Source organism: Desmodus rotundus, chromosome 8 (genome assembly GCF_022682495.2).
Source record: "Desmodus rotundus isolate HL8 chromosome 8, HLdesRot8A.1, whole genome shotgun sequence".
In the NCBI taxonomy this organism is placed as follows: Eukaryota; Metazoa; Chordata; class Mammalia; order Chiroptera; family Phyllostomidae; genus Desmodus; species Desmodus rotundus.
In genome coordinates, this window is record NC_071394.1 from 68182681 (window position 1) to 68326859 (window position 144179).

A 144179-nucleotide genomic window follows, 5' to 3' on the forward strand; every position below is an offset into this window, starting at 1 on the left:
TGGAAGGAGACATGACTTGGGGTGGTGAACACACAATACAATATACAGATTATAGAATTGCACACCTGAAACCTATATGATTTTACTAACCAATGTCACCCCAATAAATTCAACAAAAAGGAAAAAAAAACTGTAACACCCGGGTTTCTTATTCCAGGTAGGAGCAGGTACTGGGAACACAGTTTATGGGACAGATAAAGAGTTAAGATGTGGCACATGAGAGAGATGTGAAATGTCTTGTGCAATTCCACAGCATCATTTTAGAATACATTTGAAAATGTGGGTAGAAGTGAGCAATGGGGCATGTCTGGGAAAGTGCGATGTTGGTGTGTAGGCAGCAGTGGAAGCCTTGGTGGTAGGGGTGCCATGTGTGTCCTGTTTTCATTCAGGTTGTGCCATCAGGATGAGCTGCACAGGAAGCTCTGCCCATGAACTGTGAGTGCTGCATTCAGTTGCTGATGCACAACCTTCCAAACTCTCTCTTTGCCATGGCAATAGAAAATGTTCCAGCATGCCCTGTCAGTCTGGGTCTTGTAGGGGGGATGATGCCCAATAAGTCCCCTCCACCCATGAATGAGAAGTAAACCTTGGCTGTTTTAAGCAACTGAGATTTGACGGTTTTATTTGTCACCAGAGCAGATCTTTGTCACTTCTGACTGATGTGGATGAGAAGAGAAGAATGAAACCTTAGGGATACCAGTGTGTTCATTAGACTATTTGGATGCAAGATAGAGAGACCCAGAAACCACCTTGATTAAAAGGGTGAAACAGCAGTATTCATGTGCATATGAGTAGCTGTTAAGAACCTAGGTACCTTGAAAGACAAGCTATTCTCATTTCTTTTCAATTGTATCTCTGTTCTTTACCTCTTTGATCTGTTGTCACACAATCAACTGGCAATTAATCTTCTTTTTATCCCATATTCCACATTGGGTAGGAGGACAATCCAATTGCAAGAGCCTTTTGCTCGAAGCCAGGCCTGAGCTTCCAACCAGCCCATGATTGATTCACTCAGGTCAGGGGCTCACCGTGATCCAAATAGTGCCACCCCAACACAAGATACCACTTAGCTCTCCTGAACTGGGAGCTCTGGTCAGGGCAATACAAATTATAATGGGACCTTTCCAATCTTGTCCCACTCCAATTAATTTTTTTCACAGATTTGTGAGAGTTACATTTAACAAGTGGAAATAATAGTTAACTGTGAAGAAGGGAACAATAACTCCATTATGAAGCATGTGTGATGGGTGCATCAGAGTGGTGCCAAGTGGTTTGATGGCAAAGGCCAGGGAGATAGATAATTCCAATGGGGTGGCCATTTCCAAAGACTGCTCTTAGTTCTGTTGCTGAATTATATGTAACTACACACTTGGAACTGAAGTCTTTCTCAATACCCTGAGCTAATTGTGAGTTTAACCAATCTCCTGCAGCTCCTTCTGTCTAGCATTACTTGTGGTGGGAATTGCTCTAATCTCATTAGTATACATCTTCCTGAGCATGTTTCCAGTCTTCCTCTCCTTCCCTGCTCTTCTTTACATGTCTGACCCAGAAGAACGTCTTGATGCAGATGGCAGATAAGGACTAGTGGAAATGGGGGAGGCACCCACTCATATCAACTAATTGATTAGCTAATTAAGGACAATTATAGGCTGCCTCTATAGATATAACTTCAGTTCAGAATTGTCAAAAGATTTGTGTTAGCAGTTTCAAGTATCTTCAATTCTGTAGAAAATAGCATCTCAGGGTTCAATTATAAAACTCTGTGTGAAAATGCCAAACCTTGCAGTTATTGTAATTCTGTTACTGTACAAGTAGTTGTGCTTATAGTGCTGCTCAGTCTAGCCACCATGTTAATTAACACCATATAGGATATTAGGGAGAGAATGAGTATAGATTATCCTCTTTAAATTTTTGTTTAGAAAGTAAGAAAAAGGAAAATTCAAATACTGCCAATGAGAAACTGATATTTCCACAGAATAAATCCTTTCTTTTTTAGGCACACATGTACATAATCATATGTCAATCAATATTATTAAGTACATATAGCTTTTCAGCTCTTCTCATAAATTAAGACTGAAAGAAAATATATGACTAGAGAACATTTTTAAAAATTGGATTTATGCCAAGACTATTTGTGTCATTCATTGGGTATGAATTAGGGAGAAAGGCCACACTCTGCTCATCTCAGGCATAGAGTGACCCATCTGGCTGACATTCTCCCCCTCATATCTTTATGTTGTTCCCTCTCATATCTGTGTTCTCAGTTGAACAGGAAGAAGCAAGACACCTCCCCAGGAAAAAGAGGATTCATCTTCAGTCAAAAGGAAAGAGTTAAGAAAAGAAAAGTACAGGAGGAGTAGACAAGCATGTCTGCTCAACCACCAAATAAGACAGTTACTTACTCTTCCATAATTACTGGGGGCATCTGTGATCCCAGCATTTTAAAGGACACACTGAGGGTGAGACTATGCCCTCAAGGATCCGTGTTCCAGTGTGTGAGGCATAAACAACATAGCACATGTATTACATACAATGACAGCACAGAGGAAGGAATGATTAACTCTGTCTAGGAGTCAGAGAAAGTTTTAAATTTTGCAGCACAGCAATATTTGAGCTGGATGTTGAACAATGAAATGCACTTATTTATACCCTGCTCATTCCAGAAGGATTTAAAGTGTCTTATAGGAGTTGACCAGATCGTGGAGGAGCAGGATAGCATTTCAGACATGGGAAGTGACAAAGCACAGACATATGAAAGGACACTATATGTTTGGGAAATGGCGATGAAATCTGAAGGCAGACACAAGGCAGATCTCATGGTCATTGTGTTATTCCTCAAGCAGTGGTCTTTAAACTTGAGCACATAAAAATCCCCTGGAGGGCTTTTAAAAGCACAGATCACTGGACCCCATGTCCAGAGGTTTGGATTCTGCAGGTCTGGGATGGAGAAGGGCAAGAATTTTTGCAGTTTTTAAAAATTCCCTACGTGATGCTGATTTAGCTGGTCTTGGGACCACACTTTCAGAACCACTTCCCTAGAGTTTAGATTTTATCCTATAGTCCAGCAATTTTTAACCTTTTTCATCTCTTGACACACATAAATGAATTACTAAAATTCTGCAAAACACCAAAAAATACATTTCTTGATGATCTGACAAAAATAGATATAATTTTGATTCATTCACCCCAGGTAGCTATTGTTGTGTTGGCTATTGTCATTTTCTTAATTTGACAATGTAGGGAAAAGAGGTCAGTGCCCCTGACTAAATAGTCGAGTGTATGATATTTTAAAAATTCTTGTGGCACACCAGTTGAACATCACTGCTATAGTCAATTGGGAGTACCTGGAATTTTTATAGCTTGAGAAAGAATCAGATTTGGATTTAGAAAGTTTTCTGCCAGCTATTAGGAGAACCGGGAGAGGGGGAACCATTGCTAGATTATTTCACATGTCCAAAAGACAAAGTTAGTGGGCCTCAACCTATTCAAGGAAAGATGAAATAGACTTGAGAATGTCTATAGACTTGATCAAGGTTATGTGCAACAATTGAATATGGGGAATGAGGGAAAGAAGAAATATCAGGATGTCAAAATTACATTTTACAGTGTATATGAAACACTGTAATATTTATGTTTTCAAAAAATCTCATGCCACCAAAATCTTAAAAATGAGTTTCAACAAATCTCACAAAGTTTCAGATCACTCTCTTGCCAGTGTCATAGGCCCTCACACCTAAAGTAGAAATTGTTTAGCCATGGTCATTCAGCAGTCACACCTAAAGATGCATGACATGAAACCCACTGAGAAAGGATCAAGGCTTCCTAAGGTAGCATCCTCCAGGAATGCTGTTTACCCACTGTGCCCATCTGTGTATCAGAACCTTAGCTACAGCTATCTTTTCAAACTCAGTAGACTCTAAATAACTGTAGGAGGTCCCTCCAACCATGAAGGATAAATTGAGGCTGGCTGAAACCACAAAATGAAAAATGAAGTATATATGAGTCACATGATCCTAGTTATATTGAATGCATAATAACAGACAGTGTGGTTTTGATTTAATTTCCAGGTTCTCCACCAACCTCTGTGCCTCAGGAATGGTTTTTGTTCTGTTCTCCCTTTGAATGTTGTTCTTCTTAAGGTGTCCAGGTTCTGCTGACCCTCTTGTGTTTTGTGCTGTTCCGTCCTTTTGCAGGGCTGTTGAGATGGTCAGCTCCTTGTACAAACCCTTTATCTTTTTGCAACTTTGTTTTTTTCCATCAATATAATATCTGCCAATGGCATTTCTGAGAAGGTTGCTTTCTTTAGTCCTCATTGCTAAGTGTGTACAAGGCATTAGTTTGTGTTGTTTTGGGAGCTCATTAACCTTCTGTGACTCTAGCACTGGGCTGCAGCCTCTGTGTCCTACCCCTGGGGGTAACAGAGAAAGGGTAGTGTGGGGATAAGGTAAGTAAATATAATTTGATCCTTTTGACCAAAAGAGTAACTTTCAGTTTGTGTCTAAACCAAAAACAAACTCCTCCCTTGGACAGAAATGGCTGCAGCCTTTCAGAAACTTTTCTGATTCATTTGGTCACTAGTGCAGTTAGAGTGGGTTAGTTAGAAACTCCTTCTTCTAACCACCTAAGCCCTGGACTAATTGAGGGAGACACATGAGTCAGGGAAATGAAGATCAAAACTTTATTACTGATAGGTTTGATGGAAAAAGTCTTAGAATGAGAGTCAAAAAGCTGCCTGCTGCCAGCCCAGCCCTTTGAACAGCTCACCAAAGGGAAAGTTTGAGTCTGTAAAGACACACTACCTAAGCCATTGTCTGTCACCCTCCTTACCAGGTATTTTATTCCATCACCACATGGAGAAATAAAGGGGTAGAAAGCATGAAATAAAGATAAATACTTCCTCATGGAAATGAGAGGATCAGTCACTCAAGACACATGTGTTTTATAATAGATTTTAAATAGTTATAAGAAAATAACAATGACTATAACAATGTTTAACAATGGCTTTCAAACTGTGGAAAATAATTTATTCCTTTAAGAGAATTAATGTCAAGCACAATTAGCAAGTTAAAAAATGAAGAAAGTAATATATATTTTCCAGGCTACGAATGAAGACAAATGCTGTGACTTAGATGAAGGATATGTTGGTTCCACTAGTGATGTGTTCAACTTAAAAACATATGATTAGGAGAGGTAAAGTTTTTAAAAGTTGCTACATGCTGTTCATTCCTTACTCCATTCCTCTGTCTTCCATAGAGACAGAGTGACAGCTGGATACATGACCAGCAGCTTGAGATGCTATTGCCCAGTCTTACTTGTAGCTCAGAGTAAAAGTGATGTGGGCAACTCTGGTTTCACTTTCTTAAAAGGAAATGCCTTGCTCTTTACTTTCTCCCTCCTTCCTAACACAGCAGGGCTAACACAGCAGAGACCTGTGGTGCCAGGGACCTTCAATGACCTAATGGAGTAGAGCCATTCTATCAGCCTAGCCTCACCAGACTATAAGATGATAGAGAAGTAAGCTTCTACCTTATTTAGGCCACTATGTTTTTATCAGCTTAACATTTATAATAACTAGTGTAAATATTTGTGCCTATTTTTAAAGATACTTATTTAAATATTCAATAGAAAGAAATTTATACAATTAGCTCTTGTTGAATAGAAGTCCTCCCAAACATGTCTACCCAAAACCTATGAATGTGAGCTTGTATGGAAAAATGGTCTTTGGAGACCTACTTGAGGATGTAGAGATGAGGTCATCCTGGAGTGACCATGTGAGCCCTGAATCAAATGACATGAGGAACATGCAAAAAGTAGGGGAGGCCATGTGAAGAAGCTGAAAGAGGCAGGAGAGATTCTCCCCTAGAGCTCTCTCATCACTGGTGAGATTGTGCAACAGTCTCTGGGAGCATGGCTGCCCAGCCTATACCTTGAGTTCAGACTTCTGGCTTCCAAAACTATCAGAGAATAAATTCCTTTTGTTTTTAATCCTCTTCATTTGTGGCAATTTGTTATGGCAGCTGAAAATAATACTAAATAAATTTATAGTAAAACTGTATAATGAAGATAAAGAACTTGGACATGGAGAAATAATAAAAATCATTTCTCCTTTTGTGATGAAATACTGACAGGAACATAGAGCACTAGTATAAAGCTGGCTCATTCATTCATTTCTGATTGACATTTCTGATAAGCCATTTTCTGATTTCCTGAAATGTGTCAGGCACTGAAAGTTGCAGGGCATATGAAAATGAGAGAGGCACAGTCCCATCCTTCAAGGAATCCAGAGTCTCCTTGGAAAAGTATATACATAGACAACATAGATTCATTTATTTTTAAAAAAACCTTCAGAATTATAAGTTACTTGGCAATGAAAAACTCACCCATTGAATTGCTGGACAAATAAGTTTGACCATCTAAGAAAATCAGATATACAATTTGTCACATAGTGATAATTCTGTCTGGGCAATATGATTAAAAAACTGTTATAAAAAAAGGTTCCTTGTATTTCTAAGCCAATTCACTTTATGAAAGATTTTCTCTTATAATTCACACCTTGAGAAATATGATAGAAAGAAAAGAATTTGAATGCTTTATTCCTAGGAAATGCTTACACTAATGATCAATTAAAATGGGATAATATTTTAATGCCTAGAATAAAAGAATTTAAAGGGGCAAAGATTTTATGAATACTTTAGGAATATCTATTATACCAAAAGTACTAAGAAATCATACAAACACTTTTAATGTGATTTTTGTTCATTTCTTTTTGTTCTCTGGAGAAACATTTCTATAAAAATTGGCAAAATAAAGGGGAATATGGTTTGAATTATTTAATAAATATAAATAATTACAGAAAGTAATACTGCTATTTATAATAATACTGTTTTAGTACTTAAAAAGAAATACTGAGAGATCTCTCTAAGATGGTGGTGAGATAGGTGGGAGCAGAGTCCATGTCCCCTCAACACCAGTGAAACCCCTAGCTGATCTGAGGAGCAGAGCGAACAGCCAACGGTATTCCAGCATATATGAAGATTGGAGACCGAAGATAGAGGACATTGAAAGATCTGATGGTAAGAAGAGAGCTTACGGACAATAAGGTCCCTGGGAGCAGCACGGGGACCAGGGCGGCTGAAGCCCTGGCCCAGGCACAGGGTCTGCTGCAGGATTCTTGGGAGAGAGCCAGGCTGAGCTGTGTGAGCAGCCAGGTGCTTGTTTGGACCAGGGGGGCTTGAATAGGAAGAATTTCTCAAAAAAAAAAAAAAGAAAAAGAAAAAGAAAAAAAATAGAGGCACTCAGCAGCTAGTTAGAGAACTCTCTGCAGCAGCAGCGGCCTCTGGTGCCCCTGCCCCCTCAGCCCCTGGACTGTGAATGCAGGAAAAGCAGCCCCAGTGCTCATCTGAAGCCCGGTTGCGCGCACCCAGATTAGCGGACTGGGGGCCCACACCTGAAACTCCAGCTGGCTGCCCACACCTCAAACCCCAGCGGGGAACCCACACCAGAAACGTTGGGTGGGTGCACAACGGGAGCAGAGGCTAGCTGCCCCACGCACAGGCCCCAGGAGGCAGACCAGCTGACCCCGCGACTCAGGCCCAGGGCTGCGTACAGGGTGGCCACACAGCTGAGGCCCAGAGCAGCAGACCAGCCAGACAAGCGCAACTGGGGCCCAAAGCAGCAGATCCGCTGATCAACGGCCTGGCTACCTGCAAGCAACCACACCTACAAGCACCGGTTCTGAACAACTCCTACCTAGCCCCTGCACACAGACCCCTGCAGGGCCTACTGGCTCTCTAGGACTAAGGCAGAACACCCAGCAGAGGGGAGCTGCAGGGCTAGGGGAGACTGCATACCCGGAAAGACTCGACCCAGTAGGGGGATGAACTACCCCATAGCAGCACTGAGAGCCCCTAGCATCTAACACAGCAAAGAGCAAGAAGAAGGAGTGTGAGTTACCCCTAACTGGTGCAACTCAAGGACAGCACAACTGGTGAACTAAAGGCCTAGTGGGGAGCAGAAGGACCCTGAGGAACTGGACTGGAGGCTGCACAACAACGAAGAGTGTGTCTCAGGAAGGGAGAAAAGTGAAACCAATCCTTCCAACCACCCCCCCCCCCCACCCCGTTTCACAGACAGGAAGACTAGCAGAACTAACCTGACAGTTTTAAAGCCAGCAGAAGACGTTTTTTTTCTTTCTTCCTTTCCCCCTGAATTCCTTCTTCCTTTCAGTCCTTCTTTCTTTTTATTTTATTCCTTCTTCCTTTCATCCTTTACCTTTTTTATTCCTTCTTCCTGCCTTCTTTTATTTATCCTTTTGTTTTAATTTTTGTTAAAACTCCCTCCTATCTTGCCTCCGATCTTTCTGTATTCCTTCTTCCTTCCTTCCTTTTCTTTTCTATTGCCTTTTTCACTCCTTCCCTTCTCCATTTTTTTTTTCTTTCACTTTTTCCCACAGGTGAGACAACAAAACCTGGAGTGCTGAAAAGACCAGAGTTAGAGGTGTTACACCCATAAACGTGAGCTCAAGACCAGTGAGCACAGGAGATTAAGGAAACAGCACCACTGAATCCCATGGGCATTCCACCATAGAAGTTCATACCATACACCCAGGGAGTCATAATAGATCAATTTAAGAAGCAGAGGCTAACAAGAAGAGTCTCACAAACAAAGGGAAAACAAAGAAACAATTCCCAAATGAAAGGAAAGGAGGAAGCCTCAGAAAGAATGCTAACTGAAAAACAGGCAACTCAACTATCACATACTGACTTCAAAGCAACGGATATCAGGAAGCTCACTGAGCTCACTAAGCTCACAGAGAACTACAAGAAACTACAGGGAAACTACAATGAACTCACTGCAGACTATACTAATATGAAAAAGGAAATAGAAAATATCAACAAGGCCCAAGAGGAAATGAGGAATACAATTTCTGAAGTGAAGAACACAGTAGAAGGAACGAAAAGCAGACTTGATGAAGCACAGGATCGGATCAGCGAGCTGGAGCACAAAGTAGAAAAAAGCACCCAGAAAGAGCAAGAAAAGGAAAAGAGGCTCAGAAAGAATGAAGAGGGATTAAGGGAAATACAGGACAACATGAAAAATAATAATATCCATATAATAGGAATACCAGAAGGAGAAGGAGAAGAGCAAGGGATAGAAAACCTGTTTGAAAAAGTAATGATGGAAAATTTCCCTAATCCGAGGAGAGAAAACGTCACCAAAATCCAGGAAACACAGAGAGTCCCAAGCAAGAGGAACCCAAAGAGACCCACTGCAAGACACATCATAATTAAAATGGCAAAATTCCAAGACAAAGAGAGGATCTTAAAGGCAGCAAGGGAGAAACAGGAAGTAACATACAAGGGAGCCCTAATGAGGTTAGCAACTGACTTCTCAATGGAAACGCTCCAAGCCAGAAGAGAATGGCAAAAAATATTCCCAGTAATGAGAACCACAGGCCTGCAACCAAGACTACTTTACCCAGCAAGGCTCTCAATCAAGATAGAAGGCCAAATAAAGAGTTTCCCAGACAAAAGAAGTCTAAAAGAATACACTTCCCCCAAACCAGCTCTGCAAGAGATGCTAAAGGGACTGCTTTAAGGAAAGGAAGGAAAAGAGAAAGAGAGAGGAACACAGGAAAAAATGGCAATGAATAACTACCTATCAAAAATAACCTTAAACGTAAATGGATTAAATGTCCCTATCAAAAGACATAGAATAGCTGAATGGATAAGAAAACATGACCCACACATATGCTGCCTACAAGTGACCCATCTCAGGACAACAGACTTACACAGACTGAAAGTGAAGGGCTGGAAACATATTTTCCAAGCAAATGGACAGGAAAAAAAAAATCAGGGGTAGCAATACTCATATCAGACAAAATAGACTTCCAAAGAAGGGCCATAAAAAGAGACCCAGAAGGTCACTTCATAATACTCAAAGGAAGAATCCACTAAGAAGACATAAATATTATAAATATATATGCACCCAACATAGGAGCACCCAAATACATAAAGAAAATCTTGGAGGACTTCAAGAAAGATATTGACAGCAACACAATTATAGTAGGGGACTTTAACACCCCACTGTCAAAAATGGACAGGTCTTCCAATCAAAAAATCAAGAAGGATATTGTGTCACTTAACAATACCCTAGATGAAATGGACTTAAGTGATATATATAGAGCTTTTCATCCCAAAGAAATACACATTCTTTTCAAGTGTACATGAAACTTTTTCAAAGATAGACCACATGATAGGACACAAAGCAAGCCTCAACAAATTCAAGAAAATTGAAATCATAGCAAGCATTTTCTCTGACCACAAGGGACTGAAACTAGAAACCAACCCCAAAGAAAAAAAACCCAAAAGACTCAAAATCATGGAGACTGAATAGCATGCTACTAAACAATGAATGGGTCAAGAACGAGATTAGGGAAGAAATCAAAAACTTTCTGCAAACAAATGAAAATGAACTCACAACAACCTAAAACCTATGGGACACAGCAAAGGTAGTCCTGAGAGGGAAGTTCATAGCAATACAGGCCTACCTTAAAAAGATAGAAAATTTCAAACAAAGGACCTAACCCTACACCTACAAGAACTCGAGGAACAACCACAAAGACAGCCCGAGCAAGCAGAAGGAAGGAAATAACCAAGATCAGAGCAGAGTTAAATGACATAGAGACTAAAAGCACAATTCTAAGGATCAATGAATCCAGGAGCAGGTTCTTTGAAAAGATAAACAAAATCGGCAAGCCTTTAAGTAGGCTCATCAAGAAAAAAAGGGAGAGGATCCAAATAAACACAATTAGAAATGAAAGAGGAGAGATTACAACTGATACCACAGAAATACAGAGGATTGTAAGAAATTGCTACAAAGAACTGTATGCCAAGAAATTTGAAAACCTAGGTGAAATGGACACATTTCTAGAAAAATATAATCTTCCAACACTGAATGAGGAAGAAGCAGAAAACCTGAACAGACCAATAACAGCAGACGAAATTGAAGCAGTCGTCAAAAGACTCCCAACACACAAAAGCCCTGGACCAGATGGTTTCACAGGAGAATTCTACAAAGCATTTAAGGAAGAGCTAACCCCTCTCCTTCACAGACTATTTGAAAAAATCCAAACTGATGGAAGACTCCCAAACTGTTTTTATGAAGCCAGCATCATCCTAATCCCAAAATCAGATAAAGACAAAACGAACAAAGAAAACTTCATGCCAATATCACTGATGAACACAGATGCTAAAATTCTCAACAAAATAGTGGCAAACCACATCCAGCAATACATTGAAAGGATCATCCACCATGACCAAGTGGGATTCATCCCAGGGATGCAATGATGGTACAATATTCCCAAATCAATAAACATAATACATCACATCAGCAACAGCAAAGACAAAAATCACATGATCATATCAATAGATGCAGAAAAAGCATTTGATAAGATACAGCCCCCATTTCTGATAAAAACACTCGGCAAAGTGGGAATAGAGGGAGCTTTCCTCAACATAATAAAGGCCATATATGAGAGACCTACAGCCAACATCATACTCAATGAACAAAAACTTAGAGCTTTCCCACTAAGATCAGGAATAAGACAAGGATGCCCTCTCTCACCACTCCTATTCAACATAGTACTGGAAGTCCTAGCCACAGCAATCAGACAAGAAAAAGAAATAAAAGGCATCCAAATTGGAAAGGAGGAAATGAAACTGTCACTATTGGCAGAGCACATGATAGTGTAAATGGAAAATCCTATAGATTCCACCAAAAACTACTCAGCCTAATAAATGAATTTGGCAAAACAGCTGGATACAAAGTCAATATTCAGAAATCAAAGACATTCCTGTATACCAACAACGAAAGTGCAGAAACAGAAATCAGGAAAAAAATCCCATTTGATATAGCAACAAGAAAAATATAGTACCTAGGAATAAACTGAGCCAAGGATGTAAAAGACCTGTACTCAGAAAACTACACAACATTGAAGAAAGAAATTAAGGAAGACACAAACAAATGGAAGCATGTACCATACTCATGGATTGGAAGAATTAACATCATCAAAATGGCCATACTACCCAAAGCGATTTATAGATTCAATGCAATCCCTATTAGAGTACCCATGACATATTTCACAGATATAGAACAAACATTTCAGAAATTTATATGGAACCATAAACAACCCCGAATAGCTGCAACAATTTTGAGAAAGAAGAACAAAGCAGGAGGGACCCCAATACCTGATATCAAACTGTATGACAAGGCCACTGTAATCAAAACAGCCTGGTACTGGCAAAAAACAGGCACATAGACCAATGAAAGAGAACAGAAAGCCCAAAAATGAACTCAAGTCTTTACAGTCGATTAATATTTGACAAAGGAGGCAGGAGCTTAAATGGAACAAAAACAGCCTCTTCAACAAATGGTGTTGGGAGATCCAGACAGGTACAAGTAAAAAAATGAAACTCAATCACCAACTTACGCCATACACCAAAATAACTCGAGGTGGATAAAAGACTTAAGTATAAGTCATAACACCATAAAAGTTCTAGAGGAAAACATTGGCCGGAAAACCTCAGACATTCCACGCAGCAACATCCTCACAGAGACATCCCCTAAAGCATGAGACATAAAGGAAAGAATAAACAAATGGGACCACATCAAAATAAAAAGCTTCCACATGGCTAAAGAAAACAGCATTACAATAAATAGGGAACCAACAACATGGGAAAACATATTTGCCAATGATACTTCAGACAGGGGCCTGATATCCAAAACATATAAAGAACTCACATGACTCCAATCCAGGAAGACAAACAACCCAACTAAAAAATGGGCAAAGGACTTGAACAAACACTTCTCCAAGGAAGACATGCAGAGGGTCTGGAGACATGAAAAGATTCTCAGCATCACTAGCCATCAGAGAGATGCAAATTAAAACCACAATGAGGTACCATCTCACACCAGTCAGATTGGCCAACATAAACAAATCAACAAACAAATGTTGGAGAGGATGCGGAGAAAAGGGAACCCTAGTGCACTGTTGGTGGGAATGCAGATTTGCGGGGCCACTGTGTAAAACAGTATGGAATTTCCTCAGAAAACTAAAAATGGAACTGCCCTTTGACCCAGCAATTCCGCTGCTGGGATTATACCCTAAGAACCCTGAAACACCAATCCAAAAGAACTGATGCACCCCAGTATTCATGGCAACACAATTTACAATAGCCAAGTGCTGGAAACCACCCTAGTGCCCATCAGTAAATGAGTGGATCAAAAAATTATGATACATTTACACAAGGGAATAGAATGCTGCAGAAAGAAAGAAGGAGCTCCTACCCTTTGCAAAAGCATAGATGGAACTTGAGCGTATTATGCTAAGTGATATAAGGCAGGCAGTAAAAGACAAATACCATATGATTTCTCCTATAAGTGGAACCTAATGAACAAAACAAACAAGCAAGCAAAATATAACCAGAGACATTGAAATTAAGAACAAACTGACAGTAACCAGAGGGGAGGTGGGAGGGGATAATTGGCGGGAAAGTGGGAAGGGTTTTCAGGAATATCTAGAAAGGACACATGGACAAAACCAAAGGGTTAGGATCAAGGATGGGAAGTGGGGATGGCTGAGGTTGGGGGCGTAGTGAGAGGAAAATCGAGACAACTGTACTTGAACAACAATAAAAAAAAGTTTAAATAATACAATAATTTATAAATATAAAAATAAATTTCAGCAGCAGTATTAATCCTGTCAACAGGGATTAATTACAACTTTTAGGTTTAAGAAGGGGCTTCAGTTGAACTGGGCTCAGCCACATGCCATCATGTATTTAGTTTTATGATGGTAAAAAAGGGAGTGGCCCCATTAGCCACACCCCACTGTGGCTGCAGCTCAGCAGAGGCAGTAGACAATGGCATAAACTTGTTCATATCCTTTGGAACCTTGATAGACCTGAATCAGAACCAGAAAGATCCATAAAGGCCTAACCATGTGACTTTAGACAGATCACTTAACCTCTCTGAGTCTCAATTTATCTCATCAGATTGGAGATTATAATACTATATTTAATGAGTATAGCATGTAGCCAAAATCTGACATGAGGACAGACCCTCAACATATTTTGTTAATCTCATCTTCTAGTAGCACAAATGCAGCTCATCCTAGTACCCTGTATGACAGATCTGCCACCTCTGCTCTACCCAGGGGTTTACTAGGGAGCAAGGAAAGGCAGAATACTTAGACAGAAATAAGTATGAAGTGCCAACTAACCAAGACGGGTGTCATATTTTCAGGCTAAGTGACCTAGGGAGCATCACTCACCAGCTTTAGGTCTCCAGCTTCTCCATCATGAAGCAAAGTGAAGATAAGGGAAATGCCATGTTCTTCCAAAACTCTTGGCTCATGTTTCTTAAAGACATTGAGCTTCCTGGGCACCAACTGCAATCCTCCCAACCCAATGTCCAGTAATTCACCAAATCCTTTCAAGTTTACTTCCTAACTCTCCAAGCCCTCTTATTGTTTCCTCCTCGTTGTCCGACCTCTGTACCTGTCGCAGGACTCCTGGCTTCCAGTCTTGCTTGTGCATTCAGTCTCTTCTGTAGCCAGAGAGATGGCTCTACAATGCAACAGTGATACAGAAACTGCTGACCCCAGCTTTCAGTGATTTTTCTGTGCCTTTGGAACAAAGTCCAAACCCCTTCTGTGTGTGTCTGTAAGGCTCATCTTGACCTGGTCAATGCCAACCAGTGTACCTTCTTTTTAGATCACCTGCCCCAGGTCCTGGCCTTCCTAAAGTTTAGGGGCAGCAAAGATGTCTCTCCTGCTATTGACGTTGGCCAATGCCCAGCACGTGGCCTGGGTGCAAACCAGACACTGAATGAAAGAGCAGTTACTGAGTGCCAACAAAATCTTTTCCGTAAAATTATGGCAAGTGACCTCTTTTCTGGACAAAATAACTTTCATGTCCTCTGACAAACTGTCTTTTAAAGTCCCTATTGTATTTTCTGCTGGTTGATTAGGGAATAAATAGATTGTAATATAATTTCTATCATTTTTATATTTTGATAAAAGATTATTTAAAGAACCTTTTTGGATTTGGGAGAACAAATCTAGCCTGGGTGTTTTCCCCATAGTCCCCAAAATACTCTAAGTGAATTCTAGTCATTGCTCATTATTTCTAAGCCTGATCTTGCACAGACATAATGTCTAAAGATTTCCTTGAGCAGGAAGAATGTCATGCATTATGGTTTTTGCTTCCATTTAACCCAATTAAGTATTTGTTTAAGTCATTTGTGCTCTGATTAGAGGTGTCTGTATATGCTCCTTGAACAAAAGAAAAAAAAAGAACAAAGAACAAAGTGACAGTAATCAGAGGGGAGGGGGGATGGGGATAATGGGGGAAAAAGGGGAAGGGCTATCAAGGAACATGTATAAAGGACATACGGACAAAGCCAAAGGGTGGTAGGACTGAAGTTGGGGGTGTGTGGGGCAGGGGAGGTTGGTATGGGGCAAATGGGGACAACTGTACTTGAACAACAATAAAAAAAAGAACAATAACAAAAGCGAGTTTGGTCAACCTGAGGCCCACCCTGATGTGTAAACAGCAGTAGCAAGAGAGCATGCCCATGGTTGGTTTTATGTGTTTAATAAAACATTTTGGATTATTTTTAAAGAAAATAAAAAGAAACAAGACCTGGCTCAACTTATAATTTACATACCAAGCAAAGAACATTAATGGACATATACAATGATTAATCAAACTATACATATGCACAAAGGCATGTATAATAAAACAGTCTTTGCTCTGATTATGTACAGTAAGAAAGGATCAAAGGACTGAAACCTAAGGGACTATTGACATACAAACTCTTTTTGAGAACAATGGTTATAATGATTTCAAAAAATACCAATTACAGCCAATAGCAATGTTATTCTTGCCAGTCCAGGTCAGCATCAGATTCAGAAAGTATACCCACTCTTTGGGGACTAGGAAGTTTCAGAAGAAACATGGCAGTGTGATTGGAGAGTCTGGCCTTAGTAACAGGCATTGTGGAAGTGCTCTTCAGATTCCAAATTGGAACAGTTTCTATAGTAATTTTTTATCGTAAACTAGAATCAAAAGACTTTGAAAATAGGCAAATAATAAAGCAAACTAATATAAATATGATGGCAAATTATACATACTTTGTGTGTGTGTGTGAGAGAGAGAGCATTCACACACATATATATATACTGGAATTTACAGTATAAAGTAAAAATAGGGTAAAAAATTGGCCAAAGGTATAGACATCTAATTTTAAAATAATTGATAAGTTTGTAGCTGATGAAGTTTTTCCTATTTAAAACACACTGTATTTTTCTGGGGAAGAAAATAATGAAAAGTAGGGTACTAAATGACCAAGATAGGGAACCGACCATGGACTTAAAGCTTGAAACTGGGTAACAAGCCTGAAGGCCAGTAAACAAAAAAGTCCTGGTTTCAGGAGTTCAGAATTCAATTTAAAATAAACTTTCTAGCAAATATGGCCTCAAATGTCTTCCCAATAGACTGAAAGATAAGAGCACCTGAGAGCACAGAAGTAAGGAAAGTTTACACTTACCTTTATATCAGCAATATTTTTTGGCACTGTCTTGGAAGAAAATTATTTTTAGAAATAGTAACATTCAGAGTGACAAATTCCAAGAGATTGTATAAAAGTTCTAGGAGCCAAAAGTTTAAGCACCAAAATTCTTCATCTATACATGTTCATGTTATAGGAAATTAAAGAATTGAATCTCAATGTACTTTAATTATTTATACATGCCTAAATTTTTTCCTCTTTGGAAATAATATATTTTGCAATTACTTTTGTTCATGTGGTCTGATCAATGACACAGAGGCAGCATTTTTCACCTTCAGTTTCATTCACCATTGTTTCCAAACTGTCGATCTTTGCTAGTAATTATGAATCTTAGACAATGTTATTCAAAACCTAGAGCAATCATATATTTCAAAAGAAAAGCCTATTAAGTATTCTCCCTCATTTCCCTGAGAACTCCACACCCTGAACAGCCTGACTCAGCCTAGGCCTCTGCAAAGATCATTCAAGTGCTGGTCTTAAATCAGTGTGAAACAAAACAGCAGCAACTTCAGCAACAAGAAGTTATATGCCATATATACATTGCAGCAAATAGTTTATATTTGAGAATGTTTATAGATTACATTTCCATTCCATTATTACAAGTAATGAAAAACAAAAGACTGAAAGTAGCATGCAAATTATACACAATCTTCCTATGTCATTAACTACATTTTTACTTGTGTTTCTTCCCAATTTATTGATGAAACTGCCTGCAAAGCTGAAACTGATTATAAAATTCTTTATAGTTTAATATATATATATCTCATTTTAGAAGAAACCAAATACCCAACCATCAAAATGAAATATAAATTGAATTGTCACAGTCCATTACAGTTATTATTACTAAATCCACATCATTTGTAGGTGTCCAAACATAAAACAAGTAATTCTTGATCTTCAAATTCATCTGTTCTTAAAATGTTCTTTAAAACCTTTGTTGTTTTCCTATAATATAGAAGAAATCATTAATGAATACAGCTTTTACTAATTCATGTATCAAACCTAATACTGTGAGCCTACTGTTTATAAATCAAAATGCATGGTACTATAGAAATTAATAAAGTAACTCTAATTTGTCAAACAACCAAACAATTCTTCTATGTTTAATAAAAGACATCTAATTCCTTTTAAAATATATTACATTGCATTCCAAACTTATTGTTCTCTTTTTGTGGTAGTTAATTTTCAAAAAATATTATCCATGAATATATCAAAATTAAACTCAATTCTAATGTATAAGGAGTATTTAAAATAATAAGTATGTACAACTTTTATTTTTAAAAACAAAATATTAGAAATTGAAAGTGTACAATTGAAAAAGTAACTATTTTATAAAGCATTGAAGTTTACAGACCAAGGGTCATATGTTCCTAAGATCTCTGAACAGATAGAAAAATTTGAACTTCATTAAGGACATTTTTTCCTCTTTAAAATATTCCTGTATGTGAGGTATTATGAAAAAAGTTTAAATCCCTACTTTAATTTTAAAAATAATGGGATGGAGATTTGCAAGTTAGGGAGTTTAAATTAAGAACATCGGTGTACATATTATGAGTAAGTTAAAATTCAAAAAGTTGAAATTAAGAAAAAAAAGGTTAAGTTGAAAGAATTCGAAATTCAAAAAATGGAGAACACAGAAGGTAGTCTGTATCTCAGTTTTAGCCATACTCAGCATGCCTATATTCTCAGCCCTTCTCAATAAAATCCCAGTTGTTTTTCTTTCTCTTTGTTTTCTTTTTTTTGTATACCATTATAGTGTTTGTGAAAACTCTAAATAGAAATACTTTACCTCTATGGAAGCAAAAAACATAGAATGAAAAATCAATATGTAATGAGAGATAAGCACCATAACAAGTACTTTCATATACTGTTGAGATTTAATCCTAACAAGTCGGGATTATCACCCTTATCTGCAATCGCAAAACTAAGGCTCAGGAAGGTTAAGTTACTTGTCTAAATTTGAACAGGACACCAATATACAGAGTTACCCAAGCCTGATGCTAAAACTCATATCTTTTCCATCAATATACTAACAGATGTTTATTTTGATGGAATCTGATGAGGTGACAGAGAAATATAAAAGGCTAAAGACAGCAGAGACATGTTGAAAAAAAATAAGTGGTATGGCACATTTTTTTTTTTACTATAAAAAGACTAAATGAACAGAATAGAAGATCAAGACAGACCATATGTATTACCACAAAGATGGCAGAGGATTTAGCCTCTCAATAAATATTGTTAAGATAATTTATAGGTTCCAGAGATAAGGTTATGGACATCTTTGGGGGAGTCATTATTCAGTCTAGCACAATGATCAGAAACAACATCCCTTTATTCCACTCCCTAGCTTTTAACACAGTTAAAAAAGGAGACCAAAATATCAGGAGACAGAAAGGGAGAATTCTATTTCTTTACTGGAGTGGTAATTAATTACAGTAATTGGTTATATCATACATTTACATTTATGTACTTTTCTGAATTATTTTCACAATGAGAACAATTAAAAATCAAGAGACAACAAAATGAAAATATCAATGACAAATATTTTGGAATCAAAATTATACAAAATTAGAAAAGCACTTACTGGTTTTTCAAGTACAATAGGATGATCAGGCAGAAAGTCTGGTTTTTTCCTGCAGATGGAAACACTTGAGAGCTTCAACAGGAAATCTCTGCTGTATTTAATTCTCTCTGTACATTAAACATCAAATGTAATGTTATAAAACACAGAATTTTCTCAGATGACATTTTGACTCAGTACATTCTGGGTGTCCCTTAACTGTCCATTATTTCATTAAATGAGTAGTTTCTATGCAAAAACGCCTGGGGGCAGTGGGTGCTTGCCTCCAATTTTTCCTTTACAAGAAAAGGAAGCCAAGTAACCAAGGAAAACCTGAGGAAATAGACCATTTCAGAAAGTTGGTAATGCATGTTTTCTTTCATGTGATAATTCAAGCCTACTAAAATGACCCTGTATTACAAAGTATAACAGCGGTAAGACCAATAGGAAAGTCAGGTCCTGCCAAAATGGAACCCTATTAAGCCTCTTTATATTAATGTAGTAAAAATTTAATACAATCAAAATAAATTCAAGAAACATTTATTATACACCAACTACGTATCAGGGACTATGCTAAGCAATGAGGAACAAGATCCATGACAGGGTCCCTATCTTCAAGAGGAACAATGATTTAAATATCTGCAAATTTTTCATCAGAAAGTATCACAGAAATAAATTTGGGCCAGAAACAGTGGAGAAGTATCTTTAAAGGGCTATCCGACACAGAGTTCCAAAACCCTTTGGAATTTCCTGGGGAATAGAAATGTCTTTCATTTTAATCAGATGGCTCTGGAAGGGCTGTTGGATGGGGGCTGGTCATGAGAAAGAACAAGCCATGATTAGAAGCTTGGACATTTCAGCCCTTCCCCCACCCACTGCTAAAGGAGGAGGGACTAGAAATGGAGTTAATGATTGGTCATGCCTATATGATGAAGCCTCCATAAAGTGCCAAAAGTATGGATGCAAAGGGCTTCCAGGTTGGTGAACAGAACCATGTACCAGGAAGGTGGGGTATCCCAACTCCACAGGGAGAGTGTTCTTGCACTTGGGACCCTTCCAGGCCTTGCCCTGTGTATCTCTCATTTGGCTGTTCAACTATATCCTTTATCATATTGTGTACTATATAATACTGGTAAATGTGACTTATGTTTAAGTCCTATAAGCTGTTCTAGCAAATGACTGAATCCAAGGAGGAGGTCTTCAGAACACCCAATTTGTAGCAAAGGTAGACAAAATTTCTGGGTAATCCAGAGACCTACTACTTGCAAGTGTTGACAAAAGTGGAGGGTTTTCTTGAGGGACTGAGCCCTTAACCTGTGGGGTCTGTACTACCTACACTTAGTGTCAGGATTGGATTGAATTATAAGACATTCAACTAATGTTGCAAAAAATTGCTTGATATATGGAAAAACTATAAATGTGATGTCAGATGTGAAGTGTTGTGAGTATAGGAGAGTATTGAGAGTGGAGGAGAAACATAGGAGAAGTATACATTTTTCCCTTCCTCATATCCAATGGAAAAAAATTTTCAGGGGTGCATGTGAAGCAAAAGACATTTCTAGATTGAAGAACACAAAACATTTGTCACCAGCTAATTTGATTTACAAGGAATGCTAAAGTAAAAGAAATTTTTCAGGTTAAAGGAAAATCATACTTGTTAGAAACTTTATTCTTCAGAAATAAAGGAAAATAAAAATAATGGTAAATGAAGAGCATGGAGTCAAGATGGTGGAGTAGGTAAACTCTGAGCTCTTCTCTTCCCACATCCACATCAAAATTACAACTAAATTATAGAACAAGCATCATTGAGAAACACCTGAAGTCTAGCTGAACAGAACTCTTATGAAAAAGGATATAAAGAATAAGCCACTTGAAGACTGGAGGGGCAGAGATGTGGAACAGGCTGGCCACACACCCATGGGTGGTGATTAAAAATTGGAAGACGTATCTCAGGTGCAGAGGTCCCGCATAAGGAGCAAGGGGTGCTAGCCCCACACCAGGCTCCCCAACCAGGACACCAGTGCTGGGAAGAAGAGACCCCATTAACACCTGGCTGGGAAAATCAGCTGGAAATACATGCAAGAAAGACAAAGGGCTGCTAGAGAGCAAGGCACTGCTCTTAAATGGCCTCTAAGCTTGAGCACATGGGCAACCGCTTGAAAAGTGCCAGGGACAGATATAGGAGAATTAAATTAACTAACTTCAGGGTGAAGGCTGGAGAGAGGGATATCAAAAAATGAGAAATTTGGAAATAATTTAAATATTATTTAGAAATATGAAGTTAAATACTAATAAAAAAGCTAATACAATATTTTCATAACTTTTAATCTACATATATAAATTGACAAATATCTGGACTCTAAATTATTTATTTTTTATTCTATTAAAAGTAGCTGGTGTAGGAAAGACTACTGATTCTTCCCCAGAGTTCTTCCCTTTAGCTTCAGTAACAGAATTAGCTGGCTGCACAGCTCTGCTTTGTGCAGCATGACTAAGTTCTGGCCAATGAGGAATTAAATGGAAGTGTCATATGTAACTTCTGTGTCATTCTTTTAAGAACCACTTCCTTTCCTCTCACTTCCTTCCTGATGGCTAGATAGGGGACATGATGGCTGGAGCAGACACATTCATTTTGAGCAATGAGAAAGAAACCATGTGTTAGAGCAGGGTAAATAAGGCAGTACCATTGACCTTTCAACAATATGGGGGTTAGAGCGGCCAACTCCCCACTCAGTCAAAAATCCATGTATAATTTTGATTCCCCAAAAACTTAACTACTATAAGCCTACTATTGACCAAAACCCTTACCAATACCATCAACAATTAATACATATTTTGTGTGTTATGTGTATTATACACAGTATTCTAACAAAAATGTAATCTAGAGAAAAGAAAATGGTATTAAGGAAATCATAGGGAAGAAAATTATATTATAGCATTTACTGAAAATAATTCACATATAAGTGGACCTGCACAGTTCAAACCCATGTTGATCATGGGTCAGCTGTATGCATAAGCCAATAGCAGCTTCACAGAGCAGAACAAGCACACCAGTTTAAAATTTTACATGACACAGAAGATACATAAAGAAGCTTCACCTATTTAAGCCATTGTTATTATGGTCTTGACTTTGGAGCAATCAAACTTATAGTCTTACTAAAATGAACAGAAATCAACCAAAACAATATAATAAAATTTCTCATGTATGAAAGATTTGCAACTAAGCAAATATTAACTCCACATAAATGCTAACATTCTCTTATGAAATCTGAGAATTATAATAAAAATTTACCTTTTTTAACTGGAGACGGATGTTGCTGTTGGTCATTCAGACCTTGAGAAAAGGTTTGCATTCCATTCATCTTACTCTGTTGAAAAAAAAAAAAGAAAATACATTTTTAAATTGAGAATTAATACTTTTATATAACACTTCACTTTTATTAATCAAAAATATTCTCCTAAACAATCAAAGTATTAGCCAAGGCATTTTGGGGATAAAGAATAAGTAATGTCATAAGTATACTTATTAAAATAAGCAACATTTATTCTGGAGATGCAGGGTTGGTACAATATTGCAAATCAATAAACTTGATACAACCATAGAAACAAAATGAAGAATAAAAACCACATGATAATATCAATAGATGCAGAAAAGCATTTGATAAAATCCAGCAACCATTTAGGATAAAAATTATCAAAGGATTAATGAATCCAGGAGCTGGTTCTCTGAAAAGATAAACAAAATTGACAAACCTTTAACCAGATTCACCAAGAAAAAAAGAAAGAGGACCCCAAAAACTAAAATCAGAAATGAGAGGAAAAGTAACAACTGATACCACAGAAATACAAAGGATTGTAAGATTACTATGAATAGCTATATGCCAAGAAACTGAATAACCTAGGCAAAATGGACAAATTTCTGGACATACAATCTTCCAAAACTGAATCAGGAAGAAGTAGAAAACCTGAAGAAACTGATAACACCTAGCAAAATCGAAGCAACGATCAAAAGCACATAAACGATCCCAGCACATAAAAGCCCTGGAACAGATGGCCTCACAGGTAAATTTTACCAAACACTCAAAGAAGAACTAACACCTACCTTTCTCAAACTATTCCAAATAATTCAAGAAGAGGGAAGATTCCCAAACTCTTTTTACAAGGCCATTATTATCCTAATCCCAAAAACAGGTAAAGGCACAACAAAGAAAGAAAATTACAGGTCAATATCTCTGATGTATATAGATGCTAAAATCCTCAACAAGTATTTGCAAATCAGATCTAGCAACACATCAAAAAGATTATACACCATGTCCAAGTGGGATTTATTCCAGGAATGCAAGGATGGTATGATATTTGTAAATCAATAAACATAATACATCATATAAACAAAAGGAAAGAGAAAAATCACATGATCATATCAATAGATATGGCAGGAAAAGCTTTTGATAAAATTCAGCACCCATTCATAATAAAAATACTCAGCAAAGTGGGAATAGAGGGAGTATATGCCTCAACATAATAAAGGCCATAAACAAAATACCTACTGCCATCATCATATTCAATGGGTAAAATCTAAAAGCCTTTCCCTGAAGATCAGGAACAAGAAAAGAGTGTCCAATTTCACAACTCTTACACAACATTGTACTGGAAGTTCTAGTCACAGTGAGCAGACAAGAAGAAGAAATAAAAGGCATCAAAATTGGAAAGGAGAAAGTAAAACTGTTATTATTCTCAGAAGGCATGATATTGTACACAGAAAGCCCTATAGTCTCCACCAAAAAGCTACTCTATCTAATAAGTGAATTTGGCAAGTGGCATGTACAAATTCAATATTCAGAAATCAATGACATTTTTGTATATCAACAATGAACTATCAGAAAGAGAAGCTGGGGAAAAAATCCATTTACTACAGAAACAAAAAATGTAAATAAATACAGTACTAGGAATAAATGTAACCAAGAAGGTAAAAGACCTGTACTTGGAAAACTAAAGAACATTGAAGAAATAAACTGAGGAAGATACAAATAGTGGAAGCATATACTGTATTCATGTATTGGAAGAATTAACATCATTAAAATGTCCATACTACCCAAAGAAATCTATAGGTTCAATACAATTCCTATTAAAATACCAAAGGCATATTTCACAGACCTAGACCAAATAGTCCAAAAACTTATGTGGAACCAAAAAAGACTCCGAATAACCTCAGCAATCTTGAGAAAGAAGAACAAAAATGGAGGAATCACAATACCTGGTATCAAACTTTAGTACAAGGCCACTGTAATCAAAACAGTCTGGTACTGGCACAAGAACAGACACACAAATCAATGAAATAGAATACAGAGCCCAGAAATAAAGTCATGTCTTTGTGGTCAATTAATATTTGACAAAGGGGCATGAGCATAGAATGGAGTAAAGATAGTCTCTTCAATAAATGGTGCTTGGAGAACTGGACTGATACATGCAAAAAAAAATTTAACTAGACCACCAACTTACACCACACCCCAGAATAAACTCAAAATGGATAAGAGACTTAAATATAAGTTGTGATACCATAAAAGTCCTGGTGGGAAAATATAGGCAGTAAAATTTCAGATATCACACATAGCAATATTTTTGCCGATACATCTCCTAGGGAAAGGGAAATAAAGGAAAAAATAAACAAATGGGACTACCTAAAATTAAAAAGCTTCTGCATGGCTAAAGAAACCATCATCAAAATGAAAAGGAAACTGGCCTTATGGGAGAACATATTTGCCAATCATATATTGGACAAGGGTTTGATTTCCAAAATATATAAAGAACTCATATGACTCAACACCAGGAAGACAAACAATCCAATTTAATAGTGGGCAAGGGAACTGAAGAGACACTTCTCCAAGGAGGACATACAGAGATGGTCCATAGGCATATGAAAAAATGTCCAACATTACTAGCCATTAGAGAGAGACAAATTGTAACCACAATGAGATATCACCTCACACTTACCAAAATGACTATCATTAATAAGTCAACAAACAACAAATGCTGACAAGGATGAGGAGAAAATGGAACCTTAGTACATTGTTGGTGGGAATGCAGACTAGTTCAGCCACTGTGAATAACAGTATGGAATTTCCTCAAAAAATTAAAAATGGAATTGCCTTTTGACCCACCAATTCCACTGCTGGGAATATGTCCTAAGAATCCCACAACACCTATTCCAAAGAATTTATATACCCCTGTGTTTATAGCAGAGCCATTTACAACAGCTAAGAAATTTGAAACAGGCTAAGTGTCTATCATTAAAGGAGTGGATTGAAAAACTGGTACATGTACACAGTGGAATACTATGCAGCAGAAAGAAAGGAACTCCTACCCTTCACAACAGCATGGATGGAATTGGAGACTATCATGCTAAGTGAAATAAGCCAGCTGATGAAGTACAAATACCATATGATCTCACTTATAAGTGGAATCTAACGAACAAAATAAACTAGTGAACAAAATAAAACCAGAGGCATAGAATTATGGAATAGACTGATAACTGTAAGAGGGGAGGGGAGAGGTAGGGACTGACTGAAAGAAACTGAATGGATTAGTCAAAAACATACAAAAAAGACCCATGGACATGGACAAGGTTGTGGGGATTGACTATGAGAGTGGGGAATGGGCTGAAGGGGGACGAAGTGTGGAATTGCACAACTGTAATAGCATACACAAAAAATAAATAAATAAATGAAATTTTCTAAAACAAATATAGCAAAATGCTTAGATTTGAAATTGCTGGGTAATAGGTATAATGAATGTTTTATTCTCTTTAACATATGCTTGAAATATATCATGCAGTTTAAAAATATTTAAGCACTTGGCATACAGTAAGTGGCACACAACAGCCATTTGACAAATGTTACTTTCCACTCAGGCACACTTCATGTTATAATGTCTAAAACTTACTCTGCTAACTCCACTTTGTAAGTACTGAGTGTTGCATGGATAATCATTTTGAAAGTTGAAAGGGAATACTGTTCCTGTTAGGAATGAAAAAAAGAAAACTACTTTAAAATATCCATGTCTTCAATAGATGATAAAATGGCACCTAAAAGCTTTAATTATCCAGGATATTCTAAGTACTGTTTTAAAATGTTTTCTGATCATTCACTTATTCAACACACTGTGTTAGTTATAAGCATGGAAATCGGAGATAAAAACCTTTGCAGTCTATTTTAAAGCACATGCTCCTAAATAATGACTATAAAAATAAGTTATAGGAGATGTGCAGAGAAAATGCTAAGGGAGAGCTGAGTGGGCTCTAAGGTATCAAGGAGGTTGTCACAAAAATAAATAATTCAATCTGGGTTTTAAAGACAAAGATTTCTTTGGGGATATAAGTTAGACAAGAAGTATAGAAGTATGTTGAGAAAAGAAAAAATTAATTTCTGATTTACTAAACTTTGCCTAGTAAAACCCTACTCCTGTCTGGACCTTCAAAAGATATAATAACTCAGTGAGAAGTCAGGGCTACCAGCGCACCCCCATTTGCCTCTTCAGCAGCCTTGGAGGGAAAGGATCAGTGAAAAACTGAATCTGTAGAGATGATGGGGTGGGGGGATGTAAAAAAGCACCTCACAGAAAGGAGCTGCTGACAATGGCTTATTATCCTTCCCTTTAGGATAAAATCTGAGACTTAACCCTACACAACTGTTTCTTCAGCACACCAGAAGCTTATGGCATCAGCACTGCTAAACTACGATTCAGAAAACCCATTAATTTAATTAATCTGTCTTAAGTCACAGCCACTTTCAAAGGAAACATGCATGACCAAAGAGGCCTACCTTATGGGAACCAAGGATGGTGAAAAAATGGAGGACTGAGGGATTGGTGCTCTTTCTATCTTTTCCATTCCACCTTTGAACCCAATAAAAAGTTATTTTCTCCTTTTTCCTAAATTAGAATACAAAAGCCATGCTGGCAACAAGAAATAAAAATAATAAGATGGCTAATATTCCAATTTAGGAATTAAATATCAAGTGTTTCAAGAATTTTTTCAGGAGATTAGTTTTCAGTGGACTGGGCAGAGGAGAGCAAAGGGGGAATAATTGGGATAACTGTAATAGAATAAAAATTTTAAAAGATCACTTTCCCATAACAAAACAAAAATTTTAATTTTTGATATTTCACTTGTTTAGATTTCCTGAATAATTAGAGTATGTGTTCCAACTCAAGCACAGTCCTAATCTGTAAGTTGTTTTGCACTAATCTTTTTTCTCTTTGGAGTTAGGTATATTTTTTAAAGGCTTATTCTCTCCCCAGCACAAGTGCTCTGCAGTGATCATAATCATAAGCCACAATTTGTATTGATAGTATCATTCTGCACAGAAGCCAGTTAACCATAAAAATTAGACATAAAAAATACACAAAGATGTTCTCATGTCAGAGCTATTATCCTACCTTACTTGGTCTAGTAGACTAGTAAGAGTCCTTTTTTTTTAGTAATACTTTTGAATTCTTCCGAGATCAATAGTTTTCATTATTTCTTTAGTATCTACCATAAAGAATTACTTTATTATTTAGCCTTTCTGATGCTAATTGGTCATTAACCAATTAATATTTTTAAACTTGTGCTCTAGATTACTCACCAGAGGCAGAAGTCAGATGACGAACAGGTCTTGCTGGTCGAAGTGATTTACCAATCAACTTTTTGGTTTCCATTATCACAAAGACCTTGAGGTTCCATACTTTAGAGGAAAATACACATTTTTATCTTTTGGACAAGATAACCAAGGTGCTTTAACATATATACAAATAATCACAACATTTATTTTGAGATACCTATTTTATAAGTTAAGGTGGAAAACAAAAAAGATGCATTTAAAACAATCTGCAACAACTTTATAGCATCTGCCACAACTGAATATTCCCTTTCTAAAACATTTTCATTCCTTAACTTCCCTCTTTTCTTTTGGTTTGTTTCCTATTTCTTTAATTGCCTCTCCTAATTCCCTCAGCTGACACCTCTTTTTACTCCAATTAAACTTAAGAATTCTTCCAAATTTGGCTTTGGTTCTGCTAACCTTGCCTATTCTCATTATTGCAACTATTTATACCTGCATGGTAAATAATATCCAACACCAACATCTACCTCTCTTTTAAATTCATTTATTTTCCAAATTTCCCAAAGATATTTTCATCTATATCTTATCACAGGCACCTCGAATTCAACATATTCAAAATCAAAACCATGACTTTGACTCCAAAGCTGTCTCTCCTCCCGTATTCCTTAAAGTCATCACCAACTCTCTCAGACTACCTTCAGTTAAAAACACTTTCAACTGGACATTCTAAGTTAGAGAATCCATACCACTATCAGTCTCTAATTCCTGCCCATTATATTTCTAAAATATCTCTCAAATCTATTTTCTTCACTTCCACCACTACTCTTTCAGTTCCACAGTAGTTCTCAATTCTTCTCCTTAATTGCCCAGTCTGATTTAAATACTCCCTCTCCCTATGTTCCTGGGACACAGTGAATATGGTTACATTGGGGTATTCAGAAAGGATGTACCAAACTATAATGTACAATTTATTTGTATTCCATATTAGGCAAAAGTGAGGAACAGAGTCTTCTTAAACTGAACAAATGGGTGAATGAAGCCTGTTTCTCTCCAAACTATGATCCCTTTACACACATACCTGTTTAAACTTCAGTTTCCCATCACCTCCTGCATTATTAATAATGAAACAGGAGCCAACATCCCTGTCTTATGCCTAGCAAATCATTTAACTAAGTTACATTATTTAGTATTCAGAACAACTCTATAAACCAACCCACTATTAATAGTTAGAGTTTAGGTCTCAGGTCAGCCTACTTGGTTTCATATCATGGCTCCATTACCTATTAGAATAATGGAAAACAATAGCTTCCACCTCCTAGGTTTGATGTGAAGACTAAATCAGATAATCTGTATAAAGCATTAGCACAATGCTGGGTATATGGTAAGACTTCAATAAATGTTAGCTTTATCCTAATTTTATATAAGGCTTAGAGAAGTTAGGTAACTTGCCCAAGGTCATGACTCTACAAAATGATGGCTATGCCCATGCCTTCAGCCAGCAGTCTACAACCAAGTTAGCCCAAACCTCTCTTTCCAACCTAGAACCAGGCAGAACTATTCAAGTTCTGGTCAAGTGCCTTTGTGTGCTCACAAAGCACCCCTGTGTCTTCTTCCAATGTAGTACTTACTGCACTAGCTACAATTACCTATGATCTGACTATGTAATTATAGCCCTTTACTCAGGTATATTTCCAGTGTCTACCACCGTGGATGTTCAATAATATGTTGAATATATAAATGTCATTTTGTTTCACCATATATCTGGACATTCAGGTGCTGACACAGACCCCGGCCCGCAGGATCCGGTGTTGTGGCTGCAATATACAAATACACATGGACTACAGAAATCCTGTGGAGGAAAAGGGATGGCATGGCCACTCTCTAAGTGAGAGAGGGCGAGAGGGCTAGAAAGAGCCCAAGAGAGAGAGCCGACCCCCACCTGGACCGGCTTTTATTGCTTTTGTGGGCACATTACATGGAGGATGGTCCTCATTTACTATGCACAGGTTCACCACAGGTGATTACCTTTTAAGGACAACAAAGGACAGAATACTGCTAATTACTTCAAAGACAAGGATGTCACAGCTCAAGGGGGAAACTGCTCACACTCCATACATAGGTGGTTTAGCACAGACTTTAGGAAGATAAAGATACTCAGTAAACATTTGCTGCCTCAATTCAGGGTGAGGGAGTTTTATCAAGAGCAAGACTCATAGCAGTCAAGGTACAATGCAGGCCTGATTCCCCACGGGAGAACCAATCCGTGGATGTGGGTCCTGCCTGCCAACCTCGCTCCCCACTGGCTTTTCCAAGTGGGGGCTGAGCCACATTTCCCATGCTTGGAATGGTTCCCCACAAGGTGCTCTGTCTGAAGTTGCTTCACTCTCCCCGCTGCTCCTCTTCTAAATTGCTATTCATCCAGCCTTCAAGACCAAAGTTAAGTTCTTGCTACATCCTTGGAAAATGAAAATATCCTCATGTCTCAATAGTAACAGTAAATAAAGTAGTTCACATAGCTATCTCATTCCTAACAAATTGACAATAAAGTAATCATCATCATCATCATCATCAGTGACCTCCTACACTGGTCACGACTGTATTTTGTCTATCAATTTATCTAAAATGTAGCACAATAAATCTATTACAGTCATACCTCGAAGATATTGCAATTGAGGTTACAGACCACCATGATTAAGAGAGTATCGCAGTAAAGCAAGTCATAATCTTTCTGCTGGTGGAGGGTCTTGCCTTCCATTTGTAAAAAACACAACACATGTAAAATGCAATAAAATGAGGTATGTGAACATTCATGCCTATTTAATTAGACTGAACTGAGGTAAAAAAATCAAAAGAACAAACTAGATCTTATTTATCTTAATATCATAATACCTTCAACCTAATTACTTTTACCAAATAAATCTATAAATTTAAATACCCCCTAAATATAACTAAAATCTTTGTATGCTGAAATGGGATACAATTTTTCAAATTTTGATGCCATTAAAACAAAGTCAAAGGTAAAACTCACCTGACTTGGCATGGGGTCATCCAGAAAGAATTGTAACCATATGATCATTAGTCTAAGTGCCTGTTTCCCTAAGTATAAAAATCGGTTAATAACCTTTTAGCTCCAAAGATATGTTTTCATATATTTTTAAATGCCTTTGGACATAATTCAGATGTTAAAATCACAAACTTATAAACAACCCTTCAAAGTTAGAAATGATGAATAAGCACAAAATAGTTATTTTTTTCCTGAACTTTAGAGGTAAACAAGCCACTAAGTACTCCAAGTTAACACCTATCTAGCTTTGTAATGTGTCTGCTAACTGGTATTTCAACATAGCTATTAACTTTCTAAACAAAGTTAATGTCTATGCATGCTGGCAATACAACTCTGGCATAACAGAAAATAAAGTTATAAGCATAAGTTGCAAAAAATATTTCAAATATGTATTGAATATTTTTAATATGGAAGGGAATATTAAAAATTAGGACCAAAGAGCAATCTAATATTGCATAATTTAATGTTTATCATAATGATTTTAGTTGAGACCCTAATACTAGTATGTAGTCACTTTTTATCGTGTTTCCCATATGAAACAAGATGAATCAGAACACAATGGAGTATTCTGACACACACTTTCTTGTTTTTCATTGCTCAGCTGAAATTGAGTTGGTAGGTTGTAATGTCTTTTCCAGTTGCTGAACAATGAAAATCCACAGTATTCAAACAAAGGATTGCCAAAAGTTGGGGGATTACAGAACTATTATATAATTTTGAAACACAAGTAAATAATGAAAAAATAAAAGAACTTTTAGTACTGCTCACCCTTTCAATTTGTAGTAGGAAAATTGCAGCAAAAGTTCCAGACATAGGAATCCACAACAGTTAAGGAAATTATAAAAGAAGGTGCCATAGAGACATTGACATTAAAGGGAATGAGTTTAGGATGCATACTATATAACAGCACCATGTCTTGAGTAGTGTTAACAATGGAAAAGTAATTATTATTATAAAAGTGATCCACAGGATCATAATCTATGGAGGACAGGACACCACAAACCAAAGCCCAGTTCTCAGTTTAGGTTAAAAATAATAGACTTCAATTGAATAACAATAAAAATTTAAAAAAATAATAGACTTCACTGAACTATGAAGTCAGTATATAAAATATTAATAACTTGAATTTTAAACTATAATGTCTGCATCACTCACTGAATGTACAACTCCAAAAGTTTCTTAAGATTCAAGTGTAGGCCTTTATATCAACTGATACAAAGGGCAACAGTAGCAAAAGAAACAATCCTACCTACCACATCAGGTAGCAAGTAGTGGACCTATAAAGTTTGCAGGTGGGGCAAAAATAGGCTTACAGTTGTAAATATGCAAAACACAGAGTTTATTCCTGTATTATTATTTATTAATCATTGTATTATTTCCCATACAAACAACTGTAAACCAACTTTTGCCACACTCTGTACACTAATCTTTTAAAATTAAAACTCCATTTTTTGAGGTCCTATTACATGCTAAATGCTTTAAATATATTATCTCTATACAGTGTTATAGAAAATCATTATTAGTCAGTTCACAGAAAAATCAGAAAAATAAGATACATGCTCAAGTTCACTTATTTAATGACTGCTACTAATGAGGACTGACTATATAGTTATGCCCTCATCTGTAAACTTGAGTGTTTGGTGAGTAAAAGAAAGACATCTGACTCTCCACTATTCCATGTGGACATCTTGTATGGATTAAAAAATTAATTATGAGTAGGGACATTTGCGTATGAAGCCTTGCTGAATAAATGGGTATGTTCTAATAATTTATGTTCCCTCAATTTATAATTTTTCTTACAATATAAAATAAATTATGGGATTATTATGCTTTCCTTATTCTGGACACGGGATATGCTGTCATATCAATCATAAATCACAACATAAGTAATATAGTGTGTAATGTGCTTAAAAACTGGGTATCATACTTAAAATTTCCAGCTTGACCTTATAGATTTGCTGAAAAGGTGTTGATGGTTCTGCTGCAATTAAGAAAAAACGATCATACATAATATTAAAGAAATAAGCTAAGTGAAAAAGACCAGATTTCATCTACCTCATGTATATTTCCCACCTGATAACCAAATAAGATTTAATTTCAATTTTCCACTTCTAAATAGTACTTTTGCAAAGTTAGGATTCCTTGAATCCAAATGCTGCTTGTAAGTTAAGAGCACCTACAGGCACACCTTGGGAACATTGCAGATTCGGCTCCATGGCCATCCTATTAAAGCAACGGTGAAAAGCATTGTAAATAAAGGTAACACCAGTGGCACGCAAAAAAGTGGAGTGCAAAAAAGTGGAGCCCAATACAAGGAGGTGTGCCCTAACCAATAAACCGAGAGGAAAAGTATCATAAAGAGCATAGAGGGAATTAAGAGACAAACCATCATGATAGATGATGAAAACATTTTCATCAGGTTACATATTCAGAAAAACATTGAAACTAAAATATCAAAAAGTCATAAACCTAGAGAGTGTTCCATGATGTTTTCTATTTCACACCTTCTCTTTACAACTGACCGAATATTTTTCTCTGTGAAGCATCTTTCAATTCAACACAATTAAACACTTAGGTGGTGCTTGTGGTTGTCAGAATGTGTGAACTGTCCTTGTACAGACTTTTACAGTAGCACTGCCTCAAATGCCATTAAATAAAACTTTTGACACCAATATTGAATGGCTGTGTTGTATGTCTGAAACTAATATATGTTATTTAATGGCATATCCTTACATCTTCGTTAACTATTTAGTTTTCTTCTGTGAATTGACCATACATGGTTCTTGGGGTTCTCCCCCCCCATCAGGTTTTCTTTTCTTGTTGACTATAATTTCGGGTAAGTAGTTACTAGTTTGACATTTATTTTATTAGTAATAAAAACAACTATAGTAATATATAAACACATTTTCCCAAAATCTTATATATACTGTGTATATATATATATATATATATATATATACATACACATACACACACTCTGTGTGTGTATATGTATATACATGTATTACTCTGTACTGTGTGTATATATATATACACACACATAGTAATATATTTTTTAAAACATGTGCCCAAAACGCGTCCGGGGAACTGGCGAAGAAGAATGGTCCCTACTTCACTTCCTAGGACCCGGTCCGGTAACGAGAGCGCACAGTACCTATTCCTGGGCGTTTTGGTTTGGTTTGGTTTTCATCGCCACTCGGCTGGAACTCAGCAGGAACGGCGTGCACAGCGCCCGGCTTTCCGCTCCTTCCCACCCGCCGGCTCCCTTTCCTCCACGACCCAAGCGCTCCCTCCTCCCCTCAGCGTCCGCAGCGCAGACATTGCCCAACCGCTCTTCAAACCCGGCCTGACCTCTGGCCCTAGCGCGGCTCGTTCCCCAGCCCCCCCCACCCCCCGCACCCGGTACCTACCGCTTCAATTTACTTTGCCCAAATATGTCAGAGGAATCACTATATACGGCAGTTATAGCCTTATAAAATGTATTTCTTAAATAATAAGACTTGAAAGTCAAAATTACTCCTTGATCTGTGGGCTGCAGAATGAATGTTGTGTTAACAAGCATGAAAAAGCTAATCTCCGTGTACAGGAGATACGAAGGACTCGGTAAGAACTCGGGCCAGCCGTGTCAGCGTGCTCAGCCCCGCGGAGGCACCCGAGAGCCCCGCGGCCCTTCAGGCAACGACCTCCGTCGCGTGTCCTCACGAGTTTGGGGAGTCGTGAGCGGGGCCCACGGCAGCTGGGGTGACACAGGGGCAGGGCCCAGGGTAGCTGGGAGAGGGAGGCTCGAGGGCATTGCTGTGGACGGTTGTGTGGGACGCCTCGGGGAGAGCTGATGCGGGGCCAGAGCAGTTGGGAGGAGCTGGAAGGCAGGCTACCAGGGGATCGGGGGCGGGCCGAGGGTGGCTGGGAGGGGTTCGTGGGCGGGGTCTAGGATGGTCGCAGAGGCTGGGCTCCGGGACAGGGCCGAGCGCTTCCGGGGTGCTGGTGGGAGAGACTGAGGGTGGTGGGAAGAGCGCGCGGATGGGGCGCGGATCAGGTCGGAGGGCGGGCGTAGGCGTCGGGGGCGGGGCGGAAGGTAGCGGCGGTGGGAACACAGGGGCGGGTCTCTGTCCCAAGTGCTCTGTCCCACGCTCACTGGGCAAGGGACGCGATCGCAGGAACACCTTGCGGGGCCACAAGTGTGGCCCTTCTCCTCGGCTAGCGGGTGGCTCCGGCTGCACGTGAGCGGTTTTTGAGGTCAGACTGGCGGCCCTGCCCAAGAGTCAGGTCGGGCTGGGTGGAAGGCCGTGAGGTGTGACAATTTGAGGCGCGTAATTTTTGTCGACGCAACTACTTCCGAATCGAACCCTTTTTTTTTTCAATCTTCTTTTGCAGGTTTATTCCAGCCCTGGGGACAATTGTGGGGACAGTTATAGGGCCTCATGACAGGATCACCTAGTGATTCGCGGCAGGAAGAGAGGAGAAGGGAGAAGAAGCGTGTACGGGTGGGCATGAAACAGGAGAGATCGTGTGAATCCCATTTTGAGCCTTTTACAGTTTTTTTAAATTATTTGGAAGATCACTCTGACAGCAGTACGAAAGATAGATTTTTTGAGAAAGCATAGCAATATTAAATCCGCCACAGAAAGGTTTCCTTGAAAGTGTTTGCAATAACTCCAGGAAGGAACAGGGTCGGGGAAGTCGGGAAGTGAAATCAATGGAGTTTAGTGACAGTGGATCAAAGGGGTGAGTGACTCTTGGGTTTCCGGCTTAGGAAAACAAGTGAGTAGCCGACGGTGACATAATGTAGGGAATACAAGAGGCAGAACAGGTTTGGGGAAGGAAATATGAGTTCAGTTTGGGACTTGTAAATATGACATTATGGTAAGATATTTAAGTTGAGATGTCTGAACAGCTATTTTATATAAAGGTGCAGAAAAAGATACCCAGGCATGTTTAACATATATATTCATAGGCATATTATAGATAAATCAAAACATTGGAAATGGCTGTTGATTGAGAAAACTTACACATTCTACTGGGAGATGTCATATAGGACTTTCACAGCTAGAGCAGTCAGTGCTGGCTTCAGATTTTCAGAGGATGGGCTTACTCTCTTCTTAGGGGCTCATGCAGCTAGTGACTCTAAGTTGAAGACAATGCTCATTTACTATTCTGAAAACCCTAGTGCCTTCAAGAATTATGTTGTATCTACTCTACCTGTTCTTTAGAAATGGAACCACAAAGCCTGGATGACAGTACATCTGTTGTAACATGGTTTACCAAATACTTTAAGCCCTCTTTTGAGACCTACTGCTCAGAATAAGAGATTTCTTTCAAAATATTACTGTTCACTGATAATGCTGGTCATCCAAGAGCTCTTATAAAGATATACAAGGAGATTAATTTTGTCATGCTTGTTAACACAACATCCATTCTGCAGCCCACAGATCAAGGGGTAATTTTGACTTTCAAGTCTTATTATTTAAGAAATACATTTTATAAGGCTGTAACTGCCATATATAGTGATTCCTCTGATATATTTGGGCAAAGTAAATTGAAAACCTTCTGGAAAGTATTCACTATTCTAGATGCCATGAAGAACATTCATGTTTCAAGGAAAGAGGTAAAAGTATTTACATTAACGGTTTGGGAAAAGTTGATTTCAATCCTCATGGATGACTTTGAGGGGTGCAAAACTTTAGCGGAGGAAGTAACTGCAGATGTGGTGGAAATAGCAAGAGAACCAGAATTAGAAGTGGAACCTAAAGATGTGACTGAATTGCTGCAATCTCATGATAAAACATTAATGGATAAGGAGTTGCTTCTGAAGAATAAGCAACAAAAGTGGTTCCTTGAGGTGAAATCTATCTCTGATGAAGAGCAGTGCAAATCACTGAAATGACAACAAAAGATTTAGAATATTCCATAAACTTAATTGATGAAGCAGCAGCAGGGTTTGAGAAGACTGACTCTAATACTGAAAGAAGTTCTACTGTGGGTAAAATGCTATCCAACAGCAGCATGTGCTACAGAGAAATAGCTCCTGAAAAGAACAGTCAATCAATGCAGCAAACTTCAGCATTGCCATATTTTAACAAATTGCCATAGTCATCCCACCCTTTGGCAACCACCACCTTGATCCATCAGCAGCCCTCAACATGGAGGCAAAGACTCTCCACCAGCAAAAAGAGTATTACTCGCTGAAGGCTCAGATTATGGTCAACATTTTGTAGCATTAGGATTTTTTAAATTAAGGTATTGTATTGTTTTTTAGACAGAATGCTATTGTGCACTTAATAGACTATAATATAGCATAAACATAACTTTTATATGCACTGGGAAAGCAAAAAATTTGTGTGATTTGCTCTATTGTGGTAGTTGCTTTATTGCAGTGGTCCAGAACTAAAACCACAATATCCCCAAGGTATGCCTATAAAAGTTTTATAAACTCATTTGTCTGCCATCACCCAGAGATCACCACTCTTAAGAGTGTAGTAGTCTATGTTCCTTAGTTTATTCAACATACACAGAAAATAATTCACAAAAGGTGGATCATGCCTGGCCGGATGGCTCAGTTGGTAGAAGGATCATCATGTACACCACAAGTTTGTAGCTTAGGTTCAATTCCTGGTCAAGGGCACATGCGTAGGTTGCAGGTTGAATCCTCAGTCAGGGGGTATACGGGAGGCGACCAATGATGTTTCTCTTTCACACAGATGTTTCTCTCTCTCTCTCCTGTCTTTCCCCTTCTCTCTCCTTCCTATCTCTCTCCCTTCTCCCTCCCTTCCCCCCTTCTCCTTCTCTAAAATCAATAAACATATCCTTGGGTGAGGATTTTTTTTAAAGGTGGATCATACTCTACATATTGATTTGTAATCTGTTACACAATATTTTGTGAACCATTTTGAATTCAACAGGTGAGAAATGCCATATTTTTAATGAATGTCTTTTATTTCATACTATGAGTGTGTCATTAGTTCACCTATACCTGTATTATAGGATTTTTGGACTTTTCCTTGTTTTTAATTCTTATTAGAAACAAAAATGTGATCAACATCACTGTCCACACGTAATTGTTCTCTTATCCATAACACCTCTAAAAAAAATTCTTAGAGACAGCATTACTATGTTAAAGAATATATGTTCTTTATTTTTATTTTTATATGTTCGTGTATTTCCCATATCCTCAACATTAAGAGCTATAACCACTTTTTCATTCTTTGCTAATATGGTAGGTAAAAAGTAGTATCTCTCTGTTTTAATTTACTGTTTTTAATGATTCATGAATCAAAAGAAGTTCATTTTTATTACTATTTTTTCTCCTTTGTGAACTGCTTTTTCATGCCATTAGTCCCTCCTCATATTAAAAAGATTAACTCTTTCTACTACCTTGAAAATAATCTTCACCAATTTGTCTTATGGCTATGCTTTTGATTATTTTCATACAGAAGTGGTTTTTTTTTTCTTTTAATCATTCACTGGATACTTTCCTGTATGATTTCTGCTTTAGGGTTTTACTTAACATAATATTATATAAATATTTACCTATACATTTTATAACAAAATATATAGTCCAGACCCAAGGGCATGTAAGAATTTAACACACTAATTCATTCCATCATTTATTTATTGATGCAACAAATATCTATTGAGCCCATATACATTAGGCACTGCTATAGATGTTAGCAATAAAACAGCGAGCAAGATCACCAAGGTTCCTGCTATCACGGAGTTATACTCCAAAAGGAATACAATCATGCAGCATATAAAGAGTGGGGCCAAAGTAGGTTTACAGTTGTGAGTACATGAAACAGAGTTTATTTTTGTATTATTATTTATTAATTATTATATTATTCTCCATACAAACAGCTGTGAACCAACTTTGGCCCCACCCTGTAATTTAACGTGAGATTTCAAATTAATAGGAAAAGAATGGATTATTGAACATATAATGCTTTTACTAGTTAACTATTAAGAAAAAAAATAAATTAGTTTTTATTTCATACCTTACATAAAGTATATTACAAATAGATATAAAATCTATATTTTTAAAATGAAATCATGAAAATACTAGAAAAATAAGTAAATATTGTATAAAGAAATATATGTTCTTAAACATGAAAACTTCAGAATAAGATCTCAAAGAAATTTTGGAAATTACATCTTATTTTTTAAAAATGGAATATAACAAGGTGAGTTTTGAACAATAAGCTTTATTAGTGTATTTTCAAAGGTCCATAAAATCCTGAGCTACCTCATTTACTCATCATTAATTATCATTTACTCTTTGAAGTTTATGTGTATTTTGCTGCAAACTCTGTGATGATTACATTTTTATACAAATCACGAACATAAATAAATTTAAATACTGTTTTTATCCCTGGAATAGCCAATTAATGTACTCAGATCATCTCATTTTCTAATTCTACATTAAGGGTTTTAGAACATAGTTTTTCAACTAAGCAATTTCTTTCTCAAAACTGCAAAGATAGGCAGTGTAAGATCTGATTCCTTAAATCCTAGTGAATTCTTTGAAAACCATGTTGATTTTGGTCTTTAATCTATTTTCATGAATAAATTTGTAATTATCTGTAAATATATTTGAGACGAATCATAAGAGTAACTACCTCTAATTTCAACACTTCAGCTAGTGTAAAATTTCCCACGCTCCCTTCACATACAGGTAGTCCACAATTATCTCAATAAGAAAAATTTACCATGATTTAATAAAGAGGCAGTCAACCCAAATGTAAATATAGCTTTGTTTAAATGATCACATATTATAAAACATGTTGTGTAAAATACTTCCTCCAGGCTCTATAAAGAAATACATACAGCTGATTAACATTAAATTCATAAATCTAGACCAGGACTTTTATAATTGGTAAATAGAACAACAGACAAAAATAAAAGACAAAAGTGCCGTGACCTTTGTGAAAAAAAAAAATTTATCCAGCATCTTCACCTGTGGATAAATAAATATTTTCATTCCTGTATCTTAAATTACTACCAAAATAGTACATCTTTCTACAAAAAACAAAAAACAAGCATATAATATCTAAAAATGGTTTTTAACTGACAAGAAGTCAATGTCAAGTCTCCCAAGGTACAGTCAAATTCTTTTCCCAAATAAGGTCACTATGATTTTAGGTTAAAGTTATAATAAGCAGTACAAGCAGAATGCATATTGCTTACATTTTAAAGCAGGCAATTTTGATAGTTTAATTAAAATATAAGTATAAATGTAAAGCTATTGTAGAAACATTTATAAACATTTCTTGGGAATACTCACAGATCAGCAATTAATGGAATAATTGATTTAAAAATGAAAGGTGATGTTAGATCTAGCACTTGATGACAAATCCAAAAATATCTTTATGACATGTAAACATGAGGAAATGGGCTTTATTACTCGGAGCTTGAAAACCTAGCAGCAAAACAAACTATTATTTGCATATGATACAGTGCAATGACCTTTTATTCATAAAAGACTCCCAAAGTCTTAAAATTTCTTACATGAACCAGAATGGAATTCATTAAGATAAATGATTTAAAGATGTCCAGAGCAAGTTATCAACAAATGCTAAATACTCTCACCTGCATAACTTACTCGTGAGCAAGCTTATGCAAGACTGTGTTCTGGATAACTCACTCTTATGGCTCCCCAATAACACGCTCGGATGAGGCAGATCAAGCCTAAGAGATAAGCAATTGCCCATGAAACATAGGTTGCATGAAATCGCCTTGCAAAATCTTGGGTGGCAACCTGAAATAAAAAGCAATATAAAAATAAAATGTTGGAAAAAATTTTAAACTACTTGCTTAGAGAATTTATGTTGATTTACATGTGATTTTTATGAACTATATCTCTGAGGATGCAAAATCCCTATAAAATATTAATTGGTGTACTTTTCACTATCACTGACAGGGTAAAATTTAATAAGATGATACCATTAGTTATATCAACCATGAATTTTTTTTTCAACCATGAATTTTTATGAAGTAAGCAAAGAAACCCACTAAAACATGTTATTTCTAAAAGGAACTTAATGTATATAATTCCACCTGGCTAATGATATAAAGGTGCATGGAAAGTAAATGGCAGCAAAACAGATCAATCCCTTCCTCTCCTCCTGGGATCATCTCCACGTCAACAGCTTAGTTTCAGTCTCCTTTGAAAATAAGTGAATATTGATAATAACCTGCGCTTCACTTGAATAAAGAGAAGAACCTCCATAGCTGACTGAGTATTCCTTTGGTTTTGGCCAGGGCCATGTTGGTTCTGGCATTAAGTGAAAACAAATGGGCTTTTGTTAAACAGATGGTAAAGTTCCCAATGTCAAGGACCTTCAGAGGGGTCGCAAGACACCATTTCCTCTGGACTGACAAGCTCCCCTAAAAACAGGTCCATGGACTGAACTTCCAATTGCCCACAGTCCTTCAGAAGTTTCTGGGCCTGATATGCCAGGAAGGCAGGCTCTTCAGGCCTCACCGTTTGCTTGATATAAAGTTGAGAAGGAAGAATTCTAATAATGAGTAGAGTAATACTCACAGTTAATCCAACTCCAATGAAAATACAGATCATTCCAATGGTAATATATGCACAGCAGCGTCTTTGTGGAAGAGCAGTACCCACTGAGGAACTGTAAATTCATGAGAGTAATAGAGAACATTATTTACATAATTACTCTCCATTTCACCTTTATGAGTACTCATCTATGGCTTTAGTAACATACACACTTCCATTTATTTCTTCAGCTTGAGAGACAAGAACATGCATAAAAATGGCATTTTAAGGACGAACATGAATTATAATTATAAATATTGAATTTGTGATATATTATTGTGACTTTAAAGAAAGTTCAAGCCTTGGTCATTGACAATATCCACAAAAAAACAGTGTGGTCAATACTGATCTTCCAAGACAAAAATATATTTTTGAAAATTATATTCCAAGTGGAAAATTAGTGTTATCTTACAAATACTATTTGATTTTTTTAAAGCCATCTTGATTTTATATCAACAATAGAGTTACAATACTAAATCATGTACCTGTGCATCTGCCTCCAGCAGTCTAATCTACCATGGATTGGAAACCAATGAAATTTATTCGAATTATGTATTGAATAAGTCAAAGATTCTTTTAAATTATGTTTTTTAAATTTTGTTTTTCATTGAAGAAAGAAATTTGGATAGGAAGAATTAACATTGTTAAAGTGTCTATACTACCCAAAGCAGTCTATAGATTCAACACAACTCCTATCAAAATACCAGTGGTATATTTTATATAACTAGAATAAATAATCCAAAAATTTATATGGAACCACAAAACGTTCTAAATGAATATTGGAGCAGCTTTTCTGTGGGCCAAAAGAAATCAATTTAGTACATTAGTTTCAGTTCATGAATTCTGCTTAGAAAACCCATGCCAATTTTCATCACAACTTAAATAGTCACTACCTCTGGGAAATCTTCCCAGAAAAGAACTTACTACCTCTCTACAACCCAAGTGCTATCTCATCACAGGAATAAGGCAATGACCAATAAGCACCAATTGCATAGACAATAAAATCTTATACTTTGAATATATATGTGGTACCAGTATGTAATATATAGTATTGTTCTGCATGTGTTAAGACTTTATGAATATGTGTTAAACTGCATGCTTCTGTGACTTCCCTTTTTATTTTCTTGATACTCTACATGAGACTCTTCCATATTCATATATGGAGGCCTAGTTCATTTGTTTTCATGACTATCTTACTTTATATGAAAATACCAATTTACTCTCCCTGTTGATGAATAGCCAGGGTTATTTTTAATAAAGTTTTTGCTATTATAGCAAGGCTGTTTTAAACCCTCTTAGGTTTCCTCATGTACATATACAGGAATTTCTCAAACATATACCTAGGAATAGAATTGCTGGGGTGCATTGTAGGCATGTGTTCCACTTTAATAAATGTCAAAGTTATATTGCCACCAAAACTGTATGAAGCTCCCATTGCTCCCCCTCACCCTCCTCAACACTTCCATCCTTGTTTATTTTTTCATGTTTGCCAATTTCATGGGTAGGAATGATATCCCATTGAAGTTTTAATCTGTATATCTCTGATTTCTAGCATGCTGAACATCTTTTCAAATGTTAGTTGGCTATCTGTTGTCTTTTTCTAGTAATTGCTTGTTCATATCTATTGTACCTTTGTGTTGGGTTATCTTAGCCTACTGATTCGAGTATCAACATAAGAAACGTCCAAACCTGTAAGAATTTTTTTTTTTGAGCCAAGCTGATGACAATTACCAGAAAGCAAAAAAAACCCAACTTAACCCCACATCTAAAAGAACTAGAGGAACAACAACAAACAAAACCCAGAGTGAACAGAAGGAAGGAAATAATCAAGATCAGAGCAGAATTCAAAGGTAGGCCTTTGCTTTATCTATCATTTTACTTTTTATCCAATCCCAAGGTTTCCTCACTTTGCTTTTTCCCTGCCTCTCTAATCTATCACCAATGGATTTTATGTAACCTTCTTATGCCTCCTCTTTCAATTGTAATGTATAAAATAAGGTGCAAAATGGCATTTTCTGGAGTATCTTCTCAGTCCTTTGAGATTTTGCTTCCTGGCAATTGTCATCAGTTTGGTGCAAATAAACTCATAAAAATTCTGATAGGTTTGGATGTTTCCTTTGTTGACAAATGATACAAAACCCAGAATACAGTAGCTTAAGAAAAAGTATATTTCTCTTGCATATAGTAATATAGGAATTTGAAGGTAAATTTACAGCCTGGGTCTTGTAACTGGCTTGCTTCATGATGCCATTGACTCAGCACAGGTAACAAGTCTCTTGCTGCCACTGCCTCTTCCTGCCAATTGTGGAGTTAAGCAGGTGTTTTCAGGTTTACAGGAATGAGAAAGGTATTAGCCAGTTCACTCCAGGCCTAGAAGCATGAGATTAAGGGACAGAAGCAAGGAACTATATTGTATATTTATGTAAGTTGAAGACTTTGTTTAGGCAGGGACATACAGAGTTGTGTAGAGGTGGAAGAAAACATATCAAAGATACCACTAGAGAAGTTAGGCAAATACCTATACCTGGAAGGCTGTATATACCTTAGTAAGGAGTTTGTAGTTTGTTTTTGGATTTTAGGCAATGGGCGCATAGTAAGTCCATATGGTACATTGATGTCAGTAGGTAGAAAATGCCCTTCCTCAGGATACTTTATATGCCACTAATAGCCAAACCTAGGATAACAATAGAAATAGCACCTCTGTGGATTGTTCAGTGTTTAATCAACACAACTGTACACCATAGCCATGAATCTGGGAGCTACTAAAAGATCTGAAGCCAGAGCATTTAAAATTCATATTTGCATTGAGGACCATCACTCTAGTAAATGAATAGAAAACTGTAAGCCTAAAGGCTAGGAGATACATGAGAAAGCTGTTGTGGTTGTCTTGTAGAGATCTTGAATGCATGAACAGTGAGACTAAGAAAACAGAATTAAAATGCCAAACAGAATTGTTGGGATTTGTTTCTATTTAGATGGGGAATATACATGCACTTAGACTTCTAGCTTGGTCAGCTGGGCAGATGGAATAACATTCATTAATGTAATAAATTCATCAATGCATTAATATCATCATCAATTGCAGAATGGGATTAAAGGAGCTGGATATGATGTGTTTGAGAGGACTATGGACACCAGGGTTGAAATAACAATAGGGGGTAAAATAGTGGATATAGATTGTATAATTATATTTGAAGCTCTGAAGAATGAGCAGGGGTGATTTAAAGGCATATTGGTTGGGTTTACTGACATACAAATAACAGGGAAACCCATGAAAAAGCCCAGACATAATGTGGTCAAGTCGCAACCTTGGAGAATATAAATATTTGACAACTTGGCAGAGAAAGTGAAGTCAATAAAGGTGGTAGCAAAGCAATGATCCAAGAAGTGAGAGAAAAATGGGAGAAAATAGTACCTGGAAACTAAGAAAATAAATGTTAAGAAAAAAAATAAACAGGATAACCAACAGAACCAAACACTATAGAAAAAACAAGCAGGATGAAGACTGAGCAGATCTATTAGAACCTGCAATTGGGATGTGAATTTTGTGAAAACAAATTCAGTGGCCTTGTGGCTAATTGCACTTTACTCCAGAGAGAATGGGGTGCCATGACCACATGAAAGGAAGAGATCTGCCTTGTTCTGAGAAGAAAAAATGAAGTGAGCAAATGCAGATAAGTTTCTAAGTAGGACACAAGAGGAGAGGGAGTTCACAGAGAGTCTCAGTCATCTCAGAGAGAAACCAGGCAACTCCTTTGCTGAGAAAAAGAGTAATGGGTACAAGGGATGGGAATTTCAGAGGAACAATAACTATCTGGAGATAACTTATTTGGGGGCTAGGGGTGGGAGTTAACCAAGAACACTTCAAAAAGGAATACTAAGCAAGGGTTTAGCTAAGTGTAAAGCTATACGTGTGTAAAGAACTAATCAATATAGAATTTCTTCAGCTCTCAGTTATCTTGGGGTGAAGGAAGGAAGAAGTCGTGGCCATGTTGATCCAAGATTGGTGGTTTGAAAAGCAGATGGATGGATTTGAATTTCAAGGTATGAAGACAGGCAATCTAGCAAACACTTAAGACTTTGTGGTAATTGTTTACTCTCTTTTTTATACCCACAGGGTGAAATCCCCTTAAGGCAAGGTTATATCTTTTATTTCAAGCACAGTACCTAGCACAGGACTGTTTGTTCAATTCATGAATAATATAAAAGAAAGCATTAAAATAAAAGAGAGTAAGTCTGGTATTGTTTAAAATGGTAGGAGGTGATCCACAAAGAAGTATATTAGTGACATAGAGAAATGATGTTTAAGGATCATTATCATCACCATCTCTACTAGTCTTAGGCCTATTAGTACATTTTCATGGAAATGTAACCTAGCTTGTATTTCAGAATTCTAGGACTTCATCTTCCGGCCAGCAGTGGCCACAAGGTGCCCAATTGAAAACGAACCTCACCATCAGCTGCAACTGAGCTGTGATTGTATGAGTAAGAAACAGTGATATGAAAAAGGACTTCATGGTCTCAGGCTCCCTGAGGGAAGCCTTCCCTACATGTCTTATGACAGTTTCACAGTTATGATTTAGTAACTTTTATAACTTAAAAATAATTTTAGGATATTTTTTGTGTTTAAAAAATAAAATTCTGTATCAGAATCTTACTTCAACAGATGATTCAACAGATGATTCATTTTATTATGAAGAAAAACATTCAAAGAAAAAAGAAATCCAGATACCAGCTCTGAGTGTTCATATGATAACAGCATCTCTGCTCAAAGAAATGCCTTGAGGCCTCCCATGTTTAGCATGTGATTCCAATTCTATTAATATTCCTCTAGAATAACGTCTAAGCTTATTTAGTCCATTTGAATTTCTGTAAGTTGTTTCTTAAGTAATTGATAAAAGTTTTTCTTCACATCAATACACTGTCTTGTGATGTTTTAACCAATCACAGAATATCTAGACATTCAATATTTCTTTATTATTTGCAAAATATTGCTACTGTTCTAGAATAATTAACCAAGCAAAATCACTTCAGCTAAATCTTTAACCACTCTAACAGTTCCTCATCTGTAAAATGAGGATAATAACTCTTACATTCCTAGATCGTAGGACAGATTACAGGTAGTATGTCTATGTCTAAAAGCAACTATCACTAATCGCAAGAAGTCTTTGTTTTTTTTATTTTCTACAGAATTTTAAAATCCAACTTAGTGTTCTCAGTGAAGATATCTACAATTTAATTTTCTTTGTCTTTGTGAAAATACAGATAATACACAGAAATATGGATCATTCACATACTCATGTTGGGGGGGAGTGTCCCTCGAGTATATATATTTTCTGCATACTTATTTGTAGATATGCACTTTGTTTTTCCATGTGCACACTTCTAATTGATTCAACAAAGTCAAGAATTCAGACGATAAATATCACAAATAAATAAAAAAGGAAATATCTGTCCCTTTGAAGCTAGAAATAGGCTGTAAAGAGTTATTCTCTCAGGGCATTATTTAGCTGGACTCAGTTTTAGTAGAGATAAAGGGAGGTATTTAGTTACATATTCTCTATTTCTCAGGCAGTTTTTAATTATTTTTTCCTAGAAATCATTCTTAGGATTTCTCTGCTATAAAAACAGATAAGGTATTTATATCATACTAAGGATCACACAAAATAAACTAAGAACTAATATTTTCAATTTCCAAAACTGAATTGTCAAAACATTCCAGTTTAATTTCCTTATGTTATAGTTTACACATACATATAAGTAGAGAATAATAATTTTTAATTCAACTTTTATTATCTAAATAAACGTTATACAGAATATTGTTAATCCAGCAGGCCTGTTAATCCTTCAGTCCTTAGAAAGATCTGCTTGCTAGGTTGGCCCTTGGCTGGCATCTGGAAACGTAGATTTCTAGAAAGTCCCCACTATTCCCTAATTAAAAAGAGTAGCTTAAAATGCCTAAATAGTGAAAACAATATGTTTAATGCTAAGCAAGTGCTTTCCTTTTGGGAGTCTGGAAATGAGGTTCATGACATGCAGTAGGTGCCTATGGGACAAGCTCCAATAAAAACCATAGACACTGAGTCTCTCATGAGCCTTTCCCATAGATAACATTTCATGTGAGTTGCAACACTTTTTTGCTAGAAGAATTAAGGGGGCCCTGTGTGACTCCACTGGAAGAGAACTCAGAAATTTGCTTCTTTCCTCCAGATCTTGCCCCATGTGCCTTTTCCTGTTGCTTATTTGTTTTGTATACTTTCACACTAATAAATCATAGTTGTGAGTACAAACATTACTAGTTCTTAATAGTTCCCTGAGAAATTCATGGAATCTTGGGGTGACTTGGGGACCTCCAACACAGCTGCCATAAAAATGTCTTTAATCAAAATATCTTCTATTTTCCCCATTGTTACATTGTCTTTTATTTTCCTTAAGTACACCATTTAGAAATAAAAAGAAATAGACTCAATAGTTAAGGTAGATTAATAATTATGTAAGCCTTGCCATCAGATAATAATCTTCTTAGGCAGGAGAGAAGAGCTAACAACTACCTTTTCTCTTAAATGGTAGCCTATTTTTTAAATATAAATTTTTGATTATTTTCAATAGATTATAACCTCTCAGGACATTTGGAAATGTTACTGATAAGTAAAATTTACCAGGTTACTGATAATTTTAGTAATTTCTTAGAAATTGACTTCCTTTCAGAGGGTGATAATCAAGCCTAATCCTTTAAATTTCTCAATGAAGCATATAGTTTTAAAGATTTCTTTTTTTTGTTTTGAAAAGCAAAAATATATTAAGCATCCATTCATTTCATGGCGTGTCTTAAATCAAAATCTACTTAAATGAGAATTCTGGAATCTTTAAACTGTTCTCTAGTATTTCCTAGTAGCATTTCCAATGGTAGAAAACTTACATATTTTTGCAGTGTGGGCATTTTGCCAGAGTGTTGAACCTCAGTTCCATCCACTGTAAAATAAATAAAGGAAGGGATTGAAAAGAAAAGCAACTGAAAACTATCCAATCTGATAAGATATTTCTTTTAGTTCAAATGTCATTGTGGATCACAGCAAAAGCAATCATCTTCTCATGGTTGTATGATCTTTTCCCTCTTACACTCCTTCTACCTTAAAATAAACTTTGGAATTCCCATCTGCAACAGTTCCCATGATTTTTCCAAGGTTCTGACGCAATCTGGGTTTCCTTTACAAAGAAAACTGAATGTACTGCTATATTTAGGGTCATTTCTTTCAGATTTATGTCTTAGTTTAATCCTAGGGTATAAAAACTTATTTCATGTATCTTCAAAGTTTTTTTTTCCTTTAAATCTTGAACACTAGCCTTTTAAATACATGAATATTTATATTTAATACTAAAATGCAGCTTTTATTCTATTAATGTGGGAAATCCACAAAATAAATAAACTAAACATATCGGATACATGTAGAACTCTGGTTAGAAAGCTACTTCCTTTTCTGTCCTTGCTTAGTCTATGTAAAAAAACACACTCCTGTGATGCAACCTTCTCCTTCAAATTCCTTCCCTGTACCTACAGGTACTAGAACAGACTACCTTCCTCACAGGAGTGTTATGCGGATACTTGAAAAGGATTACTGGTAGCAAGTTCACTGGTTAAAAGAATGTACAGTAAATTTATCTTAAATAAATTTAAAGTAAATAAACTTAAAGTAAATCTTTACCACAAAAAATATACTTTAAAATGCCTTTCTCACCTTCTACCTTCTTTGCTTTTGTACATACTTTCTTGTAAAGTTTATATATCCTTTATAGTTTTAGGAGAATTCCTTTAAGCACATTATCAGTTTTATCATCAAAACAACTTTTCTTTTATTAAAATTAATTTTGTTTAGGATTACAGGTCACTCACTCATTTCTCTTTTCGTAACTTTTCAGTTCTAGGTAATTCAACTCTCTACTGTTCAGATGTCTTAAGAAGCTTCCTTATATTCATCCAAGACTAGCTGAAGGCTATATATTCCCTTTATTCTTCTGCAAAATATTCTAAGCAATGTCCCTCAAAACAATGCGGTCAGATGATCCCCACAAAATGGTTTGGAACTTAAAAAATGTTTTTACATACCATATTAAACCCCCCTCCAGATATTAGCAATGACACATGCTAAAAGTGCCAAAGAATGCACCTGTAAAATTTTTTGTGTGTAATTTTTTTATTCACACAAATCCCAATGACCATGGAACTCTTTACTCACATAACACCTCTTATTATTCTATAAAATAAGTATTCTATTGAATGTCCTCTGGAAAACACAAATTTAGCTTTTCTAAACATTATCCATGGTCCTAGCCAGGCTGTGAAATAAATAGATTGACTAGTGTGAATTCCTAGTAAATTTAACTTTAGTTTTATAACACTGATATAATAAAAAATGTTGTTGAGGATCTGATCCATTGTATTGTTCTTTTATTTTAATCCATGGGAATAATTCTCTTTTGAGTTGCAGTTTTCCAATAAAGGTTCTCCTATGTGACTTTTTAAAAGCATATTCTCTTTGTAATAGACTGTGTTTTCCTCCTTTCATTGACTTTAGAAGACTCACAGCTAAAATTTAGTCTCAGTTTAACAACTGCCCAGGATTAAATATTATGCATACTTATATTCTTATGCACCACATCATATGTTTTTCTGCCCTTGTTTTCACTCTCTTTGATTTTTGATATTTTATTTTCAATGCTTTTGAATTCCGTGACTTGTCTTAATTATTTTGGGGCTTTGTAAGTCAAGGGGAAAACAAGGTAGAAAAGCTTTAAGGGCAAAGAACAAACTACAGAGGATATGACCATTTATGATCAGCATAAATATAAAAATAAGGCAAAGTTCTCAAGTCAGAATTAAGAACTTTGCAGTTAGTTTGTTCTTTATACACTGAGCATCTCTCATTTATCTCAAACTCTCAAGGGTAACAGTCATCCTATAGACATATACTGCATTCCCTTAATCACCACTTTGTTTTCTAGGAATTTTGAAATCAACTTCAAATACCATATATTAATTCAAAACACCCCTTCCTATAGTTTCTAATCATAACAATTGGGTTAATATGCTAATATGATTCACTTGCCTGCACAGATTATAAAGTAAGAAAGAGCCAGTTTTAGAAATTAGTCTGTGGCTTGCATATTACTTTAGTGATTTTCTTCTGGGAGGAAAATATCTAAGTGCATAAATTTCTTTAAGTAATAATAATCATATCACAAACATCTATCTAACTTCTCAATCTGGATCATTCTCTAAAATTCATTACCAGATGGTTTTTAAAAATTAAATATAAACTTTTTAAATAGATGTCTTTATTCTTCATTCCCTTATCTATCTACCCTATTATCAGTACGTATGGTCAATTCTCCCTCTCAAATTCTTATGCTATTCCCAGCCATGATTGTCACTTTTCTGAATGATAAAAGCTAAACATCTACTATCGTGCTTCCTCAGGCTTTCCCCCATGCAATCCATTCTGTGCACAGAATCCATATATGCAGGATTAATTATAAAGCCATATATAGCATTCTACTGCTTCTAGGATGATGTCACTTCCTCTAGGCTAGGCACTTCTATGTGTGCACTAAGAGCACTGTATTTCATGTAATTCTTGTTTTAATTGTCTTCCTCCTCCTATTAGATTAGAAAAAATCCATGAGGGCAGGGACCATGCCTTCCTCTCTCCACAGCACTTAGCCCCATGCCTGAAACTCACTCAAGATATATTTTTGAACAAATACAGTCAGCTCACTTATAATGTGACTACAAAGATTGTCTGTGGCAAGAATTTGGAGTATAAAATATAACTAGGCAAAATTCAAGGTAAAAATGGACGGGAGCTCATTGAAGTAAGTGGAAAAAATCAATTTTGAAGATTTAAAAATAGTATTTCAAAATATAATTTGCTTATAAAAAGAAAGAAAAAGATATTTAAGTTAGTCAAAATAACAAATGTATCAATACCTACAGTGTATTATTGTATATTAAATCAATAGGTAATATTTTTTTTAAAAAATTGTTAAAGATCCTCACCAAGTATATATCCTCCAATCTATGTACTTTGTTGCTGATTTAATCAGTGAATATAAATGAAAGGAAGATTTATCTTGTTCTCTCCTAAATCAGAAAAATACTAGCAATTCTGGCTAAATGTGATAAATGTGATTGGATAAATGTATGCATTTCTGTTTCCTTGCCCAAACCTGAGTAAAGTGATAGTAAATGGATTTTTAAATGTATAATACAATAAGGACAAAGAGAATCAGAAGAGAAATGGCCTCAGATTTTTCTGACAGTGGAAAACTGATGTCCACTTAGCACCTAACTTAGTGAAAGGGTGCCTGACCACCTGTTGAGGTCCTATTAGTGAAAAGCAGGCTGGTTCACATGAAGAACAGGAGACAGCTCAGGTGTTGGGGCTAGCAGGTGCTTTCTCTCAAAGGTGGAATTTAGAGGTAGTGGTAAAAACAAGAATATTGGTTGCAAACTTCCCTCCACATCACAAAATCAGGATCTTATCCTTCCCCAAAACATGCAAGAGAAGAATGATTCATTCTGAAAGGAAATGGACTAAAGGTTTGTGACCTAAACAACATCAGGCACAGCAGAGGGCAAGAATAAGACAGCATTCTAAAAACAGGAACCAAATGAAAGTCTACAGTTTGAACAGTGGGTGAGACCTTCACCCTATTACCTTTCTTATCTCCTAGAAAGTATCTGCCAAGCATATCCCTCACAAGAGATCTGAGATATGGAACACCCCATAGAAACTTAACCTAAAAGAAAAATGACTTACTGACACTAGTAGTTGACAATTCTTCACAAAAGGATGAGGAGGAAAGGAGGGGGAGGGCTGGGAGGGCTGGAAGAAGATGAAATAGTTTAACTCCTGCTGCATGCTTAGAGATGCCAGTCAGAGAATTGCCCTCCAATATATAAACTTTTCAGTAAAGCCTCTATCACCAAAGGAAAACAGATAGAAAAGTGGGTAGAAAACATAGACAAGGCATAAAAAAGAACGAATCTCAGAAAAAATATAATAGCTGCAAAAAGATGTTATAAAGAAGATAATGTTCTTTTAGAAAAAGGAAAAATTAATCAGAGAACACAAGGAAACTCATGCAAGTTAAAAAATAATTTAGATCAGTAAGCAAAAGAAGAAGCCAAAAGGGAAAATAAAGTGTTTGAGAGAGAGAGAGAGTCAGTCAGTCAGTGGAGGTGATTCATCATAAAGAGTCCCAGAAAAAGGGAACAAAGCAAACGAGTGGACTAGGAGGAACCTCTGACAATTCAGTGAGTTTGCACACATACCCCCAAAGGCACGTTGACTAATTTCAAAGCCATGGACAAGATAAAAGAGGAAAGAGAACCTATAAAGAATAAAAAGGGTCCCGAAAGGAAGGATCAGGAGTCAGAAGAGCAGTTGAATTTCTCAACAGCAGAGCAAATCCTTAAAATGTTTGAGAGGAAACAATGGTCAACCTATAATTCTAAATCTGAACAAATTATAAAGTGAATATGTGATTACATTAAAAACTATTTAAGAAATAAAAGGGTTCAAATTTATTTTCCTGCATCTTTTCTCAGAAAGCTAAGAGAAGATGTGCACCACTTGAGGGAATAAACTCCCTGAAGTTTATTTCCCAGGGATCCCACATGGGAAATGGTACAAGGAATTCCAAGGATAATATGAAGGGAAGTCCAAGGGTGACAGCTGTGAGGCAGGAAGCTGAAATAACAGATTCCTTGACTATACTGATAGAAATTTTATGGTGCTGTGAAAGAAAGTGAGAATATTTAATAATTTGTACATACAAAATTAAATTCAAGAGGGGGAGGGAAAATTATTAACAAATTCAAGAAAAATTTAAAGCCATAAATGAGAGAAATGGGGTACATTACTTGACTCGGCTGTGAGCATAGATTACTTAATTATAAGAAATGCAAACACTAAGTTTACTTGAATAAAATATTATAGCTCTACCGGGAGTATGGAATGAGAAAAAAATATGAGTGGGGCAGGGGTGGGATGAGTGCTAAATCCTCAATGTGCATTTTATAAGGTAATAGGTAATATCTAAACTATTTAATCAAAAAGAAAAAAGATAAGCAATTTAAACATATGGAAGTAAATGTCAGCAGAGCAGCTGAAAGAGTTGAAGGTTTCTGTGGGACGGTATTTGGGGGCGAGTTAGATAAAAAGATGACCAAGATTTTCCAATAAAGTTTTATAGTCCTATTTGACATTTGATTAAGTGCAAAAATTACTAAAATAAAAGTTGGAAGAAAAAGAAAGCAAATCATCTATACTTTCTTAAGCTCATTCAGCCCTTAGTGACAGGTTTTGTTTATACGGAAATTGCAGTCTCCTGAGCTCCACCCTCATGCCTGCCCTCATGTAGGTTTCTTTAATTTTCCTTGGGAATTTTTTGTCTCCTATGAAGGCTGAGTAACAAAAGAAAGCCTATTTTTACCCTTCCTGAATGGGTAAGGAATTATGAAATTAACTTTTAAAAATCAAACTTAGGGTTAAGCATAAAAGTAGTAAAATAAGTACTTAAATTTTGCTCATATGAAATTATATATCTTCTAAATTTTTACCCGGTGGTTTATCTAATTACAAGTAACAGAGTTAATTCCCTATATTCCAAGTTTATTTTCTAAATAAAAATTTTTGTTTATAAATCATAGTAAGGGTTTTTTCCTGAATCTATAAACCTGCACTTTGTGCTCCACTGAGGAGGTGAGGGTGGGGTGAGATTCTGCCACTGGTCAGGCCAACAGGAACTAGTGCTGTTTCTCTCCTTTAGCAGTGAACCAAGCAGAGGATGCACCTTTTGTCTAATTTACAGAATATACTGCATATTCTAATTGCATGTCTGATTTACTGTCTTTCTTGAAAAGGCTCCACTTTAATCTTTTAATCATTTTACACTGGACAAAACTATAACACCATGAGCCACTGTTCATGTGGTGATTTTCAACACTTACAGATTGATGTCACTGTAACAAATGTCTGATTACCTACCAGGAATGTGTTTCCACAGTGTCCACACACAACCCTTGTACCTTCTGATTGGATTGGCAATGCAGGTTGAGCTGGTTGTTCTTCAGAAATAAGCATTACTGGGCCAAGGTTAATTATGCGTCTACTGTGGAAAGAGAAAGGAAACAACTTCATTATCCCACCAAAGGTGTGGGAAAAACCCGTAAAGTATAGCCAAAAATATGGAATATGGCATTGAAAATAGGTTATAGAAATTGTTTTTAAAATTAAGTGAATTAAGTATTTGGCTTTGGAGCCAAAATCACAGAAAATAGCAATAGCCAATATTTAAAAAAAAAAACAACAAAAACAAAAAGCAACAATTTAGGAACCATTTAACTGCCATTTGTAAGTTCTTGTAAGTTCAAATCAGAAAATAAATAGTTCTTATTCCCTATCTAGGAAGACAACTTGAGCTTGGTAGAAGACTCAATAAAATAAAATATTCTACATCAACCAATAGTGTGTGCCATGAGGGTACCAATATGCTGAGTCACAGCCACATTTCCTGGAACAGGCTGGTATTCCTTGATGTCTACTTCATCACAGTCAGTCAGAAAGGAAAGTGGAAGAGCTCCTTTTCTCTCAGGCAGGATTGCAAATGATTTATGAACTGGTCCAAAGCCAGAAACCACAGGAAAAAAAAAGGGGTTTTGGTATTCTACAGTCTGGGCAGATCCATGGTGGCATTTGGCACGGGCAAATAACTCCAGAATTTATTGTACAGATTATGCTCATTAAAATTAGTGCAGTACATGGCAGATACACAATGATGATTAAAACGGAAAACACTTCTAAGTTAAGATGAACTACGTAAAAGGCAAACTAGTTATTTTAAAATATGTTTAATAACTAATTGATTTATTATAGTGCATTAACTACGTATATAATATCAAGAAAACTTCCATTGCTCATTCAGGAATATTATATTTTATAAATACCTGTGACATTAATTTCAAACTAAGCATATAATTCCTTTAACAAAGAAAAATAATCTACATTCTATAATTATTATGAGGACAAAGACTCTATTTAGAATAATGCCTGGCACATATGAGCCTTTAATAAATACTTGCTGAATGAAATGAATGAATGAATGAATGAATGAATGGAGTCTTCATCTCTTACCAGTTGGGTCTCGGACAGCCTATTCGCTGAGATGTGTCCTTACAAATGAGGAGACAATTACAAGGGCATCTGACATACTTCTTCCCTGTTGGGGGATTTTTGATTGGCTAGATAAGGGAAGAAAATGCAAACACAGCAAAATTAACCAAAGTACAGACTGCCAAAGTTTGTTTGTGTATAAGAAAAGCAATAATTCTTTAAAAACTAAGGCTATGCTACCTAAGCACAGTTTAAGGAAAAGTGTATCATAAGTGCTTTCAAATAGCTCAAATGTTGGCAAGCACTCCAGGAGATTTGGGGCTGTAGAGATATTTCAAAATTAGTTTGCATGGGACTTTTAATATGGGAAAAATGTTTAGTCCACACAAAGAGTTGTTTTCCCTTTGAAGTTCATACAACAGGCTCATCTATCTGGCCAGATGCAAACAGTCACTGGGGCCTTATGTACCTGTCTGGGAAGAGCAGGCTTTATAAGAATAGTAGGCAAAGAGGAGTATATGACATATTTGAACTTTTCCTAAACTTTCCTCACTAGAATATCAGAAGTAATTAATTTTATGACATCTTCTAACTTAAAAAAAAACTTAGAATAGCTCTTAATGCCAGCACTTATTTTTTTCTTTAATTTTACAATAAATTTTAAAGCCAGAATAAATAATACCAAAGAAAACACTTCCTTCAATCCTAGGACATAAACTTATTAAAGTAAATTTCTATGATGAACTGAGAGGAACATAACCTCATTCCTGTGGCATGCCTGCCAAAAATGTATAATCTGAATGTAATCTTGAGGGAACATCAGATAAACCCAAATTCAGGAACATTTTACAAAAATATCTTCCATGTACTCTTGAAAAAATGTTAAGGTAATAAAGGACAAAGAAAGACTAAATTTCAGATAAAGAAAGATTAAAAAACCATGATAACCAAATGCAACATGTAATTCTAGATTGATTTCTGCACCAGATTTTTAATTTTAATAGAATATTGGACAAACATGAATTAGGTCAAAAGATTACATAACAGATTGCATCAATGTTAATTTCTTGCATTTGATAATTTTCCTGTAATTGTGTAAGTGGATGTATTATTTTTAAATAAAATCACACTAAAATGTTTAGGGGTAGATGAGCAACATGTCTGCAATTATCTTAAAAGATTATGAACAAAGATAATTTATTTATTCAGAAAGAGAAAGCTAATGTAGCAAAATGTTAATATTTGAGATTGTGCACGAAGAGCCTATGGGAATTCTCTGTACCATCTACTATTATTTTTACAACTTTTCTGTAAGTCTAAAACTTATTTTTAAAAGATTTTTTAAAATGTAAGTTAATAATCTTGGTAGAAATATGTGAAAGTTAGGAATAAGCCACCTATAATTTATTAAACCATAATATAGAGAAAATAAATCTGAATATCTAAAATTAATGAACATCTAGAATGTATCACTATACTATCTAAAATATCAAGAAAACCAGAATTTGGCTTAATTTTTATATCATCAAATTTTGCTGTTAAGTAAGCATGTACTTGGCAAATGAAAAGATTTGTTTTTCTATTTTATTCCCATCTAGACCTCAGTTCCTCATCTTGTAAAACAAGGCAATTGAACAAGAGAATTTCAAGCACCAGCCTCAGTGCCATCCCAGGCCATGTCACATCTGGTATGTAGTGAAAGGTGGGAAATGACATTGTCTTTATGCAAAAGTTTTAATATTTTTACTTGGCAAAGTAAACTTGAATGCTTCGAGCACTGCGTTGGGTACTTTACCCCAAGCAGCAACACTATGAGGCATGTATTATTATTATTATTATACCACTTTTCAAGAGGAAACCACAATTTAGAGAAGTCCTCAAGCATATATCACTGCTAAGTGGCAGAGTTAAGATTCAAACTCCCATGTGTTGACCTCTGAATCTGATTCATCATCAGTTCTGCAGCCAACTAGCTCCACTCTTCTCCAGGACTTCTCAAATTTTCCATTCACGTGTCTTAGAAATCACTTCTCCTTTGACCTTAAATTTTGTATTCTCCAAAGTTGCTAAAATTTATCCATATTCTCTCTCTCTCTTAGACACATTCTTACTTCCCTTTCCAATTCTATCTACTGAAATAAAAAGGACTTCTGTTAGCCTTGTTTTTTGTTTTTATTGTTGTGTGGGTTTTTTTCCATCTCCACAGGAATATCAGTTTCTTCACAGAGGTGGTTGACTTGAAGACAATGAATGACAGTAAAATTGAGCTTTTGTGTTCCACCCTGGTTCACTATATGCATTCTTTTCAACCTAGAATTTCTACAGAGAAGCTCCTAATTGCCTAACACCTCATTAAATTCATAACTTTAAGATCAAATTACACAAACATTACCAAGTAACGCTAAAGTACTCCTCAAAGCCTTTTTTTCCTCCCTTATAATGTCACTGATTTCACACAAAGCAATCTGATTAAATACTACCCATTTTCTCTGGAATATTCACAGTTATTCACATTTCTTTATATAATGGGGGTGTTTAATGATATAAAATTTTCAGCACAATTTTCTTTACATTCAGAAGTAATTTATCTATAGTCAAATCCTCTTGGTCCTGTATGAACTCATCACCTCTAAGTAGCCAAATTGAGGGTGGTGGCTAAATCCACAGTAACTTTTAGATTCCTGCATAAATAACCTAATGTGTTGTGTTTACTTCCAAGTGCAAGTATAAAGTTTTAAAATGCCTTTTTTCCTATTCATTAAAGAACAAAAGTTTGTATGGCTGGAGTGCTGTATATTTGTCTGATATGATTTCAAATTCACCTGTTTATTACTTAAAGGAAGTTGTTTTAATCCATTTGTTTATGCAAAGATAAAAAAAGGTTGTTTTTAGAAGTTGAGTTATGGCAGGACATCACCACCTGCTCGGTTGTTGTAGATAAGCACCCAGAGGCACTGGTGCTGAGGGGCCCAGTTGGGAGCTTATCCACAAGACCAGGTAGACAAGTAACTATGGCAAGGGAATCTTTAGGCTACATACTGATAGTTCATGAAGACAGTTGGAGGGTTTCTGTCTGAGCAAGGCACACTTTGCTGAACAGTTCTCCGAAGATCCTGAAACATTTATACCTGCCCTAGCCAAGGCGATTCTTTGGGTGGCTGTGGCTCTCAACTGTGCACCAGCCCTGGAGTGCTAATCCCCAAAGTAGCCAGCCTACCGGACAACACCAGAGCCTTGGTTCCATAGCAGCATAACCTAGCAACAAGGGACTTTGATTTTGGAGCTGGCAGCTGGAAGTCAGGTGAAGCTGGCTCTCTGAGAAACCCTCTGTAACAGGTCCACCTCTGTTAAATTTGGATTTTATTCCTTTTGTCTTCCTTTGCCTCGAACAATAGCATGATTAATCTGCCATTTGTTTGAATTGCACTATTTCTGCACTGGCTTTTAAAGAGGTATTGTCTTGTATTATATATTATTGGCTTGTGAGATTATTCTAATTCCTGTGACAAACCTGTGATAAATCAAAGACAGAATCAGTCTCTGAGCATAGTTTTGCTGCATCTCCCAAAACAAAAACAAATCAGTGAAGGAACAAAAGAAAAATTAATATCAAATCCAAGGACACCTTTGGTATCTTCTTAAAATTATTATTTATGTCTAACACCTCATATTTGCTTGCCAACTCTAAAAAGAGCACTTAGGAAGTTAATGCTAATTAAATTTACTAAGTGTTCAACTTAAAAAAATAGCTGGTTTTGTTATCACTTATCCATACAAAAAAGTTCTCCAAATAATGTCCTTTATAGAAAACAATATTTACAATAGAATATATTGTTTTGTAACTTAAGGTTTTATTTTATCACTTTTAATATAAAATATATAAAGCCCAGTATCCACGTTTGATGTTTTTTAGAGGTACAATAATACTGAGTTTTTAAGACTTTTTTAAAGAGGAAAATAATACAAATAACAAAAATTCAATTTTATTTAATTGCAGATTTAAAGGAGATTGACATTTAAAAAATAGAGCCTAACCATAAAAGCAGAAATATATTTACTCTAACCAGTATGCACTTCACCAGTTTATTACTTGAATCTATAAAAATTTTACTTAAATTTTAATTGCTCTTCCTAAAATTCAGTAAAAAAATTTGTCCTTCAAAAATTTTTTAACATTTCACTAAATTAATATCAAGTAAATGGAATAAAACACCAAACTTCTAGTAAATAATTTGGCACAGAAGTCAATAATAAATCATAACCAGAAAAAAACTACTGACATCCTACATACATAAAATAAATTTAAATAATTTTCCACATAAGTACCAAGTCCAAATTTGTGGTGTACTTCAGTATATTTTCACTTTAGTGAAAATCAGAATGGATTTCATTGTGAGGTAGACAGACACTGAAGATAATTACAAATAAATGTCTATGGTCAATCTCATTTTAGAAAATAAAGAGCCAAATGGTATTATATTTAAATTCACCATGATACTTTTGTAATGAAGTAAGCTTTAAATTAAACATCTGGAGGTATCCTTGTATGTTAAATGAAAGACAGTCAGAGACAAGAAATAAACAATAAAAATATGCCATATCTGTGTCCACATTTACTTTTAAAGTACATTATTGGTATACTTCCTTGAGGGAGAAGATGTCAGATAACAGCTGATGCGTTTATTAATGGAAGTCTCACTTACTGTAGCTTCATTGCAAACTGTGCACTTAACCACATGCTGGTGAAGTTTGCCATCCAAGTTGATGAGTGACTGGCACACACGACAGTTTATCACTGGAATGCCACCAGTATCTGGACTGGCGATGGCGGTGTATGGAGGGGGGAGTTCTGCTGAAAAGAGACCAGTGACTGAGTGAGTCACACATATTATGGCTGGTTTGAGCATGTAAACAATAGAAGTAAAGTAGGAAACTATCAAAAATATCCCCTGTTCTTTCAGTTGTGTGTTTAAAGCTAGTCAATTTATTGAAATTTGCAGAAATTTCAACATGGGACTATCTTGTGAAGTAGAATAATTCCTAACTCAGATAAAATCCAAGACATTTTGCTAAGATCTACTGCAGTGACCCAGTTCCCATTTACAAACTTATACCCAGATATCCACTGCATTCCTATGCGCAAACCCTCAGAGCTTGTTTTAGAAAAGTGATGATATATGCCTGAAAATCTTATGCTAATGATCTAACTAGCAAGAAATAGAAATAATCAATGAAAGCAAAGTTTTTATTTTATTTTATTACTGTTTTTCCATCCAGTGCAGCTTAGGCCCTGCCCAGGAGAGTATACGTCACCACATCGATGGGTAAGTGAAAGCAAAGTTTTTAAATAGCTTATAAATGTAACACATAAATAGTGTGGCTATCATGTTGAGTTTATGCTAGAACCAGTGTAATACCTGTTAGCTATGACAAACAAAATAGAGTTTTGGTGTCAGTCAAGGAAAAACAAAAATGAACCTAGAAAAAATAAACTTATCAATATGGAACAAAGCTAATTAGGATGGAACTAGTTAATATCAGGCACAAAACAAAAACTTGATTTTTTGTTTCAAATTTTATTTAACATTAAAAACCTAAGAATTTCACTAAAGTATAGGTTAAAAATATTATGCCTGGAATCTAGTTTAAATACTCCAAGAAAAAAATGAAGAAATAGGTAAAACAAGAGTAGTAAAATATTGATAACAGATGATATAATGACATGGAAAGTAATTTTGTTCTTACTACTTTTGTATGTGTTTGAAAATTCTCAGAATACAAAGATACACAGAGAGAGACACTGTTTTTCGTTAGGCCTAAGGTTGACTGATTGGGTAAAAGGCGGAAGCCCCGTTTAAGAATCCCGTTTATCTACACAAAGTATACACTTGTTAGGAAAATCCGACAAAAATGATCTAAATATACTACTCTGTGATAGGACTTCTAAGGGGGACCACCTAACCTCCTGTAGGTTTCTCAATTGAAAGCAGTATAGAATCCTTCAATGTGAAGCATTATCCTAGGACACCTAGAAAGGGCTACACCTAACACATGATTAATGTCCCCCCAAAAAAGAACGGGTATTTCAAGGGGCACCTGTGACACTATAAAATATAATCACAATAGCTAATCATGAAAAAAGCTACTTTTGAAATAGAGATTTTCTATCCACTGGATTGGATTCTGAACAATGTGATACTTTAAAATGAGTTAGAGTAGAGCATGTTATGTATGTTTAAAATTCACATATGACCGCCTGGCATCATTGCAGTTTATCATATAAATTTTTTTCAGTCTTGCAAAGGATTAGCAACAAATATTATTCATTCAAATAATTCATAAGAAGCTGAATTTCTGGGGCAGCCAAGGTTCTGAACTGGCCACTCTAGAATGACAATACACACACATTTCTGGAAGGTTTATACCAGAGTGATGCAGATCCCGGCCCATGGGATCTGTGTGTTGTGGCAGCAATGGACAAATTCACATGGACTACAGAAATCCTGTGGAGAAAAAGGAACGGCATGGCCACTCTCTAAGTGAAAGAGAGGGTGAGAGGGCCAGAGAGAGCTTGACCCCTGCCTGAACAGGCTTTTATTGCTTTTCTGGGCACATTACATCAAGGATGGTCCTCATTTACTATGCACAGGTTCACTGTAGGTGATTACCTTTATTTTATTTTATTTTATTTTTTTAAATTTTTATTGTTATTCAATTACAGTTGTATGACTTTTCTCCCCTTCCCTCCCCCCCACCCCAGCTGAACCCACCTCCCTCCCCCACCCCCACCATCCCCCCCGATTTTGTCCATGTGTCCTTTATAATAGTTCCTGCAATCCCCTCTTCCCACTGCCCCCACCCCACTCCCCCCTGGCCACTGCTAGACTGTTCCCAACCTCAATGTCTCTGGTTGTATTTTGTTTGCTTTTTTCTTCTATTGATTATGATCCAGTTAAGGGTGAGATCATATGGTAGTTGTCCCTCACCACCTGGCTTATTTCACTTAGCATAATGCTCTCCAGTTCCATCCATGCTGTTGCAAAGGGTATAAGCTCCTTCTTTCTCTCTGCTGCGTAGAATTCCATTGTGTAAATATACCATCATTTTTGGATCCACTCGTTTGCTGATGGGCACTTCGATTGCTTCCAGTACTTGGCTATTGTAAATTGTGCTGCTATGAACATGGGGGGTGCACAGGTTCTTTTGGATTGGTGTTTCAGGGTTCTTAGGGTATAATCCCAGCAGCGGAATTGCTGGATCAAAGGGCACTTCCTTACAGACAACAAAGGACAGAATACTGCTAATTACTTCAAAGAGAAGGATGTTACAGATCAAGGGGGAAAGTAGTTGAACTGGTTACACTCCATACTTGGGAGGTTTAGCACAGACTTTAGGAAGTTAAAGATACTCAGTAAACATTTGCTGCCTCAATCCAGGGTGTGGGAGTTTTAGCAAAAGCAAGACCCATAGTAGCCTAGGTACAATGCAAGCCTGATTCCCCATGGAAGAACCTGTCCGTGGGCGTGGGTCCTGTGTGTTGGACCTCACACCCACTGGCTTTTCCTAGTGGAGGTTGGGCTACATTTCTCACTCATGGAATGGTTCCCTATATTTTCTCCCTTGTTTTTAGTTAGGACTGCTATAGATCCCATAAAGCTTGCTACATGCTGGTCTCTTACATGACCCTGGAAAAATAATTTGCAAATGCAGTAAAGTGCACAGAGCATTATTATAATCAGTAAGCAACTAGTAGCTCCAAAGACCCACGTTCTGGTTAAGTTCATCAAACAAGTTTTTTGGGGTTAGTCAGCTGAGATTATCATGGAGGGTCTGAAAAACTTCTTGCTTAATCAAGCATTGAATGTCCTGCAGCTGCTGATGTAATTCTAGTTACAATTTATCAATTTGTCCTTTTAAATTGGTAGAAAAAGTCCCTCTAGGTGATGTTGAATATTGCTCTGGGAGTACTGGATGGAATTGCACTTCAGGGTGGGTGATGTACAGCTTAGAGAATTCTGGATTTGGACAGTCCAATGAGGCAGAGGTGGGTCACTGCCAGGGAAGCCTTTTCTGATATGGTTTTACCCTCTTCGTCAGCAGCTCCAAAGGTCCTTCTGGAGAGAAAACACAGCATACCCTCTTTCCCAAGTTAATAGTGCAACTGGGCATTCCCATTTTACTTCCCCTAATGGGTCTTTGTATAGGGGTGTGGGACTGCAGGCCTGTTTTGCACAAGATGTTTGTGTATGGGTGCCTTTAAATTATCATCACAATTTAAAAAATGTGCAGAGTGAGGAGGTCCCTGCCCCACCAGAGCACTGCTGAACACTGAACTTGAAAAGAAACTTTAGAGCCCTGATGACTCAGTTGGCTGGAATGTCGTCGCATACAACAAAAGGTTGCAGGTTGGATTCCTGGTCAGAGCACAGACCTAGGTTTTGGGTTCAATCCCTGGTTGGGTATGTAAGGGAGGCAATTAATCAATGTTTCTCTTTCTCTGCTTCTCGCTCTCTATCTCTCTCAAATCAATAAACATATCCTCAGGTGAGGGTTAAAAAAAAAAAGCTATATATGTCTTAAATTTTTTAAAGTAGCTTTAAATCCTTGAAAGAATTTGAGGTTCACCCAGAGTGACCTGTATAAGAAGACAAAAGCAGACTAAAGGAACAAGGAAGGAGTCAACACAGATTTGAGCCCTTATAAATGCAGAGAAATTTATCAGATCTCAATAAAGAAAGTATTGTCCTGGCTAAAAAACACATACCTCATGAGACAATCAAGACACACTGCCCGGTGTATAATAATAAATATTATTTTTAATAATTATTAACAATAGCACCATTGATAAAAGTGAGTTTCCTCTCTTGTTTTTCCCTTGTTATAAAGTAACATGAAGTAGTTTTCTTATAATTCTAGGTCGCTATTTACATAGTATGATAGAAATGTAAAGACAAGACAATATCACAAAGAAAACAAGTGCATTGGAGGTGAGGGAAGGTTACACATCACAACCACACAAAACAACAGTACAACCCAGGCAAAAGCTTTGCTCAGAGAAAATTTCAATGGCTGACATTCAGAAGCTTTTGAAGTTCCTCAGATCCACCAAAACCCTGTGAATTTTTCCTCCAAAATTTGCACTATATAATTTCTGAACTCTCAAAAAAAAAAAAGCCTTCAATAAGAAAAATATGGGGGGAAGATGGCGGCAAGATAGGAGGGAGAGGAGTCCACTTCCCCTTGGCACAAGTGAAACACCTAGCTGATCTGAGGAACAGAGCGAACAGCCAACGGTATTCCAGCATATATGAAGATCAGAGACCAAAGATAGAGGACATTGAAAGATCAGATGGTAAGAAGAGAGCTTAAGGACAGTAAGGTCCCTGGGACCAGTGCAGGGACCAGGGCAGCTGAAGCCCCCAACTCGGGCACAGGGTCTGCTGCAGGATTCTTGGGAGAGAGCCAGACTGGGCTGGGTGAGAGGCCAGGTGCATGTTTGGACAAGTGGGGCTTGAATAGGAAGAATTTCTCGAAAAGAAAAAGAGAAAATAGATGCACTCAGCGGCTATTTAGAGAACTCTCCGCAGCAGCCATGGCCTCTTGTGCACTTACTCCCTCAGCCCCTGGACTGTGAACCCGGGATAAGCAGCCCCAGCACACACGTGAAGCCCAGTGGTGCACACCCAGATCATCGGACTGGGAGCGCACAACTGAAACCCTGGGTGGGCACACACCCTGATAAGCGGACTGGCTGCCTGGGCACACAGACCCAAAATGCCTAGGTGGGCGTGCACCTCAATCAGCAGCCTGGGCGCCCACACCTGAAACCTCGGGTGGGTGTGCACCCGGATCAGTGGCTTGCTGCCCCACCAACAGGCCCAAAGCCACGGATCAGCCTGGCAACCACATCAACAGCCTGGCTGCCTGCAGGTGACCACACCTAAAGCACCAGGGACTGAACAACTCCCACCTAGCCACTACACACAAAGACCTGCAGGGTCAACTCCCTCTCTAGGAGGAAGGCAGAACACCCAGCAGAGGGGAGCTGCAGGGGTAGGGGAGACTGCAGTCCCCAGAAAGAATTGACCCAGTAGGGGGCTGAACTACCCTAAAGGAGCACCAAGAGCCCCTAGCATCTAGGACAGTAAAAGCAAGAAGGTGGAGTGTGAGTTGCCCCTAATTGGTGCACCTCAGGACAGCACAACTGGTGAACTAAAGGCCTAGGGGGGAGCAGAAGGACCCTGAGGAACAGGACTGGAGGCTGAACAACAGCAAAGAGTGTGGCTCAGGAAGGGAGAAAAGTGAAACCAATCTCTACAACCACCCCCTCCCTTTTCACAGATGGGAAGACAAGCAGAACTGACCTCACCGGTTTAAAGCCAGCAGAAGAAGTTTTTTTTTTTCTTTTTCTTTTCTCTCTCTCTCGCTCTTTTTTCCTCCTTTCCCTCTAAATTCGTTCTTCCTTTCTGTCCTTCTTTTGTTTTTTTTATTCTTTCTTCCTTCCATCCTTTACTTTTTATTCCTTCTTCCTGCCTTCTTTTTTTTTTTAAATATATTTATTGATTATGCTATTACAGTTGTCCCATTTCCCCCCCCACTCCACTCCATCCTGCCCACCCCCCTCCCTCCCACATTCCCCCCCCATAGTTCATGTCCATGGGTCATACTTATAAGTTCTTTGGCTTCTACATTTCCTACACTATTTTTACCCTCCCCCTGTCTATTTTCCACCTATCATCTATGCTACTTATTCTCTGTACCTTTACCCCCCTCTCCCCCTCCCACTCCCTTATTGACAACCCTCATGTTCTAGTTGTTTGCCTAGTTTGCTCTTGTTTTTGTTTTATATGTGGTCGTTAATAACTGTGAGTTTGGTGTCATTTTTACTGTTCCTATTTTTGATCTTTTTCTTAGGTAACTCCCTTTAACATTTCATATAATAAGGGCTTGGTGATGATGAGCCTCTTCAACTTGACCTTATCTGAGAAGCACTTTATCCTCCCTTCCATTCTAAATGATAGCTTTGCTGGATATAGTAATCTTGGACGTAGGTCCTTGCGTTTAATCTTGGGTAATGTAATTATGATGTGTCTTGTTGTGTTCCTCCTTGGGTCCAGCTTCTTTGGGACTCTCTGAGCTTCCTGGACTTCCCGGAAGTCTTTTTCCTTTGCCAGATCGGGGAAGTTCTCCATTATTTGTTCAAATAAGTTTTCAATTTTTTGTTCTTCCTCTTCTCCTTCTGGCACCCCTATAATTCGGATGTTGGAACGTTTCAAGGTGTCCTGGAGGTTCCTAAGCCTCTCCTCATTTTTCCAAGTTCTTGTTTCTTCATTCTTTTCTGGTTGAATGTTTGTTTCTTCCTTCTGGTCCATACCATTGATTTGAGTCCCAGTTTCCTTCTCATCACTATTGGTTCCCTGTACATTTTCCTTTGTTTCTGTTAGCATAGGCTTCATTTTTTCATCTGTTTTTCGAATAGATTCAACCAAGTCTGTGAGCATATTGATAACCAGTGCTTTGAACTGTGCATCCGATAGGTTGGCTATCTCTTTGTCGCTTAGTTGTATTTTTTCTGGAGCTTTGAAGTGTTCTGTCATTTGGGCCATTTTTTTTGTTTGTTTGTCTTGGCGCGTCTGTTACTTTAAGGGGCGGAGCCTTAGGTGTTCACCAGGGGCGGGGTAATGCTGGTCGCTGCGCTGTGATGCTGTACGTGGGGGCGGGGCCGAGAGGGAGCAATGGCGCCCGCTTCACTCTCCTCCGGATTTCAGTCTTTCACTCCGCTACCCACAATCAAACTGGGCCCCTCTGGTGTTGGTTCCCGAGTAAGTGGGCCTGTGCACACTCTAGGCCCCTGTGGGTCTCTCCAACAACCTCTCCTGTGAGGCTGGGAGTCTCTCCTGCCGCCCCAACCCCCAGGGGCGCTTTCAATCAGAGGTTTGAGGCTTTATTTCCCCGAGCTGGAGCCCTGGGTTGCGCAGCGGTCTGCTTCTCTGCCCGCCGTTCGTCCGGTTTATCTGTGGGCGAATGTGGTGCCGCAATGTGCTATCCGCCACTCTGCCTGCCCCACTCTCCGCCACTCTGAGTCCGGCCCTCTGGGTTTATCTGTGCAAATGTGGGACCGCAGGGTCTGCTAGTGCTCAGACTGCCTGTGCCATTTGTCCCACACTCCGCCAGTCTCAGTCCCGCCACAGCCACGTGAGTCCTCTCCACCCCAGTGCCGTCTCCGCCCCTCCTACCAGTCTGGATGAATGATTATTTTCTGTTTCCTTGGTGTTGGTCCCCCTTGCTGTTCGATTCTCTGTCAGTTCTGGTTGTGCGAGGAGGCGCAGTGTGTCTACCTACGCCGCCATCTTGGTTCTGTCTTCCTGCCTTCTTTTATTTAAATTTTTATTTTAATTATTGATAAAATTCCTTCTTATCTTTCGTCTGATCTTTTTTTATTCCTTCTTCCTTCCTATCTTCCGTCCTTCAATTCCTTTTCTATTCCCTTTTCCTTCCTTCCCTTCTCCTTTTTTTTTTTCTTCTTTCTCCTTTTCCCACAGGTGAGACAATAAAACCTGGAGCTCTGAAAAGACCAGAGTTAGACCCTGTTAGATCCATAAATGTCAGCTCAACATCACTGAGCGCAGGAGAATAAGGAGATGGGACCACTGAATCCCACTGAAATTCTACCATAGAAGTTCATACCATAAACCCAGGGAGTCAGAACAGATCAATTTAAGAAGCAGAAGCTAACAAGAAGAGTCTCAAACAATGGGAAGGCAAAGAAACAATCTCCAAATAAAAGGAAAGGAGGAAGCTTCACGAAGAATGCTAAATGAAATAGAGGCAAGTCACTATCACATACTGAGTTCAAAGCAATGGTTATCAGGAAACTCAATGAGCTCAAAGACAACTACCAGAAACTATAGGGAAACTACAATGAGCTCATTGCAAACTATATCCACATGAAAAAGGAAATAGAAACTATGAACAAGGGCCAAGAGGAAAAGAAGAAGACAATTTCTGAACTGAAGAACACAGTAGAGGAAATCAAAAGCAGACTTGATGAAGCAGAGGATCGTATCAGCGAACCGGAGGACAAAGTAGAAAAAAACACCCAGAAAGACCAAGAAAAGGAAAAGAGGCTCAGAAAGAATGAAGAGAGATTAAGGGAAATGCAGGACAACATGAAACGTAATAATAACTGCATAATAGGGATACCAGAAGGACAAGAAGATCAAGGAATAGAAAACCTGTTAGAAAGGTAATGAAAAAGTAATGATGGAAAATTTCCCTAATCTGATGAGAGAAAAAGTAACCAAATCCAGGAAACACAGAGAGTCCCAAGCAAGAGGAACCCAAAGAGGCCCACTGCAAGACACATCATAATTAAAATGGCAAAATTCCAAGACAAAGAGAGAATCTTAAAGGCAGCAAGGGAGAAACAGGAAGTAACATACAAGGGAGCCCAATTAGGTTAGGAGCAGACCTCTCAATGGAAACCCTCCAAGCCAGAAGAGAATGGCAAAAAATATTCCCAGTAATGAGAACCAGAGGCCTGCAACCAAGGCTAATTTACCCAACAAGGCTCTCAATCAAGATAGAAGGCCAAATAAAGAGTTTCCCAGACAAAAGAAGTCTAAAAGAATACACCTCCACCAACTCAGCTCTGAAAGACCTGCTAATAGGGCTGCTTTAAGGAAAGGAAGGAAAAGACAAAGAGAGAGGAACACAGGTATGAAAAAATGGCAATGAATAGCTACCTATTGATAATAACCTTAAACGTAAATGGATTAAATGCTCCAATCAAAAGACATAAAATAGCTGAATTGATAAGAAAAGATGACCCACACTATGCTGCCTAAAAGAGACCCACCTCAGGAGAAAAGACTTACACAGACTGAAAGTGAAGGGCTGGAAACAAATTTTCCAAGCAAATGGACAGGAAAAAAAAGCAGGGGTAGCAATACTCATATCAGACAAAATAGACTTGAAAACAAGGGCCATAGAGAGAGACCCAGAAGGTCACTTCATAATACTCAAAGGAAGAATCCACCAAGAAGACATAAACATTGTAAATACATATGCACCCAACATAAGAACACCCAAATACATAATGAAAATCTTGGAGGACTTCAAGAAAGATATTGACAGCAACACAAGTATAGTAGGGGACTTTAACACCCCAGTGTCAAAAATGGACAGGTCTTCCAAACAAAATATCAACAAGGATATTGTGTCACTTAACAATACCCTAAATGAAATGGACTTAAGTGATATATATAGAGCTTTTCATCCCAAAGAAGCGAAATACACATTCTTTTCAAGTGTACGTGGAACATTTTCAAAGATAGACCACATGATAGGAGACAAAGCAAGCCTCAACAAATTCAAGAAAATTGAAATCATATCAAGCATTTTATCTGACCCCAAGGGACTGAAACTAGAAACCAACCCAAAAGGAAAAAAACCCAAAACACTGAAAATCATGGAGACTGAATAGCATGCTACTAAACAATGAATGGGTCAAGAAAGAGATTAGGAAAGAAATCAAAAACTTTCTGGAAACAAATGAAAATGAACTCACAACAACCCAAAACCTATGGGACACAGCAAAGGTAGTCCTGAGAGGGAAGTTCATAGCAGTACAGGCCTACCTTAAAAAGATAGAAACATTTCAAACAAACCACCTAACCCTATGCCTACCCTAGTAGGCAAACCCTAGTCCTATGCCAAGAACTTGAGGAACAACAAAAAGACAGCCCAGAGCAAGGAGAAGGAAGGAAATAACCAAGATCAGAGCAGAGTTAAATGACATAGAGACCAGAAGCACAATTCTAAGGATCCATGAATCCAGGAGCTGGTTCTTTGAAAACATAAACAAAATCGACAAGCCTTTAAGTAAGGCTCATCAAGAAACAAAGAGAGAGGATCCAAATAAACACAATTAGAAATGAAAGAGGAGAGATTACACCTGATACCACAGAAATACAGAGGATTGTAAGAAATTGCTACAAAGAACTGTATGCCAAGAAATTTGAAAACCTAGGTGAAATGGACACATTTCTAGAAAAATATAATCTTCCAAAACTGAATGAAGAAGAAGCAGAAAACCTTAACAGACCAATAACAGCAGATGAAATTGAAGCAGTCATGAAAAAACTCCCACAACACAAAAGCCCTGGACCAGATGGTTTCACAGGAGAATTCTACAAAGCATTTAAGGAAGAGCTAACCCCTATCCTTCACAGACTATTCTAAAAAATCCAAACTGATGGAAGACTCCCAAACTCTTTTTATGAAGCCAGCATCATCCTAATCCCAAAACCAGATAAAGACAAAATGAACAAAGAAAACTTCAGGCCTATATCGCTGATGAACACAGACGCTAAAATTCTCAACAAAATAGTGGCAAACCGCATCCAGCAAACATTGAAGAGATCATCCACCATGACCAAGTGGGATTCATCCCAGGGATGCAAGGATGGTAAAATATTCACAAATCAACAAACATAATACATCACATCAACAACAGCAAAGACAAAAATCACATGATCATATCAGTACATGCAGAACAAGCATTTGATAAGATACAGCACCCATTTCTGATAAAACACTCAGCAAAATGGGAATAGAGGGAGCATTCCTCAACATAATAAAGGCCATATATGAGAGACCTACAGCCAACATCATACTCAATGGACAAAAACTTAGAGCTTTCCCACTAAGATCAGGAACAAGACAAGGATGCCCTCTCTCACCACTCCTATTCAACATAGTGTTGGAAGTCCTAGCCACAGCAATCAGACAAGAAAAAGAAAAAAAAGGCATCCAAATTGGAAAGGAGGAAATGAAACTGTCACTGTTTGCAGATGACATGATAGTGTAAATGGAAAATCCTATAGACTCCACCAAAAAACTACTCGACCTAATAAATGAAGTTGGCAAAACAGATGGATACAAAGTCAATACTCAGAAATCAAAGGCATTCCTGTATACCAACAATGAAACAGCAGAAACAGAAATCAGGAAAAAAATCCCATTTGATATAGCAACAAGAAAAATATAGTACCTAGGAATAAACTGAGCTAAGGAGGTAAAAGACCTGTACTCAGAAAACTACACAGCATTGAAGAAAGAAGTTAAGGAAGACACAAACAAATGGAAGCATGTACCATGCTATTGGATTCGAAGAATTAACATCATCAAAATGGCCATACTACCCACAGCAATTTATAGATTCAATGCAATCCCTATTAAAGTACCCATGACATATTTTACAGATATGGAGAAAACATTTCAGAAATTCATATGGAACCATAAACGACCCCGAATAGCTGCAGCAATTTTGAGAAAGAACAACAAAGCAGGAGGGATCCCAATACCTGATATCAAACTATATGACAAGGCCACTGTAATCAAAACTGTCTGGTACTGGCATAAAAACAGGCACATAGACCAATGGAACAGAATAGAGAGCCCAGAAATAAACTCAAGTCTTTACGGTCAATTAATATTTGACAAAGGAGTCAGGAGCATAAAATGGAGCAAAAACAGCCTGTTCAACAAATGGTGTTGGGAGATCTAGACAGCTGTGTGCAAAAAATGAAACTCGATCACCAACTTACGCCATACACAAAAATAAATTCAAGATCGATAAAAGACTTAAATATAAGTTGTAACACCATAAAAGTCCTAGAGGAAAAGATTGGCAGGAAATCTCAGACATTCCATGCAGCAACATCCTCACAGACATGTCCCCTAATGCAAGGGACATAAAGAAAAGAACAAACACATGGAACTTCATCAAAATAAAAAGCTTCTGCATGGCTAAAGAAAACAGCACCAAATTACAAAGAGAACCAACAGTATGGGAAAACATATTTGCTAATGATACCTCAGACAAGGGCCTGATCTCCAAAATATATAAAGAACTCTCACGACTCCACTCCAGGAAGACAAACAACCTAATTAAAAAATGGGCAAAGGACTTGAACAGACACTTCTCCAAGGAAGACATACAGAGGGCCCAGAGACATATGAAAAGATGCTCAGCATCACTAGCCATCACAAAGATGCAAATTAAAACCACAATGAGGTACCATCTTACTCCAGTCAGAGTGGCCAACATAAACAAATCCACAAACAAATGTTGGAGAGGATGCGGAAAAAAGGGAAACCTAGTTCACTGTTGGTGGGAATGCAGACTGGTCAGCCACTGTGGAAAACAGTATGGAATTTCCTCAGAAAACTAAAAATGGAACTGCCCTCTGACCCAGCAATTCCACTGCTGGGATTATACCCTAAGAACCCTGAAACACCAATCCAAAAGAACTGATGCACCCCAATTTACAATAATTTACAATAGCCAAGTACTGGAAGCAACCTAAGTGCCCATCAGCAAATGAGTGGATCCAAAAACTTTGGTACATTTACACAATGGAATTCTACACAGCAGAGAGAAAGAAGGAGCTTATACCCTTTGCAACAGCATGGATGGAACTGGAGAGCATTATGCTAAGTGAAAGAAGCCAGGCAATGAAGGACAAATACCATATGATCCCACCTTTAACTGGAACATAATCAACAGAAGAAAAAAGGAAACTCAAGATAACCAGAGACACTGATGTTAAGAACATCTAACAATGGGCAGGGGGTAGTCGGGAGGGGACAGTGAGGAGAGGGGATTACAGGAACTACTATAGAGGACACATGGACAAAATCAAGGGGGTGGGTGTAGGTGGGGGAGGGAAGGGGGTTCGGCTGCAGTGGGGTGGAGGGATGGGGAGAAAAAGCATACAACTGTAATTGAGTAACAATAAAAAATTTTTAAGAAGAAAAGAAAAATATGTCCTATTCTATTCTTTTGGACGCTTGGGAAGTGGAGGAGGGTGGAAAAGAATATAAAGTAAGGAATATAAATCAAAATGGGGAGATTATATATTCTGTGAGGCTTGCTTGGGACTGATTTACCAGCTCTGCGATAGTGTCTGTTCTATGACAGATGCTCACTAAATATTTATTGTATGGAAGAATGAATGAAGGAATAAATGAATGAGTGAATCTATGAAATTTATGAAACACATTTCTCTTTAAGATAATAACATTACATATATTACTACTGCCACTCTCCTTATAGAAGAGCTGGGTCCTAGCAGGGGACTCAGCTTGACTAAAAAAAAAAAAGGGTCTTTTCCACATAGACTAATACCTTCCTCAAACCATGCACAGAGAGGAGAGGCAGTCAGGGGACATGTGGACCCACCAGAGAAATGGAATCAATTCAAGAGATCAATACAATGACAGATGCTGCTGCTTAATTGCTCCGATAAACAATGTCCTCAGGGCTATCATTTCAATTTTCTGTCCATTACTTTAGCCCTAAGGTGATTTAAACATACTTCTTGTACTTTTATCCAAAGTAACCTTCACTTATAATTCAATATCTTCTTGTAAGAGACTTCCAACTCCAGAAATTAATTTCAGTTAGCAAACTAACTAAATTGCTACAATAACTAGCAACTTAGATTGTTCAATTGGTCACTTTTCATGTTAAAAAGGTCAGCAGATCACCATTATTGTACTATTTTAAATTGCTGCCGTTCATAAAATATCCACTGTAATCTCAGAATGAGGGATCATTAGCTATTGAGTCACAAATACGCATTTTGAAAGTTTTATTACTTGAACAATAGTCATTTTCTTCATGGGGTTTGCCTATATAAATAATAATTTTATTCCATGTAAGCAGTATTGTTTATATCAACAGTTTTCCATCCTAAAAAAACTCCCTCAGATTTTCAGAATTGTACAATGTTATAAATTCAAGCATCTTAGGAATTATATAGTCCAATTCCTTTATTTTATGGAAGAGAAAACTGAAGCCCATAGTCTAACTTTCAAATAGAGTTTTTCAAGCACTTCAGCAAAGGAAAGAGATGACTCCTGTCCTAGAGGCCCCTGCACAGAGCTGCCTCTCTTAATGAATAATTTTACTACAACGAAGGGATGTCAGGACTACTGAGGGTTCTGTAGGACCACTTAGACAAGAATCAGGTTTGAGTTAAAAGGGATTCAGATGAGGATAAAGAAGAGTCAGGGGAAATGAAAACTAGAAGAGATTTTGAAAAACTAAAATTCATAAAGAGTTTCAGTTTTTCAGAGACAAGATGAAAGAATATAGATCACAAGGCATACATAATGTTCTTTCTCAAACACTCAAAAGGACCTTTATTATTCTGTAAACCCCCAAGTGATCAAATTACATTTTCCCATACAAACATCAACATAATGTATCTATTTTATGGCAAACAGTCCCTCCATTCTACAAATTCATCCTAGTATATTAATCTCTACATTATTTTTTACCAGATATATCTCCAGCATTTTAAAGTTTGATCTTGTTTTGTTGGACTGCTCTGACCTTTATCATCTCAGTTATGTCTTTGTTAGTCTCTTCAATGGAACATTTTCCAGTTAATTCACTTATTTAACTAATACACTCTTTTAAAAAAAATTTTATTGAATTTATAGGGATGAAGTTGGTTAAAAAAATTACATAGGTTTTAGGTATACAATTCTATTATATAATGTATTGTGTGTTCACCACCCCAAATGAAGTCTCTTTCCATCCTCACTTATCCTGCCTTTATCCTTTTCTACCATCCCTTACCCCTCTTTCCCTCTGATAATCACCATATTGTTGTGTCTATGAGGTGCTTTTATTTTTTTTGCTTAATCCCTTCACCTTTTTCACCCAGCTCCCCAACCCCGCCCCTCAACTCTGATAGCTGTCAGTCCATTCTCTGTATTTTGAGTCTGTTTTTATTTTGATTGTTTATTTTGTCCATTAGATTCCACATGTATATGAAATAATATGATATTTGTCTTTCTTTGACTGGTTTATTTCACTTAGCATAATACTTTCCAGGTCTATCCATGCTTTGCAAAAGGTAAGATTTCCTTCTTTTTTACAGCTCAGTAATATTCCTTTATGTAAATACACTCTCATATTTAGCCCTTCATTCCTTTGACAAATGTATCAAAAATGGAAAATGATATTAGATTAAAATGAAGTAAATTTTAGGACACAATGATTATAGGATGAGCAACAGAAGTATAAAGGACAAGTTTGTGAGGAAAGCCCTGGCTTTTTCTCATCCTTGGGATGTTTGTGGAGAGTAGGGGTTAGGGACAGAGTGACAGAGAAAAGGAAGCCCACCTGTTTTTCCCTCCTCTCTGAAACCAGAGAAACAAAACTATTCCAGGAGACTCTTGGGTTCTTTTAGACCCAGGGTGCCCTTAGAAGGTTCCATCTGGCTAAAGTCAGGTTGGAAGATAAATGTGGTATGATTAGGTTACTGATGCTCAACTCCAAACCCACCCTTCTCTGCTTTGTCCTGCTGGGGCTGGAACTCTGAAAACCTCATTTGGCTTTGCCAGTTGGATGTACATTTTGTCCTATTAATAGGCAATGATAAAGGGAGACCACAAGGTTGGAGGAGGAAGAAGGGACTTACATCCCTTTCCCCAAGGATACAAAGTTTTCTCCAGAGCAGAGACTTCAGCACCACCTAGCCTGTGCCTCTCAGAAGTCATGCTTCAGTTCTGCATGACCCCTCCTTGAAACTACTTCATTTTAATAATTCCAATATCTTCCCTTATTCTCTCTGCCTTTGGGGTAGTAGCTACTACTTGCATTAAATATCCCCTAATATGTTAGAATAATATTTTTACCTTTTAGTTACCTAATTAACAACTTTCTATGTAATTAACAATTATTTTTACTATATTTTACTCTGTTGTTTCTATCTTCAAGTCCTAACTGATGTAAAAACTCACACCAGGAATCATCCCAGGAAACAACCCTCAGAAACAGGCTAGAGGAGTAGTTTGGTCATATCTTGGGTTGGACTGCAGTGCTGAGCTCCTTTCCAGTGGGACACTGTGTGGTGACAAATGGCAGTGTGCAGTGGCACCCTCATAAATCAGATTTTCTCCTGTAGATGATTGTGAGGTTTGTGTCTCCTTCACTTGACCACTATGGCAACTGTAATCATCATATGGATTGTGATATAGGGTGGATTCTCATGAATGCACTGGAGCCTTTACAGAGAGAAAATGAGAAGTTCTCTGCTCACATCCTAGTTAGAGAACCAGAGAACTTCTATCAAGCCCTAAAAGTATCACTTATTTCTAATTCTTACAGGACTTATATTGTTAGAAATAAAACACAAAATCTAAGTGTGTAGACTGCAAAATTATAGTGTCAGGTAAATTCACAGTCTTGCTAAGCCTCTCATGTGAAAGGAGATTGATTGAAGAAGAGTTAAACACTGGAATCAGAATGGGGCCACCTGGTTGCACTAAACAGAGCAGAGAATGAGTAGAAAGCAGTTTGCCTCCTCTTGTGTCTGAAGAGACGAACCTTCACTTCCAGGAAATCTCTGTCATAACCTCACCTGAGGCAGTTGTCTTACAGAGGATGGCCCTTCTCCCTAAGACCTGTCCTTCAGTCTGTTATTTCCTCAAGACACATGACTAGGTTCTGATTTCAAATTGCCCTAGAAGGTCAAGTACAAGTGTGACTCACAATGAAGCAGCTGACACAACAAGAAAATTGCAAACTTTTGATAAAGTATATTGTCAGATACCTGGAGAATATGAGTACTGTTAAAGAGGATAGAATCTAACACTGTGTTGAGCCAAATCTAACGGTATGGGTGCACCTTCCAAATGTTCTGGATTTGATGTTTTTTTGAAGCTGGAAGTAGCTAAATCAGTTGACTTAGTGGTTGATGAGACTTGACCTTTTATTTATTGAGCTGAGATGTCACAGCATCCCTAGCATGATACAGAAGAAGCAATCAAAGGCATAGAGAGTTAGAAACACTGGAGTGAATTCATCATATGAAATCTGCATACCCATGCCCCACAAATCCCATGAAACCTGGAGTAGATACCTTTCACTAAGGCATAGATACATCCATCATTTAGGGAAATGCATGTCCTATGTGGGCCAGGCAGTGCAGCACAGGATGACTCTCTGAGTTGTGGAAGTCCAGAGAAATGGAAGCTAAAGAGCAACGCTTAAAAGCCAAAGACAAAGTGGGTGCAGTAATCACTATGGGAAAGTCAGTATTAGAAAACTTTGATTCACAAAAGCCTTTGACAGTAGCCAACTGAAATAAGTCTAGGATTGAAATGGATTGGTAACCTACAAGAACATTACTTGGTTATGTATAATAGAAAATACTAGGTCTTGTAACCAGCAACTTGACTTGAGTAACCACAGTGGAGGAGAGTCATAAGTTTCCAACCAGTATGTAACAAAGCAAGTTCACAGACCCAGAGCACCTTTATTGAAGAGTTCGTTTGTGGCTTTGAAGAATGATACAGCATCACTGGTATAAGTAATTAACCATAAATCTCTAAGCCTTCCTCAGGAGACCTGAGTCCATTACTAGAGTGACTAGGGAAAAGAAAATGACTACATTTGTTAGGGATTAATAGAAACTGGCTCTTATATGGTGCTAATTCTTCACTCAAAATTCCTCTGTGGTCCACCAAAGAGAGGGTTCATGGCTATCAGGTCACAGGTGATGGCTTACCCCAGGACCAACTCATGGTGGCCCCCATAGATCTGAGAACCCACTCTGAAGTTATTTTCCCAGTTCCTTAATATATGAATTGGGATATTCTTGGCAACTAGAAAAATACCCACATTGGTTCTCTGGCCCACTGATTAAGGTGGGTAGGGTCATGTATAGGTCCCTGGAAATTCTACTGAAAGCAATGCCACTATGAAAGATCTGAAAGATGTAGGAGTGGTGATACCTGTCTTACCTTCATTCAGCTTGCCTGTTTTTTAAATTTGACTGCTTCTACAGGGAAATCCCAGGTTTATAATGGAGGGGGTGTGTTATAAGGCCTCTCTATGAGCTCTGATACCAGAGAAAGTCCAGAGGTCTTTACCTTTATAATCAGGTGACAAGCAAAGGCCAGCTGGACACCCTGTGGTACATTCCCAGAACTTAGTTAGCATACACTTTGTCACAAGCATCAATTCCATACCAGACGCTGTGCTAGATATGTCAGGGAAACCATGAGGTATGATGTGTGGCTCAAAGAGCTTATGTTCTTAACATGTAGTGAGGCACAATTTCATGAGGCAAGCACTCTCACAAGAACATGTACATAAGGGACTTCTGTCAAGATGATGGAGTAGATAAATACTGTGCTTTCCTCTTCCCAAAACCACATCAAAATTACAACTAAATTCTAGAACAATCATCCTTTAGAACCACCTGAAGACTAGCTGAACAGACTCTTATAACTAAGAATATAAAGAAAAGCCACACACATACACACAAAAAACACATCAAAACTGGTAGGAGGGCCCTGGCTGGTATGGCTCAGTGGATTGAGTGCTGGCCTGCAAACTGAAGGGTCATTGGTTCAATTTCCAGCCAGGGCATATGCCTGGGTTGTGGGCCGGGTCCCCAGTTGGGAGCATGCAAGAGGAAACCAATCAATGTATCTCACACGTTGATGTTTCTCTCCCTCCCCCTCTCTCTAAAAGTAAATAAATAAAATATTTTTTAAAAATGGTAGGAGGGGTGAAAATGTGGAATGGGCTGGTCCCACACCCATGTTTGGCAGAATGGGGAAGAATATCTTGGTTGAGGAAGTTCCCCTGTGGAGTAAGGGATCCTACCTGCACACTGGGCTCTCCAGCTTGAAACACCAGTGCAGGAAAGAGGAGTCCCCACAATATGTGGCTGTGAAAATCAACCAGGAATTTTGTCTGGGTGACACAGAGGGCTGTATCTATTTTTCTTTAAATTGTAGATACATTCTGCTAGGTGTAATTAGATTCCTTACCAAGAACTGTGTCACAGACTATGATTGTAAAAGGGAACATGACATACCACTCTTTCTCAAGTGGGAAACTGAGTCCCAGAGATGTAAAGTAACGATTCTAAGGTCAATAGCTCATAACAGGGAGAAATTGTGAGGTCCCCCAAACCAAACAACACCTGGAGCCATATTGTCCCTGAGACCATATTAAGGGATTTAGTTATAGAATGCTTGGAAAACTTACGTGAAAGCCAGAAAAATGAGCCATGCTTTCCATTTCTTTTTCACATACGTATTTTTTTTGTTACAGAGAAAAAGAAATTCATTTTACAACAGCATCCAGGGCAAGAACAAAAATCTAGAAAAGTGCCAAAGCAATACAAACTCTGAAGCACCCTCACCCCTCAAAAAAAGATTAGAAGTCCTCCCCAAAAGAACAGAAAACAGCAATAAGAATGTACTCCCTTTCAGGAACTATTAAAAGGATGTCATTATTCCCAGGTTATAATGTACCTCTTCAGCTTTATAAAAATGAAGCACAAAACAGCTGAGCACAAAGCTGTATCCAGGTTTGTCTGCTTTTCCCCAAAGCAGAAGGATTAGGGTTTCTATTTGGATCACCTCCCCGATAGCTCTCCTCCTGTAGTAAGGAGATGCCATGCTACATCTCCTGGCAAAGCTTACAAAATTTTAACAGAATACTCTACCCTAACAGTTTGACATTCCTGAAAATAGTTTGTAGAATCCTTAGAAACAAAGTGGAAAACTGAGAGCATCATCTGTCACCACAGCAAAGTGTTATCATACATATAATAAATAATTGGGGAATGAAGTGTATTCTTCAGCCCTGATATCTCCTCAGACTCAGAGTTGTACATCCAACTATCTGATTGACCTCCAGTTGAGTGATGACTACAGGTATTTCAGTTCAGCTTATCCAAAACAAAATACTAATTTCCAGTATCCTCCCTCTTCCTGAACACAAACTCCTCCTCCTTATTGCCCATGTTAGATAAAAACACATTTTTTTTTACCTAGTTGCTTAGGTCATTTTGGAGATTTGTGATTCCTTTGTTTCCACTTACAATATGCCCTGTATCCCACAACTTCCACTGCCCTGCCTTAGTTCAGACATTTCATTCTAACAGTCTTCTGATTCATCTCATGTGTTACTAATCCCTTCTCAATTTCCCCCGATCATCCACTATTCACATACCAACCAGAATGATCTTAAAAATAAAACATTTCATGTCTCTCCTTAGCTCTAAACCTTCCACAGCCTCCCATTATCCTTGGAATACAATCCCATTCCTGACAGTGGCCTACAAAGCTCTCCTGGTTGTCCCTAATCCAGACCTCTAACTGCTTCTACCATACCTGCCCTACATCACATACTCTAACCCACTGTCCTCCTTGTTTTAAATCAGCATGTTTTATACTCACTACTCCAACTGCCCAGTATACTCCTCCCCAAAATCTTCCTACTACTGATTCTGATTCATTTATTCAGATCTCTAAGCAATTGCCATCTTTGAGATATCTTTCCTGAACACAAGATCTGAAACAATCCAATGCCACCAGTTACCCACTGTCCTCATGCCCCTCTGTGTTCTCTCCATTCTGAAATTATAATGGTCCTGTATGTCTCTCTCACTGGAATGCAAGCTCTCCAACATCTGGACCATATACTAGTTGCTCAAATATTTGAAAGGATGACTGACTGAATGCAACATTTTGTAACTAATTTTTTAAAGATGTTGGCTAGCGCCAGGAGAACATGTGCACGTTATAAATAGAATACAGGAAACATGGAGCCTGATGCCTGCTGAACAATGGGAAAGGAAATGGGCTCCCACAATAATGGAAAACTGGACGCAGATATACTTCACCAAATTGGGCTCCATTTCCCTTTCATAAGAATGTGGCCTCAGCAAAGCAGATTTTTATTCAAAAACTAGTTCGAAAAAATTCCCTTAAATGGATCCTTAGCTTTAGCGTAGCCCCAAATCAAGCTTCATCAAGACGCTCCACAGCCCTGTTTGGGCCTTCCGTGAGCTTTGGGTAGCTGCTCTCAAATACACTGCATCTGTTTCTGCTTATTGTGACAACCTGGCTTTCAGAGAGTTTCAAAATCCTTGGCAAATAAAGTAAGAATTTAATCTAATCTTATAGTGCTTTGTGTGTGTGGTATGTGTCATCTCTTCCTACCAATCCACACCTAACCTTAAACTCTGCAAGGATGCAAGGAGGTTCAGAAGTTAAGTGTGTCCAAATACAGGGCAGGACAAAATTAGTTTTCCAGTTGTTTATCTGGTAAAAGTCATGCAGGTTATGATTCTTACAATAGCTTTATTAACTCAAACAAATGTCACTCACAACTGTAAACCTACTTTGCCCACCTCTGTATATTCAAGGATTCTCTTGAAATGGGTTGAATGTTTGTGTTCCCTCAAAATTCATATGTTTAGCTTCTAACCCCCAGTGTGATCTGGTATGAGGAGGCATGGCCTCTTGTAGGTATTAAGTCATGAGTGTGGAGCCCTCTTGAATGAGATGCACTCCCTTGCCCTCTTTCCACCATGTAAATACCTGTCAAAAATGTAAATAAAATTACTTCTCATTTAAATTTCATGTTTACTAGGTATAATGCCATATGAAGTTACTTTCTCATTATCTATTTATCATTTATCAGTTAAGAAAAAAAGTTAGGCCCTGGCCAGGCAGCTCAGTTGGTTGCAAAGTCATCCCAATATACCAAAGGGTGTGGGTTCAATCCCTCATCAGGGCACATACAAGAATCAACCAATAAATGCATAAATACGTGAAACAACAAATCAATGGTTTTTTTTCTCTCTCTCTCTAAAAAAATGCTAAAGTTTTAAAAAGTTGAAAAAGGAGACGAAGAAGAAGTAGGAGGAGAAGGAGGAGAAGAAGAAGAAGGATGAGGAGGAGGAGAAGAAGGAGGAAAAGAAAAGTATTCTACAGTAAGGCAGAAAGATCGTTTTGGCTAAACCAGTAGTTAAAAACAAGGCAACAGGCTCAAAATGAGTCACTTACGATAATCCCCATATCACCAAATGGAGATTTAATCATACTTCCAGCTTCTCCCAGAAATGGAATCTTAAACCAGTCAATAAGTAGCTACTTTATCTGTACTAGTGAGGTTATCTGCCATCCCCTAGGAATGTGACTTTGTCACAACCAATCTATATCTTGCAGTGTGACTTCTTGTTCCACTTTCTTCTGTCTATAACAGTCTTTCATTTTGTACAGCTCCTCAGAGCTCCTCTCTATCTGTTAGATGAGATGCTGCCTGATTCATGAATCACTGAATAAGGCCAATTTCTTTAAAAGTACTCAGTCCAATTTTGTTATTTAACACGTTGAATTCCTTTAGTTATTTGTTTTCTAAAATGAAACTTCTTTTTCTCAGTGGCTGAACTGAAACTTGTATCTGATTGTTTAATTTAAGGAGTCTTATCAAATTAAACAAATATATGACAAATGATGAAATCTACAGGCAGATCTATGAGTATGACCATTTGGAAGAATAGTCTAGCCACTATATGATCAAAAAAATAGAAGCAACATAGAAGGCTTGAAAGTTGCTTAAATCCAAATTCTGCCTCTTAATAAATTTTCAAATATTTTGTCTTAAATGGTGACTTGATAAAGTTGCAACATTCACTGATAAGTATTTAAACCCATTCTGGACCATATAATTTAGATAGCAGTAAAATATTAATATCAAATTTGCCCATTGAAGAAAATTCTACATCTGGTATCCTCTGGCACAAGTTTAATGCTGACCAAAAAAACATGAGTTGTTTGCTTTCTAGGTTGAGTCTTTGTTCCATTTTGTACCTTATTTCTCAACACTGATAATACTGAATTATTCATAGCTAAACATCTTTTCCCTTTGTCCTGCTTCTTGTTAAGTGTGGATTAAGAGCTCCATTGTTGCTTTTCAAGTTATAATGTGTTAAATGAAAATTTTTAAATACTAGACAAGTTCAACGTGCTCTACAACTTGCTCCAATTCCAGTCTTGAATTTGGAAAAAGTGTGTACAAGAAACAAGATCTGCCCATATTGTCAAAATTCACATTTGCTTCCTAGGATTTTTAAACTTCTCTCACATTCAACTAAAAAAAAGAGATGAACTTAAGCTACAGTTGCAAAAGCCATATTTGACCAATCTTTTCACTATTCTTAAGCTTTTTTTAAGTATTGCCTTCCATTTTCTATATTCCTGACGCTACTTTATTTCTCCTACAGCAATCAACTCAAAGGCTTAGAACAAAGATCTTTCAATAAATTTAAGAGTTTGGTAAATGGACCCCTCTTCTTTCTGTAGATCCCATAGCTATCAAATCTTTTTGGATTCTGTCTGGAGAAGAAAAATGTATAGAAATATATGCAGTATTAATTTGGGTTACTTTTTATAAGTGCATTTCAATCTCACCTAAATATGTATCAAAAATATTCCATCTTCCCTTCTCTCCCTCCTCATTCACAAGCTAGCACATAGTTTTCAAGCAGGAATAACAAGGAAGGGCAAGAATTTCAGGCATACCAGGAATATTAACTCTATTCTTTTTGGTAAGGCAATTTCCTGATTGAACAGAGCACTGGTGGGTAAACCAAGAAAATGCATATCTTTCAAGCTAAGCCTTTTCAAGGACAGATGCCAAGGTGAGCAGTACTCCCGACGTTTCTCAGCAACCTGAAAGGGTTCGTGAATGTTTGTGAGAGATGAGCACCACTCCCAGCTGCACTTGGGTCTGCTCTGAAACAGTGAAGCCCAGCTCGGAAATTCACGTCGCATCCTGTACCCGTGAGTCAAAAGGGGTGGCACACACACACACACTTCCAATCACACCCACATACACACACAAGGCAGCCTGCAGCGAGGGGTCAGGCCTGCAGGCTCTAAGGCAGTCAGCATCCGTCTCCCACACCAGGGGACAGCTCCCTTTCGCCAGAGCTGCAGCCGCTTGTCTTTGTTGTCCTAGGTTTTTCCCACGGGGTAGGAGGGTCGGTGCTGGCCTTACCTCGGGGGCTGCTTTCTTGCAAGTATAGCGGGGTGGTGGGGGTGACGTTTCCCGAGTAGGGAGAAGACAGCAAAGGCGAGCGTTCGTCAGCTCCCTCAGCAGCCATGACTGCGGCAGCTGCGGGCCGTGCGGGACCAGCCGGGCTCGGGAGGAGGGGCTGGGGCTGCAACCGCAGCCGGGCCTGAGACCGGTATATTTCTCAGGGCGGGAGGCGTGGAGAGGAGCGCACCCGAGATCAGGATGGGGGGAGGGGAGGCAGAGGAAAGGAAAGAGCTGAGAGCAGAAGAGGGGGAGGAGGGAACCTTGGAAATGGACCAGGGAGGAGGGGCAAAGGGGGAAGAGGAAGAAAGGGGAGGGGCAGAGGACCCGGTAGGAGAGGGTGACCTGAGGCAAGGACCAGGGAGGAGTGCCTGACTGCGGGAGGGGTAAGCAGGAGGAAAGATCTGCAGCCCTTTTCTCTCTAAACTTAACATTTCCTTAACCAAGAAGTGTGAGGAGCAGCCTGAGGCGGGTCAGGAGGAAAAGCCTCTGACTCCAGTCCAGGAGACCTGCAGCAAACAAGGATCTCAAGTTCAGCCCCTCCAGGGAGGAATTCTTTGCTGTCAAACTTTGCAGCTCATTCCTCGGGTTATCAATTCTTTCTTGAGGGCTGATTCTTTTGTTAGAAAATCATTTTTCAACATCTGTCGTCTAAGAGAAAGTAAATTTTTGATAATGTTTTGTTAATTTTTAAATAGCTGTTTGGCACTCTAGTAGCAATGTCTTATTGAAACGATGCATACTGGTTTAGGTTTCATTTCATAAAGTAGGTTACCATTTTAGTTTTGTTTTTTTACTAAGTTGTCCCTGGCACATAGACAATAATGAAGTTTGTGAATAACTAAGACAATGAAAAACTATTTCTTGAGATACTGCTTTAAAATTATCTTTCACATGTAAAAGTAAAAAAAAAAAGAAAAGAAAAAGCTAGGCACTATTCTTATTTGGCTTTCTGTGTTTATTATTTTTCTTTCTTTGTTTTTCTTTTTTTGGTAGTTTGCTAAAGTGGTTTAAAAATCAAAGTTTTGAACATGCCTAGGTAAAAATGCAATAGGAACATAGTCATTGGCTCATTAGTGATTTTTCTGTAGTGTTTCTCTGCATCATTCAACAAATATTTATTATGTTCTTGCACAGTCTACAAAGGTGAATAAGGCAAATCTTAGTCCTCAGGTGCCTGAGAGATGAGTCAAAAACAAACCAAAAAAGAATCTAGTAGTCCTAGCCATAGATCTAAAGTGGCATGCAAAAAAAGCAGACTTTAGACAATTGAAACTACTTCTCCTATATTATTAACAAGGGTATTCATTTTGCTCTCTGAAGATACTCTTTCTTTCAAAAAGTGCATTTAGGCACCAGCTGAAAATCCAAAGAAAACAAATCAAAGATTGATGTCTTCTAATATGCATCATTTTTTGTGGGTCAGTAGTATCAGGATACAATATAATATAAGGATCTTCCTATGATAAAATACAAGGGCATTTATAAGTTTCCAGGAACTTGGTAAGTGAGGGGTCAAGGTGTAGCATTTCCTGCAAAAGTGAACAATTTAGAACATAAACAGCAAGATTTTTACAGCTACAGCCTAGAAACTATTGAGCTAAAGAAACTTTTTAAGAAGAATCAACAAACTCATATTACTATAGTGTTCTATCCTGTGACTAGTCACACTTTATGATAACAGTGTGTTCACATTTCAATTACCCACCATCCCTTGACCCCCAGCTGACTTTGTGGGGATAAACTACATCTCTCATTCACCATGACATCTACAGCATCTAACATAATGCCTGGCATAATAATAAGTGCTTAATAATTGTGTGTCAAATCAATAAGCAAAGGAGTATATAAACAAATCCCATATGGTCCCAGAATCTTGCTAAAAGAAATTGTTAGAAAAAGTTAAGAGCATTTCTTGATTTTTTGATGAAGGTGGTAATTTTGCCATCTGACTGACCAGTGTTTTTGTTGTTTAATTATATTTCTACAACTAGGGTTTCTTTATTGTCTATGTAAAAATTATCAGTATACATTTTTCTTTCTTCTTTTATGGCTTCTCTATCTGTTTCAGACCTCCTTTGATGGTATTACAGCTAATGGCAATTACCCTTCTTATAACATAAAAGGTAGTGGATCTACTGAGATTATAATTGTAGTAATGTTGAGTTTTACAAAAATTAAAAAAGGTTTATTAATAAACATCATTTTATCCTAGTTTAAAAATATTACTATAGTTTATAGTTGCACAAAAATGTTATATAATATTCATCAAGCCAAGGCATTAGTGATTATACCTTGCCATCTCTCTTCAGATGAGCTAATATGTCCCTTAGAATAATAGCACAATATAAGTATGTAATGTGTGCACTATTAAGAAATATATCTTATTACTTAACTACTGATGATATAATTTCAGTTATCTACTACTGAATAACACCTGATGAAACTGAAGCAGTAATCAAAAAACTCCTGACACACAAAAGCCCTGGACCAGATGGTTTCACAGGAGAATTCTACAAAGCTTTTAAGGAAGAGCTAACCCCTATCCTTCACAGACTATTCAAAAAAATCCAAGAAGATGGAAGACTCCTAAACTCTTGTTATGAAACCAGCATCATCTTAATCCCCAAACCAAATAAACACACAACAAAGGAAGAAAACAGCAGGCTAATATCACTGATGAACTTAGACACTAAAATCCTCAACCAAATACTGGCAAACCACATCCAGCAATACATTAAAAAGGTCACAAACCATGACCAACTGGGATTCATCCCAGGGATGTAAGGATGGCACAATATTCAATAAACACAATACACCACATAAATAAAAGCAAAGACAAAAATCACATGATCATATCAATAGGCGCAGAAAAAGCATTTGATAAGGTACAGCAACACTTATGATAAAAACACTCCTCAGCAAAGTGGGAGTAGAGGGTACATTCCTCAACATAATAAAGGCCATATATGAGAGACCTACAGCCAACATCATACTCAATGGGCAAAAACTTAGAGCTTTCCCACTAAGATCAGGACCAAGACAAGGAAGCCCGCTTTCACCACTTCTGTTCAACATGGTACTGGATGTCCTAGCTCCAATAGTCAGACAAGAAAAGAAAATAAAAGACATCCAAATTGGAGAAGAGGAAAGAAAACTCTCATTGTTTGCAAATGACATGATAGTGTACACAGAAAATCCTATAGACTCCACCAAAAACTACTTGACCTAGTAAATGAATTTGACAAAATAGCAGGATACAAAGTCAATATTCATCAAAAGCATTTTTGTAGACCAACAATGAAATATCAAGAACAGAAGTCAGAAAAAAAATCCCATTCGACATAGCAACACAAAAAATAAAGTACCTAGGAAAAACCTAACCAAGGAGGTAAAAGACCTGTATTCAGAAAACTACACAACACTGAAGACAGAAATTAAGGAAGACACACACAAATGAAAGCATTTACCATGCTCTTGGATTGGAAGAATTGACATTATCTAAATATCCATACTATCCAAAGCGATTTATAGATTCAAAGCAATTCCTATTAAAGTACCAATGGCATATTTCACAGATATAGGATGAACATTTCCAAAATTTATATGGAACCATAAACGACCCTAAATAGCTGCAGCAATATTGAGAAAGAAGAACAAAGCAGGAGGGATCACAATACCTGATATCAAACTGTATGACAAGGCCACTGTAATCAAAACAGCCTGATATTGGCATAAAAACAGGCACATAGACCAGTGGAACAGAACAGAGAGTCCAGAAATAAACCTAAGTCTCTATGGTCAATTAATATTTGACAAAGGGGGCAGGAGCATAAAAAGAAGTAAAAATAGCCTCTTCAACAAATGGTGTTGGGAGACCTGGACAGCTACATGCAAAAAAATGAAACTCCATCACCAATTTATACCATACACAAAAATAAATTCAAGGTGGATAAAAAGACTTAATTATAAGTCCTGACACTATTAAAATCCTAAAGGAGAACATAGGCAGGAAAATCTCATATATTTCACACAGCAACATTTTCATTGATATGTCCCCTAGAGCAAAGGACACGAAGGAAAGAATAAACAAATGGGATCTCATCAAATTAAAAAGTTTCTGCGTGGCTAAAGCAAACAGCATTGAAATGAAAACAGAACCAACTATATGGGAAAACATATTTGCCAATGATACCTTGGACAAGGGTTTGATCTCCAAAATATGTAAAGAACTCACACGAGTCCACCCCGGGAAGACAAACATCCCAGTTAAAAAATGGGCAAAGGACTTGAACAGACACTTCTCCAAGGAAGACATACAGAGGACCCAGAGACATATGAAAAGATGCTCAGCATCACTAGCCATCAGAGAGATGCAAATTAAAACCACAATAAGATACCACTTCACACTGGTAAGAATGGCCATCATAAAAAAAAATCAACAAACAAGTGTAGGAGAGGTCGTGGAGAAAGGGGAACCCTAGTGCACTGTTGGTGGGAATGCAGACTGGTGCAACCAGTGTGGAAAAGAATATGGAATTTCCTCAGAAAACTAAAAATGGAACTGCCTTTTGACCCAGCAATTCCACTGCTGAGATTATATCCTCAGAGCCCTGAAACACCAATCCAAAAGAACCTATGCACCCCAATGTTCATAGCAGCACAATTTACAGTAGCGAAGTGCTGGAAGCAACCTAAGTGCCCATCAGTAAATGTGTGTATCAAAAAACTATGGTACATTTACACAATGAAATTCTGTGCAGCAGAGAGAAAGAAGGAGCTTATACCCTTTGCAACAGCATGGATGGAACTGGAGAGCATTATGCTAAGTGAAATAAGCCAGGCAATGAAGGACAAATACCATATGATCTCACTTTTAACTGGAATATAGTCTACAAAAGAAAAAAGCAAGCAAAATATAACCACAGACATTGAAATTGAGAACAGACTGACAGTGACCAGAGGGATAGTAGGGGGAAAAGGTGAAGAGTTTATAGCAACAATTGTATTATATAGGACACATGGACAATAACAAGGGGGCTGAATACAGGGAAAAGATGTGGGGAGGGCCAAAGTGGTTAGGAGGGGTGGGAGGAAAGGCAGAAAACTGTAATTGAACAACAATTAAAAAAAAAAGAATCTTTAAAAAAACAAAAGATTCTGAAATCCAATTGAGCATGTCACCAGCTGTCTTGATGCTACTGCTAGGGGATGCTCCTTTAATACAACATATTCTGCTCCTCATATTACTGGGTTTCCTTACCCATTGCTTTACTTGGTTGTTGGTCCTGCCACTGATTTAAGTTCTTTTGCATAAGATATGAGTGGACTCTTTCTAGCTGTCAGGTGGGCTGCAAATCATGCAAACTTATGACAGTCAGGTGTTAATTGCATCTGTCAGTTATCTCTGAGCCAGCACTTCAATGAGGCAGTCAGAGTTTTCAGTGAAATTAAATGAGGAGACTCGGCAAAGTTGTTAGGAATTTTGGAAGGCCCTGTATTTCCACTATGTCCTGCAAGCATCCCACAAAGGTCCTGGGCCCAGGACCTCAGTTTTCCTTTGTGAGGTGGATGCCACAGTGCTTCTCTGACCTGTTGTGTGGTGAAAAACTGGCAACCAAAAGAGACACCAACCAAGGCCCACACTGAAATCATAAAAGTGCTGTGCCAGCAGTATACGTGATTGGAGGGGTCTTGTCCTTCCCATGGGGGGTGCCAGGAGTAGGCATTCTTCCCTTGTGGAGAGTAGGACCTAAAGCCATGTTTAGAGCATGCTCAAGTAGATCAATGACTCAGGGGGATGATACAGCCCCTCAGCATGCACAGTACAGTGTGGCAGAAATATGTGCTTATTTGAAGGGTAACATCACCCTCTCAGAGCAACATAAACTACATGCGCCTATCAAGGTTGCACAAAATAACATGTGCCTATCAGACCTGATGTAAATATGTGCCTATCAAGAGTGAGGAAAATAACATGTGCTTATTCAAATTAAGAAAAACATGTTTACAAGAAATTGTGCAAAATCAACATGACTTTGCACCAAAAGAAGCATAAAAACAGAAGACTTCAGACCATGGACAACACATCCAGAGAGCGAGTCACTTTGAGACATCCTGCACATTCTGCTTCAGATGAGAAAGACCTATATTGTGCTTCTGTCCCTCTGACTCTACCTTGCAAGACGTCAACCACCCTCAATTGCCTCCCAGCACAGACTTGATCTGGACTCTTGGGACTCAGGTTTGTTATTCCTCAATTCTCTTGTGTGATGTTATTGCTGATTGTTTCTGAGTGACTATTATTGTTATTAGATTAGTATGGATTTGGATTGAATCTGCATTAATAAAAGCTGAGTGAATAGCATAGTCAACTGTTGACTCACTGTTATTCCTTTGTTCCGGTGTCACCTATAGGGCTAGTGGTTATATAGGCAGCCCAATGCTTTCAGTCCCTGAAGCCCAGGTCAGACAACCCAAGTCGGGATCGAGGGCTGACTTATAAGAAAGACTATATTGTGAAACACATGCTCATGACACCCAGACAGAGGCGTTCCTTCACTGAGGATAGGGCTACAGAGGAGCACATTCACCATTTATACAGGGCTCATTGCTGGCTTCAAACAGACACTGAGAGAGAAAATAGGAAGGGGGAGGAGCCTAATCCTCCTCAAATCTTTGGTTTCAAATAATCTACCCAGAACTGGTGTCCATCCTTCCCAAGATCAAAAAGAAGACATGTTGGAGACCCAAGAAAATGTACTTCCCTAAAGCCCTGGACTTGCTGTTACAGTTATCATTAGCTTAAGCAGAAGCAACAGTAGTCTTGAAATCTCAAAGTTCTAGGTACGTGGGAACTAAAGGCATTTTCAACATAAAGAAGGTGGAATTTAATAATGAAATGTAGGTAGATTGTTTTTAAGACCCTCATAGTAGAGAAGAAAAATGTAAACCTCATGTGACTTGCTGATTCAGAAGATCTTGTTGATGCCTATTGTGATGAAGAGGAGACAATGGTGGAGAGGAGACAGTGCTGGAGAGAAAACTGTGGCAGGGAGGAGACTGTGATGGAGAGGAGAGGAAGTAGAGAGGAGCCTGTGACAGGGAGGAGAGCATGGTGGAAATGAGATCATGAAGGCAAGGAAAATTCAGCAGGGAGAAGACCATGGTAAAGACAAGATTGTGATGTGGAGGAGACCTTGGTGGGAAACAGACTGTAAGGAAGAGGAGACCGTGATTGGGAAGAGAATGTGACAGGGAGGAGAATGGTAGGAATGAGATGATGGTGGAAACAAGACTGTGGTGGGGAAACAAGACCATGTTGGAGAGGAAACTATAGTAGGGAAGAGACGATGGCTGAGAGGAAACTGTGGTAAGGAGGAGATCCTGATAAAAAGGAGATATGAGGGAGAAGGGAGAAAGAGACTCCAGCTACCCACACAACTCAGGATGCCTGACTAGGAAATGAGTCCTGTTTATTAGGAAGGACCCAGGGGTGTCTGAACCCCAAGTTTGTGTAGCAGGATAAAGCAGAGGTTTCTAAACAGATCAATCTAACTCTCCTTTCCCTGGGGCACTTGGAAATGTCTGGAGGGTGTTCATGGCAGGTAGAGGCCAGGGATCCTGCTAAATACCTACAGTACACAGGAAAGCCCCCATCACCAAGAATGCCAGCAGTGGCAAGGGTGAGAAACCTGGACATCCCATCCAGGAGACACCCAAGATCCTACCTAGTTCACCCCATCCCTGCCCTGTAACTTGGTCAAGTTTAAGAACCCTTTATTGATCACTGTTGGTGGGTGAGTTGGTTTCAGACATCAGGAATGGAGGATCTCATCAGCTCCCTAACTGATGGCCTCAGTTAGGGGGCTAACTGATGACTCCCAACACACCATTCCCTCCCTGCTCCTCTATTGTGGAGCAGGATCTACAAAGCCCAGGTAAATGGCTGTTGGCTTTAGTGCTAGAAGGTTTGGATTTGGTCTCACTGTTAATATACAATCTGGCATTTGGGGAAGACCGTTTCAGTTGTGCAAGATGAATAAATTCTGGAGGTCAGGTTTACAGCATGGTTCGTGTACTTAGCAATACTGTGTTGTGCACTTGAAATTTGCTAAGAGGATGGATCTTATGGTAAGTGCTCTTACCACACACACAAATGGTGATATAAATGAAAGAAAGGAAGGAAGGAAGGAAGGAAGGAAGGAAGGAAGGAAGGAAGGAAGGAAGGAAGGAAGGAAGGAAGGAAGGAAGGAAAGGAAGGAAGGAAGGAAGGATATATTTGGAAATGATGGATGTGTTTATGGTAAAGGTTTGAGTTGTAAACTGGTTTCCAAACTCATCAAGTTGTATACATTAATTATGTATGGCTTTTTGTATGTTAGTCATACCTACATAGAGTGCCTTTAGAAAAATAAAATGAAATAGAGGAGACTATAATCACCCAAAGCACTGAGCAATTGCCTGCCACAGTAAATACACAACTAATGTGATTATGTTTTAACCTCAGCTCAGGACTGGGAGATGGGCCCACAAATACTTGGTGCCTGTGGTCACTGATCCCAGCCCAGCCCAGCCCAGCCCAGCCAAACAATGTTTCTGCTAATTGCAAGGCCCAGAGAGACCAGCTCCAGATGGTACTTGTTCCTGGCAGTTGGAGAAGATGAGCTGCTCCAGACACACAACATTTTTTTCTGGTTACTTGCTATCTTCCCCTTTCTTGTTGTCCAGGCCCCTAAACTTTAGCTCCTGTAAAAATTTAGTTTGCAGATTGTTGTGGACAGTTTGAAGTGTAAGATCTCTGTTCCCTTTGTTCCATGTTCTTGAGTCTGAAAACAAAGGTGGGAAAACTCCATACACTGTGAAAGTGACAGTAATACAAGGAGTGCTTTGCCCTCGGTGCCTCAGACGTCAAAGAAATGGCAAACTGCACACCTCATTTTATACACAGCTCTCTTTAAGAACATTTCTATGTACATAAAATAAAATTGAACTGAAAGAAATCTCATTACTGAACTTTTGCTTTACAGAAGACACTTTGGTGTAAAAATCTCTAAGAAAATGTGTTTTTTAAAGGAACAAAAACTGGCCCTGGCCAGGTAGCTCAGTTGATTAGAGTGTCATCCCAATATGTGAAGGTTGTGTTTGATCCCCAATCAGGACTCATACAAGAATCAACCAATGAATGTATAAATAAGTGAAACAACAAATTGATGTTTCTCTCTTTCTCTAAAAAAAAGCAATAAGTTTTTTTAAAAGGAATTCAAAACAGGGTAAGATTGTAAATGCAAAGTCTGTTTTATGGGTAGAGTCTGTTTTTTCTATTACTAAAGGGGAAGTGAACAGGCTGTACAACCTGATTTGAGCTGTACCTCCTCACTGTCACCAGATGTGTTAGGAGAACCCCAGGGAGCTGATTAGCTGGGAGGAACTTATAGTCTTGGGGCTCCCCTTCTGAGAATTCAAAGGGTATCCTTGGTGCTCTAGGTCCTGAAAGTCCTGAGGTGGGTGAGAACACAGCTTGGCCAAGATGGCTAATGAGTCTATTTGTATTTTCTTTATTTTAGATTCCACTTTATTAATGTGTATTTTTACAGGAAATCACCCATTTCCTCTAGGTTTTCAGTTTGATGCAATAGATTTATTTTACTTTCAACTTCTCCTGTCTTTCCAGTTGTCTACAGAATTGTTATAAAGAATATATATTGATACATTATTATTGATTTAAGTTTATATTTTATTTGGGTTCCCGCATTCAAGACTCAGTCTCAGTCCTGGTGCCTCTGTTAATTACCTCGCTGATCTTCCAACCAGAGAAGTTAATGTGACAGCTGGGGTACCTGGTGATTGAATTGGGTGATATGATAAGAAATGAGACCAGGAGAAGAAATGAGACTGATAAAGAGTCTCAACACTGTACAAATGATAGAGACTTTATTCTCTAAGTTGGGGGGAAGCTGCTGGTAGTTCTTACACACAGGAAGTGACAGGCTTCTCCAGTTTGGAAAGATCAAGCTTATCACAGTGTGGAGGTTGGACTACATGACAGAGGGACAGGAAGCAGAGAGATCAGTGAGAAGACTGGTAAGAAGTGGTGCAGGACTGAGTTGAGGCAGGGACCATGATGTTGCAGAGGAACAGAGGTTATGAAGACCAGAGAAGGCTGTAGTTAATACCCTGAGGATAAAGCCAGCACAGGTGCAAGAGTTAGTACCTAGGGGGAGCTTGGCTTTTTGGACACCAATAGAAAAGCTCATTCTGCTAAAAGGAGGCTATTTGCTAAATTCTTGATTTATCTGGCTCATAGAAGATATTTTAAAAGGACAAAGAATGGAAAAGGGAGGGAGAGTGAATACTGATAGCATGTTGGACAGGCTCACTCACTGAATCCTCACAGTCAACCTGAGAGGGATTGATTATCCCCATCTGACATCGAAGAGACTGAGTTTACATCTATTTGCGTGAAATCACACAGCTAGTAGGTGGTGGAGCTAGAAGTTAACTCTGTGCCTACCTGGGGTTCAGGCACTCCCCCATAAAAAATGCCACCTTAGACTCCATTCTGAAGAGTTAGGAAGCTCTTGTCAGTTGAGACCTCAGAGGAAAGGAACAAGGACAGAAGCAGATTGGTGATCAGGACAAAAAAAAAAACAGATTTTAAAACTCCAGAAGGCAGGCAGTGTGTAAGAGCAAGGAAAGCATGTTATAGTAACCCGGTGCTGTTTGTACTCCAGTGAATGGCCAGGCCACCTTCCCCAGCTTCTTGCACCAGTCCCACCCAAACACCATCTTGGATGAGTGCATGGCAAGCTGGACCATAAGATAATGTGCAGATTTTCTTTAAATAGGATGACCAAGATTTAACCCAAATCAGCAAAACTTCTTGCATTACTCTACTTGTCCAGGTTCCTGTGTGTGCAAGTTCTTCTGGCTCATCTTGGCCCATTTAAGTCCTGTTCTCAATTCAAACCTGTGTTAGAATCAGTCCTCAGTTTAAATACCTGTAAAATAGAGATAATAATTGTCCCTGCCTCCTCTGGCAAATTAAAGCAGTAGGTGATATGAGCATGTAAGGGCCTAAAACAAGAATTTCCTCGAAGTGAACTTAGTACCAGGGGTCTGGATTTTAATTTTTATGGGTAGTGGGGGGAGTCCTTAAGGCAGGGAAACACACTTTGCTGCCATCTCATGTGTATCTTGGAAATGACACCTCAGCAGGCAAAGTTTTTCTTTGCTGCTACAGTAAGTATCTCCTGTGCTTCTTAAGAATACCCTAGTGAGAACCAAGATAGCGGAGTAAGTAGACACAATGCACCTCCTCGCACAACCAGAACTGACAGAAAATTGAATGGCAAGGAAGTCCGACACCAAGGAAATAAAAAATAAACATTCATCCAGACCAGTAGGAGGGGCAGAGACAGGCACCGGGGCGGAGAGGACACACGTGGCCGTGGTGGGACCGAGACTGGCGGAGTGTGGAACGGACGGGGTGGGCAGTCTGACCACTGGAAGACACTGCTGCCCCACATTCGCGCAGATAAACCGAGAGGGCCGGACTCAGAGTGGCGAAGAACGGGGCAGGCAGAGCAGCAGGTAGCACACCGCGACCCCACATTCGCACACAGATAAACCCGACAAACTGCGGGGAGCAAAGCAGACCGCATAACCCAGGGCTCCAGCGCGGGGAAATAAAGCCTCAAACCTCTGATTGAAAACACCCGTGGGGGTTGGGGCGGCAGCAGGAGAGACTCCCAGCCTCACAGGAGAGGTCATTGGAGAGACCCACAGGGGTCTAGGGTGTGCACAAGCCCACCCACTTGGGAACCAGCACCAGAGGGGCCCAATTTGATTGTGGGTAGGGGAGTGAAAGATTCAGGTCTGGTGGAGAGTGGAGCAGGAGCCATTGCTCCCTCTCAGCCCCTCCCCCATGTACAGCGTCACAGCACAGCAACCAGCATTACCCCGCCCCTGGTGAACACCTAAGGCTCTGCCCCTTTAAGTAACAGAAGCGCCAAGACAAAAAAAAAAAAAAAAAAAAAAAAAAATTGGCCCAAATGACAGAACACTTCAAAGCTCCAGAAAAAATACAACTAAGCGACGAAGAGATAGCCAACCTATCGGATGCACAGTTCAAAACACTGGTTATCAAGATGCTCACAGAATTGGTTGAATTTGGTCAAAAACCAGATGAAAAAATGAAGCCTATGCTAAGAGAAACAAAGGAAAATGTATAGGGAACCAATAGTGATGTGAAGGAAACTGGGACTCAAATCAATGGTGTGGACCACAAGGAAGAAAGAAACATCCAACCAGAAAAGAATGAAGAAACAAGAATTCAGAAAAATGAGAAGAGGCTTAGGAACCTCCAGGACATCTTGAAACGTTCCAACATCCAAATTATAGGGGTGCCAGAAGGAGAAGAGGAAGAACAAAAAATTGAAAACTTATTTGAACAAATAATGAAGGAGAACTTCCCTCATCTGGCAAAGGAAATAGACTTCCAGGAAGGCCAGGAAGCTCAGAGAGTCCCAAAGAAGCTGGACCCAAGGAGGAACACACCAAGGCACATCATAATCACATTACCTAAGATCAAACAGAAGAGAATCTTAGAAGCAGCAAGAGAAAAGGACACAGTTACCTACAAAGGACTTCCCGTAAGACTGTCAGCTGATTTCTCCAGAAACCTTACAGGCAAGAAGGGGCTGGCAAGAAGTATTCCAAGTCATGAAAGGCAAGGGCCTACATCCAAGATTACTGTATCCAGCAAAGCTATCATTTAGAATGGAAGGGAAGATAAAGTGCTTCTCAGATCAGGTCAAGTTAAAGGAGTTCATCATCACCAAGCCCTTATTATATGAAATGTTAAAGGGAGTTACCTAAGAAAAAGAAGATAAAAAATATGAGCAGTAAAAATGACAGCAAACTCACAGTTATTAACGACCACACCTAAAACAAAAACAAGAGCAAACTAGGCAAACAACTAGAACAGGAACAGAACCATAGAGATGGAGATCACATGGAGGGTTGTCAATAAGGGAGTGGGAGAGGGAGAGGGGGGAAAGTTACAGAGAATAAGTAGCATAGATGATAGGTGGGAAATAGACAGGGGGAGGGTAAGAATAGTGTAGGAAATATAGAAGCCAAAGAACTTATAAGCATGACCCATGGACATGAACTATAGGGGGGGAATGTGGGAGGGAGGAGGTGAGCAGGATGGAGTGGTTGAGAGGGGTGGGAAATGGGACAACTGTAATAGCATAATCAATAAATATATATTTTTTAAAAAAAGGAATACCCTAGTGAAAATCACCCAGGAAAGCTATTCATTGGCTGCCATCTAGTGTGCAACTACTGAATAACAACTGAGTGTAAGCCATCCTAAAAAGTTTTGCCTGCCTACTGATGTGCATCTTTGAAATACACCTGAGTGGAGCTCACCAGGAAAAACTCTTCTTTGCTGTCATCTAGTGTGCAAATTGAAAAAAACATGAGCGGAGGTCACCAGGAAACACACAACTCTATTGCTATCTAGTGTGCAACCAGTGAATAACCCTGACAGTCACCAAAAAAAGCTTTTTTCTGCTGTCAGTTAGTGCTTACCTTCACTAACATCTGAGGGCATGTCATGAAGAAAAGCCCACATCTGTTGCCATGTAGTGTGCAGATTATGAATAACTAAATAGTAAAAGTCACCAAAAGATGCATTTCTCTGCTGCCATATTGTGTGCATCCTGGAAATAACAATTTAGTGGAGGTCACCAGAAAAAGATCTTCCCTGCTGCTATTTAGAGTGCAAATTGGGAATAACATCTTAGTGGAGGTTACCAGGAAATGCACTACTCTGCTGCCATATAGTACACAGCCAGTGAATAATATCTGAGTTATGTCACCATGAAAAGTTAATTCTCTACTGCTAATTTGTGTTTGTCTTGGGAATAACACCTGAGTGGAGGTCACTAAGCAAAGCTTTTCTCTATTGCATCATGGGAATAATACCTTAGGAAAGTCACCAAGAAAAGCTAATCTGGGAGGCAATCAATTGTACAAATTGCTTGTAACACCTGAGTGAAGTTCACCAGGAAAGGAACTACTCTGTTGCCATCTAGTGTGCAAGAAGTACATAACACTTGTATGTTACTAAAAAGAGATTTTCTCCTGCCATCTAAAGTGCATCTGGTAAATAACACCTGGCTGTTCTCACCAAAATTTGTTTTTCTTTGTTGTCATTAAGTGTTCACCTTTGGAATAACACAATATTGCAAGTTATGAAGAAAAGCACTTCTCTGTTATAATCTAGTGTGTATCTTGGGAATGACACCTGAGTGTGTATCATAAATAGTTGCTCATTGCTGCCATGTAGTGTGCAATATTAAAATAACACCTGAATGAAACTCACTAGGAAAATCTTTTCTATCCTCCCATTTAGAAAGCAACCAGTGAATAACACCTGAGTGTACGTTAGTGCAAAATTTCTCTGCTGCTATCTTGTGTGCTGAGTGAAAATAACACCTGAGTAGAGGTTACAAGAATAGGATATTCTTCACTGTCATGTAGTGTGCAACTTCTGAATAATACCTAAGTGTATGCCATCATAAAAAGTAAATATCTGCCCTGGCTGAGAGGTTCAGTTGATTGGAGTGTCATCCTGTACACCAAAAGGTTGTGGCTTTGATTCACTGTCAGGGCACATGCCTAGGTTGAGGGTTTGATCCCCACCCAGTTGAGGCACATATGGGAGCAATTAATTGATATTTCTCTCTCACAGTGATATTTCACTTTCTTTCTCTGTCAAACCAATAAACATATCCTCAAGGGATAATTAAAAACAAATGAAAAGTAATTATTTGCTACCATCTAGGGTGCATATTGGTAATAACATCTGAGTGGAAGTGAACAGAAGACACTATTCTCTGCTGCCATCTGGTGTGCAACTGGTGAATAAAACCTGAGTTTATGCCATCATAAAAAGTTATGGCTACTATCTACTGGGCATATTTGAAATAACAACTGAGTGGAGATCACCACGTGCATATTTTGAATAACATCTGAAAGAAACTCACCAGTAAAAGCGCTTCTCTGCTGCTATCAAGTGAGCAACCTGTGAATAACACCTGAGGGTATGTCATCTTAGAAAATTGTTTTCTGTGGCAACATAGTATGCAGCTGAAGAATAACCCCTGAGTGGAACTCTCCAGGAAATACTTTTTTCTGATGCTATGTCATTTGCATCTTGAAAACAGCAGTTGAGGAGAGAGAAGATGGCGGCGAGATAGGTGGGAGCGGTGACCACTTCCCCTCAACACCAGTAAAATACCTACCTGATCTGAGGAGCAGAGAGAACAGCCAACGGTATTCCAGCATATATGAAGATCGGAGACCAAAGATAGAGGACATTGAAAGATCTGACGGTAAGAAGAGTGCTTAAGGACAATAAGGTCCCCAGGACCTGCACAGGGACCAGGGTGGCTGAAGCCCCGGCCCAGGCGCAGGGTCTGCTGCAGGATTTCTTGGGAGAGAGCCAGGCTGAGCTGTGTGAGCAGCCAGGTACTTGTTTGGACCAGGGGGGCTTGAATAGGAAGAATTTCTCAAAAAGAAAAAGAAGATAGAGGCACTCAGCGGCTAATTAGAGAACTCTCCGCAGCAGCCTCAGCCTCTGGTGCCCCTCCCACCTCAGCCCCTGGACAGTGAACATGGGATAAGCAGCCCCGGTGCTCACCTGATGCCCAGTTGCCCGCACCCAGATTAGCGGACTGGGGGCCCACACCTGAAACCCCAGCGGGGCGCCCACACCTGAAACCTCGGGTGGGTGCGCACTGGGAGCAGAAGCTAGCTGCCCCACTCACACGCCCAAAGCGGTGACCCAAGGGCCACGCAACCCAGGCCCAAAGCGGCTGGATCGGCAGGCAGCACGTGACTCAGGCCTAAAGCGCCCCGCCAGCCCTTGACCCCTTCGACCTCAGTCCCCCAGAGCTCGAACCCCATTCTCCATGAAGGAATCGGTGACCTCCTGTCCTTGGTGTCCGCAAAAGGCATTCACCTGCAGTGACCTGGGCCCAGGAGAGCAGGACCAGGCCCCAGGGCAAGAGCCCGGGGAGGTACAGCAGCCCCTGCGGCGCAACTCAGGCCCAAAGCGGTTGAATCGGCTGACCCCGCTAGACCCAGACCAAGAGCTGCAGACCAGCCAGCCACGCGCAACCCAGGCCCAAAGCAGCAGATCCGCTGATCAACAACCTGGCTGCCTGCGAGGGACCACACTTACAACTCCTACCTAGCCCCTGCGCACAGAGCCCTGCAGGGCCTACAGGCTCTCTAGGACGAAGGCAGAACACCCAGCAGAGGGGAGCTGCAAGGCTAAGAGAGACTGCAGTCCCTGGAAAGACTTGACCCAGTAGGGGGCTGAACCACCCCATAGCAGCACCGAGAGCCCCTAGCATCTAAGACAGCAAAGAGCAAGAAGAAGGAGAGCAACTCAAGGACAGCACAACTGGTGAACTAAAGGCCTAGTGGGGAGCAGAAAGACCCTGAGGAACTGGACTGGGCTGAACAACAGCAAAGAGTGTGGCTCAGGAAGGGAGAAAAGTGAAACCAATCCTTCCAACCACCTCCTCCCGATCCACAGACAGGAAGACCAGCAGAACTAACCTGACCAGTTTAAGCCAGCAGAAGACTTTATTTTTTTTTCTTTCATCCTTTCCCCCTGAATTCCTTCTTCCTTTATATCCTTCTGTCTTTTTTTATTCCTTCTTCCTTCCATCCTTTACCTTTTTTATTCCTTCTTCTTGCCTTCTTTTATTTATTCTTTTCTTTTAATTTGGTAAAAAATTCCTTCTTATCTTGCCTCTGATCTTTCTTTATTCCTTCTTCCTTCCTTCCTTTCCTTTTCTATTCCCCTTTTCCCTCCTTCCCTTCTTTTTTTTCTAAACCCCACCCCTTTCTCTTTTTCCCGCAGGTGAGACAACAAAACCTGGAGTGCTGAAAAGACAAGAGTTAGACCATGTTACACCCATAAACATCAGCTCAAGACCAGTGAGCACAGGAGATTAAGGAGACAGCACCACTGAATCCCATTGGCATTCCACCATAGAAGTTCATACCATAAACCCAGGAAGTCAGAACAGACCAATTTAAGAAGCAGAGGCTAACAAGAAGAGTCTCACAAACAATGGGAAGACAAAGAAACAATCTCCAGATGAAAGGAAAGGAGGAAGCCTCAGAAAGAATGCTAACAGAAAAAGAGGCAAGTCAACTATCAGATACTGAGTTCAAAGCAATGGTTATCAGGAAGCTCACTGAGCTCTCTGAGCTCACAGAGAAATACCAGAAACTACAAGGAAACTACAATGAACTCACTGCAAACTATATCAACATGAAAAAGGAAATAGAAACTAACAACAAGGGCCAAGAGGAAATGAAGAATACAATTTCTGAACTGAACAGCACAGTAGAAGGAATGAAAAGCAGGCTTGATGAAGCAGAGGATCGGATCAGCGAGCTGGAGAACAAAGTAGAAAAAAACACCCAGAAAGAGCAAGAAAAGGAAAAGAGGCTCAGAAAGAATGAAGAGGGATTAAGGGAAATACAGGACAACATGAAACGTAACAATATCCATATAATAGGAATACCAGAAGGAGAAGAAGAAGAGCAAGGGATAGAAAACCTGTTTGAAAAAGTAATGATGGAAAATTTCCCTAATCCGAGGAGAGAAAACGTCACCAAAATCCAGGAAACACAGAGAGTCCCAAGCAAGAGGAACGCAAAGAGGCCCACTGCAAGACACATCATAATTAAAATGGCAAAATTCCAAGACAAAGAGAGGATCTTAAAGGCAGCAAGGGAGTAACAAGAAGTAACATACAAAGGAGCCCCAATGAGTTTAGCAACTGACTTCTCAATGGAAATGCTCAAAGCCAGAAGAGAATGGCAAAAAATATTCCAGGTAATGAGAACCAGAGGCCTGCAACCAAGACTACTTTACCCAGCAAGGCTCTCAATCCAGATAGAAGGCCAAATAAAGAGTTTCCCAGACAAAAGAAGTCTAAAAGAATACACTTCCACCAAAGCAGCTCTGCAAGAGATGCTAAAGGGACTGCTTTAAGGAAAGGAAGGAAAAGAAAAAGACAGAGGAACACAGGCAGGAAAAAATGGCAATGAAAAACTACCTATCAATAATAACCTTAAACATAAATGGATTAAATGCCCCAATCAGAATACAAAGAATAGCTGAATGGATAAGAAAACATGACCCACACATATGCTGCCTACAAGAGACCCACCTCAGGACAAAAGACTTACACAGACTGAAGGTGAAGGGCTGGAAAAAAATTTTCCAAGCAAACGGACAGGGAAAAAAAAGCAGGGGTAGCAATACTCATACCAGACAAAATAGACTTCCAAAGAAGGGCCATAAAAAGAGACCCAGAAGGTCACTTCATAATACTCAAAGGAAGAATCCACCAAGAAGACATAAACATTGTAAATATATATGCACCCAACATGGGAACACACAAATACATAAAGAAAATCTTGGAGGACTTCAAGAAAGATATTGACAGCAACACAATTATAGTAGGGGACTTCAACACCCCAGTGTCAAAAATGGACAGGTCTTGCAAACAAAATATCAACAAGGATATTGTGTCACTTAACAATACCCGAGATGAAATGGACTTAACTGATATATATAGAGCTTTATATCCCAAAGAAGAAAAATACTCATTCTTTTCAAATGCACATGGAACAGTTCCAAAAATAGACCACATGATAGGAGACAAAGCAAGCCTCAACAAATTCAAGAAAATTGAAATCATATCAAGCATTTTCTCTGACCACAAGGGACTGAAACTAGAAACCAACCCGAAAGGAAAAAACCCAAACACTCAAAATCATGGAGACTGAATAGCATGCTATTTAAACAATGAATGGGTCAAGAACCAGATTAGGGAAGAAATCAAAAACTTTCTGGAAACAAATGAAAATGAACTCACAACAACCCAAAACCTATGGGACACAGCAAAGGCAGTCCCGAGAGGGAAGTTCATAGCAATACAGGCCTACCTTTAAAACATAGAAACATTTCAAACAAACAACCTAACACTACGCCTACAAGAACTCGAGGAACAACAACAAAGATAGCCCGAGCAAGCAGAAGGAAGGAAATAACCAAGATCAGAGCAGAGTTAAATGACATAGAGACCAGAAGCATAATTCTAAGGATCAATGAATCCAGGAGATGGTTCTTTGAAAAGATAAACAAAATCGACAAGCCTTTAAGTGAGGCTCATCAAGAAAAAAAGAGAGAGGATCCAAATAAACACAATTAGAATTGAAAGAGGAGAGATTACAACTGACCACAGAAATACAGAGGATTATAAGAAATTGCTACAAAGAACTGTATGCCAAGAAATTTGAAAACCTAGGTGAAATGGACACATTTCTAGAAAAATATAATCTTCCAACACTGAATGAAGAAGAAGCAGAAAACCTGAACAGACCAATAACAGCAGACGAAATTGAAGCAGTCATCAAAAAACTCCCAACACACAAAAGCCCTGGACCAGATGGTTTCACAGGAGACTTCTACAAAGCATTTAAGGAAGAGCTAACCCCTATCCTTCACAGACTATTCAAAAAAATCCAAACTGATGGAAGACTCCCAAACTCTTTTTATGAAGCCAGCATCATCCTAATCCCAAAACCAGATAAAGACACAACGAAGAAAGAAAACTTCAGGCCAATATCACTGATGAACATAGACGCTAAAATTCCCATCAAAATTTTGGCAAACCGCATCCAGCAATACATGAAAAAGATCATACACCACGACCAAGTGGGATTCATCCCAGGGATGCAAGGATGGTACAATATTTGCAAATCAATAAACGTAATACATCACATCAACAACAGCAAAGACAAAAATCACATGATCATATCAATAGATGTGGAAAAAGCATTTGATAAGATACAGCACCCTTTTCTGATAAAAACACTCAGCAAAGTGGGAATAGAGGGAGAATTCCTCAACATAATAAAGGCCATATATGTGAGACCTACAGCCAACATCATATTCAATGGACAAAAACTTAGAGCTTTCCTACTAAGATCAGGAACAAGACAAGAATGCCCTGTATCACCACTCTTATTCAACATAGTATTGGAAGTCCTAGCCACAGCATTCAGACAAGAAAAAGAAATAAAAGGCATCCAAATTGGAAAGGAGGAAAAGAAACTGTCACTGTTTGCATATGTCATGATAGTGTACATGGAAAATCCTATAGCCTCCACCAAAACCCTACTCAGCGTGATAAATGAATTTGGCAAAGCTGCTGGTTACAAACTGAATACTCAGAAATAAAAGGCATCCCTGTATACCAACAACTGCAAAACAGAAATCAGGAAAGAAATCCCATTTGATATAGCAACAAGAAAAGTAAAGTACCTAGGAATAAACCTAACCAAGGAGGTAAAAGACCTGTACTCAGAAAACTACACAACATTGAAGAAAGAAATTAAGGAAGACACAAACAAATGGAAGCATGTACCATGCTCATGGATTGGAAGAATTAACATCATCAAAATGGCCATATATCCAAAGCAATTTATAGATTCAATGAAATCCCTATTCGAGTACCCATGACATAGTTCACAGATATAGAACAAACATTTCAGAAATTTATATGGAACCATAAATGACCCTAAATAGCTGCAGCAATTTTGAGAAAGAAGAACAAAGCAGGAGGGATCACAATACCTGATACCAAACTGTATTATAAGGCCACTGTAATCAAAACAGCCTGGCACTGGCATAAAAACAGGCACATAGACCAATGGAGCAGAACAGAGAGCCCAGAAATAACCTCAAGCCTTTACGGCCATTTAATATTTGACAAAGGAGGCAGGAGCATAAAATGGAGCAAAAACAGCCTCTTCAACAGATGGTGTTGGGAGAGCTGAACAGCTACGTGCAAAAAAATTAAACTCGATCACCAACTTACGCCATACACAAAAATAAACTCAAGATGGATAAAAGACTTCAATATAAGTCATAACACCATAAAAGTCCTAGAGGAAAACATTGGCAGGAAAATCTCAGACATTCCATGCAGCAACATCCTCACAGACATGTCCCCTAAAGCAAGGGACATAAAGGAAAGAAGAAACAAATGGGACCTCATCAAAATAAAAAGCTTCTGCATGGCTAAAGAAAACAGCACCAAATTAGAAAGAGAACCAACAGTATGGGAAAACATATTTGCCAAAGATACCTCAGACAAGGGCCTGATCTCCAAAATAGATAAAGAACTCACACGACTCCACTCCAGGAAGACAAACAACCCAATTAAAAAATGGGCAAAGGACTTGAACAGACACTTCTCCAAGGAAGACATACAGAGGACCCAGAGACATATGAAAAGATGCTCAGCATCACTAGCCATCAGAGAGATGCAAATTAAAACCACCTTGAGGTACCATCTCACACCAGTCAGAGTGGCCAACATAAACAAATCCACAAACAAATGTTGGAGAGGAAGCGGGGAAAAGAGAACCCTAGTGCACTGTTGGTGGGAATGCAGACTTGCGGGGCCACTGTGTAAAACAGTATGGAATTTCCTCAGAAAACTAAAAATGGAACTGCCCTTTGACCCAGCAATTCCACTGCTGGGATTATACCCTAAGAACCCTGAAACACCCATCCAAAAGAAGCTATGCACCCCAATGTTCATAGCAGCACAATTTACAATAGCCAAGTACTGGAAGCAACCTAAGTGCCCATCAGCAAACGAGTGGATCCAAAAACTATGGTAAATTTACACAATGGAATTCTACACAGGAGAGAGAAAGAAGGAGCTTATACCCTTTGCAACAGCATGGATGGAACTGGAGAGCATTATGCTAAGTGAAATAAGCCAGACAGTGAGGGACAAATACCATCTGATCTTACCTTTAACTGGAACATAATCAACAGAAGAAAAAAGCAAACAAAATATAACCAGAGAGATTGAAGTTAAGAACAACCTAACAATAGCCAGGGGGGAGTTGGAGGGGACAGTGGGGAAAGGGGATTACAGGAACTACTATAAAGGACACATGGACAAAATCAAGGGGGAGGGTGGAGATGGGGGAGGGAGGGGGTTCGGCTGGGGTGGGGTGAAGGGATGGGGAGAAAAGGCATACAACTGTAATTGAATAACAATAATTTTTTTTTAAAAATTTCATTCCATGTTTAATATCACAAGGACATTTCGAGTCAAGTCCATTTTAATCTCAGAATTTCAGATAAAAATCACCAAAGGTAAGTTTTGTACTTTAAAATGACCACCTATCTCTGGAAGTTCCAAAATTTTAGACTTGGAACTATATACCTTTTTAGCTCTTCATATCCTCTGTACATGTAGAAAAAAACTCAAGGAGAGTTTAGATAAACCTGGAAAAGAAATGGGCTTTCTCACCAGTGGTTCTAACCAGGTTTTGTAGAAGTGACTCTGTGTAATTTGACTTTCTAGGGTCTGGCTGCATGTCTTTTTATGGCACAAACCAATGATGGTGAAGGTAATGGTGATGGACACCACAATGGAGCCAGCACCTGAAATGAGATCAAATAGAGGAAGACACAAATTAGGATGGTCTTGGAGCAAATCTAGGATTCTGCTATGGCTTCCACACCCACAGACTAACGCTCTCCAATTAAACCTATGTTCTGTAGAATCATGAAGTTTTTCTTCTGGATACAAAAATCATTCCCTTTGTATATGGTCCTGTGATCCATCCCTCTAGTCACCATTTGAAAAATGCCACCAGATGCAACAAAGGCTATGAAAATACCATACGTGACCTATGGCAAAGATATTTCAAATAATGTCTTCTACAACTGTCTGACTCTCCTACTAAAATGGAAGTTAACAGATTTTATTCTGCATCCTTCACTAGTGTTGCAAGTTGTCTCAGAATGTGTCTACATTAGCAGATGTATAATACAGAGTTTTATGAATGAAGTGATTTCAAAATCATATGAGAAATCTGAGGGGGCCTTGGGATTTTTGCTGCCTGCATGAATACCTTATTTGGAAACCACAAAACACAAACCAGGACCTCATAAATGGCATCATGAGTTCCTTGAAGTTTGTTTTTCATGTACTTTTTAAAACTCATAGTGGCCACAGGTAAATAAGGAAAAAGGTAAGTAATGTTTATGGAAAGTTGAAAATCATGAAATACAACCACCACAGCTAGGCCAGCTGCATATTCTGCAGGAAGAAACCTGCCATGACAGATCCATTTAATCCATCTAAAATTACACAAGGTTTATTTTATACCACCCAATTTTCAGAGATACAAACTGCATCTCATGCAGATGATAGGATACTCCCATAACACAAACTAGATGTTGGTAGAGTCACCTTGAGCCAAGGAGATGACCAGTGCCCGCTTTCTGAAAAGCAGATACAGAATGTGTTGTTTGGTGTTATGCCAGATTAGTGAGCAGATAGGTAGTCATGTAAACGATGGTTGTACATAGAAAGGTTGGTATCATACTACCCTTTATCTGAATAAATTCACTCAGAAAAGAGGCTGTGGATAGAAAGACAGCCAGATGAAATATTTATATATATTGTAGCTATAGCCTGATTCCAAACAGAATAGGCGGGAGTTGTCACATTGTTATCTCTCTCTGATTTTCACCACTTTATTGCAAACAGCCTGACTGTGAATTTATCATTCTTTTAAATGTCAATCACCCTTGTGTTCTAGTCCTGAAATGTGTTTTTCCATTGGTCATTGATGAGCACTTGTGTTAATGATACCTTGAAGCACCTATAAGTTGGGTTATTTGCAAAACAGATTTCTTCCATCCTGAGTTGTCGTACAGAATCGTTGTTGGAATGTGCTATTTCTCTTCCTGAATTCATTAACTATTTGCCACTTTTAGAAATTTGGACTCTCCATAATAGGAGTATCAAAATTCAATTTAAAGTAAACCAAAAGCAACAGTATCTTCATTTGAGATCAAGAAGTTTCTTATTGTGTGTGTTGTTCCTGCACACTGTCTCCAGATTAGGAAGGAAAAGCACTCTTCAGATATTTCCCTCCATTTTACAGGTAGATGAAAGTTCAGAGCTTAAACCAAATGTGATTCTTCCAGACTTTAGGGGGTTTATAATTCTGGACTGTAAGGCTTTGAGGGCAGTTTGAATTCTTGAGGCCTCTTTTTTTCTTTTCTTTCTAATAATCTCTAAGCCTTTCTTTTCTTATTGCACTCTTTACTTATTCACTTTTAATTTTATTTTATTCATTTTTTTATTGTTGTTCAAGTACAGTTGTCTCCCATTCTTACTTCTATAATCAGGTTGTTAGTTTCAGACTCACTGAGACAATGCTCTTTATACAGACTACCCATAAATTGGGGCCAGTTGTTCCTCAGCTAACAACATGCCTTGAAAACAGTATTTGAATAATTTTCTTCACCATTAAACTCAAATTATACATTTATACCTTAGAGTTTTTTCATCTTGTGCACATCTGTCCCTGCAAAAACATCTTTGAAGTCCTGAATGTTCATGGGTGACCTCTGGAAGTTTATTCTTCTGCTTTTTAAGTGGCTGACCCTTTTTAAGTGCTCATGCCCCTTTTTGTATCATTTATTGTGAGGATGACATTAGTGTGTCCATGGTTGAGGCTTGCACATTGAAGGTCTCTTTGAAGGCATAATTCTGGAGTGCCCATAGTGTTCATGGTACTCAACTTCACATGTAGGACCTTCATTTACATGACTACTTACCTATTTTCCTTTCTGACATTCAACAGCACCCAAAATAATCTGGACCAGTTTTTCACTAGGTGAGGACTGGCCAACTCCATGTCACATGGTGACACTGCCCATTTGTAGGATTTGCCATGGGTCTAAACCCTAATCTTACTGAGCCTCAGATTGCTTCTGTGAAAGTTGTTAGAAAATATATTTTATATGTATTTGGAGGGATATAATGGATCAGTCATGGCTGGTGTTTACTTGTTACCTGGCTTTGCAGAATACATTGCAGGACCTGCTGTGCTTGTTGATATTTATAAATTTCCACTCACTCATAGAAGGCCTTCTGCCACTATCTTCAGTTGCCGATGGCCTTCCAAAGTTTGAAAAAAACACCTGGAAAGCAAACTGTCAAGGATTTTCAGATGTCATTCATCTAGTCTGAATTTTGGTTTTGGTGTGGCCTGTTTAGGAGCTTACGGGGGTAGCTGAAAATCCCCAGGCCCGCTCAGATATTTTGTATCACTTTGGATGCAGTTCACTCCTTCAACCCTATATCTTACATATCTCGTTCAAGCAGGCCCTCCCTGAAACACTTACCATAACTCAGTAAAAAAAAAAAAAAGCAGACACAACAATTGATCTTCAGTTCTGGTCATAGGATCTGGCAGTCAAACTACGTATCACTTTATGTTTCCTCCACATATGTCATATGTGGTATTTTCTTAGGATACAAGACAATAGATAAAGGTTAGTGATCTTGAAGTCCAGAGGGAGCACCTCCCATTTTTTTAGTACATGTCCTGAGGAGGAGAGAATAGCATATGGGTGAGAAGGGCATGGAAGTACCCTGGATTTGGTCCAAGCATTTTCTAAACTTGTTGCCATTTTGTTATTTTTTACACTTTAACTGCTGGCCTTTTTCTAATGCCTTTTTACCTGATCAACTGTGTCATTTTCATCCTGTACCATATAGACATCCTGTGGCTAGACTCTGTGAACTTCAGACCCACAGAGTCATGTATAAAAATATTGCTAAGAGCCCCTTGCCAGAGCCACATAATTCTCTTTTCCATCCATCTTGCTAATCTACTTAAACGTCCTTATTATATTATTACATGACATGGATGGCTGGGGAAACAGACAGTTCCTGAATAAAAAATTGGAAATACTATTAATGGTGTTGTGAATTTAAAGTATCTTAAAATGCTTTTTACATTTCTCATCTATAATGCTGAGGTTAAAAAGCATTTATTTCAAAGGTTCCTTTTGAGAATTAAGTGTGGTATGAGATGATTAAAGAAGAATAACCTTATTTTAAAACACTGTGTTTTAGACAATTAAAAAAATAACATTGGACTAACAGCAAAACAGGTTTCATTAATATATATTTGTAGACCATTGCATTTAAAACTGCAGGGTACACATTTTTTCTCTATTTCACATGGAAAACTTCCAAAGATATATCTTGTACTAGGAGAAAGAAAACCCTCAACAAATTTAAAAGTTCAATGTTATATTAACCATATTTTCATTTTCTTTTTTAAAGATTTTATTCACTTATTTTTAGAGAGGGTGCAAGGGAAGGAAAAAGAAAGGGACAGAAACATTAGTGTATGGTTGCCTCGCATGTGCCCCCAGCTGGGGGAGTTGGTCTGCAGCCCACGCATGTGGCCTGACTGGGAATGGAACTGGTGATCCTTCATTCACAGGTTGGTGCTCAATCCACAGAGGAACACCAGGCAGGGCTATATTAACCATATTTTCTGCCCACAGTGGTAAGTAACTGGAAATCAAATATAAGAAAAAACCAAAAACAAGCAATATATTTAGAAATTAATCAACATACTACCAAACACTCAACAAATCAAAAATTAAAATAAAAAGCCTTGACTGGTGTGATAAGTGGACTGAGAGCTGGCCTGCAAACCAAAGGCTACTGGTTTGATTCCCAATCAGGGCACATGCTTGGGTTGCAGGCCTGTTCCCCAGTAGGGGGAGTGTGAAGGCAAAAATGCATTGATGTTTCACTCCCTCGCTTTCTCTCTCCTTTCCCCTGGTCTAAAACAAATAAATAAATAAAGTCTTTTCAAAAATTAAAAGAAAAAGAGAACCCACAACTATACTCAAATGAAAATTCAAATATGGTTAGAAAACCTGCATTTATCAGAAGCTCTTATAAAAGGAGCCTATAACAATACAGTTCTAACTAAAGAGCAAAAAATTTCAGTAAAATCACTTGAGTTTCACATTAGAATAAGAAGTAACTAACCTTAAAGTAAGTTGAAATAAAAAACAAAGATCAGTGTCATAATAAAGAAAGAAGAAAAGTAATTTAAAGACTAATAACACTTATGGCTCTTTCTTTGAAATGGCAAGTAAGTTTTAAAAGCCTCTAATAAGACTCATTAAGCAGTAAAGAGAGAAAACAAAAATAAATAACACAGAAAAAAGAAACAACAATCAACACTACAAAAACACAAACAATTTTTAAATACCATCAACAATCATATACAACAAATTTGACCATGTAATGAAATAGAAAATTTTTAAATCCTACTCCCTTTGAAGGCTAAATGATGACTTATTGCATTATCTGAACAACCCTATTACTAACAATATATTTGAATCAGTAATTAAAACACCCCAAAAGAAAAGCCCAGGCCCAGAGAGATTTACAGGGGAATTCTGACAAGTATTTAAAAAATGATCAGTACCTATCCTGCTCAACTAATCCATAAACTGATGAAGATTGCTTACAAATTTGTTTTCTGGGGCCAGCATTACTGTGATACCCAAAGTAATTCAAGAGAATGGAAAAAAATAGACTTACAGGACTATATTCTTGATAAATGTGCACTCTGATTCTCAACAAAATATACCAAACCAAATTGAATGATATATTAAAATGATTATACCTCCTGATCAAGTGTGAATTATACCAGTGATGCAGGAAAGGCTCAACATCCAGGAAACAATTGATGTGATTCAACACATCAAAAAAATTATATGAATATTCAAGAGATACAGGAAAAGAAATAGAATAATATACACATAACAGAGAAATCAGCCACATGGATTGGGGTGCTTACTCAACTCCCATACTGCAACAGCCATCCTGGTCAGGCAGACCACTCCCCTTCAAACAGCAGCAGCCTGAAGGGAAACAATAGCCACAACCCCAGGAGGAATTCTGCCCTGCCCTATGGGGCTTAAGCCTGACTGCTAAGTGCAAAGTGACTAATTAACAACTGAAAGAGACAACAATAGACAGCAGATCTCTGGTAGGCATGGAGCAGGCTGTCTAAAGTCAGACATGGTCAACATCTGACACCACTAGAGGCAGACCCAGAAAGAAAAAAACAGTGCTAAATACTTAAGGCTACCGACATGAAATCAACTGTCGTCTTCTTGATGATTAGTGATATTTTCTTTCCTGCGTAGATTTTCAACATTCATTTCTTGCCAAGCAGCTAGTGCATAATAAGTCACTAGAATTTATACTACAGGTTAATTCTGTCTTTTCTTATAATAGTCTTAATCTCTGTATACCCTTAGTGATACTTGTTCGTATGCCATTGATACTAAGACTGTGAGGGTGAGATATTTTTGCAGAGGTGGGTGTGTTCCCTGGACTAAAGCAATTGATAGACTCAACTCAATTCATATTAAAATACCAATGACATATTTCACAGATATAGAAAAAACATTTCAAAAATGTATGTGGAACCATAAATGACCCCAAATAGCTGCAGCAATCTTGAGAAAGAAGAACAAACTAAGAAGGATCACAATACCCAATATCAAACTGCACTACAAGGCTGCTTTAATCAAAACATGCTGGTAGGGCTGTAAGAACAGACACATAAACCAATGAAACTGAATAGAGCACCCAGAAATAAACCCAAGTCTATTGATAATTAATTTTTGACAAAGGGAGCAGAAGCATAAAATGGAGTAAAAAGAGTCTCTTCCACAAATGCTGTTGGGAGAGCTGGAAGGCTACATGCAAAAAAAATGGAACTCAACCACCTACCTACACCATACACAAAAATTAATGCAATGTGGACAAAAGACTTAAATATAAGTCCTGACACCATAAAAGTCCTAGAGGATGTTAATAACTGTGAGTTTGCTGTCATTTTTACTGTTCATATTTTTTATCTTCTTTTTCTTAGATAATCAATAAATATATTAAAAATAATAATAATAAGTTTTTTAAAAAGTCCTAGAGGACAACATAGGCAAGAAAATCTCAGATATCCCATGCATCAAAATCTTCACCAATATGTCTCCTAGAGCAAGGAACATAACGCAATATATAAAGAAATGGGATCTCATCAAAATAAAAATCTTGTGCTCAGCTAAAGAGAACAGCTTTCAAATGAAAAGAGAACCAACTATACGGGATAACAAATTTGCCAATGATACCTTGGACAAGGGTTTGATCTCCAAAATACATAAAGAACTCACATGAGTCCACTTGAAGAAGACAAATAGCCCAATTAAAAAATGGGTAAAGGACTTGAAAAGACATTCTCCAAGTAGGACATGCAGAGGGGCCAGAGACATATGAAAAGATGAAGAGTATCACGAACGGTCAGAGAGATGCAAATTAAAACCACAATGAGATGCCACTTCACACTGGTTAGAAATGCCATCATAAAGAAATCAACTCACAAGTGTTGGGGAGTATGTGAAGAAAAGGGAACCCTAGTGCACTGATGGTGGGAATAATGGAGACTAGTGGTGCCACTGTGGAAAACAGTATGGAATTTCCTCAGAAAACTAAAAATTGAACTGCCTTTTGACCCAGCAATTCCACTGTTAGGATTATACCGTAAGAACACTTAAACACTAATTCAAAAGAACCTATGCACTCCAAAGTTCATAGCATCATAGTTCACATAGCCAAGTGCTGGAAGCAAACTAAGTGCCCATCAGCAAATGAGTGGATCAAAAAACCATGGTATGTTTACATGACGGAGTACTTCATAGCAGAAAGACATAAGGAGCTCCTACCCTTTCCAATAGTGTGGATGGAACTGGAGAGAACAATGCAAAGTGAAGTAGGCCAGGTGGTGTAAGAGAAACACCATGTGAACTCACCTATAAGTGGAATCTAATAAACAAACAAGCAAAATATAACCAGAGACATTGAAATTAAGAACAAACTGACAGTGACCAGAGGGGAGGTGTGATAGGATAATGAGAGGAAAAACGGAGAAGGTTTTTCAGGAACATATATAAAGGACACATGGACAAAACCAAAACGGGGTAGGATCAGGGTTGGAGATGGGCATCGTTGGGCTGAGGGGAGTGGTGGAGGGAAAATGAAGACAACTGTACTTAAACAACAATAAAAAAAGGAAGAAAAAATAAAAATTCTGTATAGAGTATCACGTCATCTACAAATGCTGAGAGTTTTCTTTCTTTTTATTTAGATGCACTTTATTTATTTTTATTTTTTATTGCTATATCTAAATATTCCATTATTATTTTTTAAATTTTTATTGTTACTTAAATACAGTATGCCTTTTCTCCCCATCCATCCACCTTGCCCCAGCTGAACCCACCTCCTTTCCCCACCTCCACCCTCCCCCTTGATTTTGTCCATGTGTCCTCTATAGTACTTTCTGTAATCCCCTCTCCTCACTGTCCCCTCCCAACTCCCCCCTGTCCATTGTTAGATTGTTCTTAACTTCAGGGTCTCTGGTTATATTTTGTTTGCTTTATTCTTCTCTTGATTATGTTCCAGTTAAAGGTGAGATCATGTGGTATATTTCCTTCATTGCCTGGCTTATTTCACTTAGCATAATGCTCTCCAGTTCCATCCATGCTGTTGCAAAGGGTATAAGCTCCTTCTTTCTCTCTGCTGTGTAGAATTCGATTGTGTAAATTTACCATAGTTTTTGGGTCCACTCATTTGCTGATGGGCACTTAGGTTGCTTCCAGTATTTTGTGCTGCTATGAACATTGGGGTGCATAGCTTCTTTTGGATTGGTGTTTCAGGGTTCTTAGGGTATAATCCCAGCAGTGGAATTGCTGGGTCAAAGGGCAGTTCCATTTTTAGTTTTCTGAGGAAATTCCATACTGTTTTACACAGTGGCCCCGCAAGTCTGCATTCCCACCAACAGTGCACTAGGGTTCTCTTTTCCCCGCTTCCTCTCCAACATTTGTTTGTGGATTTGTTTATGTTGGCCACTCTGACTGGTGTGAGATGGTACCTCAAGGTGGTTTTAATTTGCATCTCTCTGATGGCTAGTGATGCTGAGCATCTTTTCATATGTCTCTGGGTCCTCTGTATGTCTTCCTTGGAGAAGTGTCTGTTCAAGTCCTTTGCCCAAATTTGAATTGGGTTGTTTGTCTTCCTGGAGTGGAGTCGTGTGAGTTCTTTATCTATTTTGGAGATCCGACCCTTGTCTGAGGTATCTTTGGCAAATATGTTTTCCCATATTGTTGTTCTCTTTTCATTTTAATGCTGTTTTCTTTAGCCATGCAGAAGCTTTTTATTTTGATGAGGTTCCATGTGTTTGTTCTTTCCTTTATGTCCCTTGCTTTAAGGGACATGTCTGTGAGGATGTTGCTGCATGGAATGTCTGAGACTTTCCTGCCAATGTTTTCCTCTAGGACTTTCATGGTGTTACTACTTATATTTAACTCTTTTATCAATCTTGACTTTATTTTTGTGTATGGCGTAAGTTGGTGATCAAGTTTCATTTTTTTGCACGTAGCTGTCCAGATCTTCCAACACCATTTGTTGAAGAGGCTTTTTTTCCCTCCATTTTATGTTTCTGCCTCCTTTGTCAAATATTAATTGACCGTAAAGACTTGAGTTTATTTCTGGGCTCTCTGTTCTGTTCCATTGGTCTATGTGCCTGTTTTTATGCCAGTACCAGGCTGTTTTGATGACAGTGGCCTTGTCATACACTTTGATATCAGGTATTGTGATCCCTCCTGCTTTGTTCTTCTTTCTCAGAATTGCTGCAGCTCTTCGGGGTCGTTTATGGTTCCATATGAATTTCTGAAAGGTTTGTTCTGTATCTGTGAAATGTCATGGGTACTCTAATAGGGATTGCATTGAATCTATAAATTGCTTTGGGTACTATGGCCATTTTGATGATGTTAATTCTTCGAATCCAATAGCATGGTACATGCTTCCATTTGTTTGTGTCTTTCTTAATTTCTTTCTTCAATGTTGTGTAGTTTTCTGAGTACAGGTCTTTTACCTCTTTGGTTAGGTTTATTCCTAGGTACTTTATTTTTCTTGTTGCTGTATGAAATGGAATTTTTTTCCAGATTTCTGTTTCTGCAGTTTCATTGTTGATATACAGGAATGCCTTGACTTCTGAGTATTGACTTTGTATCCAGCTGTTTTGCCAAATTCATTTATTAGGTCGAGTAGTTTTTTGGTGGAGTCTATAGGATTTTCCATGTACACTCTCATGTCATCTGCAAACAGTGACAGTTTCATTTCCTCCCTTCCAATTTGGATGCCTTTTATTTCTTGTCTGAATGCTGTGGCTAGGACTTCCAATACTATGTTGAATAGGAGTGGTGAGAGAGGGCATCCTTGTCTTGTTCCTGATCTTAGTAGGAAAGCTCTAAGTTTTTGTCCATTGAGTAGGATGTTGGCTGTAGGTCTCTCATATATGGCCTTTATTATGTTGAGGAATTCTCCCTCTATTCCCACTTTGCTGAATGTTTTTATCAGAAATGGGTGCTGTATATTATCAAATGCTTTCTCCACATTTATTGATATGATCATGTGATTTTTGTCTTTGCTGTTGTTGATGTGATGTATTATGTTTATTGATTTGCAAATATTGTACCAACCTTGCATCCCTGGGTCATGGTGTATGATCTTTTTCATGTATTGCTGGATGCGGTTTGCCAAAATTTTGTTGAGAATTTTAGCGTGTATGTTCATCAGTGATATTGGCCTGAAGTTTTCTTTCTTCGTTGTGTCTTTATCTGGTTTTGGGATTAGGATGATGCTGGCTTCATAAAAAGAGTTTGGGAGTCTTCCATCAGTTTGGATTTTTTCGAATAGTCTGTGAAGGATAGGGGTTAGCTCTTCCTTAAATGCTTTGTAGAATTCTCCCGTGAAACCATCTGGTCCAGGGCTTTTGTGTGTTGGGAGTTTTTTGATGACTGTTTCAATTTCGTCTGCTGTTATTGGTCTGTTCCGGTTTTCTGCTTCTTCTTCATTCAGTTTTGGAAGATTATATTTTTCTAGAAATGTGTCCATTTCACCTAGGTTGTCAAATTTCTTGGCATACAGTTCTTTGTAGTAATTTCTTACAATCCTCTGTATTTCTGTGGTATCAGTTGTAATCTCCTCTTTCATTTCTGATTGTGTTTATTTGGATCCTCTCTCTTGGATCCTTCATGAGCGTACTTAAAGGCTTGTCGATTTTGTTTATGTTTTCATAGAACCATCTCCTGGATTCATTGATCCTTAGAATTGTGCTTTAGGTCTCTATGTCATTTAACTCTGCTCTGATCTTGGCTATTTCCTTCCTTCTACTTGCTCTGGACTGTCTTTGTTGTTGTCCCTCTAGTTCTTGTAGGCATAGGGTTAGGTGGTTTGTTTGAAATGTTTCTATCTTTTAAAGGTAGGCCTGTATTTCTATGAACTTCCCTCTAAGGACTGCCTTTGCTGTGTCCCACAGGTTTTGGGTTGTTATGAGTTTATTTTCATTTGTTTCCAGAAAGTTTTTGATTTCTTCCCTAATCTGGTTCTTGACCCATTCATTGTTTAAATAGCATGCTATTCAGTCTCCATGAATTTGAGTGTTTGTGGTTTTTTCCTTTGGGGTTGGTTTCTAGTTTCAGTCCCTTGTGGTCAGAGAAAATGCTTGATATGATTTCAATTTTCTTGAATTTGTTGAGGCTTGCTTTGTCTCCTATCATGTGGTCTATTTTTGGAACTGTTCCATGTGCATTTGAAAAGAATGAGTGTTTTGCTTCTTTGGGATGTAAAGCTCTATATATATATCAGTTAAGTCCATTTCATCTCGGGTATTGTTAAGTGACACAATATCCTTGTTGATATTTTGTCTGGAAAATCTGTCCATTTTTGACACTGGGGTGTTGAAGTCCCCTACTATAATTGTGTTGCTGTCAATATCTTTCTTGAAGTCCTCCAAGATTTTCTTTATGTATTTGTGTGCTCCCATGTTGGGTGCATATATATTTACAATGTTTATGTCTTCTTAGTGGATGCTTCCTTTGAGTATTATGAAGTGACCTTCTGGGTCTCTCATTATGGCCCTTCTTTTGAAGTCTATTTTGTCTGATGTGAGTGTTGCTGCCCCTGATTTTTTTTTCTGTCCATTTGCTTGGAAGATTTGTTTCCAGCCCTTCACTTTCAGTCTGTGTAGGTCTTTTGTCTTGAGGCGGGTCTCTTGTAGACAACATATGTGTGGGTCATGTTTTCTTATCCATTCAGCTATTTTATATCTTTTGATTGGAGCATTTAATCCATTTAAATTTAAGGTTATTATTGATAGGTAGTTATTCGCTGAGACTTTTTCATACCTGTGTTCCCCTCTCTTTCTCTTCCTTTCCTTAAAGCAGTCTCTTTAGCATCTCTTGCAGAGCTGGTTTGGTGGAGGTGTATTCTTTTAGACTTCTTTTGTCTGGGAATCTTTTTGGCCTTCTATCTTGATTGAGAGTGTTGCTGGGTACAGTTGTCTTGGTTGCAGGCCTCTGGTTCTCATTACTGGGAATATTTTTTGCCATTGTCTTCTGGCGTGGAGCGTTTCCATTGAGAAGTCAGTTGCTAACCTCATTGGGGCTCCTTTGTATGTTACTTCCTGTTTCTCCCTTGCTGCCTTTAAGATCCTCTCTTTGTCTTGGAATTTTGCCATTTTAATTATGATGTGTCTTGCAGTGAGCTTCTTTGGGTTCCTCTTCCTTGGGGCTCTCTGTGTCTCCTGGATTTGTGTTACTTTTTCTCTCATCAAATTAGGGAAGTTTCCCATCATTACTTTTTCAAACAGGTTTTCTATCTCTTGCTCTTCTTCTCCTTCTGGTATCCCTATTATATGGATATTACTTTGCATGTTGTCCTGCATTTCCCTTAATCCCTCTTCATTCTTTCTGAGCCTCTTTTCCTTTTCTTGCTCTTTTTGGGTGTTTGTTTCTACTTTGTCTTCCAGCTCACTGATCCAATCCTCTGCTTCACGTCTGCTTCTGATACCTTCTACTGTGTTCTTCAGTTCAGAAATAGTGTTCTTCATTTTCTCTTGGCCCTTCTTGATAGTTTCTATTTCCTTTTTCATGTTGATATAGTTTGCAGTGAGTTCATTGTATTTTCTGGTAGTTCTCTGTGAGCTCAGTGAACTTCCTGATAACCATTGCTTTGAACTCAGTATCTGCTAATTGACTTGCCCCTTTTCAGGTAGCATTCTTTCTGAGGTTTCCTCCTTTCCTTTCATTTGGGGATTGTTTCTTTGTCTCCCCATTGTTTTTGAGACTCTTCTTGTTAGTCTCTTCTTCTTAAATTGATCTATTCTGACTCCCTGGGTTTATGGTGTGAACCTCTATGGTAGAATGCCAATGGGATTCAGTGGTGCTGTCTCCTTAATCTCCTGCGCTCACTGGTCTGATGTGACGTTTATGGGTCTAACAGGTCTAACTCTGGTCTTATCAGCGCTCCAGCTTTTATTGTCTCACCTGTGGGAAAAGGAGAAACAAAGGGAAAAAAAGGAGAAGGGGAGGAAGGAAAAAGGGAATAGAATACGAATGGAAGGAAGGAAGGAGGGAAGGAAGGAAGGAAGAAAGGAAGGACAGAAGGAAGGAAGGAAGAAGGAATAAAAAGATCAGAGGAAAGATAAGAAGAAGGAATTTTAACAAAAATTAAAATAAAAATATAAATAAAAGAAGGCAGGAGTAAGGAATAAAAAAGGTTAGGGATGGAAAGAAGAAGGAATAAAAAAAGAAAGAAGGACAGAAAGGAAGAAGGAATTCAGGGGGAAAGGAGGAAAATAAAAAAGGAAAAGTCTTTTGCTGGCTTTAAACCTGTCAAGTTAGTTCTGCTGGTCTTCCTGTTTGTGAAGTGGGAGGGCATGGTTGGAAGGATTGGTTTCACTTTTCTCCCTTCCTGAGCCACACTCTTCGCTGTTGTTCAGCTTCTGGTCCCGTTCCTCAGGGTCCTTCTGCACCCCCCTAGGCCTTTAGTTCACCAGTTGTACTGTCCTTGAGGTGCACCAATTAGGGGCAACTCACACTCCACCTTCTCGCTCTTTGCTGTCTTAGATGTTAGGGGCTCTTGGTGCTCCTTCAGGGTATTTCAGCCCCCTACTGGGTCAAGTCTTTCAGTCTGCAGTCTCCCCTAGCCCTGCAGCTCCCCTCTGCTGGGTGTTCTGCCTCCCTCCTAGAGAGCCAGTAGGCCCTACAGGGCTCTGTGTGCAGGTGCTAGGTGGGAGTTGTTCAGAACCCGTGCTTTTAGGTGTGGTCGCCTGCAGGCAGCCAGGCCGTTGATCAGGTTGCACGGCCAATCCACGGCTTTGGGCCTATGCGTGGGGCAGGTAGCCACTGATCTGGGTGAGTACCCACCCGAGGTTTCAGGTGAGGCCGCCCATGGTGCTGATCGAGGTGTTTGCCCACCCAGGCGCTTTGGGTCTGTGTGCCCAGGCAGCCGGGCCACTTATCAGGGTGTGTGCCCACGCGGGGTTTCAGTTGTGGGTGCCAAGTCTGCTGATCTAGGTGCGTGCCAACCAGGCTTCAGGTGTGCTGGGGCTGCTTATCCAGGGTTCACAGTCCAGGGGCTGAGGGGGACTGGTGCAATAGGAAGCTGCCTGGGAGAATTCTCTAAATAGCCACTGAGTGCCTCTATTTTCTCTTTTTCTTTTCAAGAAATTCTTCCTATTCAAGCCCCTCTGGTCCAAACAAGCACCTGGCCTCTCACTACAGCCCAGCCTGGCTTTCTCCCAAGAATCCTGTAGCAGACCCTGCTCCTGGGCCAGTGGCTTCAGCCGCCCTGCTCCCTGCGCTGGTCCCAGCAACCTTATTGTCCTTAAGCTCTCTTCTTACTGGCAGATCTTTCAATGTCCTCTATCTTTGGTCTACGATCTTCATATGTGCTGGAATACTGTTGGCTGTTTGCTCTGTTCCTCAGATCAGCTAGGTGTTTCACTGGTGCCTAGGGGAAGTGGACTCCGCTCCCACCTATCTTGCCACCATCTTCCCTATTCTCCCCCATTATTATTTTTAATAACAGTAATGGGAGTAGACATTTTTGACATGTTTTTGATCTTAAAAATTTTTTCATTATTTCACAATTAAGTATTATGTGAGCTGTGAGGTTGTTATATATAGCAGTTATCAAGCTGAGATCTTTCCTTCTATTAACATTCTTTGAAATATTTTTATCAGTAATGCATATTTAGTTCTTCAAAGGCTTTTCCTATGTCTCTCAAATAATCATATGATTCTTGTTTTTGTTTTTCGATATGATGGATTACATTGATTGTTTCCCTGATGTTGAGCCATTCTTGCATCAGCACTAAAATTCATAAATGATCAGAGTGCATAATCTTGTAATAATATTATTAAATTTGGTTTGCTACTGTTTTTTTTTGAGAATTTTGGCCTGCACGTTTTTCAACAATATAGGCCTATAAATCTCTCCGGTGACCTTTTGTTCACAAGCCAGTGTTCGATCCACTGAGTCATACCAGCCAAGGCTCTATTAACCACATTTTCTGACCACAATGGTAAGAAACTACAAATCAAATATAGGTAAGAAGACAAAAACAAATAATACATTTGGAAATTATTCAAAGTACTACCAAACATTCAATAAATCAAAAATTAAAACAAACAGCCCTGGCTTGTGTGGCTCAGGGTATTAAGCACCAGCCTTGAACCAAAATTTTGCTGGTTTGATTCCCAGAGCACATGCCTGGGTTTCAGGCCAGGTCTCCAGGAAGGGGCATGTGAGAGGCAACCACCAATTGATGTTTCCTTCTCTCTCCCATTAACTTCCCCCAGTGTAAAAAAATAAATTAATAAAATCTTTAAAAAATTAAAAGAACCAGAAAACCCACAACTACACTAAGACAAATAAAAATGCAAATATGGTCTTAGAAAATCTGAATTTATGAAAAGTTCGTATAAGAGGAGACTATAACTATACAGTTCTAACTAAAGAGCAGAAAAATTTCAATAAAATCATTTCAGTTTCTAAATACATTAGAAAAAGAAGTAACAAAACAAAAAGTAAGTTGAAATTTAAAAAACACACAAACATCTGTGCCATAATAAAGATAGAAGAGAACCAATGTAAAGCCTAACAAAACTTATGGTTCCTTCTTTGAAAGGGTACATAAACTTGAAAAGCCTCTAACAAGACACATCAAACAATAAAGAGAGAAAACAAAATAAGCACAACCAGAAAAGAGAGAAACAATGAACACTACAAAAACAGAAAGGATTTTTAAAGAATACAATCAACAATTATATACAACACATTTGACCATCTAATAAAATGGAAACATTTTAAATCATACTCCCTTTGAAGGCAAAATCATGACGAACCACATTATCTGAGCAAACCAATTACCAGCAATACATTTGAATCAGTAATTAAGACACCCAAAAAGAAAAGCTCAGGCCCAGATAGATTTACAGGGGAATTCTAACAAATATTTTTAAAATGAAGTACATATAGTTCTCAACTAATCCATAAATTGATGAAGTTCACTTACAAATTTATTTTATGAGGCCAGCATTACTTTGATACCCAAACTAAGACAAGGGACTGCCAAAAAAAAAAAGTGAGAAGGAGCCTTACAGACCTATATTCTTGATAAATGTACACATTGAAATTTTCAAAAAATTATACCAAACCAAATGGAATGATATATTAAAATAATTATACATCCTGATCAAGTGTAAATTATTTCAGTGATGTAAGAATGGCTCAAAATCCAGGAAACAATTGATGTTATTCACCACATCAAAAAAATCATGTGATTGGAGGGAAGATGGTGGTGAGATGGGTGGGAGCAGAGTCCACTTGCCCCTGTACATGGGTGAAACACCTAGCCAATCTTCTGAGGAACAGAGTGAATAGCCAACAGTATGCCAGCATATATGAAGATTGGAGACCAAAATTGTAGAGGACATTGAAAAATCAGACAGTGAGGAAAGTGCTTCTGGATAATCAGGTCCCTGGGTCCAGCTTGGGGAGGAAGAAACAAAACTGTCATTGTTTGCAGATGACATCATAGTGTACATAGAAAATCCTATAGAATCCGCCCAAAAACTGCTCACCCTAATAAATGAATTTAGCGAAACAGCAGGATACAAAGTCAATATCCAGAAATCTAAGGCATTTTTGTATACCAACAATGAAATATCAGAAAGAGAAATCAGGAAAAATTTCCCATTTGATATAGCAACAAGAAAAATAAAGTACCTAGGAATAAACCTAACCAAGGAGGTAAAGAGCCTGTACTCAGAAAACTACACAACGCTGAAGAGAGAAATTAAGAAAGACACACACACAAAAAAATGGAAACATATACAGTGTTCAGGGATCAGAAGAATACACATCATCAAAATCTCCACACTACCCAAAACAATTTATAGATTCAATGCAATCCCTATAAATTACCAATGACATACTGCACAGATATAGAACAAACACTTCAAAAATGTATGTGGAACCATAAATGAACCCTAATAGCTGCAGCAATTTTGAGAAAGAAGAACAAAGTAGAAGGGATCACAGTAGCTGATATCAAATTGTACTACAAGGCCACTGTAATCAAAACAGCCGGGTACTTGCATAAGAACAGACACATGCACCGATGGAACAGAATAGAGAACCTAGAGATAACCTCAAGTCTCTACAGTCAATTAATATTTGACCAAGGGGAAGCAGCATAAAATGGAGTAAAAATAGCTTCCTCAACAAATGGTGTCGGGAGAGCTGGACAGCTACAGGCAAAAAATGAGACTTGACCACCAACATACACCATACAGAAAACAAATTATAGGTAGATAGAAGACTTAAATATAAGTCATGACACCATAAAAGTCCGTGAGGAGAACATAGGGAAAAAAAATCTCAGATATTCCATGAAGCAATAATTTAACTGATATGTCACCCAGAGCAATGGATAAAGGAAAGAATGAACAAATGGGATCTCATCAATATAAAAAGCTTCTGCATGGCTAAAAAAAAAACAGCATTAAAACGAAAAAAGAACCAAAGATATTTGCCAATGATTCCTCAGACAAGGGTCTGATCTCCAAAATATATAAAGAATTCACATGACACCACTGTAAGAATACGAGGAACCCAATTAAAAAATGGGCAAAGGACTTGAACAGACACTTCTCCAAGCAGGACATACAGAGGGCGAGAGATATATGAAAAGATGCTCAGTATCGCTTGCCATCAGAGAGATGCAAGTTAAAACCACCGTGAGATACCACTTCACACCAGTGACAATGGCCATTATAAACAAATCAACAAATCACAAGTGTTGGTGAGATTCCTTGGTGGAGAAAAGGGAACCCTAGTGCACTGTTGGTGGGATTGCGGACAGTTGCAACCACTATGGAAAACATTATGGAATTTCCTTAAAACTAAAAATGGAACTGTCTTTTGTCTTGGAATTCCACTGTTAGGATTATATCCTAAGAACCCTGAAACACCAATCCAAAAGAACCTGTATATAATTTGGAGTTCTGCTATGAACATTGACAGTAGGGTCAATGTTCATAGCAGCACAATTTACAATAGCCAAGTGCTGGAAGCAACCCAAGTGCCCATCGGTAAATGAATGGATCAAAAAATTATGGTACATTTACACAATGGATTTCTACACAGCAGAAAGAAAAGAGCTCCTATCTTTTGTGACAGCATGGATAGAAATGGAGAGCATTACGAAGTAAAATAAGCCATGGTTTGAAAGACAAATACCATATGATCTCACCTATAAGTGGAAGCTAATCAACAAAATGAAGCAAACAAAATATAACCACAGACATTGAAATTGGTACAAGTTAACAGTGACCAGAGGGGAGACAGGAGGGTATAATGGGGGAAAAGTGTGAAGGGTTTAGAGGAACAACTATAAAGGACACATGGACAATAACAAGGGGAGCGGAAACAGGGGAGGGAACTGGGGAAGGCTGCAGTGCTGGGAGGGGTCGGGAGCAAGGTAGGAAACTACTTGAACAACAGTAAAAATCAAAAATGTTTTTAAAAATAAATAAAAAATTAAAAAAGAGATTTGGACTCTCCATAATAGGAGTATCAAAATTCAATTTAAAGTAAACCAAAAGCAATCAGTATCTTCATTTGAGATCAAGAAGGTTCTCATTGTGTGTGTTGTTCTTGCACACTGTCTCCAGATTGGGAAGGAAAGGCATTCTGCAGATATTTCCTCCATTTCACAGGTAGATGAAGGTTCAGAACTTAAACATAATGTGGTTCATCCAGACTTTATGGGGTTTGTAGTTCTGGTCTGTAAGCCTTTGAGGGGTAATTTGAAATCTTGAGACCTCTCTTTTCTGTTTAATAATCTCTAAGCCTTTCTTTTTTTATTGCACTCTATATGTATTTATTTTTAATTTTATTTTATTCATTTTGTTATTGTTGTTCAAGTATAGTCATCTTCCATTCTTATTTCCATAATCAAGTTGTGGGTTTCAGGCTCACTGAGACAATGTTCTTAATACAAACTACCCATAAAGTGGGGTCAGTTGTTCCTCAGCTGAAAAAAAAAATGCCTTGAAAACAATAATGGAATAATTTTCCTCACCACTAATCTCAAATTATACATTTATAGATCAGAGGGTTTTTTTTTATCTTGGGCACACCTCTGCCTGTAAAAACATCTCTGAAGTGCTGTGTGTTCCTGGGTGACCTCCAGAAGTTTATACTTCTGCTTGTTAAATGTAATGTGGCTGGCATTATGTCCCTTTTTATATCATTTATTGTGAGGATGTCATCAGTATTTCAGTGGATAATGCTTGCACAATGAGGTCTCTCCAAAGGCATAATGTAGAAGTGCCCACAGTGTCCATGCTACTCAGCTTCACATGTAGGACCTTCGTTTACATGACTACCTACACTTTTTCCTTTCTGACATTCAACAGCACCCAAAATAATCGGGACCAGTTTTTCACTAAGTGAGGACTGGCCAACTCCATGTCACATGGTGACACCGCCCATTTCTAGGATGTGTCTTGGAGCTAAACCCTCATCTCTCTGAGCCTCAGTTTGCTTCCGTGAAACTTGTTACAAAATATATTTTGTATGAATTTGGATGGATATATTGGATCAACCATGGCTGGTGTTTACCTGGTACTTGGTTTTGCAGAATATATTGCTGGACCTGCTATGCTTGTTGATCTTTATAATTTTCACTTACTCATAAAAAGCTTTCTGCCTCCATCTTCCATTTCCATGGCCATCCAAAGTTGGAAAAAAAAACACCTGGAAAGCAAACTGAACGAGTTTCAGATGCCATTTATCCAGTCCAGGTTTTTGGTTTTGGTGTGGCTTGTTTAGGGAATTCCAGGGGTAGCTGAAAATCCCCAGGCCACTCAGATATGTAGTATCATTTTGGGTGCAGTTCACGCATTCAATTCTGTATTTTATATACCTCATTCAAACAAGCCTACCCTGAAACATTTACCCGAACTCAGTAAAAAGAGCAGACACAAGAATTGATCTTTAGTTTTGGTCAGAGGAGCAGGCTGTCCAACAGCACATTACTTGATGTATTCTCCACATATATCATATGTGGTATTTTCTTAGCATTCTTTGTATCTGAAGGCATTTTCCAAATGTGGACTTGAGTGAAGGATCACAGGACAGTAGATTTAGGTTAGTGGTCTTTGAGTCCAGAGAAAGCCCCTCCCATTTTTATAGTACATGTCTTTGGAAAGAGAGAATGGCACTTTGGGTGAGGAGGACCTGGAAGTACCCTGGATTTGGTTCAACCCCTTTGTAAACTTGTTGCCACTTTGTCATTTTTTTTTTTTTACACATTAACTGCTGGCCTTTTTCTAATGCTTTTGTGTGATCAACTGTATCATCTTCATCCTGTGCCATATAGACATCCTGTGTCTAGACCCTGTCAATTTCAGACCCACAGAATCAGTTCTAAAAATACTGCTAAAAGCCCTTTGCTGATGCCACATAATATTCTTTTCCATCCATTTTGATAATCTATTTAAACTTTCTTACTGTATTATTACATGATATGGATGGCTGGGGAAATAGTTGCTGGATGAAAAATTGGAAATGCTACTAAAGGTGTTGTGAACTTATGGTATCTAAAGTGTCTTCTACTTTCCTCATCTATAATGCTGAGGTAAAAAAAGCATTTATTTCAAAGATTCCTTTTGAGAATTAAATGTGGTATGAGATGAATAAAGATGAATAATCTTATTTAAAAACACTGTGTTTTAGACAATTAAAAATTAATTTTAAACTAACTGCAAAACAGGTTTCCTTGATAGATATTTATAGACTATTGCAGTTAAAACTGCAGGGTACATTTTTTTCTCTATTTCACATGGAAAACTTTCCAGGATAGATCTTTTACTAGGAGGAGAAAAAAGCCCTCAATAAATTTAAACGTTTAAAGTTATATTAACCTTATTTTGCCTTTCTTTTTATAAAAGATTTTATTCATTTATTTTTAGAGAGACTGCAACAAAAGGAAAAAGAGGAGAGAAACAGTGTGTGGTTGCCTCTCGTGTGCCCCCAGCTGGGGGACTTGGCCTGCAACCCATGCATGTGTCCTGACAGGGGATTGAACTGCTGACCCTTTATTCACAGGCCAGTGATGAATAAACTGAGCCACAACGGCCAGGGCTATATTAACCATATTTTCTGACCACAGTGGTAAGAAACTGAAAATCAAATATAGGAAAGAAAACAAAAACAAAAAATACATTTGGAAATTAATCAACATACTACCAAACACTCAACAAATCAAAAATTTAATTAAAAAAAAAAAAAAAAAAAAAGCCCTGGCTGGTTGGCCTCAGTGGACTGAGAGCCGGCCTGCAAACTAAAAAGCTACTGGTTTGATTCCCAATCAGGGCACATGCCTTGGTTGCAGACAACATCCCTCGTAGGGGGTGTTTGATGGCCACCACACATTGATGTTTCACTCCCTCACTTTCTCTCTCCCTTCCCCTGGTCTAAAATAAATAAATAAATCTTTTTTTAAAATAAAAGAAACAGGAAACCCAGAATGACACTCAAATAAAAATTCAAAAATGGCCTTTAAAAATCTGATTTACAAGAAACTCTTATAAGAGGAGCCCATAACAATACAGTTCTAACTAAAGGGCAAAAAAATTTCAAAATTATCATTTCAGTTTCTAAATACATTAGAAAACGACGTAACAACACAAAAAGTAAGTTGAAATAAAAGTAAAGCAAAAATCAGTGCCATAATAAGGTAGAGGAAAAATGTAAAGACTAATAAAATTAATGGTGCCTCCTTTGAAACAGTAAATAACTTTGACTAGCATCTAATAAGATCCATCAAGCAGTAAACAGAAAACAAAAATAAAATCAGACAAAAGAGAAACAACAATCAACGCTAAAAACCAAAGAATTTTTAAAGAATACCATTGACAATTACATACAGTGAATTTGACCATTTAATAAAATAGACAATTTTTAAGTCATACCCACTTTGAAGGCTAAATCATGACAAATCACGTGATCTAAATAAATAACAAGCAATATATTTGAATTAGTAATTAAAACATCCAAATGAAAGCCCGAGGCCCAGGGATATTTACTGAAGAATTCTAACAAATATTAAAACATGATTAGTTCATATCCTTCAAAACTATTCCATAAATTGATGAAGTTCACAAACAAATTTGTTTTATGAGGCCAGAATTACTGTGATACCCAAACTAATGCAAGAGACTGCAAAACAAAGAGACTTACAGGCTTATATTCTTGATAAATGTACACGCTGAACTTCTCAATAAATACACCAAACCCACTGAATGATATATTACAGTGATTGTACATCATGATAAAGTGTCAATTATACCAGAGATGCAAGAAAGGCTCAACATCGAGGAAAAAATTGATGTGATTCAACACATCAAAAACAATCTTATGAATATTCAAGAGATACAGAAGAAATAGAATAGTATATGCATTGCTGAGAGACCAGCCACATGGATTCCAGTTGCGCTCCTCTACATCACTCAGAAATTAAATTATGTTGTGTGAAAAGTGTTTTCAACAAAAGTCATCCACACTGTTTTTACATGTTATAAATGTATTCATTTCAGTAGAATATGAAAGGAGCGGTGTCTCCCATAGTATGCACACTTTTCAGCATTCCGTTGAAGCACCTTCATGAAATATCAACACCACGGTGTGTGTGGTAGTGAAAGAGCTACTCAATAAGTTTTCCAAGAGCAAATGAGTGAACGCATGCATGGGACTCTGTCATCTAGAAATAGAGTGAGCTCCTTTAACACAGTTTTCTCCTAAGTACAATTTCTAGGAGAAAAGCGTACACTAAATATGAAATGCTTGTAGTGCGTACTACATGACTTGGACTCTAGACCTATGTGAAGACCTCAGGGCATATGAAGCTAAAATTACCCTACAAGCTCTAAGTGCATTCCACTTTGATAAGGGAGTAGTGAAGAGATTGGCCTCCTCCAAATCCCTGGCAAATGAAAATAGTTCCTAGGAAGCGGATTTTCAACTACAGCTGTCAACAGGGTTGAACAACTTATCAAAGAACCCATTTCAGTCAACGACTGAATGAGTTCTTTGTAATGAGTGGTGTCTCAGACACTACTCTTTTCATCATTAAGTCGAAGTACCTACCTGAAATAAGGATCCCTGGCTTGTGTCATCGGAAAACAGATACTGAAATCATTTCCAGTCAGCCGATGAGTGAACGCTAGCATAGCACTATATGTTCCTTGAAGGAGAATGCACTTCCACAGTAGAGTTTTATCCTAGGTACTTTTTCCATCAGAAAGGCGTAGCCCCCAGGAAGAAGACAAGCAACAGCCTACTACATCACTTTGACCATAGTATTTTCAACATAGAAATGCATGTGCAGCTAGCAGTCCCCTTCCTCTATTCGAATGACTTTCTCTCACACAGCACAGGAGCGAATGGTTTGAAAGCTGCCAAGTTACTCAGGAATGAACATGTTCCTGAGAAGTGGCTTTAAGCATGAACGCAGCACTAGATCAATGTGCTCATATCAGTTGAATTGAAATAAGGGCCTTGTATCCTATCACATACACTCTTCAGAACTTATGATCAGCTATTTTGCTCTGCTATCATTTCCCTGCTGTGTTTGAGTGCAACGATGTACAGAATCACTTTCTCGTCATCAACGGACTCAATGAAAGCAAAGGCCTATGACAGCTATGAAATGCACTATCTTATATGACACATTTTCCTCTACCTGCGGCCGTCATCTAGCTTTAGCCCTCAGTTAAACCTATCTGTAACATTAACCGAAAACCTAACCCTATCCCTAACCCAAACCCTAACCCTATCCCTAAACATAACCCTAACCCTAACTCCATCCCTAAACCTAACCCTAACCCTAACCCTAACCCTAAACCTATCCCTAACCCTAACCCTAACCCTAACCCTATCCCTAACCCTAACCCTAACCCTAACCCTAACCCTATCCCTAACCCAAACCCTAACCCTAACCCTATCCCTATCTCTGACACTAACCCTAAACCTAACTCTAATAATAAAGCTAATGCTTACCATAATCCTAATGCTAGCCCTAACCCTATCTTTAAACAGAAGTTGTCTGATATATCAGAGGTGTGGATTGTGTCCTAACCAAAATGCTACTGCAATCATTTTCATCAGTAGCGAATGAACAGGAGCATAGCAGTATCTGAACTTTGCAGGACAATGAACTGCAAGTGTGGGCTTTTCGCCACTCTATTGTTTCCAGCAAAATCACAGAGTCCGAAGATCTCCTGCAGCTACTGACTACTAAGTCTTGTGGACAAAACTGTTTCTCGAACGTAGATATGCACATGAAGCTCACAGGCCACTGACTCTATTCCACCGAATTTCCTTCAGATAGAACAGCAAGGAATTCATGGAAAGCTTCCAAACAACGAGGGAATCAGTTTGTTTCATACAAGTGCCTTCTTAGGAAATTTCATCTCCAGCAGGTCACACTAGGTCAATGGACTCGTTTCAGAAGAGTGTGAAATGTATGGGGTGCCGAATAAACGCACCGATTTAGAACGTCATTTCGATGGGTTTTCTGTATGATCACCTTGGCGGTAACTTTGCTAGCCAAAGAGTTCCGGAATCACGTTCGCCAAAACAAACGAGTGAACGGAAGCACAGGACTATGCCAACTCTGAAGTAGAGTAAGCTTGGCTACCACTGTTTTCGCCAAATTATGCGTTCTGCGGGGAAAGCGTATCCGGACGTTGGAAGGCCGCTAGGCCAAGCTACGTGACTTGGACTCCAAGTCTCTCAACATCTAAGGGCATATGAATCTCAGAGTAGCCTGTGGGGCTCCCAGTGGAAGGTAATACATTCGTGAAGATTTGTTTGCTCCTCAACCTCACTCGGGAATCAACCTATTTCGAAGGAAGCGGGTTTTTACCCAAAGCCGTCTCAGTGTTCCACGTCTTCTCCATGTTCTCGTTTCCGTAGTAGATGTGATGGGAGAAGAAGTCTGGAGCCTAAGAAACCATGGAGACTATACTACGTCCCTCGGACTTCACCCGTTCGTGAAGCATTAAAAGAGGAGGAAGCTAAAGGCACCTCATGGGCCTACCAGGGCATTCATTCCACACTGAGAATACAGCAGTGAAGAGTGTGCGCTCCCCTGCATCATTCAGGAATTATAACAGGTCGTGCGAAAAGTGTTCTCAACCAAAGCCATCCACACTGTTTGACATTTGATCAATGTTCTCATTTCAGTAGGAGATGAAAGCACTGGTGTCTCACATAGTACGTACTCTTGTCAGCATCCTGTCCAAAACCTTCCTGCAATAGAGCATAACGGGCTCGTGTCATAGCCCAAGAGCTACTGAAATGATTTCCCGTCAGCAAAGGAGGGAATGCTAGCATAGCACTTTGTGATCCTTGAAGGGGAATGAGCTTCCACAGTAGAGTTTTCTCCTAGGTACTTTTTCCATGAGAAAGGCGTAGCCGCCGGGAATAAGAGAGGCAACAGCCTACTACCTCCCTTTGACCATACAGTGTTTTCAACGTAGAAATGCATGTGCAGCTAGCAGTCCCCTTACTCTATTCGAGTGAATTTCTCTCACACAGCACAGGAGTGAACGGTCTGAAAGCTGCCAAGTTACTCGGGAATGAACATGTTCCTGACAAGTGGCTTCAAGTATGAACGCAGCACTGCATCAAAGTGCTCGGAGCAGTTGAATTGCAAAGGAGCGCCTTGTACCATACCACATACTCTCTTCAGAACTTATGATCTGCTATTTGGCTGGGTTATCATTTCCCTTGCTGTGTTTGAGTGCAACGATGTACAGAATCACTTTCTCGTCATCAACGGACTCAATGAAAGCACAGGTCTATGAGAGCTATGAAATGCACTATCTTCTATGACACACTTTCCTCTCTGCGGCCGTCATCTAGCTTTAGCCCTAGCATAAACCAACCTGTAACATGAACCGAAAACCTAACCCTATCCCTACCCTTACCCTAACCCTAAACCTAACCCTATCCCTAACCCTAACCCTAACCCTAACCCTATCCCTAAGCCTAACCCTAACCCTAACCCTATCCCGAAGCCAAACCCTAACCCTAACCCTATCCCTATCTCTGACGCTAACCCTAACCCTAACTCTAGTAATAAAGCTAATGCTTACCATAATCCTAATGCTAGCCCTAACCCTATCTTTAAACAGAAGCCGTCTGATATATCAGAGTTGTGGATTGTGTCCTAACCAAAATGCTACTGCAATCATTTTCATCAGTACCGAATGAACAGGAGCATAGCAGTATCTGAAGTTTGCAGGACAATGAGCTACAAGTGTGGGTTTTTTGCCACTCTATTGTTTCCAGCAAAATCACAGAGTCCGAAGATCTCCTGCAGCTACTGACTACTAAGTCTTGTGGACAAAACTGTTTCTCGAAGGTAGATATGCACATGAAGCTCACAGGCCACTGACTCTATTCCATCGAATTTCCTCTGATAGAACAGCAAGGAATTCATGGAAAGCTTCCAAACAACGAGGGAATCAGTTTGTTTCATACAAGTGCCTTCTTAGGAAATTTCATCTCCAGCAGGTCACACTAGGTCAATGGACTCGTTTCAGAAGAGTGCGAAATGTATGGGGTGCCGAATAAACCCACCGATTTAGAACGTCATTTCGATGGGTTTTCTGTATGATCACCTTGGCTGTAACTTTGCTAGCCAAAGACTTCCGGAATCACGTTCCCCAAAACAAACGAGTGAACGGAAGCACAGGACTATGCCAACTCTGAAGTAGAGTAAGCTTGGCTACCACTGTTTTCGCCAAATTATGCGTTCTGCGAGGAAAGCGTATCCGGACGTTGGAAGGCCGCTAGGCCAAGCTACGTGACTTGGACTCCAAGTCTCTCAACATCTAAGGGCATATGAATCTCAGAGTAGCCTGTGGGGCTCCCAGTGGAAGGTAATACATTCGTGAAGATTTGTTTGCTCCTCAACCTCACTCGGGAATCAACCTAATTCGTAGGAAGCGGGTTTTTACCCAAAGCCGTCTCAGTGTTCCACGTCTTCTCCATGTTCTCGTTTCCGTCGTAGATGTGATGGGGGAAGAAGTCTGGAGCCTAAGAAACCATGGAGACTATACTACGTCCCTCGGACTTCACCCGTTCGTGAAGCATTAAAAGAGGAGGAAGCTAAAGGCACCTCATGGGCCTACCAGGGCATTCATTCCACACTGAGAATACAGCAGTGAAGAGTGTGCGCTCCCCTGCATCATTCAGGAATTATATCAGGTCGTGCGAAAAGTGTTCTCAACCAAAGCCATCCGCACTGTTTGACGTGTGATCAATGTTCTCATTTCAGTAGGAGATGAAAGCACTGGTGTCTCACATAGTACGTACTCTTGTCAGCATCCTGTCCAAGTACCTTCCTGCAATAGAGCATAACGGGCTCGTGTCATAGCCCAAGAGCTACTGAAATGATTTCCCGTCAGCAAAGGAGGGAATGCTAGCATAGCACTTTGTGATCCTTGAAGGGGAATGAGCTTCCACAGTAGAGTTTTCTCCTAGGTACTTTTTCCATGAGAAAGGCGTAGCCGCCGGGAACAAGAGAGGCAACAGCCTACTACCTCCCTTTGACCATACAGTGTTTTCAACGTAGAAATGCATGTGCAGCTAGCAGTCCCCTTACTCTATTCGAGTGACTTTCTCTCACACAGCACAGGAGTGAACGGTCAGAAAGCTGCCAAGTTACTCGGGAATGAACATGTTCCTGACAAGTGGCTTCAAGTATGAACGCAGCACTGCATCAAAGTGCTCAGAGCAGTTGAATTGCAAAGGAGCGCCTTGTACCACACCACATACTCTCTTCAGAACTTATGATCTGCTATTTGGCTGGGTTCTCATTTCGCTTGCTGTGTTTGAGTGCAACGATGTAAAGAATCACTTTCTCGTCATCAATGGACTCAATGAAAGCACAGGTCTATGAGAGCTATGAAATGCACTATCTTCTATGACACACTTTCCTCTACCTGCGGCCGTCATCTAGCTTTAGCCCTAGCATAAACCAACCTGTAACATCAACCGAAAACCTAACCCTATCCCTACCCCTACCCTAACCCTAAACCTAACCCTATCCCTAACCCTAACCCTAACCCTAACCCTATCCCTAACCCTAACCCTAACCCTAACCCTATCCCTATCCCTAACCCTAACACTAAACCTAACCCTATCCCTAACCCTAACCCTAACCCTATCCCTAAGCCTAACCATAAACCTAACCCTATCCCTAAGCCAAACCCTAACCCTAACCCTAACCCTATCTCTGACACTAACCATAACCCTAAATCTAGTAATAAAGCTAATGCTTACCATAATCCTAATGCTAGCCCTAACCCTATTTTTAAACAGAAGCCGTCTGATATATCAGAGTTGTGGATTGTGTCCTAACCAAAATGCTACTGCAATCATTTTCATCAGTAGCGAATGAACAGGAGCATAGCAGTATCTGAAGTTTGCAGGACAATGAGGTGCAAGTATGGGTTTTTCGCCACTCTATTGTTTCCAGCAAAATCGCAGAGTCCGAAGATCTCCTGCAGCTACTGACTACTAAGTCTTGTGGGCAAAACTGTTTCTCGAAGGTACATATGCACATGAAGCTCCTTGGCCACTGACTCTATTCCATCGAATTTCCTCTGATAGAACAGCAAGGAATTCATGGAAAGCTTCCAAACAACGAGGGAATCAGTTTGTTTCATACAAGTGCCTTCTTAGGAAATTTCATCTCCAGCAGGTCACACTAGGTCAATGGACTCGTTTCAGAAGAGTGCGAAATGTATGGGGTGCCGAATAAACCCACCGATTTAGAACGTCATTTCGATGGGTTTTCTGTATGATCACCTTGGCGGTAACTTTGCTAGCCAAAGAGTTCCGGAATCAAGTTCCCCAAAACAAACGAGTGAACGGAAGCACAGTACTATGCCAACTCTGAAGTAGAGTAAGCTTGGCTACCACTGTTTTCGCCAAATTATGCGTTCTGCGAGGAAAGCGTATCCGGACGTTGGAAGGCCGCTAGGCCAAGCTACGTGACTTGGACTCCAAGTCTCTCAAGATCTAAGGGCATATGAATCTCAGAGTAGCCTGTGGGGCTCCCAGTGGAAGGTAATACATTTGTGAAGATTTGTTTGCTCCTCAACCTCACTCGGGAATCAACCTATTTCGTAGGAAGCGGGTTTTTACCCATGCCGTCTCAGTGTTCCACGTCTTCTCCATGTTCTCGTTTCCGTAGTAGATGTGATGGGAGAAGAAGTCTGGAGCCTAAGAAACCATGGAGACTATACTACGTCCCTCGGACTTCACCCGTTAGTGAAGCATTAAAAGAGGAGGAAGCTAAAGGCACCTCATGGGCCTACCAGGGCATTCATTCCACGCTGAGAATACAGCAGTGAAGAGTGTGCGCTCCCCTGCATCATTCAGGAATTATATCAGGTCGTGCGAAAAGTGTTCTCAACCAAAGCCATCCGCACTGTTTGACGTGTGATCAATGTTCTCATTTCAGTAGGAGATGAAAGCACTGGTGTCTCACATAGTACGTACTCTTGTCAGCATCCTGTCCAAGTACCTGCAATAGAGCATAACGGGCTCGTGTCATAGCCCAAGAGCTACTGAAATGATTTCCCGTCAGCAAAGGAGGGAATGCTAGCATAGCACTTTGTGATCCTTGAAGGGGAATGAGCTTCCACAGTAGAGTTTTCTCCTAGGTACTTTTTCCATCAGAAAGGCGTAGCCGCCGGGAACAAGAGAGGCAACAGCCTACTACCTCCCTTTGACCATACAGTGTTTTCAACGTAGAAATGCATGTGCAGCTAGCAGTCCCCTTACTCTATTCGAGTGACTTTCTCTCACACAGCACAGGAGTGAACGGTCTGAAAGCTGTCAAGTTACTCGGGAATGAACATGTTCCTGACAAGTGGCTTCAAGTATGAACGCAGCACTGCATCAAAGTGCTCAGAGCAGTTGAATTGCAAAGGAGCACCTTGTACCACACCACATACTCTCTTCAGAACTTATGATCTGCTATTTGGCTGGGTTATCATTTCCCTTGCTGTTTTTGAGTGCAAGGATGTACAGAATCACTTTCTCGTCATCAACGGACTCAATGAAAGCACAGGTCTATGAGAGCTATGAAATGCACTATCTTCTATGACACACTTTCCTCTACCTGCGGCCGTCATCTAGCTTTAGCCCTAGCATAAACCAACCTGTAACATGAACCGAAAACCTAACCCTATCCCTACCCCTACCCTAACCCTAAACCTAACCCTATCCATAACCTTAACCCTAACCCTAACCCTATCCCTAACCCTAACCCTAACCCTAACCCTATCCCTATCCCTAACCCTAACACTAAACCTAACCCTATCCCTAACCCTAACCCTAACCCGAACCCTATCCCTAAGCCTAACCATAAACCTAACCCTATCCCTAAGCCAAACCCTAACCCTAACCCTATCCCTATCTCTGACGCTAACCATAACCCTAACTCTAGTAGTAAAGTTAATGCTTACCATAATCCTAATGCTAGCCCTAACCCTATCTTTAAACAGAAGCCGTCTGATATATCAGAGTTGTGGATTGTGTCCTAACCAAAATGCTACTGCAATCATTTTCATCAGTACCGAATGAACAGGAGCATAGCAGTATCTGAAGTTTGCAGGACAATGAGGTGCAAGTATGGGTTTTTCGCCACTCTATTGTTTCCAGCAAAATCGCAGAGTCCGAAGATCTCCTGCAGCTACTGACTACTAAGTCTTGTGGACAAAACTGTTTCTCGAAGGTACATATGCACATGAAGCTAACAGGCCAGTGACTCTATTCCATCGAATTTCCTCTGATAGAACAGCAAGGAATTCATGGAAAGCTTCCAAACAACGAGGAAATCAGTTTGTTTCATACAAGTGCCTTCTTAGGAAATTTCATCTCCAGCAGGTCACACTATGTCAATGGACTCGTTTCAGAAGAGTGCGAAATGTATGGGGTGCCGAATAAACCCACCGATTTAGAACGTCATTTCGATGGGTTTTCTGTATGATCACCTTGGCGGTAACTTTGCTAGCCAAAGAGTTCCGGAATCACGTTCCCCAAAACAAACGAGTGAACGGAAGCACAGGACTATGCCAACTCTGAAGTAGAGTAAGCTTGGCTACCACTGTTTTCGCCAAATTATGCGTTCTGCGAGGAAAGCGTATCCGGACGTTGGAGGGCCGCTAGGCCAAGCTACGTGACTTGGACTCCAAGTCTCTGAAGATCTAAGGGCATATGAATCTCAGAGTAGCCTGTGGGGCTCCCAGTGGAAGGTAATACATTCGTGAAGATTTGTTTGCTCCTCAACATCACTCGGGAATCAACCTATTTTGTAGGAAGCGGATTTTTACCCAACGCCGTCTCAGTGTTCCACGTCTTCTCCATGTTCTCGTTTCCGTAGTAGATGTGATGGGAGAAGAAGTCTGGAGCTAAGAAACCATGGAGACAATACTACGTCCCTCGGACTTCACCCGTTCGTGAAGCATTAAAAGAGGAGGAAGCTAAAGGCACCTCATGGGCCTACCAGGGCATTCATTCCACATGAGAATACAGCAGTGAAGAGTGTGCGCTCCCCTGCATCTTTCAGGAATTATATCAGGTCGTGCGAAAAGTGTTCTCAACCAAAGCCATCCACACTGTTTGACGTGTGATCAATGTTCTCATTTCAGTAGGAGATGAAAGCACTGGTGTCTCACATAGTACGTACTCTTGTCAGCATCCTGTCCAAGTACCTTCCTGCAATAGAGCATAACGGGCTCGTGTCATCATAGCCCAAGAGCTACTGAAATGATTTCCCGTCAGCAAAGGAGGGAATGCTAGCATAGCACTTTGTGATCCTTGAAGGGGAATGAGCTTCCACAGTAGAGTTTTCTCCTAGGTACTTTTTCCATGAGAAAGGCGTAGCCGCCGGGAATAAGAGAGGCAACAGCCTACTACCTCCCTTTGACCATACAGTGTTTTCAACGTAGAAATGCATGTGCAGCTAGCAGTCCCCTTACTCTATTCGAGTGAATTTCTCTCACACAGCACAGGAGTGAACGGTCTGAAAGCTGCCAAGTTACTCGGGAATGAACATGTTCCTGACAAGTGGCTTCAAGTATGAACGCAGCACTGCATCAAAGTGCTCGGAGCAGTTGAATTGCAAAGGAGCGCCTTGTACCATACCACATACTCTCTTCAGAACTTATGATCTGCTATTTGGCTGGGTTATCATTTCCCTTGCTGTGTTTGAGTGCAACGATGTACAGAATCACTTTCTCGTCATCAACGGACTCAATGAAAGCACAGGTCTATGAGAGCTATGAAATGCACTATCTTCTATGACACACTTTCCTCTCTGCGGCCGTCATCTAGCTTTAGCCCTAGCATAAACCAACCTGTAACATGAACCGAAAACCTAACCCTATCCCTACCCTTACCCTAACCCTAAACCTAACCCTATCCCTAACCCTAACCCTAACCCTAACCCTATCCCTAAGCCTAACCCTAACCCTAACCCTATCCCGAAGCCAAACCCTAACCCTAACCCTATCCCTATCTCTGACGCTAACCCTAACCCTAACTCTAGTAATAAAGCTAATGCTTACCATAATCCTAATGCTAGCCCTAACCCTATCTTTAAACAGAAGCCGTCTGATATATCAGAGTTGTGGATTGTGTCCTAACCAAAATGCTACTGCAATCATTTTCATCAGTACCGAATGAACAGGAGCATAGCAGTATCTGAAGTTTGCAGGACAATGAGCTACAAGTGTGGGTTTTTTGCCACTCTATTGTTTCCAGCAAAATCACAGAGTCCGAAGATCTCCTGCAGCTACTGACTACTAAGTCTTGTGGACAAAACTGTTTCTCGAAGGTAGATATGCACATGAAGCTCACAGGCCACTGACTCTATTCCATCGAATTTCCTCTGATAGAACAGCAAGGAATTCATGGAAAGCTTCCAAACAACGAGGGAATCAGTTTGTTTCATACAAGTGCCTTCTTAGGAAATTTCATCTCCAGCAGGTCACACTAGGTCAATGGACTCGTTTCAGAAGAGTGCGAAATGTATGGGGTGCCGAATAAACCCACCGATTTAGAACGTCATTTCGATGGGTTTTCTGTATGATCACCTTGGCTGTAACTTTGCTAGCCAAAGACTTCCGGAATCACGTTCCCCAAAACAAACGAGTGAACGGAAGCACAGGACTATGCCAACTCTGAAGTAGAGTAAGCTTGGCTACCACTGTTTTCGCCAAATTATGCGTTCTGCGAGGAAAGCGTATCCGGACGTTGGAAGGCCGCTAGGCCAAGCTACGTGACTTGGACTCCAAGTCTCTCAACATCTAAGGGCATATGAATCTCAGAGTAGCCTGTGGGGCTCCCAGTGGAAGGTAATACATTCGTGAAGATTTGTTTGCTCCTCAACCTCACTCGGGAATCAACCTAATTCGTAGGAAGCGGGTTTTTACCCAAAGCCGTCTCAGTGTTCCACGTCTTCTCCATGTTCTCGTTTCCGTCGTAGATGTGATGGGGGAAGAAGTCTGGAGCCTAAGAAACCATGGAGACTATACTACGTCCCTCGGACTTCACCCGTTCGTGAAGCATTAAAAGAGGAGGAAGCTAAAGGCACCTCATGGGCCTACCAGGGCATTCATTCCACACTGAGAATACAGCAGTGAAGAGTGTGCGCTCCCCTGCATCATTCAGGAATTATATCAGGTCGTGCGAAAAGTGTTCTCAACCAAAGCCATCCGCACTGTTTGACGTGTGATCAATGTTCTCATTTCAGTAGGAGATGAAAGCACTGGTGTCTCACATAGTACGTACTCTTGTCAGCATCCTGTCCAAGTACCTTCCTGCAATAGAGCATAACGGGCTCGTGTCATAGCCCAAGAGCTACTGAAATGATTTCCCGTCAGCAAAGGAGGGAATGCTAGCATAGCACTTTGTGATCCTTGAAGGGGAATGAGCTTCCACAGTAGAGTTTTCTCCTAGGTACTTTTTCCATGAGAAAGGCGTAGCCGCCGGGAACAAGAGAGGCAACAGCCTACTACCTCCCTTTGACCATACAGTGTTTTCAACGTAGAAATGCATGTGCAGCTAGCAGTCCCCTTACTCTATTCGAGTGACTTTCTCTCACACAGCACAGGAGTGAACGGTCAGAAAGCTGCCAAGTTACTCGGGAATGAACATGTTCCTGACAAGTGGCTTCAAGTATGAACGCAGCACTGCATCAAAGTGCTCAGAGCAGTTGAATTGCAAAGGAGCGCCTTGTACCACACCACATACTCTCTTCAGAACTTATGATCTGCTATTTGGCTGGGTTCTCATTTCGCTTGCTGTGTTTGAGTGCAACGATGTAAAGAATCACTTTCTCGTCATCAATGGACTCAATGAAAGCACAGGTCTATGAGAGCTATGAAATGCACTATCTTCTATGACACACTTTCCTCTACCTGCGGCCGTCATCTAGCTTTAGCCCTAGCATAAACCAACCTGTAACATCAACCGAAAACCTAACCCTATCCCTACCCCTACCCTAACCCTAAACCTAACCCTATCCCTAACCCTAACCCTAACCCTAACCCTATCCCTAACCCTAACCCTAACCCTAACCCTATCCCTATCCCTAACCCTAACACTAAACCTAACCCTATCCCTAACCCTAACCCTAACCCTATCCCTAAGCCTAACCATAAACCTAACCCTATCCCTAAGCCAAACCCTAACCCTAACCCTAACCCTATCTCTGACACTAACCATAACCCTAAATCTAGTAATAAAGCTAATGCTTACCATAATCCTAATGCTAGCCCTAACCCTATTTTTAAACAGAAGCCGTCTGATATATCAGAGTTGTGGATTGTGTCCTAACCAAAATGCTACTGCAATCATTTTCATCAGTAGCGAATGAACAGGAGCATAGCAGTATCTGAAGTTTGCAGGACAATGAGGTGCAAGTATGGGTTTTTCGCCACTCTATTGTTTCCAGCAAAATCGCAGAGTCCGAAGATCTCCTGCAGCTACTGACTACTAAGTCTTGTGGGCAAAACTGTTTCTCGAAGGTACATATGCACATGAAGCTCCTTGGCCACTGACTCTATTCCATCGAATTTCCTCTGATAGAACAGCAAGGAATTCATGGAAAGCTTCCAAACAACGAGGGAATCAGTTTGTTTCATACAAGTGCCTTCTTAGGAAATTTCATCTCCAGCAGGTCACACTAGGTCAATGGACTCGTTTCAGAAGAGTGCGAAATGTATGGGGTGCCGAATAAACCCACCGATTTAGAACGTCATTTCGATGGGTTTTCTGTATGATCACCTTGGCGGTAACTTTGCTAGCCAAAGAGTTCCGGAATCAAGTTCCCCAAAACAAACGAGTGAACGGAAGCACAGTACTATGCCAACTCTGAAGTAGAGTAAGCTTGGCTACCACTGTTTTCGCCAAATTATGCGTTCTGCGAGGAAAGCGTATCCGGACGTTGGAAGGCCGCTAGGCCAAGCTACGTGACTTGGACTCCAAGTCTCTCAAGATCTAAGGGCATATGAATCTCAGAGTAGCCTGTGGGGCTCCCAGTGGAAGGTAATACATTTGTGAAGATTTGTTTGCTCCTCAACCTCACTCGGGAATCAACCTATTTCGTAGGAAGCGGGTTTTTACCCATGCCGTCTCAGTGTTCCACGTCTTCTCCATGTTCTCGTTTCCGTAGTAGACGTGATGGGAGAAGAAGTCTGGAGCCTAAGAAACCATGGAGACTATACTACGTCCCTCGGACTTCACCCGTTAGTGAAGCATTAAAAGAGGAGGAAGCTAAAGGCACCTCATGGGCCTACCAGGGCATTCATTCCACGCTGAGAATACAGCAGTGAAGAGTGTGCGCTCCCCTGCATCATTCAGGAATTATATCAGGTCGTGCGAAAAGTGTTCTCAACCAAAGCCATCCGCACTGTTTGACGTGTGATCAATGTTCTCATTTCAGTAGGAGATGAAAGCACTGGTGTCTCACATAGTACGTACTCTTGTCAGCATCCTGTCCAAGTACCTGCAATAGAGCATAACGGGCTCGTGTCATAGCCCAAGAGCTACTGAAATGATTTCCCGTCAGCAAAGGAGGGAATGCTAGCATAGCACTTTGTGATCCTTGAAGGGGAATGAGCTTCCACAGTAGAGTTTTCTCCTAGGTACTTTTTCCATCAGAAAGGCGTAGCCGCCGGGAACAAGAGAGGCAACAGCCTACTACCTCCCTTTGACCATACAGTGTTTTCAACGTAGAAATGCATGTGCAGCTAGCAGTCCCCTTACTCTATTCGAGTGACTTTCTCTCACACAGCACAGGAGTGAACGGTCTGAAAGCTGCCAAGTTACTCGGGAATGAACATGTTCCTGACAAGTGGCTTCAAGTATGAACGCAGCACTGCATCAAAGTGCTCAGAGCAGTTGAATTGCAAAGGAGCGCCTTGTACCACACCACATACTCTCTTCAGAACTTATAATCTGCTATTTGGCTGGGTTATCATTTCGCTTGCTGTGTTTGAGTGCAACGATATAAAGAATCACTTTCTCGTCATCAAGGGACTCAATGAAGGCACAGGTCTATGAGAGCTATGAAATGCACTATCTTCTATGACACACTTTCCTCTACCTGCGGCCGTCATCTAGATTTAGCCCTAGCATAAACCAACCTGTAACATGAACCGAAAACCTAACCCTATCCCTACCCCTACCCTAACCCTAAACCTAACCCTATCCCTAACCCTAACCCTAACCCTAACCCTATCCCTAAACCTAACCCTAACCCTATCCCTATCCCTAACCCTAACACTAAACCTAACCCTATCCCTAACCCTAACCCTAACCCTAACCCTATCCCTAACCCTAACCATAAACCTAACCCTATCCCTAAGCCAAACCCTAACCCTAACCCTATCCCTATCTCTGACGCTAACCATAACCCTAAATCTAGTAATAAAGCTAATGCTTACCATAATCCTAATGCTAGCCCTAACCCTATCTTTAAACAGAAGCCGTCTGATATATCAGAGTTGTGGATTGTGTCCTAACCAAAATGCTACTGCAATCATTTTCATCAGTAGCGAATGAACAGGAGCACAGCAGTATCTGAAGTTTGCAGGACAATGAGCTGCAAGTGTGGGCTTTTCGC

General features: G+C 39.0%; 2 protein-coding genes across 4 annotated transcripts; both read right to left on the reverse strand.

Annotated features, from left to right (window-relative positions):
* Positions 1-17201: 17201 nt before the first annotated feature.
* Positions 17202-34134, reverse strand: C8H8orf88 (chromosome 8 C8orf88 homolog). The gene is made up of 6 exons (XM_071222184.1): positions 34008-34134; positions 27814-27912; positions 26132-26205; positions 22485-22560; positions 19217-19323; positions 17202-17577 (listed from the first exon to the last, which is right to left on the reverse strand). The coding sequence occupies exons 2-6, from the start codon at positions 27884-27886 to the stop codon at positions 17536-17538; spliced, it is 372 nt and encodes a 123-aa protein (XP_071078285.1). The 5' UTR covers positions 27887-27912; positions 34008-34134; the 3' UTR covers positions 17202-17535.
* Positions 34135-37424: 3290 nt separating this feature from the next.
* Positions 37425-84773, reverse strand: PIP4P2 (phosphatidylinositol-4,5-bisphosphate 4-phosphatase 2). Of its 3 annotated transcripts, none has more exons than XM_045200451.3 (7): positions 84471-84773; positions 60280-60425; positions 55598-55704; positions 54452-54575; positions 48322-48374; positions 41388-41478; positions 37425-40601 (listed from the first exon to the last, which is right to left on the reverse strand). In XM_045200451.3, the coding sequence occupies exons 1-7, from the start codon at positions 84574-84576 to the stop codon at positions 40458-40460; spliced, it is 771 nt and encodes a 256-aa protein (XP_045056386.1). In that variant the 5' UTR covers positions 84577-84773; the 3' UTR covers positions 37425-40457. The 3 variants fall into 3 exon arrangements, with proteins under 3 accessions (XP_045056386.1, XP_024422301.1, XP_071078359.1); XM_024566533.4 differs by having other exon boundaries at positions 60280-60428; positions 84471-84772; XM_071222258.1 differs by lacking the exon at positions 48322-48374 and having other exon boundaries at positions 60280-60428.
* Positions 84774-144179: the final 59406 nt, after the last annotated feature.

Bases quoted from the DNA above. Each gene is read 5' to 3' on its own strand.
- C8H8orf88 (XM_071222184.1), bottom strand. From the start codon at position 27,886: ATGGAAACCAAAAAGTTGATTGGTAAATCACTTCGACCAGCAAGACCT. The intron at 22,561-26,131 runs GTAAGTTTTAGA...TTTTTTCAACAG, and splicing joins TACAAAGTGGAGTTAGCAGA to AGTAAGATGAATGGAATGCA. The intron at 17,578-19,216 runs GTAAGTGCTTTT...TCTATATTATAG, and splicing joins CTATTGTACTTGAAAAACCA to GAAAACAACAAAGGTTTTAA.
- PIP4P2 (XM_024566533.4), bottom strand. From the start codon at position 84,576: ATGGCTGCTGAGGGAGCTGACGAACGCTCGCCTTTGCTGTCTTCTCCC. The intron at 60,429-84,470 runs GTAAGGCCAGCA...GTCTCTTTTCAG, and splicing joins GCAAGAAAGCAGCCCCCGAG to CAGAACTCCCCCCTCCATAC. The intron at 40,602-41,387 runs GTGAGTATTACT...TTTTTATTTCAG, and splicing joins TCATTGGAGTTGGATTAACT to GTTGCCACCCAAGATTTTGC.